This window comes from Rattus norvegicus, chromosome 17 (assembly GCF_021556685.1).
Source record: "Rattus norvegicus strain SHRSP/BbbUtx chromosome 17, alternate assembly SHRSP_T2T, whole genome shotgun sequence".
In the NCBI taxonomy this organism is placed as follows: domain Eukaryota; kingdom Metazoa; phylum Chordata; class Mammalia; order Rodentia; family Muridae; genus Rattus; species Rattus norvegicus.
The window spans coordinates 10,040,001-10,180,021 of NC_141550.1; the positions used below are offsets into that span (position 1 = coordinate 10,040,001).

The following is a 140,021-nucleotide window of genomic DNA, read 5'->3' on the forward strand; positions in this document are numbered from 1 at the left end:
AGCAAGCGCAAGGCCCTGGGTTCGGTCCCCAGCTCCGAAAAATAGAAAAGTTAAAAAAAAAAATATATATATGTATATATATATATATATATATATATATATATATATATATATATATATAGTGGTTGTAGAGATGGCTCACTGGTTCAGAGCACTTTGCTGCTCTTCCAAGACGACCTGAGTTCGATTCCCAGCAACCCACACAGTTGCTGTCAAACCTTCTGTAACTGAACTGCAGTTCTAAGGGATCCGACACCCTCATCTGACTTCTGCTAACTCCATGCACACTCATGCCCACAGTGCCCAGATATACAACCAGGCAAAAACACCCATACTAAAAAGAAAAAATCTCCATTCACGACACCTCTTTGGGGCAGCAGCTCCTATTGCTTATTTGACAATCAAAGTCTGGAGGTAGCAGAAAGAAATAGAGTGGTATATAAGGTTTTACTTGCAGTGGCTCTCAATCTTACTGTAACACTTTAATACAGTTCTTCATGCTGTGGTGACCCCAACCATAAGATTTTCTTTTCTTGCTACTTGACAATTGTAATTTTGCTACTGCTGTGAATTACAATGTAAGACCGCGGGGGTCGCGACCCACAGGTTGAGAACCATTGGTTTGCTGTTTACTGTTTGCCTGGCAGGAGAGAATTCTGTTCCGTTCTTTTTCTTTCCTTCCCTTCCCACTTACCATCCCTTCTGCCCTTCCCTTCCCTTCCCTTCCCTTCCCTTCCCTTCCCTTCCCTTCCCTTCCCTTCCCTTCTTCCCTCCCCTCCCCTCCCCTCCCCTCCCCTTCCCTCCCCTCCCCTTCCCTTCCCTTCTTCACCTCCCTTCCCTTCCCTTCCCTTCCCTTCCCTTCTTCCCTCCCCTCCCCTCCCCTCCCCTCCCCTCCCCTCCCCTTCCCTCCCCTCCCCTTCCCTTCCCTTCCCTCCCCTTCCCTTCCCTTCCCTTCTCCCCTTCCCTTCCCTTCTCCTTCCTTTCTCCCTTTTCCTTCCCTTCCCTTCCCTCCCCTTCCCTTCCCTCCCCTTCCCTCCCTTTCCCTTCCCTTCCCTCCCCTCCCCTCCCCTTCCCTTCCCTCCCCTTCCCTTCCCTTCCCTTCTCCCCTTCCCTTCCCTTCTCCTTCCTTTCTCCCTTTTCCTTCCCTTCCCTTCCCTCCCCTTCCCTTCCCTCCCCTTCCCTCCCTTCCGTTCCCTTCCCTTCCCTTCTTCACCTCCCTTCCCTTCCCTTCCCTTCCCTTCCCTTCTTCCCTTCCCTCCCCTTCCCTTCCCTCCCCTCCCCTCCCCTTCCCTTCCCTTCCCTCCCCTCCCCTCCCCTTCCCTTCCCTTCCCTCCCCTTCCCTTCCCTTCCCTTCCCTCTCCCTTTCTATGCCTGCATACCACTGGAGTGCCCGGTGCCTCCCAAGGTCAAAAGAGGATGCCCCTAGAATTGAAGTTAATGCATATTGGACTCTGGGAATTGAATCTGAGTCTTCTGCAAAAGTGATGTGTTCTAAGGTGCTGAGCCACCTCTCCAGTCCACCACTGGGGTGGGGCGACATTTAAATACATCTTCACTTTTGCTATCAAGCTATTGACCTGGTGAACCCCAAGAACTTGAAATTTACCCCTCATGAGGAATTGAAGGAGACAGAGAAGTTAAGGCAGTTAGAGATGGCCCCAGGAAGACCTGACGCTAACATTCTGTTCATGGTCTCCTGACTTGAACTGAAAGTAGCCCGTGGATTAAGGCCCCTTTGCTTGATGAGCTTTAGATAATTACAGCACTTCATGAGTGAGTTCATGTGCTGGAGGGGGGGGCAGGGGTTAATAATTTTGTACATAAGAAAAATGCATTATCTTTTCATCTCCTACCGATTGTTATTGCTTTGCTTAGTAACCGTTTTAAAACACCCACCCCTTGCAACTTGAACCATATCCTCTCTTGGAACCTGTCCCACTTTGAAAGTTTCTCTTTCTTAAAAAAAAAAAAAAAAAAAAAAGAACCTATCACATTTCTTTTTAAATTTTATGTGGGGGTTGGGGATTTAGCTCAGTGGTAGAGCGCTTGCTTAGGAAGCACAAGGCCCTGGGTTCGGTCCCCAGCTCCGAAAAAAAGAAAAGGAAAAAAAAAATTATGTGTATGTATGTCTTGTTGGCATGCATATTTGTACGTCCCATACAGACCTGGTGCCTGCAAAGACCAGAAGAGGGGGTGGGAACTGGAGTTACAGAGGTCTCTGAGCTGCCATGTGGGTGCTGTATCGGATATTGAACCGGGATCCTATAGAAGAGCGACCAGTGCCTTCAACCCCGAGGCATCTCTCCAGCCCTTCTCTTTCTCTCTCTAGTAAATGATATTAAAGCGCTTGACTCTTGAACCATTCCTCCTCCACAGACCAATATCCTGGAGTCACGGCAGCTTCCAGCAGGAACCACTGCAGGCAGAACCCGACCGCTAGAACTGAGTCTCATGTTCGGAGAAAGAAAGGTTGAAAGCGGTGCCAAAACCTTGCAACTTTTCAGACCTCCTCAAAGGTGGTGCTGCTGGCATTAGAAACTGCTTTGAGGTCAGCCTCCCTAATCCAGACAGGACGTAACCCTAGGCAACAAGGACCCTCTTGCGTCTGTTGCCATGGCAACCGCCCCACATTCCCGGCATACCCTCCTCTGCTTGCCTCACCTGTAGGTGGTGGTGAGCGTGATTACCTGGCGTCTATGTCAAGGCCCAAATAAAAGACAGAGTTCCTGACCCATTCGCACCTTTTCCCGCTCTTTCTTCTCTTCCTCCCTTCTCCCCAATAAATCCTTTTCTCCTGTGGCTGGCTGCGTTGGTCTGGTGTGATCTGTCCTGATCCAAGCCGCTTTCTAACACAATAGGAACTATAGCTAAAAGGACAGTCTGTTGACCGGTGGGCCTCTAGTTCATCAGACTGCCTTGCCTTTTAGCTTTGTTCTTTAGAGACCGGGTCTTTTTATTTTTTTAGCCTTGGTTGGTCTGGAGCTTGCTTAATAGACCAGGCTATCTTCAAATTCACAGAAACCCTCCACATACTGAAATTAAAGGCCTGCACCACCAGGCCCACTAGCTTGTCTTCGAACACAAACATCATTCCAGGACCCTGAAGATGTACTCCAGGGGGCCATTATGAAGCAGAACAAGGTAGAGAAGATCAATTATTAGGTTTACTTAAAGCACTACTTGAATTGTGTTTTGCCTAACGACTTCACTTTGCTACCAGGACCAGAACAACCTAGAGAAGTAGTTAAACCACAAAAGGTTGTTGCTCACAGTAACCTGATAACAAACGCCCATGTATGTCAATGTAATACATGCCTTTGGGACCCAAAAGTTCCCAAAGCTAACAGCCACGGTGTGCTTCTGTTTGCCGGCTGTGGTTAGCGTATAAAGTGAGAATGTAAACTGGACCAGAGACTGAAGGCTCACAGAGCTGTCTTGGCTTCAGTTCACCAGTGATATCAACTCTTTCATTTTCTTTGACCTTATCTCACTGGCAAAACAGGCATAAGGCCTCCAAAGAGAAGGTCAGGGCTGGAGATGGTCAGAGATGGCTCAGAGGTTAAGAGCACTGATTCTCTTCCAGGGACCCTGGGTTCAATTCCCAGCAACCACATGGCAAATTCACAACCGTCTGTAACTCCATTTCCAGCGGTTCTAACACCGTGACACAGACACGCATGCTGTAAAAATACCCATGTACATAAAATAAAAATAAATTATTAGAAATTTAGATTAGGGGCTGGAGAGATGGCTCAGTGGTTAAGAGCACCCGACTGCTCTTCCAGAGGTCCTGAGTTCAATTCCCAGCAACCACATGGTGGCTCACAACCATCTGTAAAGAGATCTGATGCCCTCTTCTGGTGTATCTGAAGACAGCTACAGTGTACTTATATATAATAAATGAATAAATCTTTAAAAAAAAAGAAATTTAGATTAGTTCAAGGAAAAGGATGAAATTTAAAAGAAAAAGAAAGAAAGGGGTTGGGGATTTAGCTCAGTGGTAGAGCGCTTGCCTAGGAAGCGCAAAGGCCCTGGGTTCGGTCCCCAGCTCCGAAAAAAAGAACCAAAAAAAAAAAAAGAAAAAGAAAGAAAGAAAAGTTGGGATCAATGCCTAAAGAGACCAGAAAAGGGCACGGGAGCCTCTGGTAACTGGAGTTATGGAGGCTTGTAAGTTGCCATGTGGGTGCTGGGAACTAAACCTGGGTCCTCTGCAAGAGCAAACAGTGTTCTCCTGAGCTATCTTTCCAATCTCCTCCAACTAAACTAACTCTCTCTCTCTCTCTCTCTCTCTCTCTCTCTCTCTCTCAGTGTTTTGTTTTTTTAAAGATTTGTCTATTTATTTTATGAGTCCACTCTAGCTGCCTCCATGCACACCAGAAGAGGGCATTGGATCCCATTACAGATGGTTGTGAGCCACCATGTGGTTCTTGGGAATTGAACTCAGGACCAGTGGAAGAGCAGTCAGTGCTCTTAACCATTAAGCCATCTGTCCAGCCCCCAGAAGTCATTTTCTTACATATGCTTTCAACCTAGATTCCAGGAACAACCAACAGTCACCACTCCCTCTTCCCACTCTCCTTTCCAGAGTTTACAGAAACAGCATCCCTATGGCTTATGGCAGCACAAAGCCAAGGAAATACACGTGGGAAAGAAGGACCAGCCTGGTGGAGCAAATGGCTGGCAGAGGCAGTGAGGCAGAGCAGGCTCCTCCCCCTCGGAGCAGGCTCCTCCCTCTAAGAGGAGGCTCCTCCTTCTCAGAGCAGGTGGGCCAGGTTGCACCATGGGGCTTCAGCAGCTCTGTCCTGGGATACAGTCTCTCTTCCTGGCAACATGGGCTCTTTTGGTTTTGTGGAGCCAGACCTAAAATAATGACCAACTAGCTAACATTCCGACCAAGATTACCCAGTTATGAATGCTTCTTGTCCTCTATTTTAATTATTTAAAAAATATTTATTTTGCAGGACTGGAGAGATGGCTTACCATTTAAGAACACTCGATGCTCTTCCAGGGGGCCCAGTTTGGTTCCCTGAACAGAAGGTGGCATACTGCTGTCTGTAACTCCAATTTCGGGGACTCAAATGTCCTCCTCTGGCCTTCATGGGTACTAGGCACACATATGATGCAAAGACATACATGCAGGTCAAATACTAACACATATAGAATAAAGCAAATAAAAATTAAAAAAATATTTATTGGGAGAGGAGGCAGAGAGACGTCTCAGTTATTAAGGGGACTATCTCCTCTTCCAGAAGACCCAGGTCTAATTCCCAGTACGCACAAGGCACCTCACAACTGTTTGTACTCCGGTTCCGGGGGACCCAATGCCCTTTATGCCCTCTTAGAATACCAGGCATTCATGTGCTGCACACATACTGTAAGAGGGTTCCAGACCTCAGCACAACTGACTCCATGACAGAAGTTTCAGTCAGCATGTAGACAACACCACTTGCTAAAACTAGAGCAAAGGCCTAATCTGGTACCCAACGTGAGGCATAACCAACTGACGCATACTACAGCTGGCGGCCTATGTGGACCACAGGAACTCTGGTTTGAACAAAAAGCATGAGTAGCCCCGGGCCAGGGCCCAATGACTTTTGGCATTAGCCCCAAAGACCTAAGCCTCCTCACTCTGAGGGCAGGCACTCTGTCTTTTTCCTACATTTGTTTTTGGTCAGGGGGTGGGGGGTACTGCACTGACCCTTGTCTAAAACAAGACAGTCTGCTCCGGCATGAACAAAGACCCGATTCCCATTCCCATCCTGCTGGCAGGGTACCACCAGGTCCCGATGACTCTTCTCTTCCTACTTTACTTTCCAGGGTTTACAGAAGCAGCACCCATCCGGTTTATGGAGACACAAAGCCAAGGAAACACACGTGGGAAAAAAGGACTTGCCTGCTGGAGCTAATGGCTGGCGGTGGCAGTGAGATTGAGCAGGCTCCTCCCGCTCAAAGCAGGCTCCTCCCCTCAGAGCAAGCTCCTCCTCCTCCCCCAAACAAAAACTGATGGGTGAATACAACACAGGCGACTCCCCACTTACTGGATCCCTTCCAGGACTAACATTCCCTTAACAGCCTTGCCTCTTTCCTAGGGCTGTAGCCACGGACCACCACCGATGTGTTGCCAATCAAACTGTTACAGGCTGAACAAGTACACACACCCCCCTTTCTGGTGTGAAATATATATATACACCCCCCCTGTGCAGACACCCCTCTTCCAGGGTTCTGCACCCCTTTTATGGTCATCCAACAGGCTTATCTCTATGAGGAAAGTGAGGCAGCACTGCTCTTGCCGACCAGAAAGACACTAACTGCCATGTTTCCTTTGGACCTGCTGGAACCACAGCCACTTGCTCAGACACACCAGCTGACTGGAGACTTTTTGAGTCAAGCAGATGACAGCCTTAGGTCCTTTCAATGACAGATAAACTTTCTAGGGTCTAATGACTGCTAAAAGTGGGGTAACTTGCATAATATTGATGTTTATGCCCTCAAAAAAACTCTGTACAGACTTGCCCTGGTGATAACAGTCCACCGAGCAATTAAGTTGGTTCAACCAGTCTTTGTCTTCCTGGCTCTCACCCCTCTGCACTGCGCTGTGTTTTCTTTTGATGCTTACACCCTGCCCTGACCAACATTTTAACTACAGATAACGTAGGAGACAGTTACTCCAATGACACCTTTCCTTAATAAAACAAAAAGGAGGAGTAATGGAGCCAGTGACCAAAACGCCAGAACTGGTAAGGTCAAGTGAGCTCAGATCCTGTAAATCTCAGAACTGAGATCGGTAGGAGTGAGGCCACTACCTGCTCTGGAACACATAACCACGACATCCCCCTGAGAGGACCACTGACAATCAGTCACATAGCCTAAAGACTTGGAGTTCTCCACGCTGATGAGGTAGCTAGACAGGCCGGAAGTGTTTCGCTGATGAGCCCCGGTTCCCTGGGCATCCCTTCCTGTAAAAGGTGTTTGTTTAATCCCTGGCTCACCTTGAGTAAAGTGTATGCATCTATGCCCGCGGTCAAATAAAGCAGATTGGACAAGCAAGGACCTTGTTTTCCTCGAGGATTGGCACCTGGGGGTGGGGTGGGGGTGGGGTGGGGGGTGGAGGGAGGCCGTCATCATAAAGAGCTGCCCCTAAATCTCCTGGAGAAACCCTGACTAAGACACCCCTTATAAGGTGATGTCCAACAGCACAGCAGCACCTGGAACTCCTCCCGAGGCATCCCCAGCACCCTGGCCCTGGCCAATGATGTACACTCACCCCGAAAGCCTCTACCCATCCCTCAAAGGTTCAAGTAGCTTCTGTTCCTTCCATTAAATGAGCTGTCTCGCTGAAGCTGTCTCCCACAAGTCTATTCTCAGTGTGCTCACTGCCGCTGAGGTCTCTTTTGCTCCTGGGTGCTCTGCCTCAGTTTCTCTCTCAGGACCTACCAGATTCAATAGTAGCCAATCACACCACTCCTAGCAGGGCATCCAAAGATATGACTATTAGAAATAAGGAAATGCCTGGGCTGGAGAGATGGCTCAGCAGTTAAGAGCACTGACTGCTTCTTCCAGAGGTCCTGAGTTCAATTCCCTGCAACCACATGGTGGTTCACAACCATCTATAATGGGATCTGATGCCCTCTTCTGCAGTGTACTCATACATAAAATAAATATGTCTTTCAAAAAAAGAGAAATGGGTTGGGGATTTAGCTCAGTGGTACAGCGCTTGTTAGGCAAGCGCAAGGCCCTGGGTTCGGTCCCCAGCTCTGAAAAAAAGAAAAAAAAAAGAGAGAAATAAGGTAGATTTCATGACATTTTGACATAAAAAAACGTTTATTTTTAAAATGTGTGTGGTGTTTTGCCTGCATAGATGTGTGCCTGTAGGCTATTTGTGGACTGAAATCATCAGAGGGCATCAGATCTTTTTGAAGTAGAGTTATAAGCAGTTGTGAGCTGTCATGTTGTTGCTGGGAATTGAACCTGGGTCTCCTGGAACAGCAGGACCCAGTAAATGCTCTTAATTGTGGAACCTTCTCTTCAGTCCCCATTGTAAACCTGTTATGTGAGTAGTGATACCCCCAGACCCCACGGGGCAGGGAAGTAAAAAAATTGGGACTATTTTTTCAGAAGTCACTCTGCAAATCAATGCGTCATTCATAAACCTAGTATAGGATTTACAGATGCCATTAATTCCTGAGCAGTCTTGGTCCTACCAGAATGCAACAAAGCCAAATGCTGAACTGTGTTTCCCCTCCCTTTAACAACCTCCGCTTCTTCCTGAGCGGACAGCGAACCTTGGACTTGGGGCAGAGAGTTGAGTTTGCGTATTTTCAGCTTTCTCTCAGGGAGCAGAGACATTTTGCTTCCTTTTGTTTTGTTGTTTTGAGATCTCTGAGTGGCTACCTCTCCAGGTCCACTTTTCTCACAGTTATTCATCTGTTTGGGGGAGGCAGGTCGTGGTATGCTCCTGTATTTGGTCCAGTACTAGTGAGGAGCCTGCCGGATTTCACGGCTCATTAATGGGACAAAGATTAACTATCAGATCCTCTGTGTGTGTGTGTGTGTGTGTGTGTGTGTGTGTGTGTAGTGGTTCTCAACTTGTGGGTTGAGACCCCATAATGGAACTTGCCTGGCTTCACTGCTCATTAAACAAAGAAAAATTATCATAACATTTATGTATAAAGGGGCGTGGCAGAGGTTCTCAACCTGCAGGTCGCTACCCTTTGGAGACTCAATGACCCAGGAGTCTCCTATGACCATTGGAAAACACAGATATTTACATCAGAACTCAGAACTGCAGCAAGATTTCAGTTATGAAGTAGAAATAAAAATAGTTTTATGGCTGGGGGGGGTGGTGTCACTACAACATGAAGAACTATATTAAAGAGTCACCACGGGGGGCTGGAGAGATGGCTCAGCGGTTGAGAGCACCCGACTGCTCTTCCAGAGGTCATGAGTTCAATTCCCAGCAACCACATGGTGGCTCACAACCATCTGTAGAGAGATCTGATGCCCTCTTCTGGTGTATCTGAAGACAGCTACAGTGTACTTTACTTATATATAATAAATAAATAAATTAAAAAAAAAAAAAAAAGAGTCACCACGGGTTGGGGATTTAGCTCAGTGGTAGAGCGCTTGCCTAGCAAGCGCAAGGCCCTGGGTTCGGTCCCCAGCTCCGAAAAAAAGAAAAGAAAAAAAAAAAAGTCACTGCACTAGGAAGGTTGAGAACTGTTGGTGTATTGTTTATGGACAGACCTCTAGGAGAGAGGAGGAGTGGACAGGAAATGGTGAACCGGCCACAAGCCCTAGGAAAAGTCCTTGTGAGGTTTGTTGGCTTTGATTTCAAGGGGGTATTTACTATGCGTTTCCAGCTTTTTGTTTGTTTTTCGAGATACGGATTGTTTGTGTAGCCCGGGCTGTTTTGGGACTCTCTTTGTAGAGCAGGCTGGCCTTGAACTCATAGAGATTCGCCTTCCTCTGCCTCCGGTGTTGTTGGGATTAAAGGTGGCACCACCTTGCCCGGCTTTCCATCTTCATTTTCTAAAAGTTTGATTTTGTCTGTTGTTTTAAGTATGTGGGAATGTGCGAGCGAGTGCATTGTCCTTGGAAGCCAGGAGAGGGCAGCAGACCCTGTGGAGCTGTAGTTACAAGAGGTTGTGAGACACCAAACATGGGTGCTGGGACCAAACCCAGGTCAAACAAGTGCAGTAGTTGCTGTTTTAACTGCTGAACCATCTCCAACCATCAATCTTCATTCTTTTCCCCTCTCTTCTCGCCCCCAGCCCCCACCGTACTCCTTGAGTCACACAACGCTCCGATCTCAGCCTCCAAGTACCACGATTACAGACGCAGAGGAAGCACTGGTAACGGGTGACTCCATTTCTGGGAAACCCGTGGGATTCCACTTTAGAGTTCAACCTACAGGGCTGCTTGAAGGTGTTCAGTGGTAGTGGGTAGAGTGACGCGCTCAGATCTCGGAATACAACTCCCAGCACGCCCCGCGGACCTCTTGGTCAAATCTCGCGCGACTTGCGGCGGCGGTCTCGGGCTGGTTTGCTGTCCGGCTGCCGGCTGGCGACAGTCCTCCGTCGGGGAACGTCCGTCGAGCTCTCACGATGGCTCGGCTCTGCTCAGTCCAACAACCTCTCGAGCCATCTGGGGCCTCGGAGCCTCTTTAGTGCGGAAGTTCGGGACGTAGGCGGCGGGTGAGCAGGTAACAGACCGCGGCCTGGAGGTGCTGGGAGGACAGCCTGAGTTCCAGGGCGCTGCGGCCTGGGGGCCGGGTGGGGGCCTCGTTCCACCGTAGCGGGGCTCCAGGGACCCCAGAAAGATCCCCCAGTGAGCCTCGGAACACCCACTCGCCGCGAACCTGCCGGCTTAGCCTTGAGGGGTGGGATCTTGGGAAAGTCCGGATGGGTTTTATCCCAGAGGCTTTGTCGTGGGCTTGGGGTCCCTGAGGAAGACGGGGAGGGCGTGTGTCTGGCTTGCAGATGTCCCCTGGGCCGCAGTAAGTAACCCCTGTGAACTCGAGCAAACATTCGGACTTATTAGTGCCTGCTGTGCAGCGCAGCGCAGCGCAAGGGTTTTAAAGGCAGGGGTCGTGTTAAGATGCGATGACTTTTAGTCGGCGTCAGTAATACTGAGGTGGTCTTCTATGTAGCTCAAGGCTGTCAAGGGGCAATGCTGCTATGTAATACGGCTCGTGAAGCTCTAGTGGGTTCAGGGCATCGTTTGGTGAACTTAGGGGGCGCTGTACCAACCTTGGTTGTTTATTGTTACTAGAAACTCTGGATGGACCCTTCCTCAGAAGCTTTGCTAATTTGCAGAAGCTGGGCAATGCACCTCATTAACATCTGTCTGTCAGCATAGTCCAACGTCCTTTCACTGTGGTAAGGTGTTTGCCTTCACCGAGGTTTGACTTCGTCTTGTCACTTGTTAAGGTGAGCCAGACAGTGGATACTGGCGAACCAGTGGACTTTATCCTTTTGGGGGTGTGTTTGTCGCCCATTGGTTCTAGTGTGTGTCTGTTTCAATGCCATGTCTGTCAAAACAACAGCACTGGAGTGACCCTCTGCTGTTCCGCGTAAGAAAATACCCTTTGTTATTTTTATCAGGTGGCAGGGACTCAGCTCCGAATTCTGTATAGAAAAAAAAAACCCACCTGGATCCCAGTCTTTCAATGGCTTCAAGACAACCAGAAGTGCCGCCTGGTAAACTTCAGTTCTTATTGTTAAGTCTGTTTTGCCCTTAGGGAATTTATTTTCTCTGAATCATGTAGTACTGGTCTCTTGGCGATTGTCTTCTAGTATTGTCATCACCCTCTCAGCTGTGGCATAAACCCAGACCTTAACTTAGGACCTCTTCCCCTGAGTGTCTGAGCCAGGAGAAGAATTAACTGTGTTTGTAGGGTCTGTCAGTGGGGTTACATTTCCCCATTTTGAGGGTCGTAAGGATAGGATGGAGGTCTGGGCAGAGCGTAGGAATCACAGTTAAATCTCAGTTGTAGACACGTTTGCACTGACATTTAGTGTGTTTTTGGCCTGTACTGTGCAGTAACCTCTGAGTTGCTGAGATCCTTGATTCCTCTCTGACTGTTACCAGAAAGGTCAGTCTGACTCCTGGACTCTCAGAAGAATGCACTGCAGGTCTATCGTGAAGAGTCAGCACTTCGTTTGTTTTTCCTGAGACAGAGTTTCTCTGTGTGCTTCTGGCTGTCCTGAAACTCTGTATATAGATCAGGCTGGTCTTTAATTCACAGAGATCTTCCTGCCTCTACTTCCCAAATGCTGCCTTTAAGGACGTGAGCCACCACACCCGGCTTTAAAAAATTGCAAATAAAGTTAAAAGTTGCTGCTAAATCTGCATTTACTGCTCAAAAAAGTGTTTGTGTTTTTTTTTTGTTTGAGACAGAGTCTTACTTTGTAGACTTCACTGTCCTGGAACTCAGATCCTCCTGCCTCTGCCTCTGCCTCTGCCTCTGCCTCTGCCTCTGCCTCCTGAGTGCTGGGATTAAATGCATGTACACCACACCTGGCTCAAAAATGTTTCTAATCTCTTTGTAGAAACACATTTCCTAGTATATTAGCTGACTTTATTACTATTGTTTTTATGAAGCCATTGGACAAGGTCTTAAACATGGTTTGAAATTGCTCCCCAGTTAGGTGGGTTAATGGAAGCTTCCTTCCTTCATGTGCCCCAGTACCATTTGTCTCCCATCATGTGTGTCTCCCATTCACACTGGGTTCTCACAAAGTCGTTGTTGCCATGCAGAGCCGAGGTGTTGTGCTTATGAGGTTAAGGCTTTGCAGCATGGAAGCGTGGAATGGGAGGCACAAGGTGTGAGCCCAGGCTTTGGTGTCCACTGCACATTTGCTAGCCATGTGGTACTGCGCATGCTCTGTACCACAGGTGTCTGAGCTGGGAAATGGGAAAAGAGTTTACTTAGTGAGGATTAGATACGAGGAGGGCTCTGGTGCCTGGTAATTTTGTTTGCATTTGTTTTTTTTTTTTTTCTTTTTTTTTTTTTTTTTTTTTCGGAGCTGGGGACCGAACCCAGGGCCTTGCGCTTGCTAGGCAAACGCTCTACCACTGAGCTAAATCCCCAACCCCGCATTTGTTTTTTCTTGAGATAACAACGCACATACTGTAAATTCACCGAAAGTGGATGATTTCATGGTGGGTGTGTTCATCAGGTTATGGGTCCATCAAATTAATCTACTTATAAAGCATTTTCATACCTCCAGAAATACTTTGTACCCATTAGGAGACACATCTCATTGCCCTCTCCCTGGCCTGTGGCAACCAGTAACTTGTTGGGCTCGTTAGTTGTTAATATTGGTGATGGTCACATGGCCCCTCTGGGCCCCTCGCTGTTAGTGAAGCTTTGGAGGGTGGGGACTTGCCTTCCAGGCAGGTTGATACTTTGAGGAGTACGATTATGTAACAGGACAGTGTCACCTTGAGGGCAGGATCTGGATCAGTAACCAGGCAAATGAACCCTGCTCTCTGCTCTGGCACAGCTGAGAGTGTGCTTGGAACATGGCGCCTTTGTCACAGCTGGACATTCCAGCAGGCAGTTCTTGCAGAAGGAATGGCAGGCTGAAGCTGGCAGTGTTGATGAGAGTGGCTGTTAGTAATGTCTGTGATCATCAGAATGCTATAAACTAGAAGTGGTGCCAGACACAGACTGAACTGTTTCTTAGAGGTCGCTTTGGACAGAGAACACAGAAGGCACAGGGCTCGTCATTAACCTGATCAAGCCTCAGCTAGCCATTTTCTCTATGAGCTGAGGCAAATCCTTTCACCACTAGGCTTTAGTTTTCTCCTCAAATGAGACAGTGTCAGGCTACAGAGTGAGGGAAGAAAACACAGAACGATACCTTCAGCCACTTTCTGTCCTCAGTGTTGTATGACTGAGAGTTTAGTATGCAAGTTATGAAATGAGATAGGTTTGATTTTTGACTGGAAATTGTGCTTTGAAGTTGGGACTTCGCATAAATTTAACTTAAGGTTAAGGTTCTTTATTCTCTAAGAATCGATTAAGACCAGGTGTGGTGGTTTGTGCCTGTAGTCCCAGCCTGGGTAGAGCTGAGGCAGGAAGACTGGCAGAACTTGAGGCCAGCTGTGCAAGCTGTGTAGCGAGTGCTAGCCAGGACTACATAGCAGGACCCTGTCTAACAGGATCGATCGTGTTGCTGAGCCAATACAGTTGATTGTTGTGGATGAAGAAGGCAATGAGCATGTCACCAGTGCTCTTACTACTCCCTTGGGTGGATCGCTTGTCCCCTAAGCTTCACAACTTGCTTGCCTGCCTGCCTTCCTTCCTTCCTTCCTTTCTTAAAGATTTACTTATTTATTTATTTATTTATTTATTTATTTTTTCGGAGCTGGGGACCGAACCAAAGGGCCTTACGCTTGCTAGGCAAGCGCTCTACCACTGAGCTAAATCCCCAACCTCTTTAAAGATTTATTTATGTATGTGAGTACACTGTAGCTGTCTTCAGACACACCAGAAGAGGGCATCGGATCCCATTACAGATGGTTGTGAGCCACCATGTGGTTGCTGGGAATTGAACTCAGGACCTCTGGAAGAGCAGTCAGTGTTCTTAACCGCTGAGCCATCTCTCCAGCCCCCACAGCTTTCTTATTTATGGATTAACTTAAAGCTACTAGTATGGCCAGTTGATAGCCCATATTGACAGGTGTCTCTGTTCCTAGCTCTTGCTCCCAGTGGGCCTCTAAGCAAGATGTCCCTGCCCATCGGGATGTGCCGCCGGGCATTCAGCTATGATGATGCCCTAGAGGACCCTGCACCCATGACTCCTCCTCCATCAGACATGGGCAGCATCCCCTGGAAGCCAGTGATTCCAGAGCGCAAGTATCAGCATCTTGACAAGGTACCTTACCCTGCCCATGGCTTCTGGGAAACTCATCTCCTTTTTTCTCCTCCTCCTCCAGAAGCTTCAGTGGTTCTCAGTCCCTACAAAGTCAGGCAGCAGTTGTTCCCTTTGTTCATCTTCTGTACCTTTTTCAAATCCAAAACTTGAACAGTAGTGTTGTCTACAGGAGATGCTTCTGGAGTTCACTTTCCTTACTAAAAAGCCAAACTCCAGAGCTCTGGTGACTCCTGCTTGCCTCTTTATAGTCATAGAACATTTGCATAGACACAGTGAGGTAGTGGGGGAAAGGACCCAAGTCTAAATATGAAATGAAATTATGTTGTGTGCATACCCTCTCCTCACAGCCTGATTACTTTTATGTAGTCAGATTTTTTTTTTAATTCATTTATTATATATGAGTACACTGTAGCTGTCTTCAGACACACCAGAAGAGGGCATCGGATCTCTTTACAGATGGTTGTGTGCCACCATGTGGTTGCTGGGAGTTGAACTCAGGACCTCTGGAAGAGCAGTTGGGTGCTCTTAACCACTGAGCCATCTCTCCAGCCCTGTAGTCAGATTTTTATGCACTAAGTGAAGTTTTACACTGGGATGTTTTACTGTCTCTTGCGTCATGGCAGTGTGCAAAAGTTTCAGACTTCAGGGCATTTGGGAGTTTAGTGATTCTCAGCCTGTATTGTATGGCAGTATTAAGGTGAAGGTAAGGTGTGGATTCAAAAACCTCTAAGAGGGGGTTGGGGATTTAGCTCAGTGGTAGAGCACTTGCCTAGCAAGCACAAGGCCCTGGGTTCGGTCCCCAGCTCCGAAAAAAAAAAAAAAACGAAAAACAAAAAACCTCTAAGAGGTGTTTTGTGACCACTGTCCCCCTCAAATATTTTTTAACATATTCTTGTGACTGTCTCCAAAGAAGCGAGTTTAGCTGTGTGGCTCCCCTGCCCTGCTCACATGCTTCCTTACCTCTCTTGAACAGACAGAGGAAGGAGCAGCCAGTGTCTCTTCCCTTGCTGTGACTCCATCAACAGCCACTGACAGCTCAGACAAGGCCCCTGTGGTGAAGGCTAAAGCTACCCACATCATCATGAATTCCCTGATCACAAGTAAGCGCCCTTCAGCAGAGCAAAGCGAGTGAGGAAGAAGTTGGGCGTCAGCTGCTGCTGATTCTCAGGCAGGTCTGCCTCCGTGGGGCCTCACATATGAGGGGCTGCTGAGCCCCTCAGCTCCAGCTCATCAAGAGGGGAGATGTGTTGACTATTAAGTATCTCATTGGCTTAGGTACACTCCTTGACATTTTCCTGTGTTGACCAGTGTAGTCTTGGACAAGTTACTTAGTAGTAGACATTGTACCCCACTTTTCTAAAGTAGGGATCTAGCTGGTAGGTTGGTGGTAAGGTTGAATAGTTCATTAGCAGGGGCTTGGCTCGACTGCTCTAGCTGTGTTGCAGAGAGTGGCACACCCTCTGGCCTTCCACTATTATATGTGTATTTGTTTGGTTTTATTTTGAGATGGTCTTGCTGTGGACCCCTTTTGACTTCAAACTCAAAATAGTCTTCCTGTCTTAGTAGGTATTATTATTATTATTATTATTATTATTATTATTATTATTAATGTAGGAATGCTCTGTCTTCATGTATACATCTACATGCCAGAAGACAGCATCAGGTCCCTTTATAGATGGATCATAAGTCACCATATGGTTGCTGGGATTTGAACTCAGGACCTCTGGAAGAGCAGCCAGTGCTCTAACCGCTGAGCCGTCTCCCCAGCTCTGCCTTAGTGTTCTTAAGTGGTGGAATTATAGTCTTGCACCACTGACCCAGCTACTTTAAAATTTTTTTTAGGTAGCGTTTATAAATAACTTATACATATTTTTACAAATGGATTTTTGATAGTGCTGACCAGGGCCTTGCACATGTTGGTCCACCAGGAAGGCCAGGTATGGTGTTCCCCATTTCTTTAGAATGTGTCATTGATAGTTCAAATGAGGCTTGATATGAGACAGCCATTTTTTTTCAAGATTTATTATTTATATGAGTACACTGTAGCTGTCTTCAGACACACCAGAAGAGGGCATCAGATCCCATTACAGATGGTTGTGAGCCACCATGTGGTTGCTGGGAATTGAACTCAGGACCTCTGGGAGAGCAGTCGGGTGCTCTTATCCCCTGAGCCATCTCTCCAGCCCCATTTTTTTTCTTTTTAAGTTTATTATTTAAAAAAATTGCATTTCTGTTTATACACTTGAGAGTGTTTGGGTGGGGAGGCGTGTGTGTGTGTGTGTGTGTGTGTGTGTGTGTGAGCCTGAGCAGGGCAGAAGTCATCAGCCAGATCTTGAGCTAGAGTTACAGTTGTGAGCCATCCAGTGTCGGCGACAGGATCTGAGCTCGGTCCCTGGAAGAGGAGCAAGTGCTTTTAACCACTGAGCGCTCTCCAGCTCTTCATTTTAGACTTCTGTCTGTCACAAGTTACCTAAGCTGCTTGCTTCTCCACTCTGGTGGGTGTGGGGAGTTAATTATTCAGTCCATGGCTCTGCATGTCGGCAGTGTACCCACACCAGCACTGAGGTGCACAGAGCTTCTCCTTGGTTGGTGCTTCTGTCAGAGCTCTTTACTTTTCTCCAGGAGGGCATCAGTTTGTCTTGGTCAGTTCTGGAAAGTTTCCTCAGTCAAAGTCCAGACACACTTTGGTTTTCTGTAACTGACTGTTCTGGCTTCCAAGGGCACTGGGTATGCATGTGTTACACATGAAAAGGGAAGTGGAATGCCTAAACCCCAAGCCTGCCTGGTGTGGGGACAGTCCACAGCTGCCATGCTCGTGTGTGGTGTGTAGTGTTGCAGCTTAAGAAAAATTGTCTCTTGTTCATTCCACAGTGGGAGTGACTGGTGACGTAATAAGCCTAGTTGAAAGGCCGTGGTTAGCTGGGCCAGGAACAGGAACAGGCAGACCACACTCCAGAAACTGGAGTCTGTGGCCCGGGCTAGTTCAAGGCAGGTTGTCATGCTGCAGCTCTGGCTGGTTCCTTGGTGTACCTGGCAAGAATGCTCCCCCGGCAACGTTTCTGTGTGGATGACGATTCTCTCGGGGTGGGGTGCTCTGGGAGTCCTTACTATACCCATATGGAGGTGCCGTTTGCTTGCTGTTGCTGAAAGTGAAGCGTCAGAATCCGAGTGAGAGGAGGAAGGCATCCAGCATCCCTTCAGGACAGTTTGCTTTTTTTGCTGTGCTGTGAGGGAAGCTTCTGAGGGAGCCTTTGTGTCAGGGCTACCCCTGACTCTCTAGTGCTCAGTACGGCCTCTTGCTTCTGGGGAGAACAAGACACTTGTACTGTTTTGGCTGGTTTGCTGCTGGTTGAGCATGACTGTCCTTTCTTTTCAGAACAGACCCAGGAGAGCATCCAGCGTTTTGAACAACAGGCAGGACTGAGAGATGCTGGCTACACACCCCATAAGGGCCTCACCACTGAGGAGACCAAGTACCTTCGAGTGGCAGAAGCACTCCATGTAAGCAAGCAGGGTCATCATGGCTCGGTCTGCGATTGTGGTTTACAAGTTTCCAGCTTACCCGTCTGATGAGAAGAGAACGGGCAGACAGACCAGGACTGCCCTGCTAAGGTGGCTCTCCTGACTGAAGGCTTGGACGCCTTAGCTGTAGATATTTTGCTCGCTGGTCTGCAAAGTGAGGGCATGTCATAAATATGATGTGTATGAGAGAGAGCCCTGTGAACTGTGGACTGTCTTCTATGCATGCCAGAGAGGTTGGCTGTGAGGGAGGGAGAGGGAATCCCAGAACTCCAAGAGTTCATAGCTCAGCTGAATACCATGATCGTCTGCTTGTTTATTTAGAGATAGGGTCTTGTATATGAGCTCAGGCTGGCATGGTGGCATACTCCTTTAGTCACAGTGTGCGTGTGAGCATGAGGGGTTCCAGGCTAGCCAGGGCTACATATTGAGAACCTGTTTCAAAAAAACAACCAAACCAAAATCCAGGCTACCCTTGAACTAGAATCCTCCTGCCTCTGCCTCTCAAGTGCAGGGATTACAGGTGTGCACCACCATGCCCAGTGAATACTTAATTTTTTAAAAATCCTAATTCAGGAGCTGGGTGTGACAGCGCTCATCTTTAATCCCAGCTTTTGGGAGGCAGAGGCAGGTGTGGATCTCTGTGGGTTCAAGGTCAGCCTGGTCAGCTTAGTGAGTTCCAGGCCAGCCAGGACTACATTGAGGGAACCTGTCTTGGGGTAGGGTCACATTATTTTGGTGAGAGTTTATTTAATGACAGTTAAAATTTTTCCTTTATGCTAACATAATTGAACCTAGAGCAGTGTTCTACAGCTGAGCTACATCTCCAGCCTCTCACCCATTGTTTTTTGTCGTATGGATTTATTTTCTATGCATGGTGTTTTGTCTCCTTGTATCTCTATGCACTACTTTATACCTGGTACCTGCTGAGGCTAGAAGAGGGCATCTGACCCCTGGAAGCAGATGTAGATGATTGTGAGCTGCTGTGTGGGCACTGGGAACTGAACTGAGGTCCTCTGGAAGAACAGCTAGTGCTCTCAACTGCTGAGCCGTAACCCAACCTCAAGTATTTGAGATGTATCTTTCAGTGTAGTTAAAGCTGGCCTCAAAGTCATGGTTCTTCCTTAGCCTCAGGTGCTAGCGTTACTGATAAAGTCACCACTCCTCTCTGTGATAAAGTTTTAATGACTTTTCTTTAAAATTTTTTTTACAATTACTTAGTGTGTGTAGAAGTTAATTCTCTCTTCCCTCCCTGTAGATTGCCGGCCTAGCAGCAAGTGCCTTTCCCCACTGACCCACCTCATTGGGCTTACATAATTCTTTTAGAGAGGCCACTTTACACTAAATGGTGCTCTGTGACTTACACAGCCATATAATCCTGACATGGATCTTTGGGGTAGATAGTACATTCTGCTGTGTAAATAAAGATAAGTCAGTCTGTAAGGTACAGAAGCATCAGGACCACTTCCTAGAAACCATGTATGAAGCCAGATATGGTGGTGCTGGCCACCTCAGTGCAAGGGAGGCAAAGACAGGTAGATTCCTGAGCTTGCTGGCCAACTAGCCTGGTCTGATCAGCCCCAGACCCTGGGGAGAGATGATCTCAGCAAACCAAAAATACAAAATAACCCCTAAAATAAAAAAACGTGGGGTTGGGGATTTAGCTCAGTGGTAGAGCGCTTGCCTAGCAAACGTAAGGCCCTGGGTTCCATCTCCAGCTCCGAAAAAAAAGAAAAAGAAAAAACAAAACAAAACAAAACCGTGGTGGCCTCAGACATGGGGATGTACACCTTTACTTCCAGTACTTGGAGGCAGAGGCAGGCAGGTCTCTGTGTGTTTGAGGCCAGCCTAGTTTATATAGTGAGTTTCAGGACAGCCAGACCTTGCACAGTGAGACCCTGTCTCAAACAAAACAAAACAAAACAAAACAAAACAAAACAAAACAAAACAAAACAAAACAAAACAGAAAGCTAACAGTAAGGTGGGTGGCTTTGAGTAGTGACAGCAGGTTGATCTTCATATGCACACTTTCCCCTCACTGTACATATATGTATATACATGTATACATGCATACGTACACACACACACACAAATACAAGCAACCACTCATGCACATAAAAAATAAAAATAAATCTTTAACACAAGAAAGAAAATAAAATCCAAGTAGCCATTGCAAGTTCCTTTGGGCATAGGAGAACATCAAAAACACCGGTGATGATGGACAGTGTGGTGTACAGTATGTGTATGTGAGGGTGGGGGAAGATACAGGACACCAGGGATGGTCTGCATCATGCAGAGTATTCCAGATGAATCTACAGGTTAAGTTTAAAAACCACTCCTTTGAGAAATCTTGCTGCGATGATACAGATGCTTCTGAAGGCAGGTACTCTGTTTTTGCCATTCATTTTGTTAACAGATTGTCAACCTACACAAATTGATGTGTTGAAAGTCAGCTTAGGTCCAGCAGAGGCGTGTCCCTCATGGAGAATAGACATCCTAGTGGGGAGCTTCAGCTTAGACCTGGGGAGCTGGCTGCCAGGCCGCCAGTGTGTCAGCAGTGTTTTGATAACGCTGTGGAGGTTGTTGGTGATGGGAGAAAGGAGAGAGAATGAAGTAGGTTTCTCAGAAGAAGCATTTCACTAACGAGGACAATAAGCCTGAGTCTTGGCTTTGAAAGTCTGAGAAGAGCAGAGCTTGTACCAAAAGGAGCAGAATTGAAGGCCAGGCTTGAGGGGTCTGCGGCTTGATGGCTCTTTCCATAGACGATTTATTTGGCTTTGTTGGAAACCTAAGTTCTTGTTTGGCTTGTAGCACAGGAAAGTCTGAGATGCTGTAGAGTACAGTTCCTTAGAATCCGTGTGGAGCGGAAGGAACAGAAGTCGCTGCCGCTTCAAGTTAGGATGTGCATTGGGGCTGATGCCCAGATGGTCTACTGTGTGTCTGACCTCACTTTAAAAAGTCTCTTCTCACCCATTGGGACAGAAACTAAAGCTGCAGAGTGGAGAGACCACAAGAGAGGAAAAGCACCCTGCATCAGCCCAGTCCAGCCCAAGCAGCACCCCTCACTCGTCCCCTAAGCAGAAGTCCAGGTGAGTCTCCTGGGACCTGGTGAGCTGGTGTCTGGGGAGGCCAGTGCTAGCATGATGGCTGGACTCTTGCCTACGGGTTCCTGTTGCTTTGGTGTGAGACACTTGTAGTAACATGGGAAGGTGGCATACAGCAATATTTACTTCTCTCTTCCAGGGGCTGGTTCCCATCTGGCTCCTCCACAGCCTTACCTGCCCCAAATCCTCACAGCATGGATCCTGGGGGTGGAAATGACAGGAACTCAGCAGACAAATGGAGCCTCTTTGGACCACGACCCCTGCAGAAATCTGATTCTGGTAAGGTAGCTTCAGAAAGAGTATTGAGGCACCCGGCTACTGTGTGGACTGGGGCCATATAATCTGTGGTTTTCCTTGGCAGGTTTTGCCATTCAGGCTTACAAAGGGGCCCCCAAACCCTCTCCTATGGAAGTGATGCGTGCCCAGGCCACACGAGCAGGTGAAGATCCAGCAGTCTTCAAGCCGCCAAAGATGGATGTCCCAGTGGTAGAAGGAAAGAAACAACCACCTCGCACCCATAATCTCAAACCCCGTGACCTGAATGTGCTCACACCCACTGGCTTCTAGAATGCTTTCTGTCCAGGGTCTGTAACTTCCCTGGGTCTGACATAGGAGTGATGTAGCTGGCCTGAGTGAGTGTGCAGATTGTCCTTGTGTGAGAGAGATCGTTTTGCACTGCCTTCAGGTTGATGGAAAATGTCAGTGGTGTAGAGTCAAGGACCTCACTATCTTTTAAATCATTTATCCTGGAGAAGGGACTCTGATCCTTGCTTTTCTAGGTAAATTGTGCTGTAGTGCTTCCAATACTAAGGCCGCTTGATTCTTTTCCCATGATCACTTTGAGCACTGACAAATCATGGTAGAGGTGCCCACCAGCCAGTTTGCACACTGGAGGCCTCCTGACATGTGTTAGCCTGGACTTCTTTGAGAGCTGGGTACAGCTCTCGGCTACACTTGGTAGGGCCCTGGCTCTCTAAGCTGAACCACAGGTCCTCTCCTCCTCCCCCCCCCCCCCCCCCCCCCCCGGGTTTCTATGTGTAGCCCTGGCTGTCCTGGAAATAGCTCTTAAGACCAGGCTGGCCTTGAACTTACAGAGATCCACAGGTCTGCCTGCTTTGAGTGCAGCCTCTTCTCTTTCGCACTTTAACCTCTAATTCAGTATGTTGGTTTCATACTGGCAAATGGTTCCCACTCCAATTCCATCACTGAAGATTAACCCAGACAGGGCTCATGCTAGGCAAGTGCTCTACCACTGCGTGTCACCCCTAGTTCCTGGATATTATGCTGTTTTAATTGTGTGTTTTGTTTGAGATGTCTCACTTTGTAGCCGTGGCTAGCCTGAAACTCAGTCAGAAGATGTACCCATCTCTGCCTCCCAGTGCTGGGATTGCAGGTGTGACAACCACTTCAGCTCTGTTAGAGAAGAAGATGACAGGTACAGGTTCACATGAACTTGGTGCCACTGTAGTCTGATAACACTGAGACCATTTTCCACCAAGTTAACCTCATCTGTTCTGTAACACACATTACCGAGGAAAGGGGGAAGGATATGGTCTGTTGGTTTTGAACACTCATATAATTGCTCGATCATTTTAGATAGTAGTCTGTTTACATAATGAGCTAACCTCATAGAGAAACCCTGGAGTCTAAGATTGTTGTAAAAATTAATTTATTTGTGTTATCTTGTATTGACAAATAAAAATCTTTACTACTTTCTCAAGCCCACGTCTTTCTTGTCCATCTGCCTGCCCCGTAGTGGAGCCCGAGCATTGTAAGCTTTTTATTGTCATATTGACATCAGATGTTTAAGAGACTTTATCCTTTTGTGTCTTTGCCTGCTTTGTTATATTAGATTTAATAAACTGGCCACAGAGTCACATTCATGGGCAATGTAAAAAGTCTAGTATAGAATGTGGTCTGTTCAGGAAAAGCTAACGTCTTTCCAGAAACAGGCCGTCAGTACCTTGACATTGTAACACTGATGGATCGCTCAGCAGAAGGGTTCTTTCCCATCTTGCGTGGAAATGTTGGACATATAGTGCATATCACTGCCTGTTTTAAAAGCATAGATAAATAATTTAATAAAAAATATATACACCTTGTATATTTAAGCCAAATTTGAATAGGCTAGGATAAAGATTATAAAAAAAGATATATACTGAAGAGTTATAAAGTTATTACAACCTACAGATAAATAAGATAGGTTTGGTCCTGTGATATTCCTAACTACCGTTCATACTTCAGGGCTTCTAAGTAGCTGGCGACAGTCAGGAGGTATTCTTGGTGCTCAGTGCTTAGAAGTCTGGCTGCCTCAGCGCTCTGAGGCAGGCTCTGTGTCGGGGTTCAAGTCCGCAGCGTAGAAGAGCAGCAGCTTCAACAAATGCACTTTGTCTTGGAGCTGGGGGACTAAAGGTTCTCCCAATATGTGGACCAGGCGGCTACGGAAGGCCTCAATCTGCTTCTCCACATCCACCACTGTGATGTCATCTCCTTGCTGGGGCTTGGGCTTAATTCGTTTGATGATTAAGTCTTTCCGATCAATTACTGAACTCCGTAAGTGCTCTGCAAGGGGGAAGGAATCAAACATCTGGGTTTTTATTCCTTGGAATTTAAAAGCTAAAGTCCAATTTTATAGGTAAGGCCTGGTGCTGGCTACTAGGAGACAAGACAAAAAGGTCATGTGCATTACTGTGGGAGCCCCAATTCCAGAAGGTCTCTGTTCTTGCCTCACTGACTTTGCTGGGCCTTTAATCTCAGCACTTGCAAGACAGGCAGACATATCTCTGAATTTAAGCCCAGCCTGGTGTACATCAAGAGTTCTAGGACAGTCAGAACTAAATAGACCCTGCCTCAATAAGAGGAAAACAAAACAAAACAAAAAAACTTAAAGATAGATTTATTTTTAAAAGGTATGCGTGTCTCTGTGTGTGCCATATGTGTGAGTGCCCACAAAGGCTGAAGGGACATCATTCAGCTAGAATAGGCAGTTGTGAACTTAACGTAGGTTCTCGGAACTGACCTGCAGTTCTCCGGAAGAGGAGTAAGCGGTCTTACCTGCTGAGCAATCACAAATGCTGTACAACTGTGTACTGTGGCCCGACAAAGGCTCCTTTGACACTGAGTTATAAGGACTGGGCAGTTAGTGGGAAAGTGCTTGTTGAGCATGCGGGGGTGTGGCTTCACTTTCTAACACGGCAACTCCAACCTCTGGGGTTTTAGTTGTAAGAGTTTCAAACCAAGAAGACCCCACAGTTTGCCCCAGCCAGGCAGAAGAAAACTGAAGTGATGGAATAATTTACTCCTTCCTTCATTCTTCTAAGTTACATATCACCAGCATTGTAGAGAAGTGAACCTTGAAGCGCGCACACACACACACACACACCCACACCCACCACACACGAGTAGGAGGAGAGACTTTAATTCAGCGCTAATGTAAGTCCTGCCCAGTGGTCCTGGTCCAGGCCTACACATACACAGGTCTCTGAGGTCTCTTACCTGCTATGTATCATCACTGAGCTAAAGTCAGCCTCCAAGTGACCTCACGGGTGAGTAAAATGTCCTTGTTTCCACGTGAGGATAACCTATAGATACCATGTCTAATATTGCAATATGGGTTTCCTAAGACCGAGGACATCTACTATTGTAACCTGGTATGATTACTGAATAAATAAAGAATATCAACACGGTATCTATCACACACTCCAGATTCAACTGCCCTTCAGTTTTGTCCTCTTGGAACTGGGACCCATGGCTTTGCGTGTGTTAGGCAAATGTTTTATCAATTATCGTCAACTCCCCTACACCAGCTTTTTCTGACTTAGAAGAGTCACATTTGGCTTTAGCTTCTCTTTAATCAGGAACAGTATTTTTAAAAAGTACAGCTCACTCATTTACAAATGGGCTGGCAAGTTTAATGTCAACCTGACATAAGCTAGAGTCATTTGGGAGGAGGGACTCTCAGTTGAGAAAATGCTTCTCTAACTGGTTTATAGGTAAGTCTGAGGTGATGGGCGATGTCATCCCTGAGCAGCCTGGTGTGAGAAAGCAAGCTGAAGCTGTCCGGGGGAGGGGGTGGGGATGTCCGGGGGATGTGTGTGTGTGTGGGGGGGGGATGGAGAGAGGGGGGACAAGTGAGCAAGCTAGCTCAGGAAGTATAAGCAGCAGACCCTTTCCTCCCAAGCTGCTATTGGTCATGGAGTTTATCAACAATAGAAACCCAGCTGTCAGTCTGGACTTTGGGGTACTTCCTTGAGATTGGAGCAAGGCCATAAGCTCTGGCTTGTGAGGCTTCACACCATGTGAGGCTGTGTATCCTCAGTCTACCATGTTCAGGGGAAACGCCCCATTTCTCAAGTGAGGTTCCTATTTTTTGTCAGTCTGGGTAGTGTATGCTGTAAACCCAGCCCCGGGAACTCGAGGCAGGGGAGTCTGAGTTCCGGTCAGTCTGGGCTACTTAGTAAGTTCCAGACTATCTTGAAATAGAAAACAAAGTCCAATCTGAAAAAAGGAAAACAAAACAACAGTAAAAACCTATGTGCTGGGGGTTGGGGATTTAGCTCAGTGGTAGAGCGCTTGCCTAGGAAGCGCAAGGCCCTGGGTTCGGTCCCCAGCTCCGGAAAAAAAAACAAAAAAAAAAAACCTATGTGCTTAGTAATTTTCATTTGAACATTTTTAGTGACCAGGTCTCGAATATACCAGGCTGGTCTTAACTTGCTAGGCAGCCCAGGGTGACCTTGAGTCTCTAGTTCTCCTGTCACCACCTGAGTGTTGGCTCTGCTGTGCAGCAGCTGAGCCCAGGGTGTTATTGGGGCTTGGAGAGCTGCAGTCCCAGTCCCCTGAGGATTATTCAGCTCTTCAGCTTTGCCTCAGTGATTCCTACCTAAAAGACAGTTCTCACTGCAGCAAGTCAGTGAGTGATTTGGCCTGGTCCAAATCATGTCCACTGCACCTCATGCCTCCTGCAGGCTGCCTGGTCTAACTCTCCCAGCAACTTTGAAGAGCACTTTCATAAGCTTTAAGGTCCCCCTCGTCAGGAATACTGGAACTGAACCCAGGGACTGAAGGATTCAAAGCAAATGCTTTACCCCTGAGCTGCAACCCCAGGCACCTCAGGTCCCTCACATCTTTTGCAGGATGTGGGTTCAACTTGCTGTAGATATGTTCTGTTCTCTACTGAGAGCTATTATAATGTAGCCATGAGCAACTGACACTGTAGCTGTCTTCAGACACACCAGAAAGGGCAACAGATTCATTTCAGATGGTTGTGAGCCACCATGTGGTTGCTGGGAACTGAACTCAGGACCTCTGGAACAAAGTCAGTGTCGTTAAGCCATCTCTCTAGCCCCCAGGGCTCTCATGATAGGAGCTAAGCTTATCTATACAATCTAATACCCAGGAGGACCACTGTAGTGGTCAAGTGTAGCTGTGACAAGGTAGGAAAGTTCATATCATCATAGTGACTCCAGCTATGTTCCCTGTAGTCGTAATCAAGGAACAACACTTTAAAAGTTTTATTTTGTTATTATTTTAAAAGTACTTATTTTATGTGTGGGTGCTTTAGCTTGATTTCTGCGTAATTACATTATATCCTGTGCCCATTGAGGACATAAGAGGGCACTGGGTCCCCTGGAACTGGAGTTACCATGTGGGTGCTGGGCCTTGAACCTTGGTTCTCTATACAAGCAGGATGTGCTCTTAATTACTAAGCCATTGCGATGGTTTGTATATGCTAAGCCCAGGGAGTGGCACTTTTAGAAGGTGTGGCCTGGTTGGAGTGGGTGTGTCACTGTGGGTATGGGCTTTAAGACCCTCACCCTAGATTCCTGGAAGCCAGTATTCTGCTAGCAGCCTTCAGATGAAGATGTAGAACTCTCAGCTCCTCCTGCACCAGGCCTGCCTGGATGCTGCTATATTCTTGCCTTGATGATGATGAACTGAACCTCTGACCTGTAAGCCAGCCCCAGTTAAATGTCCTTAGAAGAGTTGCCTTGGTCAGGGTGTCTGCTCACAGCAGTAAAAGACAGCCAGCCATCTTTCCAGCTCATATTATTTTTTTTTTAAAGACACACTATTATTAAATAAGCTTCAACTCTTCATCCTCCTGCCTCGGCTTCCTGGGTGCTGGGATTATAGGCAAGTGTCACCACACCTGCCTAGAATGGTGCTTTACCTACATGAACAACTGAGAATTATCTGAGAAGCGCTCTTTTCCGATAATGGCCACTGCCTAAGAGCTCCTTACCTCTCAGCACATGTTGATAACTGGACAACAGGAACTGCAGATGTTCAACCAGCTCATCCCACGTCTGCCACTGGCTTTTATCTGACTGCAGAGACAGTAAAAGCAGCGGATAATCAATGGTTCCCATTAGAGTACAGTTTCCAAACCTCTCACACGAGGCCCAGACAGCAGGATCAGGAGAAAGGACCGGAAGCAGGAAGGAAGTACCTGACACTTGAGCAGGGATGTGGAGTTGTTCAGAAAATAGAGGGCCTGGGCCAGAGACAAGGGGAGACGGGTGGGTGTCTCACAGCTGTGGAGGAATATGATCTCTAAGACTTTGCATCGCAGAAGGTGGCTTTCCATGGTAGTAAAGAACATCTCCCTGTGTGGAGAAGAGGGAGTTAAGCAGAAGCACATTTAAAGAGCTATAGCACAGCTTTCGTGAGTGTTCCACAATGCTTGTGGATGGAAATGGATTTGTTAATAAACCAGTAACTTACAGAATAACGGAACGATCTTTGACATTTGAAAAAGACAAAGCCAGGTATCCTGGTGCCTACCCGTAATTTTCGTGCTAGGCAGGAGGATCATGAGCCCTGATCAAGGGCCCTGGGATGCACCCTTGACCTGAAATTTCTTTTTTTTTTTTTTTGTTCTTTTTTTCGGAGCTGGGGACCAAACCCAGGGCCTTGCGCTTCCTAGGTAAGCGCTCTACCACTGAGCTAAATCCCCAGCCCCAGACCTGAAATTTCTAATGCTTCTTGTCACAGATACTACACTGGGGGAGAATGGAACGTCTTTAAAATACATTTAGTACTTAGCAACTAGGAAGTATATTCAGCAAAAACCCTTGACAAGTGAAGGTGAAATTAAAAAGAAATCATGATAAATAAAACAATGTAGCGAGCCAGGTATGGTAGTGTGCACTTTCTAATCCCTGCTCAGGAGGCAGAGGCTGGAAGATTTCTGAGTTTGGGGCCAGCCTGGTCTACAGAGTAAGTTTCAGGACAGTCAAGGTAACATAGACTCCGTCTTGGAAAAAGCAAACAATAGAGAAAAAGAAATTAACATAATTCCCCATATCCAGAGAATAAGGAGAAAAAATTATAACTATGTCAACAGTTGTTGAAGTCCTCAGTATTTATTTATCCTTTAGAAAAATACCAGTCATGTAGAAGTAGACCTCTTCCCGTCTGACACGCTCCCTACTAGCATCTACAGGTCCCCTCACATGCAATGCTCAGAACTGAATGGTTCCCCTAGGATGAACAGGTGAGGAGATCTGCTCACATCGTCTCTCTAACATTCCACTCGAAGTTCTGGTGTAGCGAGGCAAGAGAAACAGACAAGAATCATATAGGTTAGAAAGGAGGATGTCAGGGTTGGGGATTTAGCTCAGTGGTAGAGCGCTTGCCTAGCAAGCGAAAGGCCCTGGGTTCAGTCCCCAGCTCCAAAAAAAAAAAAAAAAAAAAAAAAAAAGATAAAAAGTCTTGTTAGAATAGCTGAACTTTAGTAAGTTTGCAAGATTTCATTTTTTTTTTTTTCCGGAGCTGGGGACCGAACCCAGGGCCTTTCGCTTGCTAGGCAAGCGGTCTACCACTGAACTAAATCCCCAACCTCAAGATTTCATTTTTTAACCAATGAGGAAACTGTCTTCCATCTTGACGTTTTCTTTACATATTTATTATTAATAATGCCTGTGTGTATGGCTGTTCATGTCCAGGCATGTGGGTAGAAGTCACAGGGCAGTGTGGGCATCAGTTCTTTCCCCCCACCATGTGGGTCCCCGTAAGTGAGCTCAGAGTGTCAGGGTTAGCAGCAGCAGCGTTACCCAGAGCTGTCACGCCAAGCCTGTAAGGGTTTATACTCCACCAGCGCACGCCTGGGGGATGATGAGAACTTCTCATGAGTACTACATGAGACCTGTGTAAAGTAACTGTGAAAATGTAAAACTGCAAATTATACCTGAGTTAATAAGGAGCAAAAGTAAAGGTCACTTTACATATCTTCTAGTATAATTTGGGTGGGTGGCCAATTTACCACTTCTGAGAGAATCTTAGTTTTTATTTATATTGTTTTGGTCTACTCTAAGTCTAAACTTGAAGAATGACTTGTTAATCAAGTTGACATGGTAGGGAGTTTGGATCTGATGGTGTCCTGCTTCTTCCCAAGCAATTATGCCTGAAGACACATCAATTACCTGGGAACCTCCTCCTTTCAACTCAACAAAGACCTCAGTAGTCCCCCTACCCTCTTTTTCCCTTTTTAATTACAGTTTGTGTTTTTTCTGACAGAAGCCATCTAGGAAAGGCTATGGCAGGCAAATAAACTTCCTGAGACGGCCCACTGCTCCCATGGCTGCAATGGTGCACTCTGGAGAGGTACAGCCCAGAGACTTCATCTCAGGATTGATTCTCGCTGCCTTTCCGCCACTCTTAAGTTGCCTAATGATCCCTGGGCATCAGCCCACTCTATTGGGCAAGTTTCCTACAAATCAACATAAAGATGAACTTTTATGAATTAATGCTGTTTGGATGAATTAATGATTTTGTAGAATTCCTAATTTGATTCAAATAATTTTAGGAGGAAAGCTTTAGGAGATAGTTGTAGTTGATTTGCCAGAAAGATATAAAGTTAGAAACAAGAATAGAATGTGCCCACTCCTTATAGAAGAGTAAATAAAGCCTGTGTTATAAAAATACAATGAGCTTTCTTTCATAAATTACACTAAGAAGAGAAACAAGCTTAGGACAAATTTGTGATCAAGGAAAAGATTCATTCTAGGTCAGGTCCAAGGATGATGCCACAGATATGCACTGTGGTAAAGCAAGGCCAGGTGAAAGTGTTGCTGTGAACCTATAATGAGCTGATAGAATGACCCATGCTATAAACTTACTGTGGACATCCTTCTGTAACTTCCCCTTTGTGTAACATCTTATCCATGAGGTGATTTCATAAAGAACTTTTATCTAGGGAGGTATAAAAAGGCTGAGAGAAGAAATAAAGTGTGGCTTTTGGGGCTGTGCTCCATCCACCAAATGTCTACATGTCTGTCTGTCTATATGTATATACATGCATACTTATGTAGTTATATGTATATATATGTAAGTATGCATGTGCACTTGTGAAATTGATGAAACTGGTGGTTAGGCTGGGCCACTGTGTGTGTGTGTGGTGTGTGTGTGAGAGAGTGTGTGTGTGTGTGTATGGTGTGTGTGTGAAAGTGTGTGTGAGTGTGTGTGTAAGTGAGTGTGTATGTGTGTGTGTGAGTGTGTGTGTATGGTGTGTGTGAGAGAGTGTGTGTGTGTATGGTGTGTATGTGAGAGTGTGTGTGTGAGTGTATGTGTGTGTGTGTGTGTGCATATGTGTGTGTGCACACGACTTCGTTTCTTTCTCTCTGGCTCACGAAGTGGTAAGGAACTCTGATCCCCTTGCCTGGCTATCAAGGGGCACTTGAGGGAGAAAAGAGCCCAAGTAACTAAGCTTTTTTTTTTATCCCCAGCTGCTATCAGCAGGAGTTAAATTGCCAGAAGCCAGCAGCTTTTGGCCCCAGAATAGCAGAGTTAAAGAAAGTTAAATTGCCAAAAATAAGCTTCTTTTGGCTCCCATCACCAACTCCACACTCCCTTTGCTTCCTTTCCTCAGGGCACTGGATGCTGGTCTAGCACTTGGCATTTTTCTCTTGAAATTCTGTTTCTAGTAGGCACAGATAAAAAGTAATTTAAAAATTAATGACTTTTTTTTAGTTCTCTTAATTCTTTGAGACAGGGTTCCTTTCTTTTCTTTTTCAAGTTTTATTATTTAATGTATACGAGCATCCTGTCACTCACACACTTGGAAGATGGCATCGGATCTAGTTACAGACAGTTGTGAGCCACCGTGTGGGTGCTGGGATTTGAACTCAGGACCTCTGGAAGGGCATACAGTGCTCTTCATCACTGAGCCATCTCTCCAGCCTGAGACAGGGTTTCTTTGTGTTGTCCTTGTGGTCCTGGAACTCACTCTGTAGACCAGGCTGGTTTTAAACTCACAGAGATCTGCCTGCCTCTGCCTCCTCAGGGCTGCAATGAAGAGCTTGCATCAGCACCCGGCTTAGTTCTTGTTTTAATGGAGAAGCTAACCAAAGCCAAAACAAGTGAATCAACTCTGCTCACCTCTGGCTCCTCTCGGGGATGTCCAGCACAAACCCAAACATCATCTCCGCTATTTTATTGGAGCTGCAGGTTGGAGTCCTGTCTACCTCTACGGCGATGGACAGCATCCTCTGAAGCTGACACACAATCCTGGGTGCAGAAAACAGAGACAAGTGAGTGGGAAGACATGGAGAGAGGCTTGCTAAAGCTGGAGAAGGGCCTCTGCAGAGCACACCAACAGAGAGCACTGCGTGTGGAGGCGCACACCTTCAATTCAGAAGGCAGAGGCAGGCAGGCCAGCCTGATCTACGTAGTGAGTTTCAGGTCAGTTAGAGTTACTGTTGAGATTTTGCCTCAAAACAAAAAAACCAAACCAAACCAAACCAAAACAAAACAAAAAAACACCACCACCACCAGCAGTAGAACAGAGCCTATTAGAAGGTCCTCCCAACACACAGGCCACAGAGAGCAAGCCAGCCCTTTGCTGGCTTACACTCAGCAGTCCATCTTTCTGAAGCCTTCTGCCAGCTCATACGTGAAACTTGTAGAATTTGAGGGTGAGCTACATAAGCAAGATGCTTTAAAGTAAAGCAGAGCAATACACTCCTAAGGGCCTAGAAAATCCTGTAAAGACATCTACGCCGAACCTCTCTATGACTAATATTATTTCATTTTCTTTGTTATAGAAGACACACATTTGTTATTTAATTTTTTTTCTTTTTTTCGGAGCCGGGGACCGAACCCAGGGCCTTGCGCTTGCTAGGTAAGCACTCTACCACTGAGCTAAATCCCCAACCCCTGTTATTTAATTTTTAATAATTCTAATTACTTAATTATTTTTATGTATTAATTACTTCTATGAACCATGTGCATGCCTGTTGCTGTCACAGAGCAACAGAAGGCCCTAGATCTCCTGCAACGGGAGTTACAGATGGTTGTGAGTGGCTGTGCGAGTGCTGGGAACTGAAACAGGTCCCTCTGGAAGAGCAGTCGGTGCTCTAACTGCTGAACCATCTCTCCAGCTTCATCATGTAAATTTTCTATTAGTGCTTTCTTTCTGACACAGCAGTTCTCACTAAGACCAGCCTCAGACTTTCCAGGGGTGGACCCTCACCTCTCCCATTGGACACAAATATGGGAGAGGCAGACACAGCATAGGAGGCTAAGCAGCACCTCAGACGGTGAACTCGGCCTGACAGAACTCACTTAAACTCATATAATATGGTGGAAGAGCATGGTTGTCAGAGAAAGTGCAGACGGTGACCAGTCAGTAGAAGAGAACAGGCCAGCTTCTCATTCTGCAAGGAGACGGATGGCTCTAAGCTGCTATACTGGCTCTGTCCAGACTGACCAAGTCCTTTGTTGTTTTAAATAGGGCAGTTTCATTAGTATTTAAAGGAAAACAACAGGCAGGTGAGCTAGAGGTCTTGGCAGCTATGAGGTAGGAGATGGATGAGAGAGAGTTCCAAGTCTCCAGGAGCAGGACGGCTCATCAGTGGAGGTCAGAATGGCTATGTGGGGTGGGTGTCATCAGAGGAAGCAGTGTGCGGCAAAGCAGGCTCAGGAATTTGGTTAGTATCCACAAAGGACTAAGTTTAGCAGCGAGAACCTGTAAGCACCTGCCCTTCTTTTCTGCAGATGGCATCTAGGTCCTAGTGAATGCCACCAAGAATTCTACATAATTATATTCCTAGCCTAGATAAGTCCCCTACCGCCCCCCGAGAAAAAGTCTATGTTACAAGAGTTGGTAATTTGGAGCAAGCCGTTCTTAGGACCAGTCCTATTTGTTAGACACCAAACCCCCAAAGCCCTGGAGACAACCCTTTCCTGCTCCTTACAGTTGATTGGTGTTCCTGGCCAGGTTAGGCTGGGGTGACAGATGGTCACTGCTCGTTTTCAAGACTCCTGGTCCTGGAGAGGTCTGCGTCTCGTCCTGGGGTGGAGTTAATGCATTTTCAGTCACTGCTTTGACCAGCCACTTGATAACATCTCTGGAATACAGAAGAGACCAGAAGGAAAGGTGTGCACCGCTGCTGTGCAACAACATGCAGAGCTGCACTCTGGTTCCCTGTGCTTGCAGACCGGGGGATTCCTTCCTCTACACTATACGGCGGGTACTGTACTGTAAAAGCCAACTGAAATGTGAATGTTTTTCTTCTTTCTCCCCTGTGGTACTGGGGACTGAGCCTAGGACCTTGGGCATGCCAGTCTGTCAGCCATTCTTCTAGGAGGCTGAACCTCAATACTGTCCTGTAAGTCATACCTTCGTAATATTTTATCCTTGCTGTGGCAAACACCGGACAAAATACCTCGAGGAGGAAAGATTTATCTCAGCTCTAAGTTTGAGTGGGAGTGGTCGGAGGCTGCCGGGACCTGTGCAGTCAGGCACAACATCCGGCAGCATATGCAGAGGCTGTTTTTTCACTTCTTGGTGGACTGAAAACAACACAGAAGCAGGGATGTAAAGTGGCTGGTATGCACTACGGCGCCAGGTTTAGCCCCGACCTGCCCTGTCCAACTAGGACAACACCTCCACATGTGTGTTGTGAATCCATCGAGGGATTAACACATTCATTAGGGCAGAACCCCCAGGTCCACCTGCCTCTGGAAACACCATCAAGTTCTTCACTAATCCAAATACCAGGTACTCAGAACTAGCTCCTATAAATTATAGTTACGGGAAGCACCCCAGGGAGGCAGAGGACTGAATCTGACCAGCGGCACTCCCTAACTAGTGGGCAGCGGGACTCGCTGGCCAGGTCGGTCTTCACACACTGTCCCCAAGCCTCATCCATTAAAGGTAAGAGCTGGGCTCAGTGGACATGCACTGCAGTTGTCCTCTATGTAGGCCTTGGGAAGGCAAAACAACTCATTAGGCTAATATTTATTCTGATGATTACTAACTGCTAAGTAACCAAGATTTTAAAAAGTGGCATTGAATACATACAGACTCTCCTTTCCTAAAGCCAGTTCACCCTAGAGAAAATACAATTGTCAAGAACTGACCTGGATGTGGTGGCGCACACCTTTGATCCCAGCACTCAGGAGGCAGAGGCGGGTGGATCTTGTGAGTTTGAGGCCAGCCTGGTCTACCCAGGGAGTTCCAGGACAGCCAGGGGTATATAGAGAGACCATGTCTCAAAACCCAAACACATAGAAAGAAATCAGAGACCCAAACAACCAAACCCCACCCCTGTCGAAGGCAACTGACGTGGAAAACAAGTGTTATAGACAAAACTGGAGGACAATTAGAAAAGATAAGAGACGTGTGGGTCTAGGCTTTTAAAAACTAGAATGTTATTTGCTGATTTTAAATAGAAACAAACATGTAGGGTGATCCCTTGCCAAACATATTTTCTAAAACTTAAGGATCATTTTCACTTTAAAATGGCCTACAAGATGCTGAGCACAGCGCAGGACTGAAAACCTACAGCAAACAGTCCTTTGCCCCTCCTCTTCCTCTTCCTCCTCCTCTTCTTTTCTTCAAGGTTTCAAAGTATAGCCTGGGCTGAGTTACCCCACTTGTACTATGGGATTACCTGACGTTGTGGGGCTGTTTGTCACATGACAGAACCGTGTTTGCAATGGATTGCTGTAGGTGCTGCCGCTGTCTCCTCAGGATCTGCTGGAAGTCATCCTCCAGGGTCTGCACCACGTACCGTAGAAAGAGAACTCGTCCAGGTAGAGTTTGCCCCTGTGGAAAGAAGAAGAGGAGGAAGTCAGGGTTGCTTTTCAGTCTCTTAGATGACAGGAAAGTGTGGGCTGCCATGAGTCAGCACGTTTATCCGTATCAGAGAGAGATTTCTGGGAGACAGCAGGTCTTCAGAGTCACGGCAATAAAAACTATCAACTGTTTCCTGGAGTGGGTGGTACTATTTACAATCTCACCAGCAGTGATCAGACTTATGTCTTATACATACTATGTTAAATTTCTATCCTAGCCATTTTAAATAGTGTTCTAGTTTGAATGTATTTCCTCCACAGGTTCATGACTGAAGGAGTGGTCCTTAGCTGCTGTTATTGTAGAAGCTTTGAAACCTTTGGAGATGCAGCCTAGGCAGATGAACCAGGTCCCTGGGAACATGCCTGCAGAGGGAGCGTGTCTGCAGAGAGAGAAAGAAGGAAGGGAGGATGGCAGTGGATATCCTTCCCTTTGTTTCTTCTTTGAGCAGTAACAAACTCCTTTGCCTTCTAACAAACAGCAAACAACCTCACGAGTGACTGACAATCACCCACCCTGCCTCAGGGCCTAGCATTTATAGACCCTCTGAAAAGTTCCCAGAATTCCAAACGTCACACAGTCACAAAAACTATCTGCAGCTTGCAAAAGAACACCTCTGCTCGAGCAGGAGACAAATCACAGTCAACTACTGTGTACAGTCTGAAGCAGCCCCAGACACCCATGACTGGGACTAAAACAAAAACACTTTCTTAGAACAGTTCTGTGTTTTTCTACTACAAAGCTTTAATACTATAAACCTTGAGATTTTTATTTACTGAACAGTTTCTAGTCATGGTGTGGCTCAGCCTGTAGCACTCACCTTTAATCCCTCTGGCCAGAATGTAGACACGCCCTTAATCCAGAACAGTGAATGTAACTTCAATTTGTATAAGGAAGCACCCATGCTCGGAAGCAAAGTGACTAATCAGAGACTTGGCAGAATAGGCTATGCCTAGCTCTCACAAGGACAGACAGAAAGAAGAGGCTACTCAGGAGAGCACCACAGAAAAAACGAGGAGAGGAGGGGAGGGGAGGGGAGAGGAGGGGAGGAGAGAGGAGGGGAGGGGAGGGGAGGGGAGGGGAGGGGAGGGGAGGGGAGGGGAGGGGAGGGAGAAGGCAGTTTTACCAGGAGAGTCACAGAGAAATAACAAGCTAGACAACCGTGAAGACAGAGTGATTCAGAGAATGGGAAGGAGCCAGAAGATTAGAACAGATTGAAAAAGTTAGTCTGAGGCCAAGCAGAGCAATGCAGGGGCAGCACAGAGGAGCCAGACTGACTCAGTCAGCTTGGAGAGTTGGAGCCAGAACAGCTGAGCTCAACCAGCCAGCCAGAGCTCAGACAGAACTAGAAAGGGTGAGCTTATTCAGCAGTAAGTCTCATCCTGAAAACATTCTAGGTCTTGATAAGATTGTACAGAGGCTAGAAGCTTCCAGGACAAGGCCTAGGTTAGTAAGTAACTGGGAGCAGTAGGCCTCGGAGACAATTTCAACAGGAGAATAAAAGTTACATTTACATAGAACTGTTGCCCCTTTTCTAGTAAAACCCACTTTAGGCATGTGCATGTACTGCCCTTATTCTGTTGTTTTGTATATGTGTGCATGGTGGGTTTGTGTGTAGGACAGAGAACAGCAGGCGTCCTGTCCTGCACCCATCTTTTTACATGGATGCTGGGGATTTGAACTCAGGTCTCTGTGCTTGCACAGTAAGTACTCCTATCTGCTGAGTCATCTTCCCAGCATTATGCACTATACTTAAAAAACAACAACAACAACAAAAACCCAAAACCAATTTTTTGTGCTGAATGGTGGTGATGTACACCTTTAGTCTAAGCACTCATGAAGCAAAGGCAGGAGGATTCATGAGTTTGAGGTGAGCCTGGTCTACAGAGTGAATTCCAGGACAGCAAGGGTACCCAGAGAAATCTTGTCTCAAAGCAAACAAACAAAAAACCAAACCAAAACTTTTTGTTTAAATATTTATCATGTTGATATGGGTGTGTGTCCATATGTTTGTGAACATGCACATGAATACACACGTGTGGACAACTCATGGAAGTCAGTTCTCTCCTGCCACATGAGTCCAAGGGTTTATACTCAGCTGTCAGGCTTGTCACCAAGTTTCTTTACTTGGTGGGACACCATGCTGGTCCTCATATAGCATACTTTTAAATTATATATCGCATGCTGTGTCTTCTATGTGATACTTAATGCTAGAGCATAACTTCTGAGAGTCCTTTCTCTCCCACACTTTGTTCATGTGCCTTCGTGTTTATTCCAGGATCCCTAACCTTCAAGCTCCTGGAGGATTCCTTGTCTCCATTCTCAACTCACTGTGCTCACTACAGGAGTGCTGAGTCACCACAACCCCAGGAGCTGTGTGACATAGGTTCTGGGAACCAAACTCAGGATGTCACGCTTTTACCCAGTGAGCTCTCTTGCTAGCCTCTATGTACTGTACTTTCTTTAGTTTCCCCAAACGACTTGTTCCGGTGTTTTCTCAAAGCTCATAATCTCTTGCTTTCCCTGCTGCTTGCCTGTGGAATTGGGAGCCCTTTCAGCAGTTGGAACAGTGAGACCACACCCGTGCTCTAACACAGGCACGGCAAAAACTAATCTCCTGAGCAACCCCAGACAAACGGGCACTCACGGAGCATGGAAGCCTGCCTGCCTCTCGGAAGGAGCTGAGGAAGGAGTGGTTTCTCTCTGAACGGAGCTTGTTCCATTGAGGGAGGGGAAGTACCTGAGCATGGTGCACGCTACAGAATTTCTCCATGACTTAGACCACTACGTAGCTTCTCTGGCCCCTGGAGCTCTCACGAGTCTTGATTTCTATTTGTCGTCTGGTAGTTCGGATGACATGTTCCTCCTAAGTCTCAGGCATTCGAGTACTCGGTCCCTGGTTGTGCTGGATTAGGAGTAGGTGCGTCACTTCCTTCTTGGAGGAGGCATGTCACTGAAGGTTTCAAAAGCTCCCACCATTCCCGTCCTCTGTCTCCTGCCTATGGATCACGATGAAAGTCCATGCCCCACTATCACGGACTCTAACCCCTGGAACCAGGTCATTTCTACCATATAAGGGTTTTGATGTGATCATGTCAAGGTTTGTTGTGCATTTGGTATTGATCAATCATCAACTGTTTCCCAGACTGTGCTGTACTTAAATATGCCTAAAATAAAGCACGGAATAAAGTGCCAGACTCAAAGTTTGAACCAAGACCTGCTACCAAGTTGTGCTGCACCTAATTTCCTTCTTGCGTCCCCTGGATTGACACTCTGCTGGCCTTGGTGCAGGCAGAGACACCCTCCCCTACTGTGACAGACTGTGACTGTGAGGGTTCTTTTGGATGAATGTGGAGGACTTTGGGACATTGGACTCAGGAATTTTCAGAGAGGAATGATATTTGTAACGAGGCTAGAGACTGTTCTTGTCATATTTTGGCTTTCTGACCTTGTCCTGAGAATTTGCCTGAGGCTAAACTGAGAAGTATTAAATTGATTTCTCGGGAAGATATTTCCAGACAACCCAATACTGACTGTCGTGGTTATTAGCAACTCCTCCTCCTGAGAGGCGAGTGAGGCAGGGAGCCGTACAATGCACAGCTCAACAAGAGGGGCGCACAGGAATTTCCTGTTGGAGCTACCTGTGCTGAAGGGATAAGGGGATTAAGAAAGCCTGAGCCACAGTAGAGTAAATAAAGCTCCCAGCGTCGAGAGGAAAAGGCACGAGGACTCTCTGCTCCTACACAGCAGCAACAGAAGCGGCCTCAGACGTGAGTCAGAGGACCGGCTCATCCCAAGCAAGCATACGAACTTGCCGTTTCTGTCCATGCGCTTCTGACTTTAGAGACACAAAGGGTCCCGAGTAAAGGGGCTGTGATCTTTCTCCACAGTTGCTTTCTCCACAATCTTGCTGAGAGCAAGCGTGTGCTAAGGGCTCCCTGCCTGCATGGAAGCCATGAGAGGTCACTACACAGAGCTGTGAGGGTGAAGTCTGCACTGCACTGAAGATGCCAGAGCCACTGGACATCTGCTGGAAACTGCACATGCAGGCAGCGGGACCAGCTCAAGTGAGAGAAGCATGCAGCAGGCTGCAAACCTGGAAGGTGGGGTCATCCAAGTCCTTTGACACCAAACACGGAGATACAGGATTGGGAGTCTGATCTGCTGTTTCCCCGGGCTCCAGCATTTCCTCACTAGGGCCCCTTTCCCCACTTTGGAGGAATGGTACATGCTGTGCCATTGTGGAAAGAAGCGTATAATGTGTGTTTTGAGTTTATAGAGGCTTACACTTAAGAGACCACCTTAAGTCTCAGAAGAGACTTTAGACTTTTAAGACTATGGGGTTTTGAAGTTGGACCGAATGTATTTTGCATTATGATATGGCCACGAGACTATGGCAGGCAGTGAGAGAAAGGTGGTGGTTCGAATGAGATTGGCCCATTTAGTTCATACACTTGAATACCTGGTCCCTATTTAGTGGAACCATTTGGGAAGGATTAAAAGGTGTGGCTTTGTTGAAAGAGGTGTGTCATTGGAGGGTGCCCCCTTCTACTCCCAGGGTGTGCTCTTAATTCTTGTTTCTAAGATGAGAATTCTTGGCTGCTGCTCTAGTGATGTGCCTGCCCCGTGCTCCCGCTGTGACAGTTCTCTTACCCTGAGATTATATGCTGCAAATAAACTATTCCTTCTAAGTTGCCCTTGGCCATGGCATTTCATTCACAACAATAGAAAAATAAGTAAGATGTGTGGTTAACAGTGTCTCTATGGACAGCAAGGGTCTGGAGCTTCCTAGTTTGCCATCACGCTGATGTCTCTCTAACTCATCCTTGATGCCTTGCCTGGGATCCCATATGTCCCCATTTTGGCACTCAGCCTCCTGAGAAACAGTCTGAGAATATAGTTTCACTTTCCTGCACAGCTGCATGTCTGGAAATGCATTTGTGTATTTATGTACTTATTTAGCGTGTATGACACCTTTGCTTGCATGTGTATATGTGTGACATATGTATTTCTGTTGTTCACAGAGGTCAGAGGAGTCAGATCACTTGGAATTGGAGTTACAAACTGTCTAGGGTTTTACTGCTATAAAGAGACACCATGACTTAGGCAATTCTTATAAGGACAGCACTTAATTGGGGCTGGCTTACAGGTTCAGAGGTTCAGTCCGTTACTGTAAACACAGCAGCGTGCAGACAGACACGGTGCTAGAGGAGCTGAGAGCTCTACATCTTGATCCACAGGCAGCAGCAGGAGACTGTGCTTGAGCACAGGAGACCTCAAAGCCTGCCTCCATGGCAACACACTTTCTCCAACAAGGCCACACCCACTCCACTAAGGCCACACTTCCTAAGAGTGCCACTCCCTATGGGCCAAGCATTCACACACATGGGGTCCATGTGTATTCAAACCATGAATGGAGCCACCATATAGGTGCTGGGAATTGAACCTGGGTCCTCTACAAGACTGGCCAGTGCTCTCAACCACTAAGCCATCTTTGCAGCCCACATCTTTATTTCATCCTCATACTCAAAACATACAGTTTGATTGAGTATAAGTAGAAACTCCTTTGTTGAATTACCTTAGGGTGTACAGAAAGAATGCTGGCAGCTAAATTTGGAGGTCACTAAAGACAGAATGTGGAAACTTTCCTTCTGGATTACTGACTTTCTATCTTTTGGTTTTTTAGACATTTTGCCTACTGTGTTCCAGAGTGTAGTAGTTGACAGTGCCACATGATTTCCAGCAGAAACCTATTCATCATCTGTAGAACTTGTTCACGCCACTCAGCGGAAAGATTGGCTTTCTGAGTGGGAAAGTTCTCTGGTGCTCTGATGTGAAGCTTTGCCCTGCCCGGCTGTGGCAGTCTCTCTCACTTGTGTGCCAGCTCGCGGCTGTCTTCTCACCAGTCACTCTGATGTTTTCCTCAGATCTCTTCAATTGCTATTATGTGTATCCTCCTTCTCCTTTCCATAGTTACGGCTTATAACTTTCTCCACTTATTCACTAGCATTTTAATATTATGTATTTGGGATTAAACTCACAGACTTCATGCACAGTAGGCAAGTGCTCCACCACTGAGCTGTATCACTAACCCTTTTAATAATATTTTTAATTTAGTTTCAAGTAGAGAAGACATGAATATATTAGTATTGAGTTGGGAATCAGCATGGTTTAAAACTAATTTTTTGGTAGGGTAGGTAGGACCATCTGCAGGAAATAATGGCAGAGACATTCTTACAGTTTTGTTTTCGTTTTTTGCTACTTCTCTTTGTAGTTAAATTGCCTTCTGTGGATCAGTGAGATGGGTCAGTCGTAAAGGCAGTTGCTGCCAAGGCTGAAAACATGAGTTCAATCCCCGGGACCCACAGGATGGAAGGAGTTGTCTTCTGACTTCCACACACACACCACAGTGCTCTCAAACACACCCCATACTCAAACCCACACACAAATGCAATTTGAAAATTCCTCTGTAAAGATATGTCCTCATATTTATGTTACCTCTTCCTCCATGACATAGGTGAGCAGTTTCCAGTCCCACTCCACTGTCTTGGCATTGGCTGGATGCAGCCTGAAAGTCAAGTGACATCAATTACAACTCTGGAGACTTCAGTGACAGAAAGAGTAGCATCTGGAAGGTGACGGGAGAAAAAGCCCCTTCTTATCATACGCCATCTGGCCTACTTTCCAGGACCACAGCATGCCAGTGGAGGGCAGCTTATAGTCAGTGAGCTTGATCTATCAGGACTGCATGAAACATGTGCATTGTTGAGTTAATCACAACACTGTATTCTTCAGTTCGCTACAATTGCCTAAAAAATAGACTCATATGTCATGCTAACCCAATTATAATACAACTCAGTCGGTGGAATTAGCAAAGTTGATTTTCTAACCCAAAATACTATAAAAATCTGAAGGTAAAGACTATAGAAAACTGGGCCCCAGCAGCCATTTAGAAAAACAGTATTAAATAACATTCCCAGGTTTCTAGGGAAAATAAGTCAGTAAATTCTTTTACTGGCAATTGAAGCCAGTTTTGATTAGGTTTCCAGCCACTTGCAATTAATGTTATTAAGGAAGCTCCCAGGTCAGCTGAATAAAAGCTTAGACAAGGGAAGCTATGTCCTGAGTCTAGGTTCCCTAGAAGACTTGGCCAACCAGCTGTTAACGATTCATACTGTTGGATTTTCATGAGAAGCATGTAGGCCTCCTTGAGGACATCCACAGTCTCAGAGCCGCTCAGCAGGATTTTCTGGATGATGTGAGCCACAATTTCTCTGGGTGGGTAATGTTGGGGTGAAACAAAGTCCATTAAAAACTGCACAGTTCCCAAGGGGAAGTTTTCCTCAATAGTGTTTGTCACCATTCTTAGTCTTCGATGAGGGATGGGTTCTAATTTCTGACCCTTGCTCTGTAGAGACAAAGAGATAGATAGGCATCAGGATGGGTTCTACCCTTCCTAAAAGCAAGACATTCTGCAATAGGTTGAAACAGCAATGTTTTCTATGCATTTGAAATATTTTATTAAAGAGAAACAAAGCTCTTCTTTTTTTTTTTTTTGGTTCTTTTGTTCTTTTTTTGGAGCTGGGGACCGAACCCAGGGCCTTGCGCTTCCTAGGTAAGCGCTCTACCACTGAGCTAAATCCCCAGCCCCAACAAAGCTCTTCTTAAACAAAACAAAACAAAAAAACAAAAAAAAAACTTCTTAATGACGTGGGGAAGTTAAGAGAGAAATTCTAAATTTTACATACGACATGACTTCATCCATGTCCAAATGTAACAAAAAGGAATAAACCAAAGAGCCAAGAGCAGTCTGAGAGGGGCTCTGAGTCCCTGGTTTTCCTGCCTCCACCTTCTATGCGCTAGGATTGTAGGTCAAGAGACTTAGGGGTAGGGACGCTGTATTGATAAGAAAGCCCGAGCGTTGTGCTGCTAGAAGAAGGACTACTACTTTCTTCCCTTCCTCCCTCCTGTTCTTTTTCCTATTTGAGAGGGTATCGTATGGCCCAGGTTGACATGGAATTTGTAGTAGAGGCTGGTTTTGAACTTTTGATCTTCTTGCCTCTAGTTCCTAAGCACTAAAATTACAGGCATGTACCACCATGCATGGTTTTTAACCATTACCTTCTATAAACAACAAACCCAATAACAAATACATATATATATTTTTAAAAAATCCTAATTACTAAAAACAATGTAAATGGTCATGTAAGACTGTAAACAGTCATGTATAGATGGAAAGTCATATAGATGGAAATGGTCAAGTATAGATGGAAACAGTCATGTATGAATGAAAATGGTCTTGTATGATGGAAACGGTCATATATAGATGGAAATGGTCATGTATAGATGGAAACGGTTATGTATAGATGGAAACGGTCATGTATAGATGGAAACGGTCATGTATGAATGTAAACGGTCATGTATGAATGTAAACGGTCATGTATAGATGGAAACGATCATATATGGATGGAAACGGTCATGTATGGATGGAAACGGTCATGTATGGATGGAAACGGTTGTGTATGGATGGAAACTGTCATGTATGAATGTAAACAGTCATGTATAGATGGAAACGGTCATGTGTGGATGGAAACGGTCATGTGTGGATGGAAACGGTCACGTATGGATGGAAACTGTCATGTATGAATGTAAACAGTCATGTATGGATGAAAACGGTCATGTATGGATGGAAACGGTCGTGTATGGATGAAAACGGTCATGTATGGATGGAAACGATCATATATAGATGGAAATGGTCATGTATGGATGGAAACTGTCATGTATGAATATAAACAGTCATGTATGGATGGAAACTGTCGTGTATGAATATAAACAGTCATGTATGGATGGAAACGGTCACGTATGGATGAAAACGGTCACATATAGATGGAAACAGTCATGCATGGATAGAAAAGGTCATGTGTGGCTAGAAAAGGTCATGTGTGGCTGGAAACGGTCATGTACAGATGGAAACAGTCATGTATAGAGAGGCAATGGGAAGGGAATACATGGAGAGATCTCTTTCCAGCCTTCCTCTTTGACTTTTCAGTTTGACATATTTCCTTGTGTGTGTGTGTTTATGAGGACAACTGAATCCCACAAATACGGGGTCAGGGGACAGTTTATAGGAGTCAGTTCTCTGCTTCCATCATGTGGGTCCAGGCCGTAGAACACAAGTTGTGAGTGAGGCTTGGCAGCAAGTGCCTTCACCTCCTGAGCCACTCTGCTGGCCCGGAACCACTTTAAACAGATATAAAGGCTTGTGGTAAGACTCTCAGAGAGAATCTTCCCTCAGGAGGGAGACCCTCGAGCCCAATGACCAGACCGAGTCCACAGGCTGCAATCTGCAAGAGGATTTTTATTATCAGGACACACAGGTATCTGTGGGCGTCCCAGTCAATTCGGAAGGCTGGCGCGCCTAGCAGAACCAGGGACGGGTTTTTATAGGGCACTGGGAGCAGAAGCAGGCTTACAGAAGCAGATGCATGGTTACAGGGATGTGATTGGTGGAGTAAATGAGGCATACGTGTATGTTACCTATTTTGGCTATAATCATAACAGTGAGTTAGCAAAAAGTACATGGTGGTCAGGGCTTCCGGGGGGTCAGGGACTGTTTCTTTTTCCTGCCAGGTGGCCCATGAAGCAATGCCCATAATTTAGTCTGGTTTCTGCATTTTGTTTTCTTTTATGGTCTGTTTCGTCTAAATGATGGGTCAGCTTGTCCCACAAAGCTTGGACACATCTGAACTTTCCCAGGCTTATTTTAGTTCTGAGTCTGTGTATCTAAAAACTTACTTTTTACTTCTATAGTTGAGGGCCTTGGGCTTGTACAATTCCCTTTCTGGGAGGGGGTCTTTCAGGCTAAGGGGGAGTTCTGGATAACAGAAAGGCTTCGTGCTACGAGATGGTAACATTTTTGTCCATATATAGCTAATTAAGTCCTCAAATGGGAAATGGTATCCTCATTAAAGTTTAAAACTGAATTTCTACTTCTAAATTCTAAGGAATGATTTGAGGCATTGAAGTGACAAGAGTCTTCTCCCTGTGATATGGGAAATGTATGGACTTCAGGAAGAGGAGGATGAAGGGGCAGAAGACAAGATTTTGATGAAGGCCAGTGACAAATTAGATACAAACACGAACTTCATACACATCACCTCATTTAGTGCCCTGGTTGTACAGGGTTTTAGGTGTGGGCCGAGATCTGAATACAGTTCTAGTTCCCCCCATCAAGTTGGGAAAAGATAAAAAAAAATTGTTTATCTTTGGCCCGTTACTCTAGTCACTGTAACGTCATTGAAGACTCAGTCCCCAAGGGGGCGAGTGTGCTAGCTTACCTCTCGTGTGTCTTTATCCGGTATTAACGTCTGGAAGAAGAGATGATGTACTGGAGGCCGTAGGAAGTACTTCAGTCTATGCAGGCAAGGCCTATTGTACACCCCAGCTTGTGCTATTTGTCCCTGTATCTGGGCAGAGCCAGGGGTGGCAGACTGTGGCAGTGATCTCTCTTCTCTGGCTGAGCTGTTTGAGACTGTGAGCCAAGGACGTTTTTCTGAGGAAAATTCAGACTGTTGAGACAGTGGGTTAGCAGAGCAGCTTGGAGAGGATGGAGCAGAGATAGTCATAGGAGAATGGCGATTTTGCACAGCATTCAGGGACAATTTGGGCCTGCCTTTTGCCAAATCCAATAACTCTTGTGGTACGTGTGACACATCTCCTGATAAGTTTGGTGTATTTCCAAGTGACTCTAACATATTGCCAGGTGACTGTGGCACATCTCCTAATGATGGTGACACACCTCCTGGTGACTGCATCGCATCTCCTGATGCTGGTGACACACCTCCTGGTGACTGCATTGCGTCTCCTAATGATGGGGTCACACCTCCTGGTGACTGCATTGCATCTCCTGATGCAGGTGACACACCTCCTGATGACTGTGGCACATCTCCTAATGATGGTGTCACACCTCCTGATGACTGCATTGCATCTCCTGAGGCAGGTGATACACCTCCTGGTGACTGTATTGCATCTCCTGATGCAGGCGACACACCTCCTGCTGATTGTATTACATCTTCTGATGACTGTGGCACACCTCCTGGTGACTGCATCCTATCTCTTAATGACCGTGGCACACCTCCTTGTGACTTTATCACATCTCCTGATGCTGGTGACGCACCTCTTGGTGATTGTATCACATCTCCTGATGACTGTGAGACACTTCCTGGTGACTGCATCCTATCTCTTAATGATTGTGGCACACCTGATGAGGACTGTATCACCCCACCTGATGACTGTGTCACACCTCCTGATGACTGAATAACATTTCTTAGTGACTGCATCACACTTCCTGATGACTGGGTCACACCTCCTGGGGACTGCATCATACATCCTGATGACTGCATCATACTTCTTAGTGACCGTGTCGCACCACCAGATGATTGCATCATATCTCCTGCTGACAGCATCACACCTCCTGGGGACTGCATCATACATCCTGATGACTGCATCACACTTCTTAGTGACCATGTCACACCTCCTGATGACTGCGTCACACCTGATGACTGCATCACACCTCCTGACGACTGCATCACACTTCTTAGTGACTGCGTCACACCTGATGACTGCATCACACCTCCTGATGACTGTATTGCACTTCTTAGTGACTGGGTCACACCTCCTGATGGCTGCATCATACATCCTGATGGCTGCATCACACCTCCTGATGATCGGATCACACCTGCTGATGACTGAATCACATTTCTTGATGACTGTGTCATATATCCTGGTAACTGCATCACTTCTGGCGACTGTGGCACATCTCCCAGCAATGGTGGCACATCTTGCAGTGACTGTAGCACATCTTGTAGTGACAGCGGCATGTCTTGCAGTGACCATGGCATGTCTTGTAGTTGTGTCATGTCTTGTGGATATGATACGTTTTGAGGTCGGCCTGGAACATCTTGAGGTAGGCCCAAAGTGTCTTGGGATGGGTATAGGGGGTGTCGAGGATGCCATGGTAAGTCTTGAGGTGTGCTTGGGATATTCTGCTGAGGGCATGGTACATTTTGGGTAGAGCATGGCACTTCTTGAGGTGGTTGAGGCAATGCTTGGAGCTGGCACTGCACAGTCTGTGATGGGCATGACAAGGCTTGAGTTGGGCATGACAAAGTCTGTGATGGACATGACAAAGCTTGTGGTGGGCATGACAGGGCTTGTGGTGGACATGAGGAAGCTCGTGGTGGACATGGTGAACCTCTTAATGGGTATGATAAGGCCTGAAGTGAGCATAGCAAGCCTTGTGATTGGCAAGGCACATCTTGCTGTGGGCATGGCAAAGAGGTCCTCTGATTGCTGCTGCTGCTACTGTTATTGCTTGTGGAGGAGAAGGGGCTAACATCTGAAGAGAGCTGTAGGCTTGTCAAGAAGCTGAGGTCACCTTTATATGTGATTGAGCTACAGTTTGGTTCTGGTGGATAAACAGAGTCCTGGCTGATGGATGTAGGGGGTCGAGAACCTTCAAACATGTTTTCCTCCAACAAATCCAAATCTACAGGATCATTGTTAATGACTCTCTGTGCTGCAGGCTGAGTGCCTCTGTCTCCTTGAGCTTCAATCATCTCTTTGCCTGAGAGATTGGTACATGTCTGAAGACTGGGTGGCTCCTTCTGAGAGGAAGCTACAGGTTCTAAAGTCAAATCGAGAGTGGCAATAGGCCTATTTTCTTCCTCACTTCTTGTCAGATCAATCACACAGAGTCCATTCCGATCTTTTGCCCTTGTTCGAGTTTCTCTAGTTAAGTCAATAAAGTCCTGTTAAAGATTGTGAGAAGAGAAGAAGAGTAAGAAGAGAGCCTGGCAACTTTGTTTGCGAAATCTAACACTATAGCTTTTAATAATGAACATTACTTTTTCATTTCACGGATATTTATACATATGTTTGCAGTGCTAGTGATTAAATCCAGGGACCTGTATATGCTGGATAAATGCTCTACATCTGAGCTATATCTCCCCCCTTCTATGTATTGTCTGTAAGTATTAGTTTATTTTCTTTAGTTATTTTGCTAGTGTCAAAGCTGTCAACTTCTATAGATCATAAATCATCCAAATGCTAGATGTGGAAATGCAATGGGATTTTTTTCCCTCTGATTCAAGAAAGACAGGTGAGTAGAAAAAAATTCCACCCTTTCCAAACAGAAAACAACCTTTGCTTGGAAAAGCAAACTCCCAGGATAATTGCAACAGAAGCTAAGTGAGACGGTAGGTTAATATGAGGACCCGGGACTTGGGAGTCCCAAAGATTCTTAGTTTCATTACAGAAGGCACTCAAGGACAGACATATGAACAGGAACAGGTTTACTAAGAAAATAATTGAAAGTACACTTCTAAAAGGGAAAGAAAAATAGGCAACTTAGCTGGATGGTTGAGATTTTAAGGCTGGAGAGAAATCTTCCATTAGTCTTATTTATATTTATGTGTAAATTTTTCTGGAAATTGGGAGGGCATTTTTGGGACTCAGAGGAAAGGTTTGGCTAAATATAGAATGTCTAGAATCACACTATTGATCTGGTACAATGATAAAGAAGCTGATGGGGCTTCCTGGGTCTTGGAATCTCCTGTAGAACATAGCTAACTTCCATTACAGAGCACAACCAAGTGTAATAATAGGATGCTGTACAGTCTGGATCTGGATGAAGCCATAACCATCAGGTTAAGTTTACATCCAATGGGCTGGAGAGATGGCTCAGTAGTTAAGAGAATTGACTACTCTTCTAGAGGACTGGGTTAGACTCCTAGCATCCACAAGGTGGCTCACAAGCTTCTGTGATCCCAATACCAAGGGACTTGATGACATTTTCTGGTCTCCATAGGCATAAGACACATACCTGGTACACAGACACAGTACAGGCAAAACACCCACACATAAAAAATAAAATAAATTTATATCCCATCATCTTGTCTCCCTGAGGACACACCTCACTTTTCTGATTCTTGAATTTCACAATGATACTGCAGGCTGGCATTACCATCCCCATTATATACTTGTGAAATTAGTTTTGAGGGACCACGTTATTTACCTAAGGACTATACAGCTAAGTAGTAGTGGCGGACATTCAACTCCACTGTCTCCCTTCTCAGTTAAGGGCCTTGGGATGTGTAACTTTTTCCAGTGTGTAATCAGCGTTATCATCCTTGTGTCTCTTGGTACAGGACCTCACTTTGGCGCTCTGGCTGGTGTGGGACTCTATGCATGCAGGTTGGGTTGTTTAACGATCTCAATCATTTGATTTTCCCAATGAAGACTCGGGAGCCAGATGCTGAGGTGAAGGCCTGATAGCTCAGAGAGGCAGAGAGAGCATCCAGATGACCTTCCTCCACAGCTGACATCCCAAAACAAAGCTCTCCCCCATGCCCTGTGAAAAGCCCTCCCTTCTACTTCCTGTGCATCTCTAAATTTTCTCCTGACGTCCTCTTCATCTTACTTTTTTTCCTTTATGTTCACTCCCTGTCAACTGGTTGTTTGCTCCCTCTTTCAACCTATTTAATCCTGTTTACAATAAACAAAAGCTCTTGGATTAAAGGTATGTGCTAGGGTTGAGACAGACCATAGCTAGAAACACTTTTTTTACTTTAATAACACAATAGGGGAGGGGTGTTTCACAGTGTGTGTGATCAAATATCCTACAGCAGGGGCTGGAGAGATGGCTCAGTGGTAAGAGCCCTGACTGCTCTCCCAGAGGTCCTGAGTTCAAATCCCAGCAACCACACGGTGGCCCACAACCATCTGTAATGGGATTTGATGCCCTCCTCTGGTGTGTCTGAAGATAGTGACAGTGTATCCACAGACATGAAATAGACAGTGTATCCACAGACATGAAATAAACAAATCTTTAAAAAAAATCTTTGCTTTAATCATAGGTCTACAAAAAACAAACAAAAAACCAAAAAACCTTTAACCTCTTTTTAAAAAATCCTGCAACATTTCTCTCCCTTTTTGTCTAGGGAAAGATTTTAACTCTAACAAAGTAAAACTATTTACAATAATGAAGACATTCTGCCAAGCTTTCCGATGTCCAGCTTGATACTGTATTTGTCAGGCCTAGGATTAAGTAATTTGAATTAAAAGTTCTATAAAATGTTCCCGTCAGTCTCCTATGAACTCAGCAATTTCAATGTCCGGAGGAGGTTGTCGTCCAAACTTGATCTTTGGGTGGTGTTTGCCACCTTAGAGGCAATCCTGGCTAGGCCGAATATAACAGTCAACCCAAAGGTGCCCACTGTGTGCACTGAACCTGGCAGCAGAAGTGGTATGGGGCAGTTTGCGCAGGGGGTGGTGTTCACAGTCCAGGTAGATTTGCTGTTGCAGGACCCTATCATCTTCTCAGAGACCACAGAGGTTACTGTTACTGTTTAAACACCATATTCAACAGATCTCTGAACCATTGAGGACTGTGATCTATAAGTATATCTGACGTACACGAACTTCATTCCTAGTTCCCTGCTTTAGACTCAAACCTGTGAGCAGTACAGGAAGCTAGAGGTGAAGCTTATTGAGAATTAGTATTCTGTGTGACCGCTAGTATCCTGACAGGAAGTTTATATATCCATGCAAATCTTACAGATTTCCAGATAATCTTTATACCTTAGGAGAAGTTAGAGATCCACATGAGAACCAGAAGGCCATGAGATTCGAGGCAACAGAGCAGGCTCTGACTGTTCCCCTCCGCCCCACGCCAGGTGGCTCTTCTGACATGAGACAGAGACTTTGGGTTTCCCGTTAGCAAGCGTGTGTGGGCGTAGAGAAGGAGAGAGCCACGCTCCAACCCCAAAGCCGGCTTTAATTTTTAATTGAATTGGGACCACATAAAGAGCATTTGCCACTCTGTCTGTAGAGGGCAGCAGAGATGAGCTGTGGGTGGGCGATACTACTTGGCCAATTTAATTTACTCTTTTTCTTGAGACGTTTTTTTCTTGATGGCCTATCCTCTTTCTTTAGGTGTTTCACTTGTCCAGTGGTCTCTAGATTCCTAGTTGGATGTTTCTATTCTCCTGGAAAGATAAAAGCAAACCCTGTCTCAGGCTAACTCTAGGGGGTTCTTTTTTTGCAGGTTATACTTTTCCTAGGGCAAAATGTATTTTTGGCAAGAGTAAAAATACTATCTTACAATTGAAATAAAAAATCTTTTTACTTTAAATCACTGTAATTCTTATGTGCCTGTTTCTGCCTCCCAAGTGTTGGGATTTAAGGATTAAATCAGCCACTACCTGGCTGTTGGTTGCTTATACTAGTTATTCTCATGGGGTTGTCCTGGTTTCATTTGGTTCCCCATTTCCCCTTATTTTTTAGTGTTAGGGGTAAACTTTCAAGGTTTTCAAATGTGTAATCTATCATTCTTGCTAATTTATTCTGAATTTGTTCCCTGGCAAATTTTAATATTCTAGTCTTAATTAAATATGATGCCAATTTGTTCACGATTTCATTATTTTCTGACATTTTGTTTATATTGCCTGCATGAGCTATAATATTTGAGGTCTTTGCCAAGTGTTGCTATGCTTTTCCATTTCCACCCATGCCTCCTATGACCAGGTATCTTTGCTGTGGTTTTCCATTTGGATGACCATATAGGTAGACCATGCACATGCACCATGAATTGGAGAAGACAGAGATTTTTCTTTTCCTTTCCTAGTTGTTTGTCTTATAGTCAATACTGCTGTGTCAATTTTATGGTTTCTCTTCAGTATTGGCAACTCCATCTCCTGGTCTATATAGACTGTCGCTTTCTATTAATTTTGGTTCCATGGGTAGTTGATGAGCCATCAGTAAACCATGCATTAGCCAAATGTTGTGACCATTCTGGTGGCCCCCACAGTTCATAGGTGCCTCTTTCAGGGTAGGAGTAAGAGGCTTAGGGATGGGGAGTACAGGCAGCTGAGCTATTTCCTCCATGTAAAAAGGCACAGACCCCTTTGCTACTATATCCTGGTCACGAAAGAATTCAGATAGATACCAGTTCCACTGTAATATCTTACTTCCATGACTAAGTCTGAAGGACTCTGCCTTCGAATGGATCCAACCCATCATTGGAAGGGGTGATCTTATGACAAAGTCATTGACAGTGACTGAGTATCTCCTTGCCTCATTAAATGTCCAGGTTGTTTCTTTTTTTTTAAAGATTTATTTATTTATTTATGTATATGAGTACACTATATCCGTTTTCAGACACACCAGAAGAGGGCATCGGATCCCATTACAGATGATTGTGAGCCACCATGTGGTTGCTGGGAATTGAACTCAGGACCTCTGGAAGAGCAGTTGGTGCTCTTAACTGCTGAGCCATCTCTCTATCCCCATCCAGGTTGTTTCTTAAAGAAACATATGGGGGTTGGGGATTTAGCTCAGTGGTAGAGCGCTTGCCTAGCAAGCACAAGGCCCTGGGTTCGGGCCCTGGGTTCCCGAAAAAAAGAAAAGGAAAAAAAAAAAAAAAGAAACATATGTTCACCATATAGAGAAAACATCTGCAATAGAAGCAGACAGGCAAGTGTTGGTGAACTCCTTTTTGCCTTGTGAAGAGTCCCCAATTGACAATTCACCAATAAATATGATATCCATAATTAGGGTTCCATCTGGTTCTATATTGGTTAGGCTACATGCACAGAGATGAGCTTACTTGCAGTTGCAAAAGCTGCTCTTTGCTCCTGTCCCCATTGGAAATTAGCTGCTTTTCTAGCAACCCTGTAGAGGAATTCAGTAAGAATCTGTAAATATGGTATCTGTTTTCTCTAATGTGTGAACATAGCAAACATACCAGTTAGGAGTTGTATCTGAGTTTTGTCCCTCAGTGGTGGGATTAAATAAAGGTATGCATCACCACTGTCTTGTTCTCTGTAGCTCTAGAATTTAGAAAATAATTCGTTTCTAGAGATCTAACTGTCTTTATAGGGATTAAAGGTATGGGCAACCACTGCCCTGCACAAATATTTCATCTCCAAATCACTCAAACTCTTAGAAATTTAGAAAACAATTGCAGTAACCCTTTGAATTTACTTAAAACGTTTTAAATCTCTTAACTGTGGTTTTAATATCAGACAACAAAAATGCCCTTTTTATTTAAGAAGAAAATTTAAAAGCAGATGTCCAAAATGGTGTGGATGTGGCAATCTACAATCTAACCTACTAACATGAAATTAAGACATGTGGTTTAAGAAAGGCCATTTTTCATTTCATGCCAGTAAGGCAAGAATGCCTCTTGTAAATTATTATTTATTTTTCATGCCAGATCAAATAAAAGGCATTTTTAATCCTTGTAAGTTAGGCTGGACTGAATGACCAAGCTATCTGATGAATTATCACCTCTCCTTATTGAGGAGACGTCTCTTGTTCAAATCTAATCTTTAGTAAATCTTGATGGTATCCACAACTTTTCTTCTCCTGTAGAAACAAAGACAAAACCTCTTCCTCAACATAAGACATAACCCAGTTTCCATTCTGAAGTCAACACATCTTTGAAACCTACAGACTGATTTGGTTGAGCAGTTTCATCTACTGTCCAATGTCTCTCCGAAGCTGTTGTTCCTTTCTCATTAGCATTTACAAATTTTAGAGTTAATAAAGCACTATGTAATCTGTCTCTGGAGGTCTTTATTGCCCCTTTCTGTTTATTAAGTATATCTTTTAAAGTGCAATTAATCTTTCTAAAATTGCTTGTCCTGTAGGAATCATATGGAATGCTTGTAATATGCTTTATGTTGTAATATACAAAACCAAAAGCCATTTCATTTTACTAGAGACATATGCTGGAGCATTCCCCATCTTAACTTGTAAGGTATTCCCATAATGCTCATAACTTCTAATAAATGTGTAATTACAGAACCAGCCTTTTCAGAATGTAAAGCAGTTGTCCACTGAAATCCTGAACATGTCTGCATGGCATGGTGCACATACTTTAATTTTCCAAACTCTGCCAAATAAAACACATCCATTTGCCAAATTTCATTTCTTTGGGATCTTTTGGGTTACTTCCTGCAGGTAATGGAGTTTGGTTATACAAAGAACAAGTATAATTTCCTTGACTTGTTGCCAAAGTGACAAAAAAAATCTTTATTTAAACCTTTGCTGTTAAAATAGTGTTTCTTATGAAAGTCTGAGGCTTTTAGCACATTTCCTATTAATAGTGGATCAATTTCTTCATTACGTTGTGCTAGAAGACTTAGATTTGAATGGGATCTGATATGTGATATATACAATGGATGGTTCTATTTCTGATTACTTGTAGTTGAATAAATATCGAAGTTAATTCTGAATTATCTGGAACATGTTTAGTGGTTTCAATATGTAAAACAAGCTCTTTCTGCATACTCAGAGTCAGTAATTATATTAAGAGTCAGGAAAACCTAATAATATCACAAGAATGGCATAGCTCTGATTTTTTTTAAGTGAATCATAAGGGCCCTGAGACAATTTATGTATTTTCCTGACTTATAACCTGCCATTCCTGATTTATTCGCATCAGTATAGATGGTAGGGGCTCCAGAAATTTGTGTCCCTTTTACTATATGAGGGAGAACCCAATACTTTCTTTTTATAAACTGAAGTCTCCTGTTTGGGGGATATTTGTTGTTAATCTCTTCTAAAAGAGCAAGTTCTTTACTAATGCTCATTTTCTGCCCATAGTGAAGTCATTTCAGCATCAGTAAAAGGTACTATAATTTCTGCTGGGTCTATAGCTCATAATTGAGAAAGTCTCATTTTTCCTTTCAGAATCAATTCAGAAACCTTTTCTACACAAAAAACCTTTTCTTTAATTTTTCACTGTTTGTGTGCTAAAAATACCCATTCTAAAATACTATCTTCTTTCTACGTAAGATAAGACTTCCTGTAAAAGGATGAGTAGAGGGCGAAATAACCAAAATACAATCCAGCTTTGGATTAAAACAGTACACGTGTACATTCTATAATTTCTTTTCCTCCAAAGCCAATTCTCACTTAGCCTCAGCTGATAATTTTCTTGGACTATTTAAGTCTGTTAGTACCTAGGTAAACTATTAAGGTTTAGGTAGAATGTTAAGGCCTAGGTAACAGTTACCTGGCTAGCCTGCCATGATAAGGAAACTTTCTCATGTGTTTCTGCTATTACTAAGAAATTTTCTAATGCCAAGATCGATTATATATTCTGTTATGTATGCCACTGGAAACCAATCATGATAGAAGTCAGTAGAACTCTTTTGTATAGTTACTCACAATAAGCTTGGACATGAACCAACCAACAGCACTTCTTTCACCTGTGTATAAGCTTTTACGGTATAAGCTGCCCCTGGGATGGACAGCAATATAAGAGAAACACCTGCACCAATATAAGAGACAATTTGAAATAAGACTTCCATTTTGAGTTGTGTTCAAATAAAGTTTAAGTTCCCAAGACCTCCCTGGAACAAATATCCTGGTTGGAAAGTTAAGACATGAATGTTAGGCAAAACAAGTCCCTCCTGGTAGACAAGTTAAGGTAAGGCAAGTCCTGCCATAGTTGAATACCCCAACCAATGGAAACAGGATAAGTGTTCAACAAAGACATGTTCCTAAGGAAATCCCCTATCCCTAAATCCTGATTGGTGGGACAACTTGGCACAGATGTTTGTGAATTTTGGGTTTAAAAATCCTGTAGGATCTTAATTTGGGTCTTGAATCTGGACCATGTCCCTGGACTGATTTGACCAGGGGCATATGATCAATAAACTATCCCTATCTGACTGAGATTGGTGTTCATGTGGTTTGTAAGGTGATTTCTCCCTAAAAGTCCTTATCATGTTCTAAGGTTTGAAATAAATTTACTTAGCTCTTGAGTAGTTAATCCAATCATGGGTCATAACAGTTAATATCTCCCAGCAATTTTTGAAAATCATTAAGAGTTTGAAATTGATCACTCCTGATTTTTACTTCCTGCAGTTGAATTTTCTGAAACCTATCTCACATCCTAGATAATTAACAGAATCTCCTTTTTTGAGAAGCAATTTGTAATCTCCAGCAAAGCAAAATACTCTTTAAAAAATGATCTCAGCTCAGTGGTTAGAGCGCTGGCCTAGGAAGCACAAGGCCCTGGGTTCGGTCCCCAGCTCCAAAAAAAAAAAAAAAAGAACCAAAAAAAAATTATTAAAAAATGACCTCAGATTCTTTAAAAAAAAATTTATTTATTTTATGTATGTGAGAACACTGTTACTATCTTCAGACACACCAGATCTCATTACAGATGGTTGTGAGTCATCATGTGGTTGCTGTGAATTGAACTCAGGACCTCTGGAAGAGCGGTCAGTGCTCTTAACCACTGAGCCATCTCTCCAGCCCACAAAATACTCTTTACTTCATCAATTTTTTTCCCCTAAGTATCTGCAGCTGAATCAGCCAGTAAGATATCATCCATATAATAGTAAATTTTAGATTGAGGAGACTGTTTACTACTTATTTCTAATGGCTGCTGTACAAAATATTGGCACACGGTAGGACTGTTTAAGATTCCTTGTGGTAAGACTTTGCACTTCTCTTTAGTAGACAACTATTATAAGTTGGTACTGAGAAAGCAGCCTTTCCCTATCATGCTCATGCAAAGGGATTATGAAAAAGTAATCTTTTAAATCAATTATTATCAAAGGCCATAGACACAGAAGGCAATGGAATTCCAGGTTGTAAAGAGCCCATTGGCTGAATCATCATAATTATCTTAATATCCTCCATTTTCCTGATTTCTTTTTTATAACAAATGCAGGGGGATTCCATGGCTGGTAGATTCTTCAGTATGTTGAGCACTCAGCTGCTCCTGTACCAGTTGTTCTAGTACCTGTAATTTTTTTCACGTCAAACGCCAATATCCCACCCACACACGTTTAGCCTTTTTATAGGTAGGGCAGTTGGTACCTTTGAAAGACCAATACTTGTCATGTCCTGTTTATGAACACCTGGAGAGTCTATGACTGTTCTTGATAATACCTCTTAATATTTTTCTCAGAAGCGTTCTTTACTTTATGGCTTGTTTCTGAGATTGGGGGAATGCTAATCTGTGCTTTGCATTGCTGCAACAAATCAGGTCCCCATAGATTCATGACTATATTAGCTTTAAATTTCCTATTTGTCGTTCTGGTCCTATAAATTTGACTCATCTTGTACTTTGTTTTACCTAAGATAAAGTTCTAATCTCTAGAAGCTGAATATTTACCTCCTGAAAAGGCCAATCTAGATGCCAAAATTTTGGTCAAATTATTGTTACATCTGCTTTTGTGTCTACTAAACCTTCTATTTCAATGTCATTTGTTTGTATTTTTAGCTTTGGTCTCTGATCATTTATAGTAGTTTGTAAATTAACTGTTTTCTGCTCTCTCCAGAATTTTTTGTTTTATTGCCTGAAGCTGTTCTATCCCTGACTAGACCAGAGAAGTGTAGTTTTTAGCAACAAGCATTAAATGTTTTAATTGCTCTATGGATGAGTTTCTCCAATGCTGACGGGGGATGATTGACTCCAATTCAATATTGGGTTTGCAGACTCCATACAGTGACAACGGATTACCTTGCCTTTTCCTTGTTGATCTGCATTCATTAGTCCAATGCCAGCCTTGGCCATATCTTTCGCATACTCCAGAAGGCTGGGGCCTTCTTTTTGTATTAGCTCTAGAAAAAAACATTGTTTCTAGAAATGCTTTGGCTACAATCCCTCTTCAAATGACCTTTGAGACACAATTAAGACATCTGACATTTTGATGTTTCTTAACATTTTTAGAAATTACTTCTATCAGAGTAGCATCATAAATGTGAGATCCAATATCAGCCATATTTCTAATCTGTTAATCTATTGGTGCTGACCTTGCCTTTAAAGGTCTAATCACCCTTTTGCATTCCGAATTAGCATTTTCAAAAGCAAAACATTTAATTAATATTTGCCTGGCCTCTGGATCTGATACCATTCTATTGACAGTTGCAGTCAGTCTTCCTAAAAACTCAGTACAGGCTTCTTTGGGGTCTTATATATTAATAAATAACTCAGATCTCTTTCTGACTTTTCGACCTTGCCTCAAGCATTTAGAACTGCCACAGGACATAGTGTCAGGGTGCGGTTATCAAATTCAAGCTGCCTTTGTAACTCAGCATGTTAACCTTCACCGAGCAACTGGTCCTGGGAAAAATTAGTACCTCTAGCCCTATTTTGTTGTTCTGTGGTCCTAGCTTTCTCTTTTTACCATGTTCACCACTTTTTTTTTTTTTTCCGGAGCTGGGGACCGAACCCAGGGCCTTCCGCTTCCTAGGCAAGCGCTCTACCACTGAGCTAAATCCCCAACCCCCATGTTCACCATTTTAACTGAGGACCAGTTCTGTTCTGAGTGGGCCATGAATAGAACATCTGCCTCACATGGGGTAGATGCATACCATATGAAACTACTGCTTCCTTAAATCTTGTTTGAATTGATTGTCTATAGGAATCCATTTAACTACTTCATAACTTTGGGGGTGCCTATTGTCTCCTGGTAGGTCTTGTATAGTTACTGGAAAAACTAAGGTTGGGTTTTTAACAACCTTGGGTTACCCCTCTTTAGTTTTAATGTGGCGACGTGGTAGGTCCTTGTCTAGATTCCTCTGTCTGTGCATGAGTGTTTTTCTTATTGTCATTTATAAGACTTTCTCAGGCTTGAATTTTATCAGTCCACTTTTCATATTTAACATAAAAACTAGGGCTATTCAGGGTAGACTGCTGACCACACAATAGTAATTATACTCAGCATCTGTCAATCTCAGTTCAGTCATTTATATTCCGTTTTCTGCTCTATTTTTAAGCATCTAAAGTCCACTATACAGGGTCCTAGCACCTTGTATTATTTCCCAGCCTTAATTCTCTCCTTGAGGACTTCCCAGGTGACTTACCTTATCTGATGGCTTTTCAGCTTGTCTGCAGCTGGTGTGATTTCTTTGTCCTTATGGTCGTGCCATGCATTGGAGTGCCAAATGTTTTAAACAAAATCTCAATCATTTGATTTTCCCAATGAAGACTCGGGAGTCAGATGCTGAGGTGGAGGCCTGCTAGCTCAGAGAGGCAGAGAGAGCATCCAGATGACCTTCCTCCATAACCGATGTCCCAAAACAAAGCTCTCCTTCTTCATGCCCTCTCAAAAATCCTCAAACTGAATATTCCTCCCTTCTACTTCTTGTGAATCTTTTTATTCTTTTTATCTGTCCTCCTGACTTCCTTTTATTTTTCCTATTTTTTTCCTATGTTCACTCTCTGACAGCTGGCTGCTTGACCAGAGTTGACTTTATTTAATCTTGTTTACAATAAACCAAAAGCTCTTGGATTAAAGGTGCGAGCTACAGTTGAGCCATATCATAACCAGAAACAGGTATTTTTCCCTAGTAAATAATACACTCTCAGGGATCACAGTGTGATCCAAGTTTTGACTCTGCCTCCTGAATTCAGAGATTATAGGCATGCACCACTACACCTGGATATAATCAGCCTTAACAATGTTGGAGTCCAGGAGTCACCTCACAAACTATATGAACACTGGTCTCAGTAGACAGGGATAATTTATTGAGCATTTGCCCCAGGACTGATCAATCAGACTTGGGAGCTGAACTGTGATAATGAGTTTGGTGCCAAGTTATTTCACCAATCAGTATTTAGGGATAGAGGACTTCCTTAGGAACATGTCCTTGTTGTACACTTTTCCTGCTCCCACTGGTTGGGGTATTCAACTGTGGTAGGAGACTTGACACATTTATGTCTTAATTGTCTACAAGGATGTCAATTACATGTCTCTTTCTGATAATAGTTCCCAGGGAGGTCCTGGGGACTTAAACGTTACTTGACCACTATTTTAAATAGGTGCAGGTGTCACTTATGTTGCAGTCCATCCCAGGGGCAACTTATAAAGGCAAATACCATTTGCTGGATGGGTTGGCTCAGGTCCAAGCTTATTGTGGCTAACTATAGAAAGCTGTTCTAACTGACTTCTGTTGTGATTGCCTTCCAAGAACACCAAAGCACAGAACATCCTAATAGCAGTAACAGTATATGAGAGATGTTCCTTATTATATTAGTAGTAACAGCACAAAATGGCAGGCTACACAGGTAACAGTTACACAGGCTTTAATATTTCACCTATGGCTTAACATTCCATGTAGGCCTTAAGACAATAAGGGATAGAGAAGCAACAGTCTGAGTTTGAACTAATGGAAACCACCACTAATACTTGCTCCCATTCCTCAGAAGGTTGGTCAAACAGGAAAGCTTGATGATGTCATCAGGGGCACTGTCACCAACCTTTGTGCCGTGAGCCTGGAATAACACTGTGGTGGTCTCAGTGTGTCTTCTCGCCTGCCTGGTACCAGCACTGCTGGCACATTATGGTCTGGTAGTGGTGTCGCACCATAACCAGCATGCTAGTTCTCTCTCTCTTTTAAATTGTATGACTGGTCTTTATTTAGCATGGTAAGTGTTTTGCTAGACTTTTGTACATAGCCTTCTACTTTGTTCTGGTTTGCCTTGGTGGTCATGAACTGCTTTCTTCATCCTCCCTGTTCCTCATTGGTAACCCTTCTTCCTTCCAAATAGTCCCTTCTGCTTTTGTGCTGTTTCTCTTAATAGATGTCAAGGTCACCACTGTCAACAGATTCAAATATGTGGAGTTCTGAATGGGTCAAGTAAAAATCTGGTATGTACACTTAGTTCTAGGGTAGGAACTGTTTGGCAAAGTTGGAAGTCTCAGTTTCTAGGGAGGAGACAGACAATATCAGTGCCTTTGAGGATACTCAACAGCCAGGTGAACATGCAGAGCTCAAAGTCTACTTCCACACTTGATTTAACTCCTCTCACACAGCCAACTGCTAAAACGCAACATCACCAAGTTGAGGGCATAGCTAAGTGGTAAGAGTAATTGCCTAGCTTGCAAAAGGCCCTGGGTTCAATCCCCCCCACCCCCTGATACACATAAACGCACATACACGATACCATTCCAACCTCCAATTTCAACCATCATCAGTTTGACACAAGTGCCAGGATTAAGGTCAAATGCCTTACCAGGAATCATGAAGTTCTTCATCAGGAGCCTGGTACTACTCACTGGCCTGTCTATCCCTACACGTGGTGCCAAGGTTCTCCAGACCCTTTTATGTCTGCTCCTGCTCTTTTACCTGCAGTTGATTATAATCGCCTTTTGATTTTCTAACTTTCTCTTTTGAATTCCTCTTGCTTTTCTAGGCATATATCTTTTAATTACATTTTCAGTGGCTGATCTTGGGATTATAGTCTAGAAATTTAGTATGTGCTACTATGCTTAGAAAAAAAAAGGATTACTTAGTATAAAAATATAGGAACCTTAAAAAAATACTGTTTACCTTGTTCCTCACCCATTTTTTGTGAGTTATAAACACTGATAAACTAATTTAAACCTGTATAAGCGTGAGCTCCTCGGTTTTTCACTCTGTAGTTGGCGTGGAGGTCCTTGTGCTCATGGATGCAGCAGGGAATCTGGACTGTTAAGCACAGAAGACTGTTCCTTCAAAGGAAGGAAGGTAAACCTGCTTTCCATTGGGAAGGCTGGAGTGGATGAGCTTTCTAGCCTGGTCACCTTTACACGATTTATGTGGCCAAGGACTTTCCACTACTGGACCTTCCTCCGGATCCTTCTCATGAACACAAGCCATTTCTCAGTCAATCTACAGAGTCTATCTCTATGGGAGGTACCACATGTGTCTGTCTGATCTCTATTTAGTTTACTTTGTTCCTCAAAGAGAATCAGAAATGCTGGTTGTGCACTCAGGATTCAGATAGTCATCACAAGAATGGTTTTCACCAGACTGTGCTGTGCTTAAATAAACCACGTGGGGTCAGACTCTGAAGTTTGAGTCAACACTGGCTACTGAGTCATGTTACAGTGAACTGACTTCTTGCCCCCAACAGCTCGTCACTCTGCTACCCATGAAGGTCACTGAGGCCCCCACATTACCCTACTTCCGTTCATTTTTGTGTTTTTTTTTTGTTTTTTGTTTTGTGTTTTGTTTTGTTTTGTTTTTTTGAGGCAGATTTTATAGCCAAAGCTAGCCTCAAGTTTGTGGCAATCCTGCCTCACTCCTCTGCAATAAATAGATATTTATTACTACATTTTTCAAGCAAGTTATTGTTAAAGAAACTATTTCTTTTCTCTTCTTTCTTTTTTTTTTATTTAAGATTTATTCATTTATTATATATAAGTACACTGTAATTGTCTTCAGATACACCAGAAGAGGGCACCGGATCTCTTTACAGATGGTTGTGAGCCACCATGTGGTTGCTGGGAATTGAACTCATGACCTCTGGAAGAGCAGTCGGGTGCTCTTAACCGCTGAGCCATCTCTCCAGCCCTCTCTTCTTTCTTTCTAATGTGTATTGATGTTTTGCCTGCATTCATGTCCATATGAGGGTGTCAAATCCCCTGGAACTGGAGTTACAGAGAGCTGTGAGCTGCCATGTGGATGCTGGGAATTGAACCTGGGTCTTCTGGAAAAGCAGTCAGTGCTCTTAACTGTTGAGCATTTTCTCTAGTCCTTTTCTTCTTCTTCTTCTTCTTAAAATATATATATATATATATATATATATATATATATATATATATATATTAAAGGGGCACTGTCACCCATACACACACACACACACACACACACACACACACACACACACACACACACACGATAGAAATTGAACTCAGGTCCACTGGAAAAACAGATAGTGCTCTTAATTACAGAGCCTTTTCTCCAGCCCCTATTTCTTTTCTTTCTTTTTTTTTTTTCTTTTTTGGTTCTTTTTTTCGGAGCTGGGGACCGAACCCAGGGCCTTGCGCTTCCTAGGTAAGCGCTCTACCACTGAGCTAAATCCCCAGCCCCCAGCCCCTATTTCTTAAAGTGTTAGCATTTAAGCATATATTTAGAATTTCTGGGGCTGGGGATTTAGCTCAGTGGTAGAGCGCTTACCTAGGAAGCGCAAGGCCCTGGGTTCGGTCCCCAGCTCTGAAAAAAAGAACCAAAAAAAAAAAAAAAAAAAAAAGAATTTCTGGTGCCCTTCACTTTTTTGTGGAAATATATATTTCTCCTTGATGTTGTTTCTTTCCAGCCTTGTATCTTGTAGTGCAGGGGTACTAGTGAAAGTTCAGTTTATTTTTATTTAGTTTTTTAAAGATTTATTTATTTATTATATATAAGTACACTGTAGCTGTCTTCAGACACACCAGAAGAGGGCACCGGATCCCATTACAGATGGTTGTGAGCCACCGTGTGGTTGCTGGGAAATGAACTCAGGACTTCTGGAAGAGCAGTCAGTGCAGCCCCTATTCCTGTTCTTTTAAGATTCCATTTTAAATACTTTGGATTGCTTCATAGTACCCTATATAATTATGTAGTTACTGAGTTTTACTTAATCCCCCTGCCCACTGATTGTGACTTGGTGACTTCTATTGATCTGTCCTGTTTGCTCTGTCACTGTTTTCCAATTTTCTGATGAGCTCATTTGGTATATTGAAAAAAAACAAAAAGACCAGGAAAAATAAATTGTGGAGTCAGGTGGTAGTGGTGCACACCTTTAATTCAAGCACTCAGGGGGCAGAGGCAGGAGGATTTCTGTGAGTTTCAGGCTAGCCTGGTCTATAAGGGAGTTCCAGAACAGCCAGGACTGTTATACAGAGAAACCCTGACTCAAAAACAAACAAACACCACACAATTTAGTTACTGGCATATCTTCACCTCTCCTCCGAATCCAGTCCTCCAGCCTCATGCCCAGATGAGATAATTGTACCTGTTGTGCGTGCTCTGCCCCATTCCCCATCCCCTGTGGATCACACAGATTTCCCTCCCACCATTCTGTGCTTTACCCAAGCCCCCACCTCTAGCAGGCATTCCCTGGAAACCTGTAGCCATCTCCACCCAGGGAAGCAGTCCCCAACTCTGGCAGATATTAGAAGATATTAGAGGGTGGAACCATCTCCCATGCTCATGGGTCAGTAGGATTAACACCAAACATAATCTACAGATTCAGCACAATTCCCACCAAAACCTAACACAATTCTTGAAAGGCCGATCCTCAACTTTGTATGGAAAAAAAACCAAAACAACCCAGGATAGCTAAAAATAATTCCAAACAATAAAGGACTGCTGGAGGTCTCACTCCTCCCAATTTCAACTTGTGCTATAGAGTACTAAGAACCACGGTGCACAGGCACAAAAATAGACACAGGGTGGTCAATGGAATGGAACTGAAGACCCAGACGCAAGTCCATGCTCCTAAGGACACCTGAATTTTGATAAAGAATCTAGAAGTACATACTAGAAAAAAGACATCTTCAACATATGGTGCTGGTCAAACTGGACAACTACATGTAAAAGAATGCAGGGACGACTAGGTGTAGAGATTAACATATAGAAGAATGCATGGATGACTACGTGTAGAAGAATGCATAGATCTATTCCCATTTATCAGCTTGCACAAAAGTCAACTCCAAATGGATCAAAGATCTCAACATAAAAACCAGATGTACTGAATTTGATAGAAGAGAAAGTGGGGGAACAGCCTTGAATTTCTTGGTACAGGACAAGACTTTTTGAACAGAACACTGTTAATGCAGGCACTATGATCAATAATTAATAAATTAGAACCAAGAGGCTTCTTCATGGCAAAGGACTCAGTCATTCAGGAAAAAAAGTTGTTTTTTTGTTTTTTTGGTTTTTTTTTTGAGACAGGTTTCTCTGTGTATTCCTGGCTGTCCTGGAACTCTTTCTGTACAACAGGCTGGCCTTGAACTTAGAGAACCGACTGCCTCTGCTTCCAATCACTGGAATAAAAGGTGTTCGCCACCACCTCCTGGCAGGAGAAGAATTTTTAACAACTACATATCTGATAGAAGTCTACTATCCACAATATATTAAACAAAAAATACTAAAAAACAAAAAAAAAACAAAAAAAAAAACCCTGAAAAACCAAAAACCAAAAACCAACCAACCAAACAACCAAACAAAAAACTATCAAGAAAACAACCCAGGGACAGGAGAGATGGCTCAGTGGTTAAGAGCACTGATGGATCTTCCAAAGGTCCTGAGTTCAAGTCCCAGCAACCACATGGTGGCTCACAACCATCTGTAATGGGATCTGATGCCCTCTTCTGGTGTATCTGAAGACAGCTACAGTGTATGCATACATAAAATAATTACATTTAAAAAATATTTTTAAAAGAAAGAAACAACCGAATTAAAATCTGGGGCAGCACATATTCCATTGTAATGAACTTACTTTGCAGACAGTTCCATCAGTCTTCAATAGCAAGAACAAACTGGCACAGCTGAATAATTTTTTTTTAATGACAGAACATGAAATTGATAAGTTACCACGTGCCAAGATACTTAATATATACATGGAACACCAATAATAAGATAGTCTATAATCTAAATATGCTAGAGGTGTTTAATTTAAACACCTAAATTATTAAGAGATTTTTAGACGATTCTAATCTCATAGTTGGGGATACGTCTCAGTTTGTGTATAATGCCTGTCTAAGACTTGAGACCTTACGTTTGATCCCCAGCACCCCATAAACCAAGTACACTTGTCTCAATACCCGGAAGGTGAAAGCGGAATCAGAATCAAGGTCATCCTTAGCTACATAGCAAATCTGAGGCTAGCCTGAACTACAGAAGACCCGGCCAAAAAAAAAAAAAAAGCTAGTACAACCCCATTAGAAAATATATATAGATATTTTTCTATAGTAATACACACATACACACACACACACTGTAGCTCTCCAGACAGTGGGAATGGGAAAGTTATTGCTTATTACCCTAAATTTTCTTTATCTCTATTTAAAATTACATTCATAATCCAAGGTGGTGAAAGGTCACTTTTCCAAAGATGTTTGTGGACCTGAAGAACACATGGTTTCCTTTCGGAGTGAAGTAAACGATTGATTAGCTATGGTGGTTGTAGGATGGATGAATCATACCACAGTAAAGGTACTGTTAAAAGACAAACTACCATAAAGGTATATTTACAAGCTAGATAGCACAAAAAGGCAAAATTAGGTTCCTCTCCTAAGAGGAAACTTAAAGAGGAACTAGCGCCTGCTAGTTTTACATCAAATTGTAACAAGCTACAGCGATCTGAGAGAAATGAACCTTAATTGAGAATCTATGTCCTAAGATCCAGCTGTAAACACGCCTGTAGGGCATTTCCTTAACTAGCGACTGCTGTGGGAAGGCCCAGCCTACTGTGGGTGGGGCCACCCCAGGCTAGTGGTCCTGGTTTCTGTGAGAAAGCAGGATGAGCAAGCCAGAGGTAGCAAGACAGTAAGCATCACTTATCCACGGCTTCTGCACAGCCTCTGCCTCCAAGTTCCTGCCCTGCTTGAGTTCTTGTTCTGACTTCTATAGTATGAACATCGAACTGTAAGCTAAATAAACCATTTCTTCTTAAAGTTGCTTTGGGTCATCGTGTTTCATTACAGCAATAGTAATCCTAAAACACCTACCTTTGGTGTAGGAGGACCCTGCAACTTCCCAAAGGCAACCTAAAAGGAATGAGCACTCAAAAAGTGATTTGCATGCTTATGGAGTAGCTGACCTTGATTTAGGTCATATATTAGGAAGATCAGAGACCGATCCCTGGACTAATCGAAGCCACAGCATCTGGATCACGGTAGGGGCTCACTAAATTTCTGTGGAGAGTTCTAGAAAGGCGGAGACCACAGATATTTTTATTCCACCACTTCAGGAGCAAGGATAAAGAGAACCTGGAGGAAAAACAAAGGTGCGAGTGCCCCGCCCCCGAGCTTTGTATGTGATTCGCATCTGCAAAGCAAAACAAACCGTCCTTCTCCACAACTCAAAAATCGGGCCCTTGGCTCGGGAACTAGGCCCTGCAGCGCAGCCGCCACGGTGCCAAGGGCGGCGCTTCCCTCGCTCGCAGCCGAGGCTCCTGTTACCTCCTTGCACATATCTGTGCCCATCACAAGCCAAACAATTACGCGCTCCCGCGCGCCCGCCTCGAGGTCCGGGTAGCGGCTGCGGCCTGGCCAGGACCCCCCACTTCTCCCGCTGCCCAAGCTAGGTGCCAGCTCAGGCCAGAGGCCACAGCTGGCCACCGCCTGGCAGCTCGCATTGGTGCTCAATGTGTCGCCCATGTGCTCGGCCGGCTCCTCGGCACAGCCCTGTAGGGCTCAGCACTGGCCAGCCCGAGGCCTGCCTTTCCAGCCGCGCCGCCGCGCTCCTCGAGGCCGGAGGCCGCCAAAGGCGGGAAGACACGGCGGCGGGGAACCACGGTCGCAACGCCGAGGCCCCGAGGGGGCGACGCTCGGCTCCCGTCGGGCGTGGCGAACGGCAGTGGATTCACTCACCACGGTTCGGCGGGGCAGCGCGCCGGGGGTCCGGGACAGGGCCCGGCGCAGCCTCCGCGCCCTGCCCGAGCGGGTCCCGGCCGAGCTCTCGGAGCCACTGTCGTCGGAGATCACGATAAAGTCCTCCATGGCTACGGGCCCGGCTGAGCCCCACGCGAGCGGCGAGCGGCCCCAGCGACTGCGACTCGGGGTCCAGCTGCTGAAGCGACTGCAGCGACCGCGTCGCCGACACCGGGGTTAGTATCCCGCCCGCCCCGCCCCCTCCATTGCCCCGCCCCCACCTCCCCGCCTCCAGAGGACCCGTCCCGCCCCGAGCCCCGCCCACCGCGGGGAAACCGCGCGCCCGGGGCAGGCCGGTGTCACCGAACCCTGGAGGAGCCCAGCTCCCTTCCGCTCTGAGAAGGAGAGAGAGAGGGAAGAGAGGGAAGGGAGGGATAGAACTGAGAGGCTCGGCCTCATGGTCGGCCGGCCGGCCGGCTTGAACAACGCTGAGGTTGAGAGGTTCTCTACCGCTGCTCTCAACTGACCATAGAGGGCGGTGCCGGTGACTAGCCCCTGGCTGCAGGTGTGAGGAGGTGTGATTAGCCAGCCAGCTTGCTTCACAGGGAGAGGGGTCACTGGAATGGGCTGATGGAGCCTCTGATAGAGCATTTAATTGACCCGGTAGTGAGGCCTGCAACTGGCAGAAGAAGCATGATTCCTTCAGGTTTAAGAAGCCCTGAGGGGTTGAGAAGGGTAACCTGAAACTAGTGTTTGAGTGACTGGGGCTTCAGGCTGAGATAAGGGAGAGATACTCACTCTTGTGTGTGCAGGCAGATCTGTAGGATAAATTCCCAGCGGCAGAATTTTTGGATCAAATCTATGTTTTTATTGTTATTTTGGCAAATGGTACCAAATTATCCTAAGTTGTACCAATTTGCAGTTTCACCAACAATATGTGTCGCAGGAATTTAAACTGTCAAATGCAAGAGTTTGTTGAGTTCCTAGTTGACAGAAACCGCCGGAAACGGCACACAGCTACGAGATCCCAGAGTACCTGTATACTCCAGTGCTGTGAAGAAGCAGAAGTTATAAGGATAAAATTATATCTCCAACAGAGGGTGAATAATAGAGATTGCAGAACCACACACCAGTGTTTCTGACTGAGAAGCTGAGCTTTGGGAGTGAGCCCTGAAATTGGTATTTCTCTCAGGTTCCTGGGTGATATTGACATTGCTTAAAGTCTGGTAAACATATGTTAAGGCTCACTGGTCTGAGCTAGGCATCTGTGGTGCCTGCCTTGAATCCTCAGCTAGGGTGAGAGAAAAGGAGAGGAAGGTGGGGGAGGAGAAGGGGAAGGGAGGGAAGGAGAGAGATCACTGGCCTGTTGGGCAAGAAGCTTATGGCTACAGGTTTCAAATGTTTTGGTTCAATGGGCGAATTGTTATAAAGGGACACAGAAAGGTGAATTTCCTATAATACTATCAAGCATTCATTTCAACACAGATACACACAGACACACACACACATGCATGCTCACACACACATGAACACACACATGCATGCTCACACTCACACATGCATGCTCACACACACCTATGCTCACACACATACAGTACACACACATGAACACACACATGCATTCTCACACACACATGCATGCTCACACACATACAACACACACATGCAATGTGTGCACACATACACACACGAACACATGCATGCATGCTTGCACACACACATGCATGCTCACACACACACATGAACACACATATGCATGCTCGCACACACACCTATGCTCACACACATAAACACACACACACACGGGGGGGGGGGTTGAATCTAGGACTCCATGCTGGCTAAGCTATATCCCTGGCTCTCTGGCCCAAACTCCAGAGGTTTCTTTTTGAAACCTTGTGCCTTCTAGGCTTTGTGACTGCATTTTTCTAATCAGTTCTTTCTAGCTTCTAGCTGACTCCTGTTCCTCTACTCAGTCCTTAAATCTTTATTTTTATTTATTTTTAGTCCTTTGTTTTTTTAAAAGCTTTTTTGGATTTATAAATAACATATGATTGAGTGTTTTACTTGCGTAGATGGATGTGTACTACACGGATGCCTGGTGCCTTCAGAGTTCAGAAGAGGGCATTGAATCCCCTAAAATTGAAGTTATAGATGGGTGTGAGCCACATGGGTGCCGGGAACTGAATCTAGGGCCTTGGAAGAACGAGTTTTCCTAACCACTGAGCCATTTCTCCAGCTCCCAGTCCTCAGTGTTTCAGCATGGGCTGATTCCACACTTTACTCTCCCTTCATATACTCTCAACTATTCTGAGGCTGTAGAGACCATCTTTAAAAAGACCATCTTTTTTTAAAAAAGGTTTATTTATTTATTATATACAAGTACACTGTCACTGTCTTCAGACCCACCAGAAGAGGGCATCAGATCCATTACGGATAGTTGTGAGCCGCCATGTGGTTGCTGGGATTTGAACTCAGGACCTCTGGAAGAGCAGTCAGTGCTCTTAACCGCTGAGCCGTCTCTCCAGCCCCGAGACCATCTTTCATGTTCTCCTCACCCAATGTTTATCTCCAGCCTAGCCGAGCCCAGAGCCTTGGCCTTAAATCTCCATTTACACATCTCCAAATGATACTGATGTTTCTAGGCATCTATCTACAACTGAAGTCACCTCTGTTCTCCCCACCAAAAACTATCTTCTCTTAAAAAAACAGAAGCAGAAACCAGGCTGCTCTCTTTTAGTATCTCCTAGTGTTTGTGAATGTAGATGTCATCGGCCAGCAATTATTCAAATGAGCAACCTAATTGCTTTCTGTTTCAAGTCCTCTTTTACCTCCCAACTATCATTCACTTCTTTTGGCTTCTGCTGTCGTGATTCTAGCTAAGCTACTGTCACCTCTGGCCCGATCTTCTGAAACTTGTCCTCTATTCCTTTGTTCACTAGCCAAAGCTGGTCTTCAAGATAGTATTGTGGTCGCAGCTGGTAACACATTCTTGACGTTCCAGCACTAGGGAAGTAGAGACAGGAGAATCCAGATTTTAAGGACAGTTTGGGCCCTGCAGCCAGACCCTGTCTCAAACAAACAGTATGTCTTCATTCTTTTTCCTTAAGCCTCTTAACTTTGTCATCGTTAGCTGCATCTGCCGGAATAAAACACTGCCGACCGACCGTGGGGTTTAAACAACAGACATTCATTTCTTCTCCAAGTCTTAGAGGAAGGGTGGATGCTTGTCTGTTTGGTTCACAGTGGGAAGGTTGGGTGCTGGTCCACTTGGTTCCTGGTGAGGATTTTCTCTCTTGTGCTACACATGGCCACCTTAGGGCTATGTCCTCACATGGCCTACTTGGGCCACCTGAGACAGGAAAGAGCTCTACTTCTTCCTCTTACAAAGCCACCAATCCCATTCATTCAGTTAACTTGGACCTCCTGGCTGCTTCCTTTTGACACGATACAAACTAGAGTCACCAAGGAAGAGGGAACCTCAGCAGAGGAGTAGTCTCTACTACAGGCACATCTACGGGGACATTTCTTATTGCTTGATTGCTGTAGGAAGGCCCAGCTCACTGTGGATAGTGCTGGTCCTGGGCTATATAGAAAAGTAGGTTGAGCAAGCCAGGGAGAGCAAGCTGGGAGAGCCCAGGGAGAGCAAGCAAGCCTATCAGAGAAGCACTCCTCCATGGCCATCCTTCAGTCCCTGCCTCCAGGTTGCTTCCTTGAACTCCCTCAGTGATGCACTGTTAGCTGGGGGTTATAAGGTAAAATAAACCCTTTCCTCCACTGGGTTGCTTCGGGTCATGGTATTTACCAAAGCAGTAGAAAGCAAGCTAGGCTACCTCCCAGGGGCTCCATCTCCAAAGACTGGCACATTGGAGGTTAAGGGTTCTGGGTATACATTTGAGGGGAATGCAAACTTTTGGTCCCCAATCACGCTGTGAATTAAACATAAAGACAGACATATCTTTTTTTAAAAATTTATTTATTATATATAATACACTGTAGCTGTCTTCAGACACACCAGAAGAGGGCATCAGATCTCATTACAGATGGTTGTGAGCCACCATATGGTTGCTGGGAATTGAACTCAGGACCTCTGGAAGAGCAGTCAATGCTCTTAACCACTGAGCCATCTCTTCAGCACCCAAGACAGACATAGCTTACTATGTGCTTTTGGATCTTATACATATTTAGATACGTCTATATCTAGATAGAGAATAAATGTCTTTACTCACTGAAGGGCAATGCCCACAGAGGTAATTGCCTCTGTCCTGGACTCTATAAGCTTATACTTTAAGGGGAGTAGACTAGAAAACCCTGGTCATCTGCAGTCAGGGTGAGAGGTATCAACCTGTGAGGCATAAATATAGAACAGTTTTACTTTTCTCATCCAATAGCCACTACCACTCTCTCTAGAAATCCTCTTGCTTTCTGGGTAACGATTTCCCCGAGGACAGCCCACTCTAGCCACATTCAAAGAGTCATTCATGCGGTTTCAGGTACTAAAACGTGTGGTTTTATCTCATGTGGTTCCAGGTATTAACGCTTCAGCATGACCCATTAAAATACCACATCGCCTGTTTACTCCATAGCTCTCCCTGTTCTCTTAGTACAGGTGAGTTTTCGTGGACGATTGCTCTCAGGGGAAAGTTGGGCGATGTCTCTTCCCCTCCTCCCCACTTTTCTCAAGCTCAGAAAACAAAGGAGAAAGAGTGTTCTCTGCCAGGCTGTCCTTGAAGACACAGCTGTGGTCACCCTGCTTTCCCGAGCAACAGAGCTCCCATTGTGTCTATGTGACTCTTTCACCTGCGGTGTGTGTACTTTGTTGCTTTCCGGGGCTCCTGAGTTGCGAGATTACAGGCTGGGCCTCTTTCTCCTGGATACTCCCACCAGTGTCTTCCAGGGACATCTAACAATCTTTCATTGTTGAGGAATCCAGAGGAACTTCTCGAGAAATGCCAGCCATCTCCTGAGCTGTACAGGGGACTCCCAAACGTGGCGAACCAAACGTAATTCAAGGAGGAAGGCACAGCAGCGACACCAGGAAGCTCCCATCTCAGTGCCTCTCTTGATTGCCAGTCCTTAACTCCCGTGGGTGTCAGAGACTCACCCGAGTCAATGGGTCAATAAATTCAGTCAAATTCTTCGCTGGGGGAAAAGAGTGAGGAATACTTTAACCTTTGCTCTGTGGGAAGTGAATGGAAAGGGCAGGACAGTCCCCATTTCCTTCAGCTGGGTGAGAGTAATGGCTTGTCACCCACAGATATATCAACTAATGGAAAATTTCAAGAGCCCGTTGTTTTGCTAAAGAGTTTACAATGAGATGACTAATATTAATAAATGATTTTCCAGCATGAAGACAGTGAGAGAGAACCATAGAGGTCCCGTGGCGTTCTGAGTGTGTATATTGTTCTTCTCAGTGACCTGCCTAAACTTTGGGAAGCACAGAGTCCCTAACTGCATCCTACAGGAATTTCTGAAGAGCACCTTTCCAACAAGGTAGGAGGACTATGGGGCCTGAAGTTATTTTCCTTGACTGTACGTCACATCACAGTTTGCTAGGCATCCTGGGTTTGTCCCGAAACAACTTGTATAACCCAAGACTTCAAAAATGATGCATCTTTTATGTTTTTCTGTGTGCACTTGTAAATAGTCTGCGAGGTGTCACTTCTCTATAGATTTACTCCCCTTCAATGGTTAAATCATATACCAGTGGAGTCTTTTGTACTTAGTAAGAGCATTTATTCTTTAGCAAGTACCAAGCCAGTCAGTGCTACAAAGTGACATCTCCTCAAACAAACAAACAAACAAACAAACAAATGGAAACATCAAAGTACCGAGGCTGGGCTGGAGAGACGGCTCAGCGGTTAAGAGCACCAACTGTTCTTCCAGAGGTCCTCAGTTCGATTCCCAGTAACCACACGATGGCTCACAACTATCTGTAGTGGGATTCGGTGCCCTCTTTTGGTGTGTCTGCAGGCAGCGACGGCATACTGACATACTTAAAATAAAAATAAATCTTAAAACAAAACGAAAAGCAGCATTGCAGCTGAGGAGCTGTCCCTGGTTTGTAAAGAAAACAGTTCCACTCCTGTGCTTTAAATAATAAGCCAGGTGGTGGTGGCGCACACTTTTTTTTTTCTCTCTTTTTTTTTTTTTTTTTTTTTTTTTTTTTTCTGGAGCTGGGGACCGAACTCAGGGCCTTGCGCTTGCTAGGCAAGCGCTCAACCACTGAGCTAAATCCCCAACCCCAGTGGCGCACACTTTTAATCCCAGCACTTGGGAGGCAGAGGCAGGGGAATCTCTGTGGGTTTGAGGCCAGCCTGGTCTGCAGAGCAAGTCCCAGGACAACCAGGACTACACAGAGAAACTATCTTGGAAAAAACTAGATAGGTAGATAGATAGATAGATAGATAGATAGATAGATAGATGGATGGATGGATAGATCTGTTGTGGTAAGATTAAAAAAGGGCACAATTGGTTCCTGAGGTCACCGCTCCACGCTGGCCCCTCCCTGGTACTCTCGGATCCAGGCGTTTGCTCCCTGATGTTAGTTGTAGGGCCATGCAGAACTAACCTTAGTTTATCTCAGTGGCGGCTGGCTTCAGTGTGGCACCACGCCATGTTAGCCTAGCTATCGTCTAGCCCCAGGGTATCTCTGCTCCCAATGCTAATCGCCCTGGCCAGCCCTTGCCAGCCGGGAACACACTGGTTCCAGCCACCTACCCCGTAAAATCAAGACTCGACTAACTGTAACCCAACAATCAAATTTACATGTTAAATTCCCAATCCACAATACATCCACACAATAAATTCACTGCCAATTAATAAAGATTTAAACCGTCCACCTAGACAAGACAAAATCAACCCAGTCTACCTCAATCTGGATCATCCTGCTCTGTTGTCTCCATCTTGATTTCCCTCGCTCCTCCTCCTCCCTCCTTCCTAGGCTTTTCCCCGCCTACCCTCCCTTCTCATCCAATGATAGGCTACGCCTTATCCTGGACCCGCCTTGCTGCATAATGACATCATCCTACATCTATCTTAAGTAAAAAATTAAACTTGGAGGAAAATAAAAAACTATAAAATCCAAAGCGAAGCCACAGTTAAGTACTACTCCATACCCTTTAAGATTTTTGTTTATTTGGTTTGATAATCCAGGCACAAAAATATTCTGATGTATGCGACAGCATGAATGGACACTGAGGTCATTGTGCTAAGCAAAATAAGCCACATAAAAAGAGGATATCCTGTTATCCTCTGTATCTGAAGGGGAACAGTGTTGTGGAACTCTGTTGTCTGGCCTTGACATGACTGACATGGCTGCTGACTGTTGACATTAGACTCCTCACAAGACTGGCCCACTAACATTCCCTCACGGAAGGTGGAGATGGGTGTGCTACCAAAGCCACGCAGACGCCGTGCCCCATGTCTTAGTCAGGGTTCCTATTCCTGCACAAAACATCATGACCAAGAAACAAGCTGGGGAGGAAAGGGTTTATTCCGCTTACACTTCCACATCGCTGTTCATCACCAAAGGAAGTCAGGACTGGAACTCAAGCAGGTCAGGAAGCAGGAGCTGAGGCAGAGGCCATGGAGGGATGTTACTTCCTGGCTTGCTTCCCCTGGCTTGCTCAGCTTGCTCTCTTATAGAACCCACCAGGACCCCCAGCCCAGGGATGGCTCCACCCACAATGGGCTGGGCCCTCCCCCTCTTGATCACTCATTGAGAAAACGCCTTACAGCTGGGTCTCATGGAGGCATTTCCTCAAGGGAGGCTCCTTTCTCCATGATAACTCCAGCTTGTATCAAGTTGACACATAAAAGCAGCCAGCACAACTGACTCCTTGTCAACTTGACACACAAACACATCACTATTAAGCCTCAACCCTGACTTTCTTATTCATCCTCAAGATCTAAATAACTTTAAAAATCCATATAAATACTTCCATATTAAAATTTCAACCTCTTTAAAATATCCAATCTCTTTTTCAAAATCTTTTTACTATTCAAAGTCTCTTATCTGTGGGCTCCACTAAAATACTTTTTTTTCTTTCAAGAGGGAAAAATATCAGAGCACAGTCACAGTCAAAAGCAAAATCAAAGTCTAACCATCCAATGTTTGGGATCCACTCACAATCTTCTGGGTTCCTCCAAAGGCTTGGGTCACTTCTCCAGCTCTGCCCTTTGTAGCACACACCTTGTCTTCTAGGCTCCAGCTGCTGCTGCTGTTCTTGGTGGTCATCTCATGGCACTGGCATCTCCAAAACTCTGCTGTCTTCTGCTGCAACTGGTCTGCACTTTCACAAACAGCCTCTCAGGATCTTTTCATGGTGCTAAGCCTCAGCGTCTCTGCACGACCCCTTCAGTCCTGGGCCTGAACTGCCTCTGAGGCTGCACCTTCACCAATGGCCTCTCCTCGCCTCTCACAGTGCCAATTCTCAGCTGCTCTTCATGACCCCTTCATGCCTTCAAAACTAGTCCCACCTGGGTGACTCTTATACATTACCAAGTCTGGCTACCAACACAAGGTACAACCGTGGCTGCCTCTGGAACACAGCTTCTCTGTGCTCTCAGGAAACACTTCCCAGAAGATTTCACCTCAGTGATGCTGGTCTCTTCTTAATCAGCACTAATTTCTTAGCTCCAGCTGACCAGCATCAATAGTCCCAATAATGCAAAGGTTTCGCTTTAGTAGTTCTGGTATCTTGTTAATCACAGCTGATTCCTCAGCCCCAGCTAACCAAAACCACAGAATCTTCACAATCAAAACAGCAATGGCCCTGATAAGAGTCTTTAATTGTCCCTGTGAAATTTCACAAAGCAGGCCTTCATCGTTTACACAGTACTCAACATTATCTTCCAAGCTCCTACAGAACATCCACAGAGCTCTGAACACCCAATGGCTCTTCTAGCTCAAAGTTCCAAAGTCCTTACACAGTCTTCCTTCAAACATGGTCAGGTTGTCACAGGAATACCCCACTATGTTGGCTTGTCTTGGTCAGGGTTTGTATTCCTGAATAAAATATCATGACCAAGAAGCAAGCTGGGGAGGAAAGGGTTTATTCAGCTTACACTTCCACATTGCTGTTCATCACCAGAGGAAGTCAGGACAGGAACTCATGCAGGCCAGGAACTTGGAGGTAGGAGCTGATGTAGAGGCCATGAAGGGGTGCTGCTTACTGGCTTGCTTCCCTTGGCTTGCTGAGCTTGCTTTCTTATAGAACCCAGGACCACCAGCCCAGGGATGGCACCACCCACAATGGGCTGGGTCCTCCCCCTCGATCACTAATTGAGAAAATGCCTCATTCATGAGCTGAATCTTATGGAGGCATTTCCTCAAGGGAGGCTCCTTTCTCCATAACTCCAGCTTGTGTCACGTTGACACACAGAACCAGCCAGTACAACGCTCCTCAGAGTAGTTAAGCCCTTAACAATCGCTAGGGGAGACTTTTCAAGGATGTAGCCACTCTTCAGTTGCCCACCATCTCGTAAGTGGCCCCAGTGGTCCTCACTGTTCACCCAAAGCTGGACTTGGTGGAACTGTCTTTTCTATTGGTTCCGTTCCTGGTATGAAGTGGCGTGTGTGTTCATGGCTTCCAGGAATGGTCACGTGATGGCCTTTGAACTAAAAAAGAACATGTTTATAAGACCAGAAAAGATTGCTTCACACAGTTACAAAATTGGAAGACTGATAGTTAAAAGTTGTAAATATTTGGTTGGCAAGGAGGGTCAAATGGGTAAAGACATTTGCTGCCTGGTGACCTGAGGTCAATTCCACCTCCCCATCCCCCTTGAACATACACAACGAGAGAGGGAATCAGCTTCCATAGATTGTCTTCAGGGATCTCTCTCTCTCTCTCTCTCTCTCTCTCTCTCTCTCTCTCTCTCTAAAAACATAGTGTACATATTCATATTATTTATTGTGTAATGTTTAAATTGGGTTATCTGCCCTTTTTTTAATGATCACATTCAAAGGTTACTGATAAAGGATGTGTCTCAGTTTATTTAAGCAGCTCCCTGTGGTAAGTACTTAGCGTATTTCTGTTTTTGTTGGTTTACTTGTATACCTTTCCTATTACCAATAACGTTTCAAGAACAGGCTGTTTGTTTGTTCATTTGTTTGTTTTGAGACTGAATGTGTGGGAGGCAGTAAAGAAACAATCACTCTGTGAATGGAAAGGGAACCATTTATCCCACACAGCCAAGGCCCTCCCTTAGGAAAGCAACAGGGGGTAAATCGCTGTGTTGTTAGGGAAAGGGTTCCTCGGAAAAAGGGAACCTGGGAGCTGCCCTGGGGGCTTTGAAGTGCACAACACGGACCTGTGAGTAGGGATTGAGGGAGCCTGGCGTCTGGCACAGACCTTGATATGCAGATAGGCTCCACCACAGGCACGTGTGGATGAGAAAGCCATATGTCCCTTTGCTGGAAATGAGGAGAAGGATTCCTTTTGGCAAATGCACTACTGGACTCGTCGAGAGCCGAGCTCTGAAGAGCCAGTGCATAAAAACAGTAAATTAAACGAAAAGCGCAGAGGACCCCATTTGGAGCAGGCTGAACTGCACACACTTCTCTGTATCTTACAACCTGTCCGTACCAGTAAGTCCAGGAGGAAATACACAGTGAAATAGTTCTGCCTTTCTCATCTCAGTGGTAACTGAATTGCCACGACAGTCCAGGGTCAGTTGCATTAATGGCCGTGAAGCCAGCCTCTTTACCTGACATGATTCATTGAGAATGTCACTGCATTCCAAAGACTCGCGTGGACCAGTTTGCACCAGGCATGAGTTGTGCCTTGAGTTAACCGAGAATTGAAGTTATTGGCATCATCTCGCAAACATAACCCCCCAAATAGGCGGTTCCTGCATCTGTATCACTGACAGGCAAGATGCAGTAGAGAAACAATCAGCAACTGGTTTGCTGTAAATACACCTTAAGTGTCAATTCATTTGTTGGAACAAGAATCTACCATATGGACGATGGCATTCTGGGTAACGATCTGTTTATTTCCTGAGGCTGTGGAGCCTGTATCATCGTATCGGGAATGGCCCGGGAGACTGCGCGGAAGGACCAGCAGCCATCTGTGAGCTTGTTTGCGTACTCATTAGTCAGGACCACAGACCAGTTGGAATGTGACGGGCGTGACGGCTGCCATGCATACCTACACATGAAGGGCAACAGAGAGATGGTATATGACTGCACCAGCTCTTCATTTGATGGGATCACCGCGGTGGTGCATCCAGAGGACAGCTGGGCCTCCAAGTTGTATATGCTGTGTCAGTCACTGGTCGTCCGCCCCAAGGAATCGTGTGGGACCTGAAAAGTCGAGACCTACAAATCCAGAGACACAGCAATAAAGACCGAGTTAAGTGCAGGCCATAGTGCCTTGTTCTCTACTTCTGTCCTTGTTTTCTTGCGGAACTAAACAGGTGGGACCCCCAAAGACTCCCTGCCTTCCGTCTCAGGATCAGCAGACTCCCGTGAAAGCAGCACATCCGGCCTTAAGCCACCTCCCTTTCTCTGACCACTGGCGAAGTGGGAGTGTCTGGGCGGATTCTCAGAGGCTGTATCCGGAGAGTAAGAGGCTGATGTCCCACCTCTCTTCAGGGTTTTGCCTTTGTCCATTGGCAGGACTTTGGTTCAAATGCCAATAAAACGAACCTTTGGGACATTAAAAAGAAAAAAAAGACTCTACCATCCAGATGATGGGGTTCTCTGCCCCCGCTGTGTGCATATCAGCTTTGCAGATTCACGGTAACAGAACGGCTAGATGTTCGATCCCTTCACATTCATCACACTTTACAGATAATGGTATTTCCTATTTAGCTTATCTGTTTTTATTTCTATTCCCCACTATGCTCTCACTTATACATTCTTCCTGAACCACCACCACCACGTAAGCCAGGTCATTTGCTCAATGCTAGAAACTCACACGACCTTCCCCATAATCAAGTAAACATTAAGAAAGATATGCATGTTCTCACACATGGGAATAAACAGATACACGATATATTATGAATTTGTCATTTGCTTTTACAGAAGGGAATTATATACACATACATATACACACATCATATATACATTTTATGCATGTATATGCATGTACACACACACACACACACACACACACACACATATTCCTTTGTCCTCCAGCAATGCCCTTTCTCATTTAATTTAATCGGTCAGGGCAGCCAACAGTTCTTTCTACATTTTCTACAGACGTGACTTGACTTCTCAGTACTGACATACTTATATTTATTAACCCTCCCCCCATTGACAGGCAAACCTTTTGGTTTGGGGACCTGGCAAGATGGCTCAATGGTTACGATATTTGCTAGTCTTGCAGAGGACCCAGAGCTCAGTTCCTAGTACCCAGGGGATGGCTCGCAGCCCTTTGTATCTATATTTACGGAGATCAGGCCCCCTCTTCCGGGCTCCCCAGGCACCAGGACGTGTGTGGTACATACACATAAAATAAAAATAATAAATACATCTTTTGATAGAGACAAGTACTGGAGGGAGAGACGTGGCTAGAAGCATGGACGAGTCCTGTGGGCAAGAGCTGACAGTGGCCGGAGTTGCTATGATGGGATCTGTTATTCAACTGTCTTTATTCTCGAAATCCCCTTTCTTCTTTGAAGTGGCCGTGTCCTGTCTCAGCCTTGCAGATAGCTGAGGGTGTAGGTGAGTGTTGCTATACTAACGCTCCTGACGATCTATTTAAGAAGCCATTGCAAGTTGCCCCAAGTCTTTGTGTACTTGAGGACCTGTTGTTCCGTTACATCTCCCGTAGCCCGGGCTCTTTCTGCTCCTCCTCCCTTTTTTTTTTTTTCTTTTCTTTTTTTTCCGAGCTGGGGACTGAACCCAGGGCCTTGCGCTTACTAGGTCCTCCTCCCTTTTTGAGGCAGGGTCTCACCGTTTGCGCAGTTATCCTGGGACTCGTTCTGTAGGCCCCAGGCGGCCTCAGACTCACAGAGATCTGCCTGCCTCTGCCTGCTGAGTGCCGGCATTAAGGGGCACGCCACCGCTCTGGCTCTTAATTTTCGCCAACCCGATGTTTAAAAGAAGCATTCTCGTTGTCATTTGAAGTCCACTGTCGAGAACACTATGGCTTCCTGTGTGACAGCCAGGCAGAGGTGCTTCATACAGAGCAGACGGGAAGCTTACAGATATTTGGATGTCAACAGTGTGCAGTCCCGACCAGGAAGAAAGAACCACCAAATAAAACCACTCCACCTGGGGGGCTGGGGATTTAGCTCAGTGGTAGAGCGCTTACCTAGGAAGCGCAAGGCCCTGGGTTCGGTCCCCAGCTCCAAAAAAAAGAACCAAAAAAAAAAAAAAAAAAACACTCCACCTGGGACGGCTGTTTGAGTGACACTGATCTTTTACCAATGACAATTTTAGGCTTGCTGAAATCCTCTTGCTAGATTAAAACCGCAGAAATATCCCAACATTTAACTGCTTGAGTTGACAACTCTTTCCTTCTTTCTTTCTTTCTTTCTTTCTTTCTTTCTTTTCTTTTCTTTTTTTTCTTTTCTTTCTTTTTTTTTTTTTTTTTTTTTTTGAGATGGTTTCTCTGTCTCCACTGGTTCCTCTGGCGAGGCCCTGACTCCTCCGGTCAGCGTGCTCTGAAACATTCTTCTCAAAGTCAGTTCTCTTCCTTCTCTCTTCTGTGGGACATTTCCCCACTTACGAGAGTAGCTGTGCCAGGTTCTCTGCTGCTGAGTTACCTCCCCATTGTCTTCATGCCCAACGTGTTACTTCAGCCAGTGTACTGCTTCCGGGTCAGGGATACAGGAGCAGGAGCTCCCATTCACTGGATCATACCAGCTCCGCGGCATTAGCGAGAGGACTTGTTAACTTGCCAGCAAGGCCAGAACAAAGCTCTGAATCATTCTTTGCCTCGAGATCGCTGTAGCAGCCTCAGAACACAAAGGAGGCAAAGTCTTGGCTTTGGGGGCTGAGGCTTCTCCCTGGCTCAGGCTACAGAAGGGGCTCAACCATATTGTGTGCCCTAGTGGCTCCTTACCCTTAGATGCTACTGTTATCCTTCTGGGGGCTTTGGGGCTTATCACTTTTGGCACCGGAGATGTCCCTAAAAGTCTTTTTTTTTTCCTTCAGTGCCACCCACCTTTATTCACAGACCCTTAGTCTCCAAAGCTACATAGACACTTGGATTCAAGAGGGCACGAGAAAAGGGGGTCTTGGTGATCCTCCCACTACAACCCAGAAAGCCAGGACAGGTCTGGCAGCACCACTCCTTCAGGGTCAGCCTTAGTGCCCCGTCCAAGGGCACTGCTGTGACCACAGGGCTGCAGGTACCAGGACAAAAGGCCTAGTTGCTCTCAGAGAGCCAGCACAGTCCTAGGCCCAGAGCTGATTCGACTCTGAAAGGGGCAAGGAAGGGTCAGGATGGACAGTGGGGATGGAAGGGGGAGCTCCCCAAATGTCCAGGGCAGAAGAACAGCAAGTCTCCATGGAGAGAGCCACACTGGATGCAGGTGGGACTGCACATGTCCAACTTTCTGGTCACCTCAAGGTTCCACAGCCAAAGAAACAGAGGTCCCCTTTTTTCCTTCCTGACCTTAAGTAGCCAGGAAAGAGAGGGGCAAGGCATGGCAGGTAACAGCAGAGAGGGCTGGGTAGGTAGGGCCAGGTGTTACCCAAGATGCAGCTGGCCAGGGGAAAAGGACAGGGCTGATACAGTCAGACTATCCCCCACCCCCCACCACCCCAGTGACAGGGGCAACTTGAGACCCTGGCGAGGACAGGTAGGGCCTTGATCATCAATCCTACTGGCTCTGGGGATTACGGCCTGCTAGAGCACACTCTCCTTCCCCCCTCCCAGGAGCAGCGCCACAGAACAGAGGAAACCAACATTAAGTGTGCACCCTAATCTTCTGGAGGCCAGGGGAGGGACGCCAGACACTCGGACTTCTTGGTATCCTGCATGTTCTGGCGCTTCAAGTCACTCAGGTCGATAGGCTTGAAGGTCTTCAGGCTGGGGTTGGGAACTTTCTCCACATATTCCTCCACTAGGCACCGCTCCCCGCTGGACAGCTGGCTGCGCAGGTCTCGCTCAACACCCTGCCAGGGTTCATAAATGAAGCGCACATTCTCTTCATGCGCTGGTGTGAAGATCTCACTGCTATTGGTGGGAGAGCGGGGACTGCTGCTCCTCTTGCTGCTGTAGACAACTCTGGAGACAGGAGAGCTGGTCATTGCTGGTATGTCTAGTCCTCACTGCTCAGCTGCTGGATCCTGCGGCCTTGCCCTCCTCGCCCAGCAGCCGCCGCGGCTTCCAGTGGGCCCCCTAAAAGTCTTTTTTTTTTTTTTTTTTGGTTCTTTTTTCCGGAGCTGGGGACCGAACCCAGGGCCTTGCGCTTGCTAGGCAAGCGCTCTACCACTGAGCTAAATCCCCAACAAGTCTGTTACTATACCCATGAGTGCTGGATTTGCTTCCCACACACGGTGGCTGGGGGTTTCAGCAAGCTTGTGTTCAGTGCTGGATGAGATGTGCTAGTATTGTCTTCTAGGACCGTGGGCCTCATTCTTACCATGGACACTACAATGACTACCTCTCCTGCCTTTCTCTGCTGCTGTGTTCTGGTTGGAGGCTGGGAGGGCTCCTCTGCTCACACTGTGGGTGGGGCTCTCTTACTTCCCTGAGTCTGGGGCTCTGGAACTGGAGAACCCCTGAGTCGCTTTCACCTCCCGTTCAGCTCTCTCCTCTGAGTATTCTGGGTAATATTTTTTCCTTCATCCCGGTGGTGTCTAGCTTCCAAGCCTGGGTAGTAAAGGGCATTGGTGGCTTCAGCCTCTGTCTTGGATTGCTTACTCTGAGGGAAAGAAGCCATGACTAGGTCATCTTCAGCCGGGTCGACCATTCTGAAGACCAGTGTTGGCTGGCATCTTGGGAGATATTCTGAGCCAAAACCACAGTATCTGTTCATCGTCCCAGGTTGTTAAAAAGTTAACATTTGAGACAGCATTAGCTGCTGGGTATTTTCCAGGTATAACTCCCACAATTACCATGCCATGAAAATTGTCTTTTTTTGTTGTTTTTCCTTCAGCTAAAACTCTTTGGGAGAAACTTATAGAGGACCAACCAAGGTCACCAAACCACGATGACTAATTCTTTCAGGTGACTTAAACTTGGCCCATTGCAGTCCTGAACCGAGCATGCCCAGAAGCATCTGTTTTTCACCACCACTAAGAAGACAGCCTCCAGTCACTTGGTAGAAAGAATATTTTGATCAGCAACGATTTTCTCACGGCATCAGCTTCTGCCTACCAAACCTTCCTAGATTCCTCTGTAGGTCCTTTCTCCCACCCAGGCCATTAAATGTTGGGACCCTCCAAGTTCAGTCACAGACTCTTGTCTTTTTGTAATCTACTCTCCATCCTGAAGAATTCGTACTCGTCCTCTTTGGGACTATGCCGCTGATGTTCAAGTCTACTCACTCAGACCGAGCCTCCGTCTTGAGTGTCGCCTATAGTGAAGTATTTACCAGCGCCTGGCCCCTTGTTTTACTTAACAGTATCCCATTTTATGGACCCAGCACATCTCAACTGTCTACCAACTGGTGGATGTTGGAACTCTGTGAGCTTTTTAGCAGTTATGAATGATACTGCTATGACCATCCCCTGATAATCCACATGGTCTGTCATTCCATTTCTCTAGGGTACATACCTAGTGGGGTGACTGGGCTGGGGTATGTGAATGATGATGATGATGATGATGATGATGATGATGATGATGATGTTGATAATAATAATAATAATAATAATAATAATGGACATGATGCTCCTAGGTATGGGCTGGGGAGAAGACTTATTGTAGCTTTGCATGTGCTGGCTTATGAGGCTCTGTACTCCAGTGTTCTCTGTCAAGTGGGATAATGGCTGCTCTTGACCTTCTAGGTTACTAAGCAGATGTAGGCAAGAACTCAATGAGTAGTCTAAAAGAGATGACACCAGCAACACCATTATACAGTACAATGATGGGGCAACACGCCACCGGATGATCCAGCCCTGTAAACATCACAGAGTGCACTCACCCTAGCCTATGTACTACAGCCTCCTCCCTGTGCTCTGTGGTCCAGCACAGTCGTATGAGGGCTCCACCAGGGAGAGCAGTATTGGTGTCTGTGAGGACAACCCGGACAGATGCATTGTGAGTTCCCAACCTCAGCATGAGTTGTCACATCTGAAGGCCTCTGTTGGTACCTCCTTCTGCTGGCCAAGATGGCAAATAAGATAATGACAGAAGCAGGACCTGTGACGATGTGAGGCAGACCTGATGCGGGGAGAGGAGGCCCTGGCAGAAGCCCAGCTTCCTGTGAGCTGATGAGCCTCCCGGAGATTTATAAACTGACTGCTTGACCATGACTTCCAACAATAGAAAACCATAGCCTTCTATGCCCCCAGGGCTGAGGGAGTTCCTCCCTGCCCCGTGTGTGTGTGTGTGTGTGTGTGTGTGTGTGTGTGTGAGTGTGTGTGTGTGTGTGTTCCACACACACATGCACACCCCAGCCACCTTGGGAATGACAGCATCAATCTATTACAACTTAGCAATTGGTAGCTGGTCGCTTCAGGGCCTTTGAGATTTTTTTTTGCTCCAGGGCTCTGAGACTGGTTTTATTAGTTCCTCCGATCTCTTCCCACAGGAATTTTTGATCTGTTTAGAGCTTTGTGGTTCCATCTGCTTTCTAGGGAGCCTGCATCACAACAGAAGAGTCCCTGCTGGCAGGAGAGGGCCAAGTCGTGGGTAATGTCAGTCACCGCTGTCTCCTCTGGGCTTTCTGATAACGCTTTGTTGGTCTTCCCGATCCACTACCAAAATCTAGTGGAGTCCCTACACAGGGCAGAGGCAGCAGTGCTTTACCACTAGGTTTTGTTTCTTTAATGTGATGAGTGTTTTGCACGTTTGTACACCATGTGAGTGCAGTGCTCAGAGTCCAGAAAGAGAGCATCGGGTACCCTGGAATTGAGGTGTGAGCTGGGATGCCGGTGCTGGGACTCTAACCTGGGTCCTCTGTGAGAGCAGCCAGTGCTCTTACTTAGCCTTAGAGGCATCTCTCCAGTCCCATGATTGTAGAGCTTTTATAATTGTGTGGCTGGGTGTGCTGTGTGTGCCTTTAGTCCTGGCACTCAGGAGGCAGAGGCAGGAAGATCTCTGTGAGTTTGAGGCCAGCCTGGTCTACATATGAGTTTTAGGACATTCAGGGCTGTGCAGCAAGACCCTGTCTCAACAAACAAACAAGCAACAAACAAATATATAATTGTGATATGTTTGGGCGTATACACGCGCGCGCGTGCGCGCGCGCACACACACACACACACACACACACACACACACACACACACAGCAGGAAGAAGGGAGGAAGAGAGAAAGGGAGAAAGGGAGAAAGGGAAAAGGGGAGAAAGAGAGATGCTCTTCCAAATCTTACCTGAACAATCCCACCTTGCTGCAAACCACTCTTAATTTGTCTCACGAACCATTTATTTGTTCTAAGTCATGTTTGCAGTATTTTCCAAGGCCAGCATGATCCACAATAAGAGTAAAGCCAGTTTTATCTGTGCCTTAGTGTTACCTGAGGCTTCTGTCACCCCTGCTGTGGTAGTAGTGCTCCTAAACCAGGTTACATCCAGCCTGTTGTTGATGCAGAGCCATGTAAGTAGGAGCTTGTGCTATGTGACAAAGCCTTTCCTGGGGAGACCCAACACACATGCCTACTCACCTCAGACAGGGATCCCTCAACAGACCAAAGCACAGACATCACCAAAGTCCCACTTGGTGAAGCAATGAGTGTTACTGGAGTATGGGTGAGGAGTTATTCACAGGTGCAGAAATGACTCAAAGGCAGTTGCATAACCAAGACCCACTCTAGCATGGGTGACAACTCACAAAGCTAGAGCACACTGAACAGCCTGCAAGAGCTCAGCACACTGGAGAGTATGTTTTCTAAGTGATTCTGGTCTAAACCCTTTCCAGGCCGAATGGCTGGCTTCCATTTCTTCCAGACTGCTGGTCTAGTCTCTGAGTCTTCTTTGCAGCTCAGCTCTGCTCTCCTGAGAGGCATTCAGCTTCTCTGCTTACTCTGGCAGGGAGGGTCCTAGTGAATCTGGTCAGTTTCAGGGACTTCCTGCAGTTCTCTTGAGTCATTTACCTTCCCACTCAATGCCTCAGAGTAAACTGTGATGGCTACTTTTGGTTGTCAACTTGACTACATCTGGAATTAACTAAAACCCAAATGATTGAACACACCTGTGAGAGGTTTATTTGCTTGTTTGTTTGTTTTAATTAAATCATTTGAAGTGGGAAGACCCACTTCTAATCTGGACCTTTGGGGTGGGAAGCTAGACCTTTAATCCCGAACTTTTGAGGTAGGAGGATCCATCTTTAATCTGGACTACACCTTCTGCTGATGACCTATATAAAGGACATAGAAGAGGGAAGCTTGTTCTGTCTTTGCCTGCAGGCTCTTGCTTTACTAGAATAGAAAATCCATCCCTTCACTAGCATTAGAGCCTACTTCTTCAGGATTGTAGAGTATACTGAAGACCAGCCGAGACATCCAGCCTTGTGAATTGAACAAAACCACTGGAGTCTGGAACTTTCTGTTAGTAGACGGTCATTGTTGGCCTACATATATAAACACAGGCGCGCGCGCGCGCGCACACACACACACACACACACACACACACACACACACACACTGTAAGTTTTATTCCTCTAGAGAACCCTGACTAATACAATGTTAAAAAACAGTTTGGTAGGTAGGCAGAAGGTTGGTGACGTTGGGAAAATGCAAGTGGCTATAGTTGTCCAGCATCCATAAGTATACCTAATAAGTTCACTTTACTCATCAAGAGGACCTGGAATAAGTTATTCTTGGTGCCATTGGTGCCATCCCAGAAAGAAAGCTGATATTAAATGTGCATATCTCACCCAAAGCTACATAATTTTATCTATCTATTTATCTATCAAACTATCTATCTATCTATCTATCATCTATCTATCTATTTACCTACCATCTATCATCTATCTATCTATCTATCTACATCTATCTATCATCTATCTATGTATTATATATCTATCAATCTATCATCTATCTATCTATCAATCTACCTACCATCTATCATCTATCTATCTATCTATCTATCTATCTATCTATCTATCTATCATCTATAAATCTATTATCTATCTATCATCTATCTGTCTATCTATCTATTTATCTATCTATCTATTTATCTATCTATCTATCTAATTACAAGGAGATATTGTAGTGTCACACGGGGGAAAAAAAATCTCAGCAGGGTAGTTTAAAGACTATAATTCTACCATCCACGTAGTAATCAAGAGCTCTGCTAAATACAGGGGTCAAATACTGCGGAAAAATAGATATATGTAAGCAAGACAAGATCAAGGCCAGACAGATAGGAACTCGAATGGAGACGCAAAACTGGAACCAGAAAAGGGAGTGAAGAGACATTTGCAGGATGTAAGGCTCAGTTCAATGCTTAAACACAGGCTGGGGGATTAGCTCAGCGGGCAAGAGAGCTTGCTGCTTAGGCCTAAGGACCTGAGTTCGGATCCCGACGACCCACATGGAAGCTGAGCGTGGCCAGGCCTGGGACCTGCGCTGGGGAGCAAGAACTAAGAAGGAAGGACCACTGGGAAGTGCTGGAAAACGGCCAGGAAAACGAGCCCCAACGCTATCCCAGGGAAGTGATTGAGACAGCTCGGTCAATTATTAATTTGTCAGGGCCGACGCATCAGCACGTTGTTCTTCCTAACTGGTGATAAGCAAGGCAGCGTGGTGAGGTCAGTTACGGGCCAGTAACCGAGCTGGAATGGCCGAAGCCCAGACGGTGCCAAGTTGCACCAAGGTGCATCAGAGTGAGATCTCTATCAGCACGTCATTCCGTGGCTACGATGAAATATCTGACTCACGATGAAATATCTGACTCACGGACTAACTCCTAAAGAAGAGAGCCTTTCAGCTCGCACCCTGGGAGGCGGGCGGAGAGCCCAAGCTGCAGGGCACTGGCTCCCGCGGCAAGGATGCATCGCAAGGTTGCAGAGGCAACAGGATGGGAGCGACTGCATGAAGGACCACATGGTGAGGCTTTTTGAGTCTTGGAAGAACCAACCAGGGTCTGATGGTGCTACATCAGCTTCCTCTGAGAGGGCTGCCCCCAGTGCCCTTCGACCACGCCCCACATTCCGTTTATTTTTTGCTTCCCCGGTCTCTGCAGCCTAGGGTATCCTCTAACTCACAGCCTTCCTTTTTGTGGCAGGGTTTTTGAGAGCAGGGTTTATTCTGGTTACTGCCTAGCTTAAGGGCTTCACTATTTACTTTTTTGGTAAAGACATCGAGACGTATATCCCAGGTTGGCCTCAAACATTCTGTGTAGCACAGGATGACCCAGAATTTCTGATTCTCCTGCTTCTATCTCCCGAAGGCTGGGGCTATAGGCTTGTGCTGTGTCAACCCCATCTTAACACTGCCATGTGGGCGCCAAGTTTTCTTTACTCCTTCTCCTCCCTTTTCCCCCTCCTCTTCTTTTTGGTTTGGGCACCAACTTTTCAACACACAAACTGGGAAATAATACCTAAACCAAGCACAAACCGTTCTGAAAAACAGTTAAGACCTCGGTGCGGTCCAAAGAACAACATGCCTCTGGTGTGAGCTGGTCCCTGTCGCTGTTGTTTTGATCTGTGGCGGGGACCTAAGTGCCTCTGTCGTCTGTGAAACACAGTGGGAGGTAAGCTCGTGTGAGGTGGATGTGTGCCTTATGGTGGCCTTACGGTCCCCAGCCTTTGTGCTAATAAAGCTGTGACCCTCAGCTACGGATGCTGCGTTGGGGAACAGGAGTGTGCAGGAGGATGTGGATGTAGGTGGATTCGGGCTCTGTGGAGGTGCAGCTCTCTTTACAGGCTGAGGGGTGGCACAGGAAGAGGAAGGCCAACTCCAGAAGGTAGGTATGTGGGAGTCTATTAAGAGATGGGAGAAGTGTGATGTGTGAATGGACACAGTTCAAAAAGTGGTTGGAGTCAGGCAGTGATGGCCACGCTTTAGTCCCAGCACTGGGAGGCAGAGGCAGGTGGATCTCTGAGCCAGACTGGTCTATAAAGTGAGTTCCGGGACAGCCAGAACTCTACAGAGAAACCCTGTTTCAAAAAAACTCAAAAACCAAAAAACCCTAATAACAGCAATTTAAAAAGTGGTAGGGTTGTCCTTGAGTTGCTTCACCGTCTGGAAAGTCTATTGCCAACAGCAGATTAATTAATTAATTTAATTAATTTTATGTATGAGTGTTCTGCTGCCTGCATGCCAGAAAGAGGGCATTAGATCCCTTCATATATTAGACGGTTGTGAGCCACTGTGGTTGCTAAGAACTGAACCCAGGACCTCTGGAAGAGCAGCCAGTGCTCCCAACTACTGAGCCATCTCTTCAGCCCCCACCAACAATGCTCCGTGGAGGAAATGGCTCTCACAGAGTTGAAAGGTCATCCCTAAGAGTAGGGAGCAGAGACGCCACCCACTGGAGCGCACTGCAGACTCCGTACCTACCTGCAGGGGGAGCTGTCACCTTTTCTCCCCCGATACTGGCACAGTCCAGGTGACAGCTCTCTCTTTTTTTTTTTTTAAAGATTTATTTATTTATTATGTGAGTACACTGTTGCTGTCTTCAGACACACCATCAGAGGGCATCGGATCCCATTACAGATGGTTGTGAGCCGCCATGTGGTTTCTGGGATTTGAACTCAGGACCCCTGGAAGAGCAGCGAGTGCCCTTAACCTCTGAGCCATCTCTGCAGCCCAGCTCTAACTCTGAGCCACCATAGCGACACATGGACCCGCTCTCTGGTCAGTAAGCTCCCGTGGGTCATGAGGAAAGGAAAGGGTCTTACTGTGCCTGTGCCTGGCACAGGAGTGATGCTTAGTAAATCCCTTCCCTGGGGAGACGTGGGACAAGTGCAGGGAGAGCACAGGGGCTGGCTGCAGAGGCCTGTCCCTTGTCCCTCTCCCTTGCTGGCCGGCCTCCCACTTCCCACCCCGCAGAGGAAGGAGCCACACTCATCACTGCAGGGGGAGGTGCCATGGAGAAGGCTGAGCCACCACACCCGGTGGCACACACAGCAGGTGGCACGGAGAACCGTTAGAGGGACCCTTTGCTCACATCCTGTTTGGATCTGTGATGGGTTTGTGTGTGATGAACAAGGAGAGTGTAGCTCAGAACTGCATTCCAGTGGGTAGGACAGGGAGGAGGGCCGAGCTCCAGGTAGCTGAGGCACTTAAGAGGGGGAGGAGGGGGAGGAGAAAAAGGGAGGAGGGGGAGGGGAGGGGGAGGAGGGGGAGGAGGGGGAGGAGAAAAAGGAGGGAGGGGGAGGGAGAGGGGGAGGGGTAGGAGAGGGAGGAGGGGGAGGGGAGGGAGAGGGGGAGGAGAAAAGGGAAGGAGGGGGAGGGAGAGGGGGAGGGGGAGGAGAGGGAGGAGGGGGAGGGGGAGGGGAGGGAGAGGGGGAGGAGAAAAGGGAAGGAGGGGGAGGAGAGGGGGAGGAGGAGGAGAGGGAGGAGGAAAAGGAGGGGGAGGGGAGGGAGAGGGGGAGGGGGAGGAGGGGGGAGGAAAAGGAGGGGGAGGGGAAGGGGAGGAGGGGGAAGAGTGGGGGAAGAAAAGGAGGGGGAGGGGAGGGGGAGGTGGGGGAAGAGTGGGGGAAGAAGAGGAAGAAGAAGAGGAGGTGTAGGAGTGGGAGAGGAGGAAGAGGAAGAGGAGGAGGAGGAGGAGGAGGAAGAGGAGGAGGAAGAGGAGGAGGAAGAGGTTGTATCCATGCAAGTCTTCATCATGGTGGAAAACATGACAGCAGACAGGGAGGGGTGCTGGGGCAATAGCTAAGAGCTAACACCCTGGTTTGAAAGAGAGAGAGAGAGAGAGAGAGAGAGAGAGAGAGAGAGAGAGAGAGAGAGAGACAGGGCCCAGTGAGACATGGATCCACTCTCAGTGACACTTCCTCCAATAAGGCCACACCATCTGTCTTAGTTAGGGTTTCTTTTGTCCCTGTCAGATACCATGATCAAAGGCGAGTTGGCGGAAAGGGTTTATCTGCCTTACACTTCCATCACTGCCGGAACGCAAGCAGGGCTGAAACCTGGAGGCAGGAGCTGATGCAGAGGCCATGGAGGGATGCTGCTTACTGGCTTGCTCCTCATGGCTTGCTCAGCCTGCTCTCTTATAGAACCCAGGACCACCAGCCCAGGGACGGCTCCCCCTCCCCCACCGTGAGCCGGACTCGCCTCCAATCACTAACCGAGTGGATGCTTACAGCCAGATCTCATGGGGACGTTTTCTCTACTGAGGCTTTTTCCTTTCTGACGAGTCTAACTTGTGTCAAGTTGACACACCGAACCAGCCAGGACACCACCTAATCCTTTCTAAACAGTCCACTAACAGGGAGCCAAAAACTCAAATATATGAGCCTGTGAGGCCATTCTCATTAAAACCCACAACATTCCTTGGCCCCCATAGGCTTATAGCTACATCATAATGTAAAAAATGCACTCAGTCCAACTTCAAAAAGTCCCCGTAGTCTATCATAGTCTCAGCACTGCTGAAATGCCCCAAGTCCCTTCTGAGCCTCAAGGCAGTCTCTTTAACTGTGTGCTGACCAGCCTTGGCTTGGAGAGCAGTTCCTGTGAGGAGGGATGTTGGGAATGGAGAAAAGAAATGACTCCAAGTCAAATCGTGGGTCCAAGCTGGCGGCCTAGGTTCTGTGCAGATGGCTTTCCAGACTGCGTTCCTGTTCTCATTCATATTCTCTCTCTCTCTCTCTCTCTCTCTCTCTCTCTCTCTCTCTCTGCTCTCTCTGCTCTAGACAGCCTTTTTCTTTTTCTATTTTAAAAACTCTCTGGTTGAGACAGCTCTCTCTGCTAGTAAAAAGTTTAAAAGCTATCTGGGTAGCTTTAAGTTTTTTTTCTGACCAAAGTCAGAAAAGCTGCTATAAAAAAAAATTATTGGATCTTCCAGCTAAGTCAGAAATCTCCTTAGGAAAATCCTAAAAGTCATTTAGTGATTTTCCGGTTTCCCTGATCTAAATCAGAAAGCCAATCCTAAAAGAACTATGCCAGCTCTCTAAGCAACTCTTAGGAATTGTAAGATCAGAAATCCTGTTAGAAAAAATTTTAAAAGAGGTATGAGGGTTTGGGGATTTGGCTCAGTGGTCGAGCGCTTGCTTAGCAAGCTCAAGGCCTTGGGTTCGGTCCCCAGCTCTGGGGGGGGGGGAAGAGGTATGAAACATTTTTAGAGCTGTGCTATTTCTCCCCGAATTTTCTGACCAAGATTAGGAATCCTGTGGGGAGAAAATTCTTGAAGAGCTGTGTTCGCTCTCCAGAGATCTCAGCTCTCGCTAGAGAAAATTCTGAAGAACTGCTATGGCTTTCTGCTAGTTCAGCTCAGGCAGAGCAGAAGCCCAGCTTCCCACTTCCACAGTAGTAATCTCTCTGATTATCCTACGAACCAACATTCACATTTCTTTTTAAACACTGCAACAGAATTCAGAGATCTGACTGCTTCCCCATTAAGCAGAGCTGACAAGCTAGCTGGGTGAGGCCCTGTCCTGAAATTATCATTTCTGCCACACGTTGGCCTGGACCACCTGCAGTCCAAGGCTGACCTTGAACCCAGGAATCTGCCTGCATTTGTATCAGTCTGCTTTTGTATTTTTCTGACTGGCTGGCTCACAGTTTTAGCTTCCTCTGTTCCTTTAGATTCGAGAAACCTCTCATATAATTCATAGTGCATTCTTATATTTTGCACAGCTGACTTATATTTTTGCATAGTTGAGAAATTATATATTTTTGAACCCATGTTTTTTAGAATTCTTTTTTAAAATTATATTTATTTTTACTTCATGTGCACTGGTGTTTTGCCTGCATGTATGTCTGAGTGTGAAGGTATCAATCTTGGAGTTACCTACAGTTGCGAGCTGCTTTGTGGTTGCTGGGAATTGAACTCAGGACCTCTGGAAGTGCTCTTAACCGCTGAGCCACCTTTCCAGCTCAGTTTTTTTTTTTTTTTAAGAGAGAATTCTTTTCCACAGCCTTAAGGGAAGCCCTGAAGGTCCCAGCTTTTACCATTTCTTGGAGTCATTAGCCACACCTTCTCCAGGTCTCATGCTGTCTCAGATTATCATGGAGTCATTAATGTTAACAGGGAGGACATTGCTCGGAGGAATGTGAAAATGTACCTTACTATACAAACAAGCCTCATGCCCATGGCAGCCAGCCACACTCCTGGAGGTCCACTTCTGCTGGTCCTATCCCTGGGGTAAAAACCATGTCAGTCTGTCTCCACCAAGGCCATGCAGGCTGGACCTGGCAACTGTGACCCCTGTAAAGGCAAATATTAAGTTAGATACTTTGCTATACAACAGAACAGACTATACATTGCTGTTCCAAAATGTCGGGAAGGGAGCATGGTTAGGCCAAAACTCAGCAGGGCAAACTCCAGCTTCTATAGCTCTGACGTCCAGGGGCTCAGCTGACTGCAATGCACTTCTCTCCCTTGGGCTGACCCCACCCCTGTCTGAAGCTTTTCTTGGCACATATCCCACAGCTCTGGCATCTCTAACATCTTCCCATCTCCAAGAGAACCAGGCTTCGCCCTCACAACTGTGGTGGGCTGCTGAACTGTACAGACCATCTCATGAAAGCATTCTTAAGAAAACTGCTAATGCCAACATTATCTTGGGTAAACTGTCATTGGCCATAAATTTCCATACAATGCGTCCCTGACCTCAAGATTAAGAACAGCCCTACCCTCCGCTGCTCTCTTTCTGCTTCTGTAAACAGCGCTTGCTTGCTTCCTGCGGATGTCCACAGCCATGAATATGTGACACAACTGCGGTCACATAATTTGGAGGTTGGGGCTGCTCCCCATTGTCCTAACTGGGACAGCCCTGCTGGTGGTGGAGAATGAAGGCTCTGTGTTACCTGACTAAGGCTTGTCTCCTGTGCCCTCTCCAGGTATCCTGTAACATCTGGAGGTCCCTCTGAGACCCCAGAGGTGGAGCTCCTCCTAGGCCAGGGTAAGGGTTGTTGGCCCTAGGGGAGGCCACTATGAGGACATTCCTCACCCCAGTAATCGACTTTCCCTCACCAACCTGTCCCCTAAAACTTTTTGAAGGATCTACCTCTGTACCTGTATCTGAGACCTCTGGAGGTAAGAAAAACCTGTGCTTCTGGTTTCTGGCCAGTCTGGGATGCCAAGAGGGGAAACTCATGAAAAAACATGAGTTTTTTTTATGCTGGACACACCCTAAGGATGTGATTTGTCTTTCGGACACTGATTTGTGTTGTGTCTGTTGGTTTCACTTTTCTCTAGGCCCTTACCTGTGTTTCTGTGACCCCCATTAATCTTTTCCAGTTATGGCAGACACAGGGAACTGAACCTCATCAATGCTTTCACACACACACACACACACACACACACACACACACACACACACACATGCACAAAGACACACAGACACAGACAGACAGACACAGACAGACAGACAGACAGACACACACACACACACATGCACAAAGACACACAGACACAGACAGACAGACAGACAGACAGACACACACACACACACACACACACACACACACACACACACACACACAGCATGTTACAAAATTTTAAATCAGCCTTCGAAGCACGGGCATTCTAATTTGTAGTCCATGTCTCCAAGGGAACGCCATAGGCCAGCTTTCAGTGTGTGTTGGCCTCATACTTGTTTACTTAACGTCAACGTTGCTGCCAGGATTCAGTCCATTGTTCTTGACTCCTGGATCGGTTTTCCAATCCTGAGAACACATTCTTCCTGGCTGCTGGGGCATCACGACCGTTGCTAAGACTCCAGAAGGTCTTAGCACTGTGGGAGAACGGACCTCCCACACCCCCAGAAAAACCGTGACCCTAGTTCCTGCTGCCACCCTGACTCCTGAGCCTGCTGCTCCTGACTCTATCTTTAGTCTTCCCCACACCCCAGTGGAGCCTTCTCTGCCCCACCTCCTGCTCTCAGTTGTATACAAGGCTTCCTCCTTGCTGACCTGTCCTAACAGGACCCTTGTATAGCCTGACCTCCAGACAAGTTACCCTTTCAGGTCCTTGGTCACCTTCCCCAAAGAAAGCCCCAGGCAATGATGAATGATGACATTCTTCCTACAGCTCCATTTACGGTCTACTTGTTCCTGTTTCCACCAGCGGTTTTAAACCGGGAAAAGTCAAACCTTCCTTTTCAAGACAAACATCAAGGTTTAACGTCTCTTCTCCAGAGTGATTTTTTACTCACTCACCAGCCTACCTGTGAGGCCTGCCAACAGCTCCCACAAACTCCCCTCACCTCAGAAGGGAGAGGGAAAGGGTGGGAATCAAGGAAGACTACAGTCTCTAAGGAACCCCCTCACATCCTGGGACTATCTTTCCTTTTATCAGACTTCTGTGGGACCCCGACACTGAACCAGAAGAGGGAGCTCTTGATACCTCTCTCCTGGCTGAGGACCAGTCTCTGTTCTGCAGTGCTGTGTGGCAGGCTGCAGATTTGTCTAAGGCTGGAGAACCGGTGCAGGGATCAGCTGGAACTCCTGCCACATTTCTGGAAAGGCTGGTAGACACCTACCAGACCTATAACCCACTGAACTGGAAGCCCCAGAGAACAGACAGGTGGTTAGCATAGCCTCTGTCACCAGTCAGCCCTGGATATTAGAATTTCTAGAAGCTAGAAAGCTTTGAGGGTGTCAGAGTCCTCAGAAGTAGCTCAGAGTCTGTAATAACCAAGTTTTATCCAGGTGGTAGTGCACGCCGTTAAGCGCTCAGGAGGCAGAGGCAGCTGGATCTCTGAGTCCAAGGCCAGCCTGGTCTACCAAGAGTTTCACGATAGCCAAGGCTATACATAGAGAAACCCTGTCTTGAGAAAACATACAAACACAAAATAATAATAGAGAAATAGAGAAAGCTTGGAACGGCAACTGTGTTAACACCCGAAGGAGCAGAAATGGAAGATCCACCAAAGGTAATGGATGAAGCCTCCAGAGGTGACCAAGGTATGTACCGAGACCACTCAGACCCCCTCTAGCCCAAGATGGGTGTGCACATTGTAAAAGAGAAAAAAGACACTGGAAAATGATGTCCCAATTAGCAGGTTGCAATCCCCAAGGTAAAAGTCCCCCAATTAGAAACTCAAACTGCCTGACAGGACCAGGGCTGGATTCCATTAGGCCCAAGTCAACCCTGAAAGTGGTAGGCAGGCCAGTCAGATTCCTGGTAGACACTGGGGCAACTTCTTCAGTTGCCCTGACAGACCCCTGGCAAAAAGATTAAAGTCCAAGGTACAATGGGGAAAGCCGGTGACTGCTCCTGGACAACTGATTGGGTTCTGGACTTAGGAAGGGGTACGGTCACCCACATGTTCCTGAGGAAGGGGCACAGTCACCCACATGTTCCTGATTATGCCAGCCTGCCTCTATCCCCTACTGAGCTGAGACCTAGAACACAAACTACAGGCCACCTTTAAGGAAGACAAGGCAGAATTCAACTACAAATTCCTCACTAGTGAATTGTTTAATTGTGAGAGAATACCAGTTACTGTCTGAGCTATCCCTGGTGTAGCTGGGATCTACCTCATACCTGGCTGAATTACAGACTGGAAACAAACCCGTGTCAGCATTAGCTGGGGGCATACTATAATGTCTAATTGTCCTTCTTTAATCCTCCCTCTCTCAAGACCCTGTGGCTTGGCCATTGCATCTTTGTCCTATAATCACCCTCACTGGCCCTCACAGGACTATTCGAACTTCCTACTGGCTGGACCAGTACAAATACCTATATGGACAGCTGTTATGCCTTCATCACAGGCCATGTTCGTGGAAATATCTATAAAGAGAGACCAACCCCTCCCACCAGTATCACCAGACTGTCTCTGACCAACAGCTCCTGAACAACGACACAGATAATTATTATTTATTATAGCTCAGGCCCTAGCTTTGGCTATTTCCCAACTAAGCTTGTATAACCTAATTAACCACTTATTCTAATCTATGTCCTGCCATGAGGCCCGGTTACCTTTCCTTCAGCCTCTGCACCTGCCTCTTCCTCCATGTCTGGCTGGCAAATCTCCCACCTCTAGCTCTTTCCCTGAGTTCCTATCTCTCTCTGCCCAGAGGCTCTGCCTATCCTCTCTTGCCTTCCCACAGGCCATTCAGCAATCAGAAGGTGGAGGGAGAAGATGTTTACAAAACACTGAGACTGGTGATGCTTCAGAAAAATAATTCCAAAGGCTGGCTTTGTCTCAGTCAGAGTTCCTATTCCTGCACAAACATCATGACCGAGAAGCAAGTCGGGGAGGAAAGGGTTTATTCAGCTTACACTTCCACATCGCTGTTCATCACCAAAGGAAGTCAGGACTGGAACTCAAGCAGGTCAGGAAGCAGGAGCTGAGGCAGAGGCCATGGAGGGATGTTACTTACTGGCTTGCTTCCCCTGGCTTGCTCAGCTTGCTTTCTTATAGAACCCAGGACCACCAGCCCAGGGAGGGCACCACCCACAATGGCTGGGTCCTCCCTGCTTGATCACTAGTTGAGAAAATGCCTTACAGCTGGATCTCATGGAGGCATTTCCTCAAAGGAGGCTCCTTTCTCTGTGATAATTCTAGCTTGTGTCGAGTTGACACACAAAACCAGCCAGTACAGGCTTGTACTCAAATTTCTTCTGGTACAGAAATTAGCATTTGAATAACACAAAGACAACGTTTACACAGTGAATCAGGGGGAAAATAAAAACATCCTAGAAATCCCAGAACTACTATTAGAGACACACACACACAAAGTGGCCATAATACACTATAAAGGACATTAAAAGGATGCTTCTTCTAAGGTTATAGGGAGCAGTTTTGCTGATTAGGCAGCCAAGGAGGCTTCCCCTAGAAGTAGGGCCTCTGCAAATAATTGTGCCCATGCCTCAGCCTGGTTTACCGCCTTGGCCTACGTACACGGAGGAGGAACAAGAGCTAGCTCCCTAGCACCAGGCCACTGAAGATGAGACCAGGCAAAAGCACCTACCAGATAGATCCCTTTTTTCTTTCTCAAAACTTTGGGCATTAACCTGTCACCAACTCCACCACTAGAACCCACTTGGGAAGTAGAAAGCCATTAAGTTTTTCATGCCATGTGTAAAAGAGAAGAGGATGTGGGACATCATCAGGCGGTGTACAACTTGTACCCAAACACCCACCGAGCCACCATCCGAGGTGCCCATAGGAGTCAGGAAGCAAGGTGAGATTCCTGGAGAACCTCAGGAGGTAGACTTCACTGAGGTAAAACCAGGCCAAAATGGGTTAAGGTACCTCCTGATATTTGTAGATCCCTTATCAGGTGGGTAGAGGCTTTTTGTAGCAGCTTGCAAAGGGTGCAGGTTACTATAACGAGGCCAGTACAGGAAGTAGTTCCCTGGTTTGTCATCCTATTGGCAACGAGGTCTAACAGTGTCCAGGCTTTCATAGCTCAAATCTCTCAATTACTGGCTAACACCTTAGGAGTAACTTGCCTACAGAGCTCTGGGCTTGGCACAGGTAGAAAGGATGGCTTGCACCCTGAAGGAAATGCTAACAAAATTAGCAATAGAGACCAGCGAAGGTTTGGTGGGTCTTTTTCCCTTTGTCTTCTTTTTTTTTTTTTGGTTCTTTTTTTCGGAGCTGGGGACCGAACCCAGGGCCTTGCGCTTCCTAGGCAAGCGCTCTACCACTGAGCTAAATCCCCAACCCCTCCCTTTGTCTTCTTATGGGCCTAGTGCACTTTTTCTCTCTGTGTTGCTCAGGCTGTCCTGGAACCAGCTCTATAGACCAGGCTGGTATTGAACTCACAGAGCTCTGCCCATCTCTGCCTCCTGAGTGCTGGGATTAAAGGCATGTGCCACCACAACCTGGCTCTTCTTAATTTTTTTTCTGCCGTGTACTTCTTATAGAGGAGGATCTTCTCCATTTGAAATTGGTTTTGGCTGACCTCCTCTTCTTCTACCTAGAGTATAAAATGTACACTCAGCTGAAATTCCTAACCATTCGCTTGTACAGTCCCCCAAAAGGTTCTTCAACATGTCCCCCAAACTGTGAGACCCAGCCAAGAGACTCTGACCTGACTCCCCATCCTTACCAAGCCAATGATGCTTCTGATGTCTGGGTTGAGAGATGTCACCTAGGGGCTGGAGAGACAGCGATTAAAAGCACTGACTTCTCTTCCAGAGGTCCTGAGTTCAATTCCCAACAACCACATGGTGGCTCACAACCATCTGTAATGGGATCTGGTGCCCTCTTCTGGTGTGTCTGAAGAAGTTGACAGTGTATTTATATACATTAAATCAATAAATGAATCTTAAAAAAAAAAAAAACGATCATCTAAAGACACCAGAGCCTCGCTGGACCATATCCTGTGGTTCTCATCACACCCATTGCTAATAAGGTTGCTGGGATCATTCCCTGGATTCATCATACCCAGTTCTAGCAGGCAAGAGATGCTCCTGACCATCTCTTGTTCAGAGGACCCTTTGAAGGTTAAATTCACCTGGTAGGACTTGCAGAGATGCACCCAGGTCCACAACTTCCAGATAAAACATTCTCAAGTACTATCAAACTTGGTTCCTCTTTCTACTGTTTTTTTTTTTTTTCCCTTTCTACATTGACTACTGTCTTGGCTCGTTTTGTGTCAATTTGACACAAGATAAAGTCATCTGAAAGGAGGGAACTCCTTAAGAAAATGCCCCCATAAGATCAAGCTGTAGACAATGCCCTGTAGGGCATTTTCCTAATTAGTGATTGTATCTGATGCCTTCCCTGGGCTTGTGGTCTTGGGTTCTATGCGAAAGCCAGTTGAACAAGCCAGTAAGCAGCTTCCCCTTCATGGCCTCAGCATCAGCTCCTGCCTCCATGTTTTTGCTCTGAGCTTTTGTCCTGACTTCCTTTGGTGATAAATAGTGATATGTAAGTGTAAACCTTTCCTCCCCAACCTGATTTTTGGTCATGGTGTATCACTGCAGCCTTAGAAACCCTAACTAAGACAGGTATCCCTAAGTCTATCAGTTATAAAGAGTCTTACAACTGGTGATGTGCTTATGGTGACCAAGCACTAGATAACCCCACATCCCCTATGTTATAGCACATCTTAATGATATGCTAAGATACAAAGCTGCACCCAGAAAGGCTCGCACACCAAGGGACAAGTAAACTGTTCTCACAGCAAGGGCATTCTCAACGGGAGAGGCCACATTCCTTTGCCTGAAGGATGTTTCTTCACTTTTAAACAATACACTTACAATTACATTCCTGCTAACCTGTCTCATAACACCCATCGATGTTTAAGCAGACTGTCTAGAATTTTTCCTACGGTCCAGGAAGAAAAAGCCCAATTAAGAGACCAATGTCAGAGGCAGAGCAAGCCCCTGCCTGGAGACCGTGACAACATAGCCCTCTCCTCAAAACCTGAGGCTGTGGCCATCACGTTCTCTGCAATGGCTGTGTGCACTGATGATCAGTTTACCTAGAGGGCCTGTAACACAGCTAAAGGTTTACACTATCCCTCCTTGGCTACTGCTTTATTAAATAAAAACAAAAACAAAAACAAAAACAAAAAACAAAAAGACTGACAGGCTAAACTATGAAACAGGGCTGCTATTGATTGCCTACTGTTTCTGTATCATCAAGGATACCAACATTAGGGAAATGTGCTGTTTTAATCTCTCTGACAGTAGCAAATCAATTAACGAAAAAAAATGAGATAAAAGTTTTCGGCCCAAAGACTTTAGTTATTTTATGACTAAAATCTATGTAGTTTCCAAAACTTTCTGACTACAATGAAGTAGGAAAGACAACATGAAACATTATGTAGTTATATGGCTGGTTGCAGATTCTTAGGAACTCCTCATAATATTTTTGTAATATTACCCAAATAAGGTGCAGAGTGCACAGTGAATTTAAATAGGGATATTCATTGCAACACGTTGTGAGAATAAATTCATTAAGGAAACAACTGAATAAACTATTATACCTCTCTAACCGAGCTGCCTTGCAAGACCCCTTTTCAAGGAAAAAAAAAGGACAAAAGACAATCCCCAAACAATAAGAAGCCTGTATATATTTATAAAAGAGAGAAAATTATGTAGGGAAGACTCCATCATGCCATAAACCCTGTTCAGAGGCTCACAGCGCCTTTGCAAGGCCACACTTTTTAATTTTTTTATATTTTTATTTTATATTATGATATATAATATATATTTTATATTATGAATGGGTTTTTTTGCATGGGGGCCTGGAAGGTCAGAAGAAGGTGCCAGACCTCCTGGAACCAGAGTTACCAAGAGTTGTGGGCCACTTTGTAGGTGCCCAGGGAGGGCACAGTTGTCCTTTGCTAGGGCAGCAAGTGTTCTTAAACGGAGAGCCATCTCTCTATCGATTCTATGTTCCTTAAAAAATTAATTAAAAATGCTATTAGCCAGGCATGGTGGAGCACTCTTCAAGTTCGAGGCCAACCTGGTCCATAGGGATACACAGAAAATTCCTGTCATAAGCTCCCCTCCCCCATCAAAAAATTAAATTTTGGGGCTGGAGAGATGGCTCAGCTGTTAAGAGCACCAACTGCTCTTCCAGAGGTCCTGAGTTCAATTCCCAGCAACTACATGGTGGCTCACAACCATCTGTAATGGGATCTGATGCCCTCTTCTGGTGTGTCTGAAAACAGCCACAATGTACTCATATAAATAAAATAAATAATTTTTTTAAAAATTAAATTTTTCTTGTGACTATTGATCATGTATGGTACTGTTATATAAGGATTTCTTTCTTTCACTTTTCCCATTTTATTTAGTAAATACCAGGTGCCTACCATGTGCAAAATACCAGTGAAGGGGGCCGAGACTGCTGGACCATAAAAACTGATCTCAAGAAATTATATTCAGGTAGGGAGATAGCTATTAATGAAAGTAACAGATAAGAATACTCAGGAAAAGTACAAGGGAATTCCAGTCAGGCCGAGTAGAGAACATAGTATTCAGGGATAGAGTCATTTAAATGAGTTTACCTGTACGCATGTGTGAGACCAGAGGACAATACTAGGAAACAACTGAATAAACTATTATACCTCTCTGACTGAGCTACCTTGCAAGACCCCTTTTCTGTAAGCACCATTCATTGTTTTGTTTTGTTTTGAGACAGGGTCGCTCATTTACCTGGGACTTGCCAAGGAAGTTAAGACAGCTGCCCAGTGAGTCCTAGGGATCTGCCTGTCCCATAAGCCTGCGACACCACAGCTGGTTCCTCCGATGCCCCCCATCCCTACACAGCTCTTCTCCAGTGCTTAGTGCATCCTGGCAGTGCACCTTTTTTTTTTTTTTTTTTTTTTAAATCCATCCGGGTATCTTTTGGTTTAAGAGAGACATAAGAAATGGGAGGATCTGAGATGTGTGCGTGGCCACCAAATGGTCACTTTACTTTCCACTATTTTCTTCTAGTTTACTGTCGTGCATATGCAATATCTTTTAACAACCACCATCAAAAGACAAAACGTCTTGGGAGGCAGGCAGGCGGATCTCTCTGTGTTCGAGGCCAGCCTAGTCTTCAGAGTGAGTTCCAGGACAGCTAGGGATACACCGAGAGACTGTCTCGAAAAACCAAAATCCAAGAAAAACTAACCAAACAAGGAGCAATCGGATGGTGGTGGTCCAGGACAGACAGGACTACACAGAGTAATCGTGTCTTCAAAAACAAAAACAAAAACAAAAACAAAAAACAAAAACCAAAACCCCCAAACAAACCAAATTTCAAATCAACCAACTTTTCCCAACTCCAACCGACAAACCCACACTTATCAATTCCTTCATTCCACAAACATCTAACCTTTCTCCTGGAGCGAGAATTTTGCTATGGCCTTTTGCTTTAAGGGCAGGATGAGGACCTTGCAGTGAAAAGCAACTCTAGAACAAAAAGATATTTTTACTTGTAGGTAAATTGGAGGCTTTAACCTTGGTCCTCTTTTTCGAATAAACCAGACTACCAAGAAACAGGTGAGAAGACCATTAAAAAAATTGAAGTCTTCGAAAAAGACGCGAATTTAAGGAGAAATCATCCCTATTCCAAAAGGTAAAGGTGGACGCGCCCTGCATGCCGGGATTTGTAGTCCGGGGCGGGCGAGAGGCGCCTGCGCGGAGCGACAAGGCGCTTTTATCGGCGCATGCGCGCGGCGACGGCGCCAGGCTCAGAGTCTCCAGCTTCCGGCGCGCGGTCCTTGCGGAGAGGGCCATGGCGGTTCCCGCCGCTGTCCTGGGGCCCTCTGCCCTCAGCCAGAGCGGCCCCGGGTCGATGGCGCCCTGGTGCTCGGTGAGCAGTGGCCCGTCTCGTTATGTGCTCGGGATGCAGGAGTTGTTCCGAGGCCACAGCAAGACTCGTGAGTTCCCGGCGCACAGTGCCAAGGTGCACTCGGTGGCCTGGAGCTGCGACGGTCGTCGCTTGGCCTCGGGATCTTTCGACAAGACTGCCAGCGTGTTCTTGCTGGAGAAGGACCGGCTGGTGAGCTTGTAGGGCACGGGCATGGCCGGGAAGGGGGCTGTGTGTGGAGGGAGAGGGCCTGTCGTTGGCGGTAAGGAGGAAAGGTTTGAGGGGCTGGAAGAGTTGGAGTGACGAATGGGCTGAGGCTGCCTGGCGGAGAGCAGAGAACGAACTTAGTGGCAAGTAAAGAGGTGTGGCGACGTGGCTGCAGGCCAGGGAACGTTGAAATTTTGTGGCCGAGAGTGATGAGGGTCTACAAGAGCCCAGGGTAGGAATACTCAGTGAGGAATGGCTAGGGACTGATGAGGTGGTAGAGTCCCTAGGGTGGAGACGAGGGTTTTATTTGAAAATGATAGTGCATCTTTTTGGAGTGGACAGATGGGTTGGGGTGGTTATGTGGTAAAAGAAGAAAGAAAGGAGCCCAGGAAGGGCAGATGTCGAAGCTCAGAGAGGTTCGTGTGAGTTGAAGTTTTGGGAAAAGAGCTGGATTTCTTTTTTGCATATCCAGATCTTTGCTGGTTTCAATGTACCACTGCTCGGATAAAAGTGGCATCTGAATTCTGTTCTTTTAAGGTCAAGGAAAACAACTACCGTGGACATGGGGATAGCGTGGACCAGCTCTGCTGGCATCCAAGCAACCCTGACCTTTTTGTCACCGCATCTGGAGATAAAACCATTCGCATCTGGGATGTGAGGACTACAAAATGCATCGCCACTGTGAACACGAAAGGTAACTTCAGAGAGAGGGTCTTCAGCAGCCATGTACTGTGTTCTTTGTAGCTAGTGCAGTTTATCAGGATGTATATGTCTGCCTGGAGAAGACCAGAATAGAATGTGAGCACTTTCCTGACAGGCCATAGATACATAGATGAGCAGTGGAAGCCATCCCAGGAGTAGTGTGTGCAGAGGCATGGAGAATTGGGAGATCCTGGCAGGTTACAATGGCTGAGAAATGGCAGGGTACAATGGGTGATCTGGAAAATTGTGCATTATATTTAAAGGCAGTGTTCAAAGTGGTGTAGTAATTTAAGTATGCTTGGCCCAGGGAGTGGCATCATTAGAAAATGTGGCCTTGTTAGAGGAAGTGTGTCACTGTGAAGGGGGCTTTGAGACCCTCATCCTAGCTGCCTGGAAGCCAGTATTCTCCTGTTCGCCTTTGGATTAAGATATAGAACTCTCAACTTGTCCAGCCCCACATCTGCCTGGATGCTCCTGCCTTGATGTTAATGGACTGAACCTCTGAACCTGTAAGCCAGCCCCAGTTAAATGCTGTCCTTTATAAGAGTTGCCTTGGTTGTGGTGTCTGCTCACAGCAGTAAAACCTACTAAGACAGGCAGTTTTGTTGATTTTTAGATTTTTTTTTTTAATTTTCGTGTGTGTTGATGGTGCGTGTATGTGTGTGCATGTACGTGTACATGTATTATGTGTGTATAGGCGCCAGAAGAAGGTGTCTTATATTCTATAGATGAACTTATAGATGATTCTGAATTGTGGGTGCTAGGAATTGAACTTGGGTCTCTTGGGGAAAAATCCAAGTGCTCTTTAGCCCCACAGCAAAAAAACAAAACAAAACAAAACAAAACAAAACAGGTTTTGAGGGGGATACAAGGTTTCTTTGCGTAGCCCTGGCTATCCTAGAACTTACTCTGTAGACCAGGCTAGACTCGTGAACTCCGAGATCCACCTGCCTCTGCCTCCCAAGTGCTGGGTTTGAAGGCATGTATCACCATCAAGCTCCCACAACAGAATTCTTGATACACTCTCTGATAGATTCTAAACTGCACTAGAGAGAGTGAAATGTTTAAAAAAAAATTAACATTTCGATTTAATGACGTTGAAAAGTTTAACTTCTGTGTTCAGCGTGGACATTCCTGACTTTGATGGTGGGACCAGTGCCAGGGTGTAGAATGGGGTGGTGTTTTTGACAAACGTTCAGACTCACGGTTGCCCCCTCTGTCAGCGGGAGCTTCCTTCCATTGACTTGGTGACGACTTAGTGCTGACGGTCGCTCTGGTCTTCTTTCCAGGCAGAATAAGCTGTGGAGGCGGACGGGCAAAGGTGAGCTTGCTGACGGATTATATCTGGGTTCCTAGGGGAGAACATTAACATCTGCTGGAGTCCCGACGGGCAGACCATTGCAGTGGGCAACAAGGATGATGTCGTGACCTTTATTGACGCCAAGACGCACCGTTCCAAAGCGGAGGAGCAGTTCAAGTTTGAGGTCAATGAGATCTCGTGGAACAACGACAACAACATGTTCTTCCTGACCAATGGCAACGGCTGTATCAACATCCTCAGGTGAGGCTCTGGCCTGGGCGGGATTGTCAGATTGCTGCCCTGGCTGCCTTGTCAATGGCAGAGATGAGTTAGCTGTGAGCCTAGCCCAAAAGACTTGAGAGGATAGAATATTTAAAAAAAATTTACCTTCTTTTAGGCATTCTGGATTTTGTGAGTTCATACTGATACTGATTACATTTTCCTGTTGATCGAGAGGGAACTAAAACTTGTGAAGGTTCAGTTATCAGACAGACCACCCAGGGGCTTGATGCACCTGAAACTGTGGCTAAGTCACTCTTGTAAAGTTTCAGCTTAAATATCATTTTCCCTCTAGCAAAGTCACTTCATCCTATCCTCGCTAAGATTAGAGCGTTTTAGTGTGTCTTATGCCCTTCCTCTTTCTCTCTTTCTTTCTCTCTCTCTCTCTCTTTATTTCTTTCTTTCTCTCTTTCTCTCTTTCTCTCTTTCTTGTTTATGTATGTTCTTTGGTGTTTTGCCTGCATGTATGTCTGTTTGAGGGTGTTGAATCCTCTGGAACTAGAATTATAGACGGTTGGGAGCTGCCATGTGGTTGCTGGGAATTGAACCTGGGTCCTCTGGAAAACCAGCCAAGTGCTCTTAACCGCTGAGCCATCTCTCCAGCCCCAGGAAGCAGTTCTTAATTCTGTATGATAATGTATACTTTATCTCTATTTCTCATTGCACTAGCAATTTCATGGTGGAGAGGACTGTGTTTATGTTTTCCATTGAATTGCTAATGCAATTATTAAGACCTAGGTAGGTCTTAATAGTAGGATCTCAGTAAGTATTTGTTGTATAAGTAAAAGAAAATGTGAAATAAAGATTCAGGGCCCCGAGGCCGTGCTATTGCAGTGCGGGGGAGGAATGCGAGACAGATGGCCGTAGTTTCTTTGGTTGAGAGGATGAAGTTTGTTGTGAGTCCTGTAGCTTTTAACTTTTCAAAGCCTACTTTTAATGATGGTTCTTAAATGCTTTTAACCCTCCCTTCTAGCCCACTACCCACCAGAGGTAGTGGAAAAGAAAAGATATGGGGGAAGCGGACCTTTTTAGAAGTTATTCTTTGGAGCAAATCCCATCTGAGTTGTCGGGAGGTCAGCAGTTCAGTTCACGGGTCAGCAGTGGCAGCTCGACCCACTAGGAAATACTTCATGAATACATCAGTGGTCCAGTTCGGTACAGTCAGGACAGGAGCATGAATCAGCAATGGTGGCACGGCATAGCAGACACAGCCAGGCCACCTGAATTGGCATGAGTCAGCAGGAGGAACCAGGACAAGTAGGGATGCCAGGAGTTCTCTTTCAACGAAGAGGAGGTTGGCAAAGACGTGAGAATTGTACAGCTAGCTCTGCAAGCCCCTCTCTTCCCTATTCCTGCTCCTTTCAAATATCGAGTGTGCTCCATGGGTCTTTTCTCATCCCGTGTTGCCTCAGCACATGAGTCTGTCTTAGCAAAACTCTGTGTGAGTCTCTATCAACTGACATCCAGAGGCCTTGGAAGCGGCAGCATACCACCAGAAGTTTTTTGGTGTGCTTCTCTATGGACCTCAACCAATACAGCGCATCCTTTCTCATGTCTACTTCAGCAAAATGTTCCTTCATGAGTCCGCCTCAGCACAGATGGATTCATCTGTGTCTGCTTCAGGAAAAAACTCCGTCATGTGTTTGCCCCAGCAAAACACCATCTGACACAACTGACTTTCCAAAGAACCCTTAAGTTTCCACTTCAGAACCCCAAGTTAAACGAAACAAGACAAAAATCACATTGGCAGGGATATTGAAGGAGTTATATATTCATAGACCTGGATACTGTACTGGGCTTTACTGTTTGTGTATTGGATAGTATAGCTAGGTATCACAGTCCTGGATTTGCTTCTTCTATGCCTTAGGTGTGACACTCTTACTTTCTTTTCCTCCAGAGTGATGCTCTCAGGAAGCCTAGAGATGGTCTAATTTTCTGTGAGGTCCAGTAGCCTCACTGGTTCATCTAGGTGTTGGTGGTCTCGGTCCTGTGCTCTTGTACTTGGGCAAACCTTTTGTTTCTTCCTGTAGGGATGTTTTTGTTAGTGTTTTCCCCTTGGTGTCTTAGTGCCCTGGCCCTCTTCTGCACACTGATGGCTGTCTTGTCTCTCAGCTACCCAGAACTGAAGCCTGTGCAGTCCATCAATGCCCACCCTTCTAACTGCATCTGTATCAAGTTTGACCCCATGGGGAAATACTTTGCCACAGGAAGTGCGGATGCCTTGGTCAGCCTCTGGGACGTTGACGAGCTAGTGTGCGTGCGGTGCTTTTCCAGGTATGTAGCTGACAGGCTTTTCTTGTGGGGAATCAACCTTTCCTCCCCCTTTGGGGGTAACTAACTGATGTTTCTCTCCATCCTGTCATAGACTAGATTGGCCTGTGAGGACCCTCAGTTTTAGCCACGATGGGAAAATGCTGGCGTCGGCTTCGGAGGACCATTTCATTGACATAGCTGAAGTAGAGACAGGTATCTTAATTTGACTCCTTCGAGATGATGCCTGGCCTCAGGCCTTCTCTGGGCACGTTTTAGCTGTGTGATACCACGTCACTAGTGGTATCAGATGGGTTTGTTTTGTTGAGATATTTGTTGATAGGATTGTCAGCTTTGTGTAATGGTGGGGCGGAAGGGCAGGAACAGAGTGCCAGGTCTGAAGAGAAGCGCTGTAGGAAAACACTGCATTTGCATTATTTCTTCTGTTATCTAAAAATACATTTTAAAAAAAAGGTAGGGATTTTTGTTTGTTTTGTTTTGTTTTTTTTGAGAAGGGTCTTACTTTGTAGCCCTGACTGGCCTGGAACTCCCGATGTAGATGAGACTGTCTTTGAATTTACAGAGCATCTGTTCCTGCTTTCTGAGCGGGGGTTAGAGCAGGACGTCATTTATGGGTGCTCCTCCCAAAGCCCACTGCCTCCTTTCTGACACCTGTCGGGTTTCTGTGTTCCTGGGTTTTGCTGCTTCTTTGAAGTTGTTTGTAAATACATGATTTTATGTATCTGTAAAATTAGGACCCCCAAATGAGAGCACACATGGAATATTTGTCTTTCTGGTGAATTTTGTGTGATTATCACCGAGTTATGATAGCCTTTGTCTTGTTTTCTTTCTCCGTAGCTGTGATAAATGCCCTATGACAGCAGCTTCACGGGGGAGGGGCTTCTTTGGCTCACACTTAGTTACAGCTCACTTCGGGCTGGACAGTTGAGCAGAGAGCCATGAATAAGTGTTTGTGCACAGCTGCCCTTCTCCTTTCAGTCCAGGGACCCCTGAGACCCACGCTCCAAGGGTCTTCCCACCTCAAGGAGCTCAGTCAAGAAAGCACCTCACAGGATGGCCGATCTAGACAGAGGTTCACCGAAATGCCCTTAGCAGACTGTTTTTAAGTCAAACTGACCAACACAGGCTTAGTTGAACCATCTGCAGTATGCAGAATACGTCTTGAGGGCTGGTTATTGATCTTGGGTGAGCATTGCCAGCCATTCAGCAGTGTGGGGCCCTTAGGGAGCGGAGGCTTCTTAACTCCCTCCACTCCCGACCCACGGGGCTCAGGCACAGCTGTCTGAGGATTTTCATCCGGCCGTGGCTGTGTCAGTAATGGAGCTGGTGTGACCACCGTAACTTGACAGCCAGTGTGGGGGCTGGGTCAGGTCACCAGGTTTGCTTGGCGAGTGAACTCCTTTACCAGCCTTGCCTCTTTCTGTCCATTCTTTAGAGGTAGAACTTTCGTATGTTTCTTTTCAAACTTTCTGTCTATGCATTTTTTTTTATTGGAGTAAATAACATTAGGTATAATTCCTGAATATTTTTGGTAGTTAAGTCTGAAAGAAGGTAAGAGTGAATTTTGATTTTATTTCTGATACTGTATAGAATAGAACTCCATTTTAACAGTTTAACATTTTAACGCTGGTATCGGCCTCACACAGTCAGCGCTGTATGTCATTTAGGGATTAGCTTTGCAGTCAGTTATCAGGGTTCTTATCCTAGTTAGTGTTGCTAGTGCTGTGAGAAATACCACGACCGAAGCGACCTGGGGAAGAGAGGCTCACACTTACTACACTTCATTGTCAGAGGAAGTCAGGACAGGAACTCAAACAGGGCGGGAGCCTGGAGTCAGGGGCTGAAGCAGAGGCCATGGAGGGGTGCTGCTTACTGGCTTGCTCTCTATGGCTTGCTCAGCCTGCTTTCTTACACCCAGGACTACCAGCCCAGGGATGGCACCACACACAGTGGGTTGTGCCCTCCCCATCAATCACCAATTATGAAAATGCCCTACAGGCTTGCCCACAGTGCACTCTTATGGAGGCATTTTCTTAGGTGAGGCTCCCTCCATGCCAGTGACTAGCCTGTTACACTGACACAGACTGCTGGCCACAGCACTCAGTTTGTAAAGCTGTGTGCTTACCTGGGAAACATCTCAGGGGTTTTCGTGGTTGCTTTGGTTTTCTTCAGTTGTGTAAATTTTTATCTTAACCAAATCCATAGCAAAAGATACAAATTAAACACCTAAAGAAAAGTGAGAGTCCTGTGGTAGTGACACCAGAAAGCACGGGTGTGTCCGTAGCCTAGCAGTAATTCAGACAAGCTGGAGATGGCTGTCCCCGACAGGATTACTGTAAACACTTCACATATATAACAGAAATGTGTACTTATGTGTGTACACGAGTATGTTCTAGTAGTGCAGGGTATAATTTGTAGACCGTATAGTTGACCTCTTAGATGTACACCAACCGTTCTCACACCCAGCATCTTTATAGTGGTGCCACACTGTAGGTCTTCTGTAAAAATTGTAAAGAGCGGTTTGCGGCTCTTTTGCCTGCATGTGTGTCTGTGCCGTACAGTGCCTCTTGCTCATAGAGGCTAGAAGAGGGAGCTGGGTCCCTAGGTGCTGGGTCCCATTGGGTTGGAGCTAAACAGATGGCTGTGAGCTGCCATGTATGTGCTGGGATTTGCATCTGGGTCCTTTAGAAGAACAGCCAGGGCTCTTAGCTGCTGATCCAACTCTCCGCTCCCACATTGTAAGCCTTAACTCAAAGGGAGAAAACGTGGAGCAGACCTGAAAGAAACCATGTCTAATTTCAACAACTTAGAAGGAAACGTCTGGGGAAAAGTTATTTGCAAGGCTTTGTGGTGTATGAGGTGTGTGGCTTTGGAGACAAACTGCCTTCATTTTCCTTAGGTGTCACTTTGTTAAGGCACCACAGCCTCTCACAGTCCTGCCACTGGCATGCAGTAAGAACAGGCCATCTGTAGGGTGCTCAGCAGACCATAGCTGGTAATTGTTTTTCCTGGGAGTATAGGTTAGAGGCCTAGACTCAAGTTAACTTTCCTGTCACCTGCTCATGTGTGACATCTCTATATGCCAAGTACTAATAACATTCTCTCTGTTGCTTTCTGTAGGAGACAAGCTGTGGGAGGTGCAGTGTGAGTCCCCGACTTTCACCGTGGCTTGGCACCCCAAGAGGCCTCTGCTGGCTTTTGCCTGCGACGACAAAGATGGCAAGTACGACAGCAGCCGGGAGGCTGGGACCGTGAAGCTCTTCGGGCTTCCCAATGACTCCTGAGAGGACATAGCTGGAAGGAAGAGGACGCCGGGCGGACTATTCAGGCTTCCTAATGACTGGACCTGACGGGGAGAGGGGGCTGGGCGCAAGCCTTCCTTTTGTATAGTTCCGTGTGGTCTTTTGGGCTTTGGGCACCCTAAATGTTTGTAAATGGCATACATTACAAAAACCCTTTGGTCAGGCTGTGGTACCGGAGGATTGAACCAGCCTTGCACGTGGTGAGCAAGTGGCCCACTCAGCCAGCCCCGCCCCACTGCCTGAGGTTTTTTGTTTTTTGTTTTTTGTTTTTTTTTGGTGTATTTTGTGTTAAGCAGTTAGCTAATAAGGACTCTGCAAGTATGGGTCATAATCTGTTGTTGAGGGTTCTCTAAAGGAAGAGAACTGGTAGAATGTCTGTCTGTCTCTCTCTTGTCTCTGTGTGTCCATACATGGGATTTTATCAGAATGGCTGACAGGCTGTGGTCTGGGTTGTCATTCCAACGACGCTGCCGTCTCCTGACGGAAAGGCCAAGGATCAGTAGCCGCTGAGACTCATCTGATGCGGAGTCCTGGGGAATCCTAGAGAGCTGCAATCGTCCGTCAGTGTTGGAATCCTGAAGAAGCAGGCTCTGTGGTTACCAGGGAGGGACTCCCTGAGCAGCAGGGTGGATGGACCAGGCAGTGAGAGTGAGGGCAAACAGGCAGAAAGCGGAAGCCTTTTGTGTGACTTTTTATACACTGCCACCAGCATGTGTCCCAGGTTTCCGGTGGCTCTTCCTACCTCAGATGATCAAGATTTCTCTCAGGTGTGCCCTGCTGGTTGGGTTTCAGTGGTTTCCAGACGCTGCAGTCAAGTTGACAGCCAAGATTGCCCACCACATGCCCAGCGTGGCATGCCCTTTGGGAGTGCCCTGTGTTCTGGGTTTTAATATGGCAGTTTGTTGCTTAGGCAGTACCTACTTAGAGGGAGGGCAGCATAGGGATGGGATTTTTAAAAACAGCTTTGAGAACTGAGCATTCATTAAAGCCGGCTTTCGTTATGAGGTGTCTAAAGTTACTGTTTTTGTTCCTGGAAGATACTGCAGGTTTAAATTCTGTTTTGGTTTTAAATCTGAGTTTATGATCCCATCTAACCCTCTAACTAAGACCATGAACTGCAGTGCTGGGCTGCTGTGGTATTGCAAAGTCATCTGTGTACATAAGCGGGTGTACATCTGGCCTCCTCCTACCTGGTTTTATATAGAGCAAACCAAGGGAAAACAGAAACACTGTAAAACAGAAATAAATACAAAATCAGACAGATAAATGAATAGGAAGTCAAGGCTGAGGAAGTGGAGGAGGAGTGTGTGAGGAGTGAGGCCATCATGGATGATCTGACTAACACAGCAAACTGAAGATGGAGGGAGGTCAGTCTGTCTGACACAAGCGCTCAGTGTGTTCCACAGCCTGGGACTTGGTAATGTAGCCCAAGCTGGCCTGCACTCGCTGTCCTCCTGCCTTCGCTCGCTCGGCTTCCATTACAGGCCACCGTTGTGGTTGGCATCTTTCTGGAATAAGCACCGACACCAGAGAGGGGTCAAGGTGGACAGACCAGGGCGGCTGAAAGGCCTCAGGCCCACGTCCGTCCTGTCCACATTCTCTATAATTTTGAAACCACATGGTGGCTCGAAGAAGCAATCAAGATTTCACAGAAGCGTACCCGCAGGTTGTTAAGGGCAACGGCGAGGATTGAGCTCTTTCTGCAGGTCATTCTGTTCCTGGCATCAATGAAGTCATGCTTGGCAAATGGGACCAGCAGTGCTTCAAGCACATCACTAAGCAAGTCAATAAACGAGCATTGAATACATGGCCTGTTCTACTATGCCTTGCTGCCTAAGGGAGCCACTCGGCAGGGGCTGGTGAGACGGCTCAGTGGGTAGAGACATCTGAATCCAAACCTGACAACCTGTGTTCAGTCGCCAGGGTCCACGTGGCGGAAGGAGTGCACCAGCTCACAATGCTGTCCTCTGGCCTTCCCATGCCATTCCCATGAAGAAACCAGACGTCGCCAAACACCACCGTGTTGGATGTATTAGGAGCGCGTAGTGGGTCTTTAAAAGTTTGAAAAAAATTTTTGCTGCTTCGAGTCAGGGTCTTGCAGTGTGGAGGGTATTTTTGGTTTTACAATTTTGGGGATTATGGGTAACACTGCTAGTCGTGTGATCATGTTCAGATCCAGGTTTGCTGGGAGGGCGGAGATGAGCCTTAACCTTGTGTCTCTCTGGATTGCCTTTCCAAGGAAGAAGTCCTTGGGCCCCTGGTGAGTGAGGTGGTCTGTTGATCTCAGTCTTGGGCTCAGGAGTCTTTCTCCTGGCTCTCTAACACCCGTCATCATTGTAGACCTTCCTTGTAGTCCAATGGTGTTCATGTCACAGCCCTGTTCTTGGATACACTCTTTCTGTTTTTTTAATCTATCTGTTCCCCTTAGTGTTGGAGGGTTGGTTTCAAACCCAGTTGGATTCCGTCCTCATCTGTGTGGAATTTCTCCCCTTCAGTTCCCTCAGCTTCGGAAAAGAGGTGCACACTGATTATCTAGAAATCTGCTGTCACCTGGTGGAGGTCTACAGCTGTACATGAGTCCCCTGGGGAAGGGCTCCCCCTAGTGGCAGTCTTTGCAGTTTTAGAAAAAGGAGGGGAGGGGGAGGAGGGCGAGGAGTGGGAAGAGGAGAAGAGAAAGGAGGGGAAAGGGGAGGGGGATGAGGGGAAGAGGAGGATGAAGATGTTTCTGTGCAGGTCTTGAGTACTGTGTGTTCCGGGTGCAGCAGAGGCCACATGAGGGAGAAGGCAGCAGCTGGCAGCACAGCAAGGTCCTTGGGTGGAGAAGATGGTCAGTGGAGTGTGAGGACTGAGGGAAGGAGGAGCGTCAGGACAGGAGACTCAATACCTGTGTGGGGGTGAGCACACAAGGTAGACCGACAGGTGGGTCGGAGGAGATGGAGGACTTAGGATTGAATTCCCTCTCTGGAAGAATCTGGGTAAGCTTCTGCGCTCTTGTGATTTTTCTTTCCTTTAAACATTTTCTTGAATTTTGTTTTCTGGCCGGGGATCAAACCCAGAGCCTCTCACACACTGGGCAACTGCTCTTCCACTAAGCCATGTGGTTCTCCTTAAAATGTGCATAACAACAGAGTGGCTTAGGGTCGAGCTTGTTGGCACATGCCTGGCACAGGACTCCTGTTTGGTAAAAAGCTCTCTTTGCCGTGCGGGTGGTGGGCTGACGCTGTGTGCACTCTGCTGTAGGAAGGGCTTTCGTCATGCTCTGGGCCTGTCACCTTCTGACCAAAGGGGAGGTACAAAGTGGTCTAGTAGGCTTTCATAAAGGTGGGATGGGCGGGATTTGCAAATGGACGTTTAATGCTTCTCAGTATCTCCTCACACAACCTTAAGTCTGTATTCATTCCCTTTCAAAGCTCTGATAAAATACCATCACCAGGGGTTGGGGATTTAGCTCAGTGGTAGAGCGCTTGCCTAGTAAGTGCAAGGCCCTGGGTTCGGTTCTCAGCTCCGGAAAAAAAAGAAAGAAAAAACAATACTATCACCAAAAGCAACTTTGGGGAGCGTTTTATTTTTGTTGATGGTTACACCAGGAGAGTCCATAACAACTGGGGGGGAATGGCGGGCAGAGCACACAGCTGACCCATCCTATATTCAAGGACAGTGCAGAGCAGAGGGAGGGCAGGCTGGATACTGGCCAGGCTATAAACCTGCCTACTCAAAACTCATCCCTGATGTGTGCTTCCTCCAGCAAACAGCGCCACCCAGTGGGGACCGAGTTTTCAAATACACGAGCCTCTGGGGGACATTTTCATCGAATCACAGTATACTGGAAATTGTTTAGTTGGTGATTACGATTTACCTTTGGTTGTTTATGTTTGAAATTATTGCCAAATGGAGCTATAATGCTTGACTTTTGTATTTTGGGGATGTTGGGTCTTCAATCCAGGACCTCACACATGATAGGGAAGTGCTCTGCAACTGGGCTATGCCCCTATCCCCAAGTTGTGAGTTTAAAGACATCTAACATCCTCACCTTTTTTAATTTTTTTTTCTTTTTTCTTTTTTTCGGAGCTGGGGACCGAACCCAGGGCCTTGTGCTTGCTAGGCAAGCACTCTACCACTGAGCTAAATCCCCAACCCCACATCCTCACCTTTTATGTGTTAGGGAAAGAGGACTGGGTGCGACATGTCACTCAAATAACAATGCCATAGTAACCTGTGTATACTCGGTCACCACTCATTCAGAGGCCGTCATGAGTGGAATGGTCAGTCCCTACTTTCCCCAACTCCGCTGTTAATGACTCTGGTCAAGGAGTTGGGGCAGGCAGAGCCAAGAGTCAGAGCACCCAGTGATGCCCTTGGGCACAGGCAACCAGAACACGGTCTCAGCTGAACCAGAATGGGGATCGAAGCCAACCTGGAAGTTTTCCTCCTGGACTGAGATGTCACTGTGAAGTTTCGTGTTGAAGGTGATGAGGACTGTGACTCCGATTGGAGCAGTTCTTTACTGAACATTTATGATGGACTGTGGCTCCAGACTGGCATCTGAACATCCTCACTGTCTTCACTGGGTTAACTGGAAAGTTCCTGAGGTCCCTCTGCTGGGCTTGTACGGGGAAAGAATGGATGGATCTTCTGCTGTATTCATTCGCCAGGATCCGGGGTCAGTGCATTGGTTTGAAGCCCATGTCCCTTCCACTGTGTTATGACTCTGCCTTGGGTCACAAAGCTAGCTTCAAGTAGAGGAGACCTCACAGTGGCACAGATATAAAACCCCAGGACGGTAGGGGCTTTACCGTCTATGTTGGGATTCCTGTGGTTCTGTGTGGGACAGGTGCCAATGTGCTCATGGTGTATTCAGAGAAAAGTGAGCAGGAGGCAGCCAACAGGTGAAGGCAGGAGAGTCCATTCAGCCTTGATACCGTCTGTGGAGCCCCTGAGAGCAGCGCTGAGGACTCAGATAACACAGGTCCATCGTCTCTGCCCCAGGAGCACCCGCGCTGATGCAGACATGGTTACAGTTCAGTGTGGGAGCCGCCGTGATGGCTGACCCTCAGCTTGACTATGTCTGGAATCCACTAAAACCCAAGCAGCTGGGCACACCTCTGAGGAATTTTGCCCATTGGATCATTTGAGCTAGGAATACCCACACATTCTGTTTGCAGCCTCACATAAAAGGACTTGGGAGAAACAACCTTTACTTCTTTTTTTTTTTTTTTCTTTTTTTCTTTTTTTTCCGGAGCTGGGGACCGAACCCAGGGCCTTGCGCTCGCTAGGCAAGCGCTCTACCGCTGAGCTAAATCCCCAACCCACAACCTTTACTTCTTGCCTGCTTGCTCTTACTCTCTTTGTCAAGTTCATCCATCCTGTTGCTGAAGCATCCCTTCGGTGGTTTTAGAGCCTACTTCTTTGTGATCTCCAGACCAGAGTGAAGACAGCATCTCTTTAGGAATTCCTCCAGCACCACATTAGCATTTCAGAAACACTTGTTCTCCTGGACTGAGCGACTAACTTTCCTGTTCTTGGCTTTTGCATCAGGATACAGCCATTGTTGGACTACTTGGACCACACCGTGTGTCTTAGTCAGGGTTTCTATTCCTGTATAAAACATCATGACCAAGGAGCAAGTTGGGGAGGAAAGGGTTTATTCAGCTTACACTTCCACATCGCTGTTCATCACTAAAGGAAGTCAGGACAGGAACTAACACAGGTCAGGAAGCAGGAGCTGATGCAGAGGCCATGGAGGAATGTTACTTACTGGCTTGCTTCCCCTGGCTTGCTCAGCCTGCTCTCTTATAGAACCCAGGACCACCAGCCCAGGGATGGCTCCACCCACAATGGGCTGGGCCCTCCCCCCTTGATCACTAATTGAGAAAATGCCTTACAGCTGGAGCTCATGGAGGCATTTCCTTAACTGAGGCTCCTTTCTCTGTGATAACTTCAGCTTGTATCAAGTTGACACATAAAACTAGCCAGTAAAATTGACCCCTTGTCAACTTGACACACAAACACATCACTATTAAGCCTGAACCCTTAGTTTCTAATTCATCCCCAAGATCTAAATAACACAATCTTTACAGATTCTTACATATTAAAATTTCAATCCCTTTAAAAATATCCAATCTCTTTTAAAATTCAAAGTCTTTTTGCAATTCAAAATCTCTCAACTGGGGGCTCCACTAAAATACTTTCTTCCTCCAAGAGGGAAAAAAATATCAGAGCACAGTCACAATCAAAATCAAAGTCAAACTCTAATCATACAATGTCTGGGATCCATCCACGGTCTTCAAGGGCTTGGGTCACCTCTCCGACTCTGCCCTTCATAGACACACCTTGTCTTCTAGGCTCCAGATGCCTGTACTCCACTGCTACTGCTGTTCTTGGTGGTCATCCCATGGTACTGGCATCTCTAATACACTGGGGTTTTCTGTTGCAACTGGGCTTCACCAATAGCCTCTCCTAGGCTCTTTTCATGGTGCCAAACCTCAACTCCTTTGCATGACCACTTCAGTCCTGGACCATCAGTTGCAACTGAGGCTGCACCTTCACCAATGGCCTTCCATGGCCTCTCACAGTGCCTGGCCTCGGCGGCTCTTCATGACCCCTTCATGCCTTCAAAACCAGTACCACCTGGGTGACTCTTACCCATTACCAAGTCCAGCCACAGCATGAGGTACAACCTTAGCTATCTCTGGAACACAGCTCTCAAAAAACACTTCCCAGAAGATGTCACCACAGTGGTGCTCGTCTGTTTTTTAATCACCACTAATTTCTTAGCTTCAGCTGACCAGCATCAATAGTCCCAGTAATGCAAAGATTTCGCTTTAGCAGTTCTGGTATCTTGTCAACCATAGCTGATTCTTCAGCCTCAGCTAACCAAAAACCACAGAATTGTCACACTCAAAATACCAACAGCCCTGATAAGAGCCTTTAATCTTTCCTCTGAAATTTCCAAGCTCCTACAGAACATCCTACAGAGCTCTTAACATCCCAATGACCTTTTTAATGCAAAGTTCCAAAGTCCTTCCACAGTCCTCCCCAAAATATGGTCATGCTATTGCTACCCCACTTCTGGTACCAATTTGTCTTAGGGTATCTACTCCTGCACAAACATCATGACCAAGAAGCAAGTTGGGGAGGAAAGGGTTTATTCAGCTTACACTTCCACATTGCTGTTCATCACCAAAGGAAGTCAGGACTGGAACTCAAGCAGGCCAGGAGGAAACCCTCCATGGCCTCTGCCATCAGCTCCTGCTTCTTGCCATGCTTGAGTTCCAGTCCTGAGAACAGTACTTGTCACCATCCGGAGCTGCTCATTTGTTGGCTTGTTTTGTGATTGTCACGTGTACTGGGGACCTTGTTTGACACAACCATTGATCTACTACTTTCATGTTTAATCATGGGCCCCCTGTGATTATAGTCACAACTCCCAAGAAAACCTGGCAATAATATAAGGTTTCAGAGTGCACCATGACCGAAAATGAAGTCAGAAATCAAGTCCACGGTCTGAGGGGTACTGGCTGTGTTTACTGCAGCCCTGGTTCCTGACACGTGACTGTGCACTTTGCTGTGTGCCCCCATGACACACGGCGCCGATGAATGGTCCTCGAACACCTCAGCTCTGGCTCGAGACTTCCGTCCATTTTGGATCGCAGTGTTTTTAGGGTACATGCTAAGCTTTATGCTCTTACACAAAACGGGGTGGTTATAGAAAACAAAGACTTCAGTGTTTCTCAACATGTCTCAGCACGTAAGTACCAAATTAATCTATCTTCGGGTTATATTTGGCTACGATGTTTGATTTTAAAGGTTGCTGTTGGATTGTGAGTTTCATTTTAAAAAAGTCATTGAGTGAATTTTGACTTTGACTTAGAACAGTCCTTCTGGAGGGGCCTAAATCCAATTCTGTCATTTTGTACCGTGTATGCGAAATGGCGTTCTCATTATTGACCATTTTAAATCAAAATACTTACCGGTTCTGAAAGACACAGAACCTATCCCACACTTGCAAATATTCTGTTCATATTTTATTCTTTACACCAAAACAGACACAGTGCTATGGTATGAAAACTTGCTTTAGTTTTTAATAAATAGTAATATATATACACCAAAGAATTAAAAAAAAAAACAAAACAAAAAACAAAACTCTTGGGCTGGAGAGATGGCTCAGAAGTTAAGAGCACTGTCTGCTCTTCCAGAGGTCCTGAGTTCAATTCCCAGCAACCACATGGTGGCTCACAACCATCTATAATCAGGTCTGGTGCCCTCTTCTGGCCTGCAGGCGTACATGCAGGCAGAAAGCTGTATGACGTATACATAATAAATAAATAAATGTTTAAAAAAAAAAACTTTCTAGCTGGGTGTCATGAGTCGCACCTTTAACCCCAGTGTTTGGGATGTAGAGGCTGGCAGATCCCCGAGAGTTCAAGGCCAGTTAGAGCTACATGATAAAATGTAAATAAAATCTCTAAATAACAAAATTTATGTTTTGTTTATAGTAAGTGCTTGATTCGTATTCCGGTTTTATATACTTACATGCCCATGGTTCTGTAAGAATTTTCTGGCCCAAAGAGATCATAAAACATATAAGAAGTCCCCAGCTCCGGAAAAAAAGAACCAAAAAAAAAAAGCCCCAGTCTCATCCTTCTCCTGACCTCCTGCTCCTCCTCGGACTTTGGGCTCTAGCAGTCCCAAATCTCCTTATGTGGGATCAGGAGGTCCAGAATGAGATGTCTGCATTGAGACCCTTTGGTGAAATAGATCAGCGGGATACCAGAGCCTATCTATACTGGGAAGCCTGTGCTTATTGGCATCTCAGCATCCCCGACTTCGCTTCTAATCAATATGGCTTTTTTTGGGGTGGGGGGGAGGGTTCTTTGGAAGTGCCTGGACAGCAACGTCATTTAGCCTCAGGCCTTTGGCTGCATGCAAGCGGATCTTTCCAAACTCCAGTCTCCCCAAGTAGGGGCATTTCCACAGGTGAGGAGCCAGTGTCTTCCTGTGTGCTCGCTCCTCTCTGAGGGGGCTCTCACGCAGCACCGATCAGTTAGGTGCTGCGCGCTCTCGCTCGCTCTCTCGGAGAGAGTTTCAGAGAGCCCGGCTTCTTTCTCGCGGAAGGGAGGAGGGGTGGTGGGGAAACACTTTGGGCTGGCTGTGAAGGGGCCAGCAGGTGAGCCAAGGGGGTCAGCTTAAGTGCCTTGCCGGTCTTTAAGCAGTTGGAGGTTCTGTTTTAGAAAGGCCACCTGGGGCAGTGTGGAGCCTGCAGATCAGAAGGGAGCAATGCTGGAGGCGGCTGCATAGCATCAGCTCAGAAAAGCCGCAGAATCAGCGTAAACTCCCGCTGTTAGGTCTGGCCCCCGAGTTTTAGCTCTTGTGTTGGCTGGGCATCGCTATAACAGAATACTGGAACTTAAAAGGAAATGTTTATTTCAGCGGAGAGAGGGAAGGAGGGAGGGAGGGAGACAAAGACAGAGACAGACAGAGACAGACAGAGACAGAGAGACAGAGACAGAGAGAAATAGAGAACAGGAGATAGAAATATCCTTTTTAAGGGATGCACCGTCTAATCGCTCCATCATCTAGTGGTCAAGCCTCCAAGTTTAATGCCCAACACTCTCCAGGAGACACAGCTGCGTTTGAATTCCTTAGGTACAAGGACACAGCTCCAACATGTAGACGGATTAAACTGCAGGTCATACACACACACACACACACACACACACACACACACACACACACACACACACACACACACACACGTATATGGCCTTGGCTACGTTTGTGAGCCTCAGTTTCCTCTCCTGCAGACAAGATTCTACCTGATTCCAAAGGGAGTTGTTAAGAATTCGATTCCTGCGGACAGCATCCCGCAGGAGGAGGCTGTTTGTTATCTTACTGGTACCACTAGGGAGGCTGTAGCAGAGTCCAGAGGGCAAGGGCCCCAGGCTAGCGACTGACAGAGGGAGGGTAGCGGAGGTGGTTTTCAGGTTCGAAGCTCAGTAGAGTTCGTGGACCACTCCCTGTTTGGCCACTAGAGGGCAGCAGAGGCAAAGCCGCGGGCGGAAACCTGCTCCAGGATGCAGTGCGGCTATCTGCCTTCAGTCTTTAAATCCCTCTTGTGGAGCTGGACTGCGTCTCTGCCTTGAACAATCCCTCTTTTCTTCCGCTGGGCACATGCTGATGTTTTTGAAAAAAAAACACCCGAGGTTTCTTCGTGTTCCTGCTTGCCTTGTGTCTGGGGTCAGGAGAAGTGTGCGTTTTAATTTCTGAAGACACAGACTGTAGCAGACCGTGGGGCCGCTCCCTGCAGCTCTGCCAGTTGCTTGGGGTCCGCTCCATTTCGCACCCTCTCTGCTTGTCAGCTCTTTCCTGCATTCTTTGATCTTGTGTGTAGAGTATTAAACTGAGCCTCAAATCCTTAATCCATTTTGAAAGCTGGCCGGGAGCATCGTTTCCACGGGCCCACTAAACAGCACTGGCTGGATCGCTTTAGAGACGGGAGGGAGGTTTTCCTTCCAAGGTCATGGAGTGTGAGGAGGGGGAGAAAGACAATGGAATCACTTCTTCATAGCCTTTGGGGCTGTACCTCATGCCAGCCCCGTGTATTGATTTATCCCATAAGCATCCATAAGAAGTAGGCTGTGGGGATAGCTCAGTGTTAGTGCTTGTTTTGCTATGCAAACACAGACTCCAGTTCAATCCCCAGAACACAGGTAAAGAAGCCCAGTGTGGTTGTAGTTTAGCGCCCTGGAGGCAGAGACAGGTGGATCCCTGGGTTTCCTGCCTAGTTAGCCTTAGCTAAGTTTGCAAATTCTAGAAAAACAAAGTAGACAGCTCCCAAGGAACCAAACAGGGGGTTGACTTCTATACCTCATACCACGAACACTTACCTATACACCCCACCACAGAGATGTGAGCTCAACGTACCCTGAAAACACCATGCCCTGTGAGCTTTACACATTTATCTTTCTCCAGCTGCCCACTTTAATCCCAAAGAAGGGCTGCTCAAGGGAAGTATGTTAGTTAATTTTCTCGTTGCTGAAGCCGAATGCCCAGGAGGAGAGAGAGAGAGAGAGAGAGAGAGAGAGAGAGAGAGAGAGAGAGAGAGAGAGAGAGAGAGAGAGAGAGAGAAACACAATTTAGAGACTTTTTTGCAGGTTTGTTTTTGGCTCATGGCTGCGCAGGTATGGTGGTTGCAGTATGTGGCCGCTGGGCACATCCACAGCAGAGGGAGATGTCAGTGTGTGACCCCCAACCCATGGGATGGTGCGTCCACATTAGAGATGCATGTCACCATCTCAGTTAAATCTGTCTGGAAAACCCCTCACACAAGCCAGAGACTGGCTTCTTGGTGATTCTAGATGTAGTCAGGTTCACAGTCAAGGCTGACCGTAGGCTATAAGGCTCAGAGATGGTCCTATCAGCTATTCCAACTGGGTGTGCCTGACGCCACAGCCCAAGCCTTTTCCTTTTTAAAGTTTCGGGAATGGTCCATTTCACTTTTACTCGGGCTCTTTCCAGTGTGAGTGTATAGATGTTAACCATTAGGAAGGAGAAAGCCAGAGCTATAACAGATCGCCCCAGGAATTCTGGATCCCCCAGCTTGCTTGTCAGGTAAAAGCACAGATTCAGAGTTGGACTGCCTGGGATTGAATCCTGGGTCACCCACCATAGACACTCTTCACTCCCCCCTCTCATCTCTCTCTCTCTCTCTCTCTCTCTCTCTCTCTCTCTCTCTCTCTCTCTCTCTCTGTGTGTGTGTGTGTGTGTGTGTGTCTGTATAAAGAGGTTTAACAGAGAAGGGAAGACTCCCCTGTTAAAGAAGGGGCCAGGACCCCAAATCCTTTTTGAGGTCATACCACCAACAAGATAAGGTTCTTTTATAAGACTCAGACTGATCTTTTCTTTCCTTTTCCTTCCTTCCTTCCTTCTTTCCTTCCTTCCTTCCTTCCTTCCTTCCTTCCTTCCTTCCTTCCTTCCTTGTAAATGAGTACACTGTAGCTGTCTTCAGACACACCAGAAGAGGGCATCATGTGGTTGCTGGGGATTGAACTCAGGACCTCTGGAAGAGCAGTCAGTGCTCCTAACTAGAAAGACAACTAGAATGACCTTCATAGTCTTTGGGGCTGTACCTCACGCCAAGCCCTTTGCATTGATTTATCCCATAAGCATCCATAAGAACTAGACTGGGGGGATAGCTCAGTGGATAAAGTGCTTTTTTTTTTTTTTTTTTTTTTTTTTTTGCCATGCAAACACAGACTCCAGTTTGATCTCCAGAACACGTGTAAAGAAGCCCAGTGTGATTGTCGTTTAGTGCCCTGGAGGCAGAGACAGGGAGCCCTCTCTCCAGCCTGGGAAGAACCACTTTTAATGCAGGCAGCACAATACAGTGGGTTGAGGTCCCACACTGACTTCATGGGTGGAAGAGAAAGCCCTCGAGGGCCAGCACTCATACCCTCTGCTCTTGTCTGTGATCAACTGTGACCAGTTACCTCATGCTCCGGCCATGGTGCCCGCACAGCCATCTCTGTGAGGACATGGCAGACATTTTGATTCGAGCCTTAGCTCCTGCTGGAGGGTGCTTGACACATGGATGACCTTCCACGACCTTCCTTCAGTCCCTGTCCTCGGGACTAAACAGTGGTCAATTTTCACATCTGGGTCAAATATGAGAACCAGTTTCAAGGAGGGAAGATTACTTTGGCCGGTGGCTTCTGTGGTTTCTGTCCACAGTCATGGTGATTCCATTTCTGGGCCTGAGGTGAGACAGATCACCACAGCAGAAGGGAACAGGCTGAGTCATTCACCTCTAGGTGACCTGGAATGGTCCCGTGACCTGGTATAGCTTCCAAAAGCATGCCCAGTGATCTCCTTCTGGTTGCCTCTGCCTTTTAAGATTTCCACCAACTCCCTCCCACAATGGCAAGCGCTCGGGGTCCTATGGGTACATTGTCTACAAGCATAACAGGCAAGGCCAAACATGGGTACTGACCCGTTTTCATGTAAGTCCCATGTGCTACGCTGGTTAGTTTTTCTCAACTTGACATAAACCAAACATTATCTGAGAAGAGGGAATCTCAGCTGAGGAAAAGCCTTCTCCATCGGGTTGGCCTATAGGCAAGTCTGTGCGGCATCTTCTTGACCAATGGCATTTTGGTTGGGTCCAGTCTACAGTGATCAGTGGCTATTCCTGGGCAGAGGGTTCTGAGTTGTATAAGAAAGCAGGTTGAGGGAGCCACAGGGAGCAAGCCAGTAAGCAGCACCCCTCCATGGCATCTGCTTCAGTTCATTTTTTTCAGGCTCCTATTGGAGCTTCTGTTCTGACCTCCCTTCATGATAGACTATAAGCCGTGTGTGCTGAAATCAACTCTTTCCTCTCCAAGTTGCTTTTGGTCATGGTGTTCTATCACCACAATGGAAAGTTAACAAAGACATGTGGTTAAGACTAGGGTGAGAGCTCTGGGTGGTTTCAGGCCCTGGAGGAATTTGGATAAATGGAGAAGAAGAAGGAGGAAGTGAAGGACGGACAAGCTGGAATTAAGTCTTCCCTTGAACCTAATGTACCTCCAACTTCATTGTTGAAACAAGTTGTGTCTTTATCCACGAAGCTGGTCACTGAGACATAAAGGTGGGTTTTGACTTAGTCCTTGCCCTCAAGTGCCCTGGGTTTCATGGCACAGCACCCAGGGAAACAAGTGACAATAACCTGTGATTTGAAGGAATCAAGTCAGACTTGAGTAGAAAAGAAAGTCACTGGCTCATGTATGTCGGACAACCTGAACTGAGGCTGGACCCAGGGTCTCAGCATGCATCCTCAGGAGAGTCATGCTCTTTGTCTCTGATTTTCTGATTTTCTTTCTGTTGGTTTTACTCTTTGTCAAGCCACCCCTCGGTGGAGGCACAGGTAGCAGGCAGCTCCTGGATTCCATAGTAACATTTCAGTCATCCCAACAGGAAAGTTGTAATCCTCCACTGCTGTCATGACATCGAGACTCATCGGATGTTGTGCTGGCTGGTCTTGTGTCAACCTGACTAGCACATAAACTAGACTTATCTGAAAGGAGGGAACCTCACTTGAGGAAATGCCTCTGTAAGATCTGGCTGTGGGCATTTTCTTCATCAGTGATTGATGGTGGGCGAGCCCATTGTGGCTGGTCCCATCGCTGAGCTGATGGTCCTGGGTTCTGTTAGAAAGCAAGCTGAGCAAGCCATGGGGAGCAAGTCAGTAAGCAGCACCCCCCGCAATGGCCTCTGTATCAGCTCCTGCCTCCAGGTTCCTGCCTTGTTTGAGTCCCTGTCCTGACCTCCTTTGATGATGAACAGTGCTGTGGAGATGTAAGCTAAATAAACCCTTTCCTCCCCAACTTGCTTTTTTGGCCATGGGGTTTTGTTACAACAACAAAACCCCTAAGACAGAAGTAGCTGCTCATGCATTCATTCGCCATGGTCAGGGCAAGCCCCTCATACCTGAGCTTGAAGGGGCACAGAGTAGGGCAAGAGCAATGTAGCTCACCCAGAGAAAGTTCAGATCTGTTACTAGAGGTGGAAGCAGTGGATGTCTTGGTTTTCTATAGCTGTCTACCACGGCTACTGAGGAACAGAATCTGAAAGAGCTCTGTGGATTGAGACTCAGTTCTACCATTAGCAGCTGGGTCCTGGCACCTGTCATCCCAAGTCTCAGTATCCCAACCGGAAAGTAAGAACAATCGAACACATCGTCACCATAAGACAGTGGTTCTCAACCTTCCAAATGCTACAACCCTTCAACCCAGTTCCTCATGTTGTGGTGACTCCCCTAACCATAAAGTTATCCTTGTTGTTAGTTCATAACTCTGATTTTGCTACTGTTATGAACTGTTTATGAATATCTGGTTTGCAAGGGTTGTGACATACGTGTTGAGAAATGGCTGAATGTCACTGGCTGAAGACAACGTGAAAATGCATTACAAAGAGCCAGTCTCTCTGGGGGGCACCATTTTGAATGGTTGTGGCATGAACCTTGACGCCTCTGAATTAATTGATCAGACACGGCTGCCAGACATCACAGATGGGACCAGGTATGATTGGTTCAGACCCTAAGCTCCACCTTTTTAGTTCCATTGCTTTTCCTCTCTGAAATGAAGATTACCATTGCTGCCTCACAAGCACTGTTAAGGAGAAAGCTGAGAGGTGAGGTCTATCCAGGAACGAACTCCATGCGTACCCACTAGCTCATGCTGGTCACATTCTGACTGCAACTAGTGATGGACGGCTTTTTAGCACAGTTTCTACTCCTGATCATGTCAGCAGTGCAGGTAGGCACCTATCAGGACAGACACACTCTCTGGGAACAAAACCTAGCCCTTCTGGATAAAGGACATACTTGCCCGTCGGCCATGGACCTTGGGTGCAAGGGTGGGGGCGTTCTGTGTAGGACTGATTCTTTTCTTTCTCTGTGGTGTGATCAGCCTTGCAGACACATGTCACTTCCTCGGTACCCGCAGGCTCTGTTATCAGCTTGTCTTTCATTGCCACCACAAGGCTTCCAGCCAGCCAGTCATCTGGAGTGTGTTAATTCTTCTCTGTTGCTGGCAGAGATCTGGGATCAGCACTGTATTAGGACAAGTTGTAAGTAAACATGCATGACTCAGCGTGGCCCGTCTTCCTACCACATTGTCTTAGAATTGGACAGCTTCGAACAGAATACTGATTGGGGGGGAGGGGAATCTGTATGTTGTTTAATTCAGACAACCCATTTTTCCACAGAGAAAACCGACAATGCTTTGTAGGAAATCTGGTCACAGACACAGTGCCCAGAGATCAGGTCTTCCGAGTCTTTTGAAATCCTGATTGTCGCCTGGAGTTTCGATCACTCGGACATCTCATGTAAGCTTAGGTTTTGTTTGTGCATTGTAAAAGCAGAGTTGGAAAGGAGATGATCTCTTCTTTAAGTCTCAGGAACTTTTTCTCCTTTCCTTCCTCTCTCCTCTGCAGTCCCTTCCCCTCTCCTTCTTCAAAACATTCCTTCCTTTCTCCATCCACCCACATCATCCACCCACTCATTTTCCTGTGTGTCTTTTCAGTCGTCTGTTTATCTGACCACACAGTATCTGTCCCTGTGTCCCTCAATCTACTTCTCTTTCCATATTTCCATTAATACATGTATCTATGGCTCTATCCACTTATGGTGATCAGTGGATCTCACCCTGAGTGGTTGCAGATATGACCACATTGAATAGCAATCCTTTTTCTTTAGGCTTTCCCACTTCTCATGGGGGAGTAATCTGCATCTAAGGACATAGACAGGGGTCCTCATACAAGAAAGGAGACTTGCCTCTTATTTCTGAGAAGGCTTCAGTCAGAGGGTGAGGGCAGTCACTCTGAGAAGGAATACCCAGCGGTAATGACCAGGAAGAAACTCTAGGTTGAGGGAACAAATGGCAAAACCAGAGTGTCTGGTGGGCTCGGGAGGGGGAGGAATGTGATGTCCTTTGATGACTCTTTCAGGGAGTGACCTATCTAGTTAATAGTTAAAAGAGGTTGTCAAAGGAGGACATTGAATATCAGACTTGGAGCCAGAATGCTGCCCTGTGGGTATCTGGAAACCATTGCAGGGCTCTCAGCGGGCCGGGACTTAGGTCAGTGAGCATTTAGAAAGATCATTCTTGGTGGTTGGATCAGAGGAGAGACTGGCATTATTAAGAGTATTTAAAGCCTTCTCTAATAGCCCCAGAAGATTTGATATCATGACATCTTGGCAATAGAGTTGGACTCTGGAGGTGGGATTTCAGAGACTGGAGAGGGAGAGTCATCAGGCCTTGAAGAATGTGCTATGGTGATGTCCTTTAAGACTGCAGTGGGAAAAGGACTTTTGTGGGTGGGAGAGATTGACATACTTTAGTTTTAGGACTCTGTGAAAACACTTGAGAGGAGAGCTGGGAGGATGTTAGTTTTAAGACCGGAAACTTCTGCTAGATGTGGGGAAGTTATTGGCAAAGATGGAGAGGTTGAGTGGAGAGAATCGAGTCACTGCACACAAAACAGCAGCTGGCATAGAGGCTAGAGGCTGGGGCTTCTAGGGGTCAGTTCTCTGGTCAGCAGTGTTCAATCTAGAGGAGGATAGAAGGATGAAACAGTGAGGACTTTGAGGAAGCTGGATGAAGTGGATTTGTGCGATTCAGAGTTCTCTGGAGAAATACAACCAATAGGATGAAAACACACACACACACACACACACACACACACACACACACACACACACACGGATATTTTTCTTAACCTAAAAACACTTCCACTAAAACTATATTGTTATACATGTTATGTAGCAATTTCCCAAGAGTCAAAACAGTCGAAACTGACTTAAGGGAGACTGGTTGAGACTCAGGAAGTAAACAACTCAAAAGTCTCAGGAAGTCCCTGAAACTTACCAGATGCACAAGGTTCCTTATATACCCTAAAGGTATAAAAGCAGGCAGGACTGCTGAGGAGAGGAGACTCTGACCTGTTGAGCGCCTGCATATCATACAGAGAACTCGAGAGGTGGCTTTCTTGATGATTGCCTGTGCTGGTTGGGCTTTCAGTGCTGCATCTGCTTTTGAGTTACCTGTATTCACGTAACTAACATCAGTAAACTCACTAGTTCACCAGGTAGGGTGGATGTCAGTGTTGGAATTACCTTGGTCTGGAGAATGTATTTGTTCATGTCTTTCTGCAAAAGTGTCATACAACATAAATGGCACCTAAGCAGGGGAGGAGTGGTTGCATAGCTCCTGCGTGGGTACTGAGACATGCAATGCACGGGTTCTGAGACACACAACTGCACAAGTACTGAGCAGTGCAACTAAGGCTAATCTGACTGAGAGTGTCTGAGGGGAGTGAGGGGAGATGTCTGAGAATAAACACTCATATGGCAGAATCCCAAGGCGGCCATCTTCCTCTGCTTGTTATGGAGTGACATGCCACCTTCATGAGTACAGTCTACCTCCTGAGTCCAGGGATGCCCTGTGAGCATCTGCTAGATTAAAGAACGTGCTACAATCCCCTCAAGTAACACACAGGAGACGGGATTGCAAGCAGGCTGAGGTATCAGTTGCGTAAACTCTGCTCTATGCAGACAGGCATGCAACTGAGGCCAAGCTGTCTCAGAAAGAGCCTGGTTGTTTAGCGGAGGAATTACAGCAGGAAAGGACACATGGTTGCCACCATGCCCCGATCTCGCTTCTGAGGGAAAAGAGGTGAAAGTGAAAGAGAAGATGGGTAGAGGGGTTGGCTTGAGACTTCTCATGACTTGGGACCCTAAAGACAAAGAGATCAGAACTCAGATGGGTCTTAAAGAGACCCTCCATAAAGTTGGAATGTGTGGGAGGATCCAGACATGGAGGACAAAGAGAGCAAGCTAGAAGGTGGTAGAAGATACAGAGAAAGGGAAAAAAAATCCACAATTCAGTATGCAGATGGAGATCCTCAAAAGGACCTCCCAAGAGACCACGATATCCAGGGTGCATCTGAACAAGTAACAAAATAGCGAAATAAACCATCACAGCCTGGCCCAGAAGGGGGTTAGGTGAGATCGCTGAGTGCTTCGGCAGTGCAGAAATAGAGTAATGTCAACAACTAACACCTCCCCTCACATCACCTCAACCCTCCCCTCCCTGAGATGAACACTACATCATCAAAGAAGTGTGGAGAAAAACCAGTCTTAACAGATTGGCTTGCAAGAGCCATTGTGGACCTGTGGTTGTCACCAGCTGATAGCCCTGTGATTACCAGGGGCAGAAAGACAGTAGAGGAGGGGCAAGTGCTGCTGGGAGCCTTAGGCCTGAGAGAGGAAGCGATCCATATTCAGTTCACTGGGTCTGGCTTACTAGAGAATTGAAAAGGAGTCTTCAGCAGGAACCTGGGGAATGCTTCAGGGCTTAGTGGCTTTGCTGACCCCAAGGTACACCATTGAACAACGGGTGACTTTGATCTAAATAAAAACAGGGCGCGTACCACGTAAAGGCAAACTGAGAGGCTGGTTTATTCAAGCATTCAAAGGCCAATGTGGGAGGTCTGGATGGAGCTGGATTATCTTGAGGGGAAGAAAAAAAATTCACCAGAGAGCCAAGGGCTGCGTCAGAGTTTCCAGAAGCCAGTAAGCCCTGAGCAACGTTTATATTAGAAAAAAATTTAAGCCGGTCCAAGTGATAGGCAGTTATTCCGCCCACAGTGTGAAGTATATAGCGGGGGTAGAGACTGTTCACCCAGGCCGGGGACCTTGTGGCAGTCAGGTGTGGCTGATGGAAAGGCTGCCAGAACAAAGAAGCCGGTCCCACAGTAGGCATGGCAGGCCAGAGTGCAGCCCTCGCTTGGGCCTGAGCCAGATCAAACAGCACAAGCTGGCCCTGCCCATATCCTTAGAGGCAAAGAGGCATACGGCAACCCCATGGCAAGAGCAGTAGTCAGGAGGAGGAGGGCAGGTGGCTCAAGGAAGCCGTCTGGAGCTTAGGTGGGGTAGAGACTCCCACACTTGCTTCTGAACCTCCGGGTTGCTTTTCACTGACAGAACTGATGAAGCGGTGAGAAGTTTTCATGCGGTGTTGGGGCTGGCCAGTGTTTACTCTTTGGTAACCCCTTAGTTGAAGACTAACGTGTACTTACTTGGAATGGAAGATCGTGGCCTTCAGAGGTTCTGCCCACTCTCTGTTAAAAAAAAGGAAAAAAAAAAAAAACACCCTTCGTTACATAATGGTAACCTTTGAGAGTCTTACAGATTCATACAAATATCTTTTCAAAAAAGTCAGTTTTAAAAAACCCAGTACGATTTTCAAAAAGGTTATCCCACATGTTTGGGGAGGGTAGGGGAAGACACTCTGAAAAGCCTTAAGGCTGCCAAATTAAAGAATCCTAGTGCCAGAGTTGGCCTACTTCCCTGTGGGTTGTTGGTTAGGGAGGTCCCAGAAGCCCCTGTAATGATAAGGCCATTGTCAATTTTGGGTAACAGGCTAGAACCAGATAATAAAACCTTCTCGCGGTACACGTTGTACACACATTGGTTACAAGGCCCAGAGATCAGGGTGGGACTGAACGGAAGCTTTCTCCCTGCCACTGGCCTTCAGGATGCTGAGGTGCTCCGTGGGATTCTAGGGGTGAATTTCCAATTCCCCTACTTGCCTGTGTCCCCAGTATAGACCACTATTAAAACGCCAAGCCGGCTGTGACTACAGGTACACAAGTGACCCAGACAGTTTTGGATGCAGCCAACAGCTCACTGACTAAAGGCTGCCCTGTAGTCTGTCAACTCACTTCTGGTCTCTAAGTCAGGGGGTAAGCGTGACATCTGGGGAAGTCATAGGTGTCAGTGGGGAAACGACTGCTCTTGCTTTATTGATGGACATAATGCACCTGTCCAACTGCCTTCTAAGAATTAACATCTATGCCCACAGATCACTGCTGTCAGCTGGTTATGGAAGAACACTTTCTTTAGAAGGCATGGCGGTACGCCCTAGAGAGGCTCGCTTGCTTCAGATACTCCGGAGTAAATCTGTGAAAGAGGCAAAGGACCTCTCTCTACATCGAACCCTTTAAAACACTCAAGATGCTAAAGAAGATGGAGTGGTCCCTCGCGCTCAGAGTTTGGAAGGATTAACATTGTGAAAATGGCTAATTTACCAAGATCAATCTGCTAATCCAGGACAACCGTCATCAAAATTCCAAACGCCCTTCCCTATTGAAACAGAAAACCCTAAAATTCATATGGAAACACAAACTATCCCAGACAGCAAAAGCTAGAAAGAACTCATTTCCTTTTGAAACATCGTCACACATGATTTTAAGTTAGATTACACTGTATCAGTGAATAGACACAAGACGGGACACAGAGGTCTAGATATAAACCACACAGCTACAGCCATCCGAGCTCTGACAAAGACAACCAAAAATAAACACTGGGGGGGGGGCAGCCTCTCCAACAGGGGATTCTATGGCAACAGAGTATCTACATGTAGAAGGATGCGGCTAGACCACGGTCTGCACAAAAAGCAACTTCAAGCAGATCCAAGACGTTAAGGCTGAGAGCAAAATGATCAGGGGAGAGGGTTTGGAAATATTTTAAGTACAGAGAGCTCAAAAGCGGCTGCAGCAGAGACCATGGACAGACGTCTGCATGACCCTCAGTGGTGACATAAGCCACAGACATCATCCTGGTCTCCAGCAGGGCATGGCTGGGTGGGGCATGGGCGTGGCTCCCTCAGTTGCTGGCTTTTCCATCCCACCCTGCCCCTTTGATATTTCTTTTTTATTAAGGACTCTAAGGGATAAGGAGAGAAATTACACACACACACACACACACACACACACACACACACACACACACACACAAACATGTTTCCATTTTTTTGGTGCTTTCTACTCCTTTGTGTAGTTCTGGACTTCTATAAAAATATGATTTTCTTTTATGCAGGGGCTTTGGTTAACATTCACAAATATTTATTTCATTTGTATGGGTGTTTTGCCCACATGTATATTTGTGCACCATGGTGAGCGCCTGGTGCCCACAGAGGTCAGGAGAGGGCACCAAACCTCCTGGGATTGGAGTTATGGATGGTTGTGAGCCACCATGTGGGTGCTGGGTACTAAACCCAGGTCCTCTGGAAGAGAAGCCAGCGCTCTAACCACTGAGCCATCTCTCCAGCCCTCTCTTAAAGTTTCTTTTGGTGTGGGGTTTGACAGTCACTATCTTTAACTCTTGTTCACCTACATCTTCGCCGTGACTTTAAAAATATCCTCCCTGTGTAATAGATTTCCACACTGACAGTTCCTTGATGAGGTGATTCAGTCACCTTCCCCACTGGGCTGTTTCTGAGATGATGTTTGTGCCTTCCTTATCCCCCTGGCTTGCTGTATCCCACGCCATTATGACCTCTCCAGCTTGCTGCACCCTGTGCCTATTTCCTCCGGCTGCCTTTAAGATGTTTGCTAGTTTTGATAAAATTGGCTGTACCATGTCGCTTTCTCATCTTTACACAATTTTTTATTGTTTCTTTGAGTGTCTCTCTTCTCCCCACCACTTTATGACTTGGATTGTGTGTACACGACAGACGGCCTGACCCTTGTCTACAAGTCGGTGTGTGTGGGCGCCTGTTATCTTTGAGAAAGTCTCAGTGTAGTTTTTAGTGGTTCCCATTGGGCGTTCTTCATTTTGAGCCCAGATATCCGCTTAACTTTTAGAATTTGTGGATTAGAGTTATTTTAACTGTTTTTAATATCCCTGTGTACCCGTGCTAGCATCTGCGTCGGTTCTCAGTTCCAGATCGCAGATTACTCTCTTCACTGAGGTTTATCCCTAGTTTTTGCATTTCTTGATAATCTTTGATCGATGCTGGCTGGTGTGAGTTTTGTTACTGTTGGACATGTCTGTGTTCCTGGTAACCCCTTCTCTGAAATTAAGTTATTTGAAAGCAGTTTAATCTCATTGGGTCCTCCTTCCATAACTGTATTTCATCTCTGCGTAATGACTTCATAGGACTCCAGAAAGCCCCTTGGGACGCTCCACCTGATGTTTTAGCCTTTACTCTCTCTCTCTCTGACTGGTGGCACCAAGTCTTGTTTCCAGCCCCATGTAAATGCTGGATAGCAATTCCTTCCGCTCTTTCAAACGAGCCTTTGCACCGCTTCAGTACTCTCCCTGTCTTACCAGCTGATCAGGCCTGCTTGCTATTCTGGGCAGCTTTCTGCTCTGTTTTCTAATGTGGGAATTCTGGGTCCTTGATTTCTGGAATCTGCTTCTTTTGCGCAGTTACAAATTTCACGTCTCTCAGAGACCACTGCCCTCTGTTACCTGATGTTCAATGCCTTAGAAACTGTGTTTCATGTATTTTAATGGCCTTGGTGTTTCCAATGGGAAGATAACCAAACAAAACCATCTGTTGGCTCCTGTTTGTAAGGGATCTTGATAAACCAGTCTGCCTCCGTACTAGGATGGAAAGCAATCTTCTAGTAAAGACAAACTAGACTCACTCCTGTTTGTGATTAAGCCTCTGTTTCTCAAGAATTGGGCTATGCCACACCCGTGACCTTAACCATAAATGGTCTGTATTGCCTGTTCCAGGAAATGGCAACTATATTTTTGTTTCAAAAAGTTGTAATGGCAATCTTGCAACCTGTTTCAGAAGGTTGTTATGCCCACCTTTTTTTTCTTAATGATTTATTTATTTATGTATATGAGTACACTGTTGCTGTCTTTAGACACACCAGAAGAGGGCTTCTGACCGAATTACAGGTGGTAGTGAGCTACCATGTGGTTGCTGGGATTTGAACTCAGGACCTCTGGAAGAGCAGTCAGTGCTCTTAATTGCCGAGCCATCCCTCCAGCCTGTATGCCCACCTTGTTGTGTTCTGTTTCTGTTATGTTCTATTTTGTTCACTAAATGCTCCATTTGGAAACCCCCTACCCTGAGCTATAACACCTTATCTTCCCCATGCCCAATGCTGACCTCTTTAACTCTGCCTTAGGGGGAGGCAGCCCATGCATGTGAATAAAAAAGCTTGCTTCAATTAATGGCTTACTTTAATTAATTTGGCCATGATGATTAGGGTTGGTGGCCGTTCTCACATCTCTGGGATTAACACCCTGTGGATTGGCTCTCATTCCTGAGTCAGGGTAGTAGAATCAGTTGAGATAAAGTTTGGTTACCAGTACGCAGCAGAATGAAGATTCAAAAACAGACCCATCGATCCAGCCTTTATATCAGAGCATAGGTAGGGGGAATGACTCTTTAAATAAAGGGAAACCACTTGTTAGACATGTAAACCCATCTCTAGTTAATATGGATTAACGTTGAGTCTCAAATGTTCCTTTTTAAGTATTTGTGGTTTTGGATGAGGGCCTCCTCATCTCCTCCTCCTACTCTTCCTCCTCCTCCTACTCTTCCTCCTCCTCCTCTTCCTCCTCTTCCTCCTCTTCCTCTTCTTCATCTTCCTGGAGCCTTACTTGTTAACACCTATAACAGGGGAGTGGTAACACCTAAGTCAGAGGTTCCTCGTGGGTAACAGACGGTGACGCCTATAGAAGGGCTCCAAGCAGCATTTGGTAATGTGAATGGGGCCTCTCTCCTAGGCCTATTGATTCCGCACTGTGCGTGGGCAGAGGAGCAGCATCAGATAGGACCTGTGGGGATTGTGGGAGCCGAGGGTGGTGGTGCTGGAGGTCATGTACGGGAACAGGGCTCATTTGTTATTCTGGCTGTTCTAACACGTGAGCATTTGAACTCTGGGTATAGATCAAAGTTTCTAAGATAGGTCAAAACCCCCAGTTCGTTTTGTGGATTCTCTTGATTTTTTTTTTTTCTTCCAAATGTCAGTATATAATTAAGGCGGAAACTATGTAGTTGTTTCACCTTGACTGCAGGTGAAAGGTATTCTGGGTAGCAGAGCTCCCTTGGGAAAAGGCTGGCTGGAGACAAAACTGGACTGGCATTTCCTGGAAGCTACAGGACAGCAGAGGGAAAAAGCTTTACATACAGGGAGGAGACATAGTCATAGGATTGGATAATGTGGGATTTGACCTTTTTATCCTTGACCTCCTTCGGTTTACATCTGTGGGATAGTTCCCACCCCACCCCATCTCTCTTTACTTCTGTTGCCAAAATGCTGAAATTGCTGTGGTAAAACACTTTCGTGGCTCATGAGAGAATGTTTTCTTCGGGAGGAAGGGCTTTCTCTGTCATTTGATTCATTCCTCCAGTGAGCAAACATCCTATATTCCGTGTAGAGCATTTAAGAGACTCAGATAATAAGAGTTTGTGGGCTGGAGAGATGGCTCAGTGGCTCTTCCAGAGGTCCTGAGTTCAATTCCCAGCAACCACGTCAGGTGGCTCACAACCATCTGTAAAGAGATCCGATGCCCTCTTCTGGTGTATCTGAAGACAGCTACAGTGTACTTATATATAATAAATGAATAAATCTTAAAAAAAAAAAGAAAAGAAAGTGTTGATATCAGGATAAAGCTCTACTCTACGTGACTTTGTACTGAGTAAATCTAGTTTCCCAGACCGCACACTCCTGTCCCAGGAGACTCCATTTTACAAGCAGCTTTGACGCCATCTTGAGGGAGAAGGATGACTGTAGCCCTGGGTAGACCCAGAAAGGGCACCATCTGCTGTGCAGCTCCCGCCAGCACAGACGGTAAATGGCGCTTATTCCTCGGAACAGAAAAGGGGCCGCCCTATCAATTTATTGGAGTGAATTCAAACTGTGAGGGTACGGAGGTGCACTAAAATTCTATCAGTGAGATCAGGGCAAGGACTTGGACACACCAGACCAAGGAAAGACTGTACTCTCCCCACTTCAAGCCCATAAAGGGATGGACACCTAACATTGCGATGGCATGGACCCGTGCCAGCCTATCACGAATACTCAGCTCTTCTGTAGGTAAAAGGTTCTTCATTTCCTCGAGGGAACTCGGCTCGTCGGTTAGTTCCGTGGTTGATTGCATCCGTGAACTAAGGATCCAATCGTAGGCTAACTTCTGTGATTGTGGGCGGAGTCTGGGTGGGGTGGGATGGAGTGGGTGGAGCCAATACGTTGACCTATGCCCCCAACAGCTCCTTTTCTTTTTTTTCTTTTTCTTTTTTTTTTTCTTTTTTTCCAGAGCTGGGGACCGAACCCAGGGCCTTGCGTGTGCTAGGCAAGCGCTCTACCACTGAGCTAAATCCCCAACCCCCCAACAGCTCCTAAGCAGATACAAACCCACCAGAATAGAGGGAAGACCTATGGGAGAGAGGGGAACCCCCCATCAGGCCACGATCCCTCCACGGGACTCCCAGCTCTGAGAGCCCCTACTCTGTTCAAGGAGTCTGTACCGCTTGCTAATCAACTTCACTTTGTTCTGCTCGTGTTACTTGACCTTTTATTCTCTCGTCAATGGAGAAAAAGATTCCATCAGCCTGGTCGCTCCTCTTCTGTCACCACCCGTAACTGTCTTTCTACTCTGAGTTCCAGCGAATGCTCCTCTACTGTCTCTATATGGGCTATTAGCCTATTCCGGACATTTGTCATAAGCGGAATCTTATAATCTGCAGCCTTTTAGTGCCTGGGAGGTTCTTCATATATTAATATTCTGTGATATGTAAATATTAAAAACCAGGCACCATATATGTTTTACAGATATGTTCTCTCAACCTGTGGCTGCTTTTTCTTTCATATTTAATAGCTTTCTATTCACACTGAAATTTTAAGCCGAGCATTGTGCTTTAACACAATGAGTTGCGTTAGTATCTGACTATATGGTCCTCCAAAACCCAAACCCAGAGTGGGTTTGATGATGAACACTGTCTCTTTCCTTATAAGAAACCATTCAGCACACGTCTGTTTTGAACCAGTGAAGCTTCACATGCCATCTGCTCATTCCCATACTATAGAAACTTAGGGAACTTTCCTGCTTTAATTTTATTTAAACCTGTGGGCTTTTGAAAACCCCTTTAACTGTATTTTTCTATAGAGCAGAATTCTTAATTTCAATCAAGCACAGCTTATTTTTTTTCCCTCTCACGAGTCATTCTTTCAGAGTTGTAATGAAGAAATCTTTGCCCTAATGTAGAATCATGAACACAGAGGGAAGGCCATTATTAAGAAGAAAATTGAAGAAGTTGCTTTGGGGAGATTTTCACAAGCTAGGTCCAACAACCCCGAATGGAAAAACCTTGCCTCCAGCCAGACCTGGAGCTGCAGAGCACGGCACCCTGACATCCACGACAGGGCTGCAGCCCAGGGCCGGCATCCTGCCTCTGCTCGAGGTATGCACATTAAGAACATGGACCACCCTCGAGTTGCACGGTTGTGATCACCTATCTGGAAATTCCGTGCACAGTGCTCACACTCGCCTCCCAGAGCTGAAGAGCCCCCCCCCCACACACCGAGAGACTCACACTCCAGGAAACGGTACACAAAATTGTCATAATTGGACAAATACTTTCCCAGGATGGACCCCTGCATGCCCAGACTACTGCCTCCCGCTGTAGGCATGGCTCTGATAACACTTTGATTCTGCTTTAGTTCAAACGATGAATGAATTCACTGCCCGTGGGTGCCTTCCTGCTATGGCGGCAGCCAGTTGACCGCAATAATGATTTCTCCTTTTTTTCCTCCTTTTTATTTTTCTCTTTCTTTTTTTACTGTCAAAGGTTTTCTTTTTAAAGAGATAACAGAAATGAATTTTTAATATGAAGTAAAACATGTTTATGGGCCCTCAGTTTTTAACCTATTACTTTATAGTGCAATAAATATTTGGCCACAGTTGGTTCTTTTTGATCTATAAAATCAGATTTTCATGTAGTTAAAGTTCATACCCTTTGCCAGTAAATTATCAGCTGTCGGCCAAGCCACAGGCATCTCTGGTATAGCTCACACCTTGGACTAGTTGTTTTTGGTCAAGTCCTTGAGTTTGCTAAACATCGTTGTAGATAGGAACACCGAGGCCCAAGGAAATGCTATGTGTTGCTGGGGGCGGGGTGGGGGGGATGTCCTTCAGGGCTTCACTTAGTCTTAGACATTGTAAGGCATCTTGCTCTTTAAAGCCAAAACTTCTACACACATGTTCCTGAGACCCCAGACTTTACATGTATGTTTATCTGTGTAAACTATAATGAATTGTAGCAGATGCTTTAGGAATGTCCTCCAAGGGTCCTTTGTGTTAAAAATTTTGTCCTCAGGGTGGTGTCAGCATTCCCTACTGGGTGGTCCCTGGTCACTAGGATCATGTCCTTGAAGGGAAGTGAGACCCCTGTCTCTTCTCCTTCCATTTTGTTTCCCGGGTCAGACTTCCTGAGGTATTGCCTCACCACATGGCCACAGTCATGGGGTCAGTTGATCTTGTACTGACACCCTTCTACTGTGAGCCAAGTGCGTTAACTCTTTGCTGTTGTTCTAGGGTAGACACTTGAAATCATTTAAAGGAGAAAGGATTTACTTTGAAACATGAGTTCAGACTTTTTAGTCCCTTTGGAAGGACATCTGATGAAGGAGAGTGTTGACCTCATGGCTCTAGGAGACCAAAACACACCCTCTAAATGCATACTTCTGGTGACCCACTTCCTTCAACCAGGCCCAACCTTCCGTATGTAGCTCTACCATCTCTCAAACTCAGGTTTATCAATGCA

The 140,021-nt window shown here is 46.0% G+C and overlaps 3 protein-coding genes, 2 long non-coding RNA genes and 1 pseudogene across 12 annotated transcripts; 2 read left to right on the plus strand and 4 right to left on the minus strand.

Annotated features, from left to right (window-relative positions):
- The first annotated feature begins 10,027 nt into the window (after positions 1-10,027).
- Kiaa1191 (KIAA1191 homolog) lies at positions 10,028-22,727 on the plus strand. Of its 7 annotated transcripts, none has more exon segments than NM_001419481.2 (9): positions 10,028-10,201; positions 10,771-10,928; positions 11,103-11,198; positions 14,206-14,384; positions 15,358-15,484; positions 17,761-17,885; positions 20,886-20,992; positions 21,147-21,286; positions 21,369-22,727. In NM_001419481.2, coding segments are annotated over 7 exon segments (915 nt in total). In that variant the 5' UTR covers positions 10,028-10,201; positions 10,771-10,928; positions 11,103-11,167; the 3' UTR covers positions 21,575-22,727.
- Positions 22,660-67,668, minus strand: Simc1 (SUMO-interacting motifs containing 1). Its single transcript, NM_001400839.1, is given in 10 exon segments — positions 22,660-23,569; positions 27,249-27,333; positions 27,456-27,612; positions 31,385-31,513; positions 33,202-33,354; positions 34,903-35,057; positions 41,583-41,652; positions 42,260-42,492; positions 45,422-47,893; positions 67,457-67,668. Coding segments are annotated over 10 exon segments (3,834 nt in total). The 5' UTR covers positions 67,586-67,668; the 3' UTR covers positions 22,660-23,318.
- Positions 67,669-71,419: 3,751 nt separating this feature from the next.
- On the minus strand, positions 71,420-74,385 carry LOC134482679 (uncharacterized). Its single transcript, XR_015641468.1, has 3 exons — positions 74,325-74,385; positions 73,285-73,448; positions 71,420-72,595 (listed from the first exon to the last, which is right to left on the minus strand). It is a non-coding gene; the product is annotated as an uncharacterized LOC134482679 (long non-coding RNA).
- Positions 74,386-74,930: 545 nt separating this feature from the next.
- LOC147999984 (uncharacterized) lies at positions 74,931-78,970 on the minus strand. Of its 2 annotated transcripts, XR_015641467.1 has the most exons (3): positions 78,610-78,970; positions 78,167-78,242; positions 74,931-77,075 (listed from the first exon to the last, which is right to left on the minus strand). It is a non-coding gene; the product is annotated as an uncharacterized LOC147999984 (long non-coding RNA). The 2 variants fall into 2 exon arrangements; XR_015641466.1 differs by lacking the exon at positions 78,167-78,242.
- Positions 78,971-82,340: 3,370 nt separating this feature from the next.
- On the minus strand, positions 82,341-82,670 carry Mcrip1l1 (MAPK regulated co-repressor interacting protein 1 like 1; annotated as a pseudogene).
- Positions 82,671-103,739: 21,069 nt separating this feature from the next.
- Positions 103,740-112,916, plus strand: Thoc3 (THO complex subunit 3). The gene is given in 6 exon segments (NM_001106059.1): positions 103,740-104,043; positions 104,596-104,752; positions 106,117-106,321; positions 108,452-108,613; positions 108,705-108,805; positions 111,731-112,916. Coding segments are annotated over 6 exon segments (1,056 nt in total). The 5' UTR covers positions 103,740-103,776; the 3' UTR covers positions 111,895-112,916.
- The last annotated feature ends 27,105 nt before the right edge of the window (positions 112,917-140,021 follow it).

Coding starts and splice junctions, on each gene's coding strand:
- Kiaa1191 (XM_087590379.1), top strand. CDS start 14,235: ATGTCCCTGCCCATCGGGATGTGCCGCCGGGCATTCAGCTATGATGAT. Junction 15,485..17,760: donor CATGAATTCCCTGATCACAA/GTAAGCGCCCTT, acceptor CTTTCTTTTCAG/AACAGACCCAGGAGAGCATC. Junction 17,886..20,885: donor GAGTGGCAGAAGCACTCCAT/GTAAGCAAGCAG, acceptor CCATTGGGACAG/AAACTAAAGCTGCAGAGTGG.